Here is a 144,179-nt window from a genome sequence, read left to right on the forward strand (position 1 = left end):
CGTCAGGCGTGGTTAATAAATTCCACCTGAAATTCCACACGTTCTTGTGATTTTCTGAAAAACTTTCAACAGGTTTTACAGTGGTTATCATCGACGGATATTTATTAAAAATGGAGAGAAGCACTACAAAATGGTCAAGATTTTTTTTTTGTCAAAGTTAAAATGCAGAGGAAAATAACCTCTTTGATTAAAAGAAAAGACAGGGACACTGAAGATGGGTTACCACAGAAAATCAGAATAACATCCAGTGATGAAGATGTAGAGCATGCTGAGAGTCAGGGTGAGGAGGCAACATGTCAGGAGAAAGAAGCAGTTGCAGGATCCTCAGAAAAAAGCACAGGTGATGATGATGCTACGCCTCCTGCTTATCCTTCCGTTTAGACAAAGGGTCAATATGAACAATTTCAAAGCAGAAATGAATGGTTGTATGCCCAACATGGGAAACTGGATGCACTCCATGCCACGATGTTAAGAATCTCGGTCTCATGGCATCCCATGGTGTCAGTATTGCCTTCCAGTGGGCTGAGGGAAAGATAAGCCCATTCGGTAATTCAAGAGATGTTTTATCACTGCGCAAAAAAAATTCATGAGCACTGAAACTCCCAAGCACACAATGTAGCAATTAAGATTCTTCAGACAGGAAAGAAAGACATTCTTCTGAACGTAAACGCCACCAGTCAGGAGTCTGCATTTGAGTCCACTGCCAGGGTATTCAGGACAGCATATTATGTGGCCAAAAACAACAAGTCATTCTGCCATTCTGAGTCTGGTTGAACTGCAGTGGTCTTTACTTCTGGTTGTTTGTGAAGGTAGAAATACAAAGAACAGAACAATTAAATAATCTAACAATTAGGATATAGAGTTCTGCCTTTTCTTTGGAAAAAAAAGGAAAAACTCCAAAGGGCAGACAAACAGAGCTTGTTTGAGCACATTTGCTTTCTTTCAGCCTCTAAATCAATTCTCTTGTTCAAACAAGCGCACGTATATCCTGGAGAGATGTTTGACTATAAACAGTCGTACTGTACTGAGGAGCAGGACAACAGTTAATGGCCAGAAACTTTCCAAAGCAACAAGCAGAGTCAGAAACCCTTTCTATCTTACAGTGGCAAATGTGGTGGGAAACCATTAAAGAAGACAGCTAAGCCAAAACTTTCATCCAAATAAAATGCTTACATCGAATTTAGCCCTCGCAGCTCTCTTAGAGACAGCAGGACGTCAGCTAACTCCCCAAGAACCTGATCGTGGTCACAAAGTGTCAACGATGAAGACAACCACACATCTGGAGCAGAGATTTCATTCTTCACTGTGACCTCCTGACCTTCTCTCTTCTAAACATCCAGAACTTTCTACACAGGAATGAGCTGAACAGTTTCAAACACTAAAATTAAGAAAATCCAACATCCCCAGTGATGTCATCAACCTATAACACCAGGTCATCAGGACCAGTACTGAACAACACCTCACAGTGCTGTCTGTGGAGGACACACAAACATCCCCAAACCTTAGCATACATAACTCTAAAATCGTATTCTTATTATTATTTAGATCTGTAATAATGCTATATATTTACCAATTAGATTTGTAAGTTTAAGAAATGAGCTAAAAGTCTGTAAGTTCTAAAGGTATTTGGCCTCTGACCTCTCCAAGCTCCAGACCACTCCTTGGAAGGAACACATCAATGATTGATTAGATGCTGATTTGAGTTTGGCTCCAAAGAACATTTTATACATATAAAAGAAAAGTCATTGGAATGCAATGAACACTTTCTCTACTATTTGACTTCAGTTTTTTAGGGTTCTTTTCTATTATTTTCACAGACTTGTTTTTCTCTGTTTTACTGAGAGTTAGGTGTACTTACATATACTTAAACAACGGAACAGTGCTAAAGTTTTCTTTATCTCTATGAGCTTTGACTCTTGTTTATATTTCTGGTACATTTTTAAACGCTACGATGACAAAGATGTCCCGTCTCCAGTTCCTGAACTTTACATCCTTTAGCGGCCTCCCTCTCCCTCCTACAAAGGCCATGCGAGTATCATTTTACTCTGCTAAACGGGTGAATTTACAATTATAATTGGATTCTTCACTCCTAAGTAGTAATAAATTAATCACTGCTTTACCAACTGCTTTCAGTGATGATCACTGTTAATTAGTTTGTTTTTCCTGCATTCCTGCATCATTGTCATCTTGTTTGTTGTAGTATTAGTTAATGTTCTTTGTATAGTTATTGTCAGTTGTAACATAAATTTCTTTGTTTTGGGGAACTGGAGGTCAATGAAGTCAATGAAAACAGGAAGAGGTTCTGGTTTCTGAGAGTCAACAGCTTCGTGATAGGAGCTCACATGACAACAGCTTCAAGCACAGCTTCATAGAGGTCATAGTGAGAAGTCTGAGTTTAACTGTGGAGAGAAGACAGAGTTGCAACAAGAAAGTCATTGCTAAGATGTCAGACTAGAAAAAGAGGTTTGCCTGGGTCATGAAAAACCACCAATGGACTACTGAAGACCTGATGAAGGTATTATGGACTGAATGATCAAAATTTGAAATCTTTGGTTCATCAGCAGGATTTTTGTAGAAAGGATGGATCCTCAGTGTGTGACATTAACTGTCAAACATGGAGGAGGAAGGTGATGGTCTGGGGCTGTTTTACTGGATCCAGGGTCGGTGACTTGTACAGAGTGAGAAGAACCCTGAACCTAAACGTCTACTACAGCATTCTGCAGCACCATGCAGTACCCTCTGGTGTGTTCTAGTTGGTCAGGGGTTCATCCTACAGAAAGATAATGACTCAAAACATCAGTCCAAGCTCTGCCAGACCTTAGAAAAAATAACCAGATAGTGAACTTGAAAACACGGAGTGGCAGCACAGTCCCCAGACTTAAACCCATGGAGCTGGTTTGGGATGAACTGGACAGAAGAGTGAAAGCAAAGAACCTACAAGAACCACACATTTATGGGAACTTCTGATACAGAGTTGGAGGAACTTTCTGAAGAATATTTGATTTCCACTGTGGAAAAATGTCACGAGTGTGTTCAGCTGTTATATCTGCCAAATGTTGTACTTTGATGAGTCAAAAGTTTAGAAGACATTTTGGTTTCTAAATTATTTTTTTTAACTTCCTTTGTTTCTTTGTTCTATGTTTTCCTTTGAGAGTACAATGAGACATTAACATGGATAATTTCCAATGAAAAAATTGAAAAATTGAGGTGTTCTGAAACTTTTGACTGGTAGTGTATTTTACTAAATGGCTTAAAGTTGATGACTGACTCAGAGTTCACGACTTTTGATAATAAGGCTCATTAGTACAAGTAGATTTGATCATTTATTCATTCAATCAATTTTCTAATTATATTTGGTAGGGCCCCTGACTGTAAACGAGTGCAAAGTTTCATAAAGTGTAGTTATGCTACAACCAACTCGACTTGACTTTAGAACAATGATTTGACCTCCAAGGCTGCACAGTGGCTTGGCGGTCAAAAAAGTCACCTTGCAGCTAGAAGATTCCCGGTTTGCGTCCTGGCCTTCCTGTAATCGTTCGGCATGGAGTTTGCATGCTCTCCCTGTGCATGTGTGGGTTTCTTCCAGGTTCTCCAGCTTCCATCCGTCATGTGACTCTGATCCGTCCCTCTACAGGACACCACAGCATGTGAAGCAGAGAGCACACCACCAGAATGAAGTAATCTAAAAATTGCGAGATACAATTCTGCCTTTTCTTGTTTAAACCTTCCAAAGGGCAGATAAACAGAGCAGGTTTGCTTTCTTTCAGCCTCTAAATCAATTCCCTTATTCAAACAGGTGCACGCACATCCTGGAGAGATGTTTGACTTTAAACAGCTTATCAAATTTCCTGCTTCGGCACAACACAGCAAGACAGGAGTGTCTGAGGTTACATCTGCATTTAGAAGAGTGTGCTCCATTTCCAGCTAAGTTTAGACCACTACATCCAGACAAGCTACCACAAGACACGAACATCACTAAATATAAAGAATCACCTTTCAGTATTAGGGAGGGAATGTGTCAGCTGCTTGTGATTTTCATTATTCTATGCCTTTTAGATTTCTCACCATCCAGTGTTTGTCTTTTCAGAAATCTAGCAGGAAAAGAAATGTAGCTGTAATTAATTTCAATCATTCTTTCAGTTTCAGGTCATTTAAAAGCTGTATTTTTCTATAATAAATGTCAACTGACCAAGATTTGCCTGAACCCCCCCCACCCCCCCCAAAAAACACAGCAATTACAATGTATTTATAGAGTATGATTGAGCAGCACACAGTAAAGTGTGCACTAACAGTAATCGGTTGACTTGAGGGTAAACGTTGAGCAGCGCACTTACCTGTATGACTGTTACCATTAAAGAGCTCTAACACATGCATTCTGCACACATAACTAGTACTTAGCACGAAGCATTTTCTGGCTGTGAAGTCGTCAGCGCTTCGCCACTAAAAACAAACAACAGATGTTCTATTACGGACTGGAGAACACTTCATATGGGTGCACATTCAGACGATGACTGCTGCGTTAATGTGAGACTTTCAGCAGTTTCAACTCGAAAATTTGCCCATATGAATGTAAACTGGCACTTTCTGCACATCTGAATGCAAACATGATCCACAGGAGAAGCCAGGGGTCTGTTTGGCCTCCGAAAACCTTAACTAGTAATTGAATATGGGTGTCAGTGTGACCAAATCCTACTTAACACCCTCCGCCGCCCCTCTCCTCCCTTCATCTCTCCCTCCGATCCATCTGATGACTCCGGCGATCTGCATGTCATGTACAATTAAGTGGATCTGAAGATGCAAAGGGGGAGATGAAATTTAAAGTGCTGTAGAAATTAGAAGCGATGAAGAGTGTGTGTGTGCCGATGGCGTCCCTGGTGGTTAGAGCTCTGACGCACCGGAGAAGTGACAACGTAGTGACAGGTTTCCTCTGATCACAGCTGCAGACATGACAGAGCAGAGTTTCAGACTCAGCCTGACGCTCGCCACCTCTCTCACATATATTTAGGAAAAGCCCTGTGGCTGAGCGCTTCCTCTCCTCCGATGCACCGACCCTCCTCCTTCATGTCACCAGAGCTTGTTTTTCCAGCCAACAGAATTTTTTTGTTTGAACAGCCTCAACAGTTTGAAAGCTAAATTGGATTCAGGAGCCTGAAGCGTATGGAGAGCAATTAGTGTCAAATGTGTGTTTCATGAACCATGAATAAAAAAACATGTATGGTATTCGCAGATGTATTTCTCAATTGAACACCTGTAGAAATAAATACAAATAAACACTTGAATGAATCCAGGACTGTAGACATGCAGCATATTACTAACTTTAATACTCGTTTTTGAAGCATTTCCAGTGCATTTGAAGATCTTAAATGTGTGTGACTTCATTTATTTACAGGCTGCTTAATGTGAACACTAATCAGGTGATTTGTGTGGATTGTGTTACAGGTGTGTGACGCCTTCTCATGGTCACTGACCCACAAACTGTATGTTGTGTTTAGGTGCTGGTGGAAAACCTGGATGTCTCTCGGGTCAAACCAGTGGGATGTTAGAGGTGTTTTATGCCGCCAAGGAATGCACTGAAGTTATGTGATGATTGGCGTACATTTGTCTGTCCGTCTGTCTGTCAGTAACATTACTCAAAAATGGACCAATGGATTTGGATGAAATTTTCAGGGAAGGTCAGAAATGACACAAGGACCAAGAGATAAGATTTTGGCAGTGATACAGCTTATAGTCTGGATCCACGGATTTGTTAAAGATTTCTGTATCACTCAGAGATAGCAGCATGGTGTCACTGTAACCATGACAACAAGTGAACACTACATCAGCTGTCTGCTGATGATCGATCCTACTACAAATCCACCGCTGTGGACTTATTGGAATTGATGCAAGTAACAATTGATTACATTATGGGGGTGTTTCTGTTTCCCATCAATTCCTGCTACATATTTAGGTCACCCTATTTGGTATCTGTACACAACGTACACATGTATAACACACGTCTGGGCCCATCGCAACATCAGGGAATGAACAGCCTTGACAGAGCATTGCACTTTCTGAGTGCTTTGCTTGTCTGCATAGTGGATGGGTGGTTAGCATTTTTGACTTGCAGCCTGAAGATCCCCGGTTCGCGTCCCGGCCTTCCTAGGATCTTTCTGCATGGAGTATGCATGTTCTCCCTGTACATGTATGGCTTTTCTCCCACAGCCAAAAACATGCAATTAACTGGTGATTCTAAATTGTCCGTAGGTGTGAATGTGAGTGTGATAGATTGTCTCTATATGTTGTCCTGTGATAAACTTTTGACGTGTCCAGGTGTCTCCTACCTTCAGCCTAAGCCATCTGGGATAGACTGCAGCCCTCCATGACCCTAAGGAGGATTAACCCGTTTAATGCCACTGGCAACAATTGTTGCCGCTCATTTTTCTTTTAATTTTTATTCTCTAAAAGTGTTGTTTTGGCTTTGAACAGCTCACGCAAGTTTTAAAATCAAAGAAAAGGTTGTCTCTTCTAAATTGCATCAATGTCATGTAACTGGTGTGAATGGTCACATGACTAGGCCTCTTTACTTCCTGCCTGCACCGATGGAAGGAGATGTCTGCCTCAAACTTGTACAAGACAAATTGATTTAAATATCTTAATTAACAGATATAACTGGTTATTTTGTACATAAATATTTGAAAGGGTCTACTACTGATATATAATGAGAATTTGATGTCTGCATGCTTCTGTTGATCATAAGAAGAGTAAACGTAAGCATGGCAACATTTGTTGCCGCTAGCATTATAAGTAGTCCAATACATACATACATAGTCAATACATAATCCATCAATAAACCAGATTTTGTGACCTATGGAGGAACTGCAGCAGACAGCATGAAACAAACAGACCCTGTTGATTTGTTCCTCTAACTCTAAGGGTGCTCACAAGATGATTCCATAAACAAAACAGCTATCGGTTGCATGAAAGCATTATGTACACTCATCTTCTAGCCATGATGTGAGTGTTCAGTAAATAGTCAATTGAAGCTCCTGCCACAGTGTGAATTTATTTTATTTTTGTCAACTATGGTCACTTCTAATTTTGTAAGATCAAACACTCTTAGCTCTACAGTTATTTCACTGTTTTATGAGACTGTGAAATGCAGTAAATGCAATGTTGTCAATTTCATTCAACATGAACCATGAAGATTTTTTTTTTTTTTTTTAAACTTGATTCTGTGGTTTACAGGAGCTGCTGGAGGCCTATACAGCTGAAGGAACATCAACTGGGCATCCCAGATTAATGATCTCAGCTGCTGTAGCAGCTGGGAAAGGACGCATTGATGCTAGTTATGAAGTCACAGAGATTGCAAAGTATGCTGATGCTTTCTTCCCAACATTTTAGTTCCACTGCGTTTCCAAACTTTATCTCACATTTATTTCATCAGGTACCTGGATTTTATTAATGTGATGACATATGACTTTCATGGCACCTGGGAGAGCGTCACTGGACATCACAGCCCTTTATACAGTGGGTCCCGTCACATTGGGGACCATGTTTATTTAAATACTGTGACAAAGCCTCGTCTCTGACTCTAAGTCAATCTCTTTCTTATTAAGTATATTTCCATCAATCTGTTTTTAAGCACATTGTCAATTTGCAAATAAAAAACCGAACAAAAAGTTTGAAACATCCCAATGAACGTTTCAAAGCTTGACTGAGGTGGAAAACTTGGTGCATCAAAAAAGCTAAATACAAAGTGCAATGGAAACAGATATAGCAAATTAATCCCTACATACATAAAGCATCAAATCAAATCAAATTTATTTATAAAGCACCTTTAAAACAACCACAGTTGACCAAGGTGCTGCACATAAATCTTTGCTTTATAGCCAAAAAAACCCTGCTTTTGCTAGTGTGAATGCGAATGACTAATAAGGACCTCAATGCTCACAAAAGATATGCAGATTAGGGTCAAATAACCCTTCTCTGGATTAAATAGTGATATGTACCAACTGATCCACTCTTGGTTGTTCTAGTGTTGAACTGGCTTTCAACACTAGATTGTCCTTGAAAGAACTACTTCTTCATGAGAACATCAGATAAACCAAAGCAGCCGAGTGGAAGGAAAATCAAGCCTTTATTTTTTACTTTTGTACTAAATTATTTAAACTAGTTCACATTTAGTTGTAAATTTGTTTACATTTATTCCAACTGTTCCATCCATCCATTCTCTATACACCGCTTTATACTCACTCGGGTCACGGGGGTGCTGGAGTCTATCCCAGCTGACTCAGGCGAAGGCAGGGGACTCCCTGGACAGGTCGCCAGTCTGTCACAGGGCTACATATACAGACAGACAATCACACTCACATTTACACCTACGGGCAATTTAGAATAACTAATTAACCTCGGCATATTTTTAGACTGTGGGAAGAAGCCAGAGTACCCGGAGAAAACTCAGGCATGCACAGGGAGAACATGCAAACTCCATGCAGAAAGATCCCAGGCCGGGATTTAAACCAGAGGTCTTCTTGCAGCAAGGCGAAAGTGCTAACCATTACCACTAAGCTGTGAACCTGTTTCTCTGTTCGCACACACAAACACACATAGATCAAATCCTCTCAGAGCCGGGGTCTCTCCCTCAGTGATAAATGTCAGCCTCCCTCCTCCTGAACAGATATCGATGGTTATTTGGGCTTATTTCTCCAATCTGTTGTTCACCTCAGAACGGAGATGGAATCCATTTCTGCCTGGTTGGCAGCGAGGGTGACTGCAGGACAAGGTAATTTGGCTGCCTGGCACCCTCTAGTATCTCTCCGTCTGAGCTGCTGAGCTATCTCAGGCCCTATTTCCAAAGTTTACCTCAAACAAACAAGAGTGTGCACGCACAAAAAGCCCTCAGCTCTCTGCGCAGAGATGCACAAACTGGTCTTCAGCTGAAATGAAACAAAGTCCAGCCACTCTGAGCAGTTGTTAAATTTGATCTGGCTTCTGTAAACAATCTCCTGGGCAAGTAAAAAAAAAATAAGAAAAAAGAAAAAGACAAATAATAAAAACATTTTATTTTTCTTCTGGCATTCCAGTTTACATCTTGTAAAGTTTATATATTTGTGTCAGATTTCAAAAGCAATTCAAACACTGAAGGTTTCATTTCTTCACTGAAGTGTGTTATGCAGAATTTTTTTGTTCGTCCGAAAGTCGGAGAACAGAAATCCCAAAGATTTGAAGAAATGTAGTGTCAATGGTTTGTTGAAGAGTGTAGTGTCCAAATAAAAACCTATCTACTGAAACCGAGCGGATCTAACTGGTCCACAAGTAAACATGTATCTCATTCCAAACACAGCCAAAGACCGTCGAGACAGGTTCAAATCCAGCACAGCCTCTCATCAAACACAGTCTGGACCCCACATGTGTCAGAGTCAGTGTGAAGAAGATTGTCTGGGAAAACTACTCAACTGAATGAATCTATTTTACTAGCAGTGACTTCAGAGATTCAAAATTTAAGGATCACTACCCCTTAGACTATTGTCACAGAGGAAATAGAGTGCATTATCAAGGAATGGAAATACTACTTGCCTCAGTATGCTGGGGAACACGGCAATAACACAGCTTAAAGTGAGACCACGCACCTTTGCTACACTTTAGCAATCACAAATACCCCAAAAATCCCATTTGTGTCCACACAGTTCAGCAGAAGTTGCATAGATTCACTTTAAATGTTACAAGGACTTTGGGTAAAGGCCAACGCTGCAGAGCTGAGCAGCTCTTTAAACTCATTTAGGCACTTCAGCACGAGTCTGGTCAAGTACCGTGGTCACTACCGAGTGAAAACCGAAAGTGATTAGTACCTCAGAGACATGAAAACAGATCAATGGAATATCACAGATAATCACGGTAGTTACTGGGACTGTAAACACGTTAAAGTTGTGTTGGAAAGCTGCACAACACGCAGTGTGGCCAAAGAAGGATAAAAGTGCATTTGGATAAAAGAGGAATGTCATCCTGAGATCTCACATTAAATGATTTTTGGAATAATACCAAACATAAGTAGCACCGCAGCTATTATTGTTCAGTGGTATCCTTTGTTTTGCTGCTAAAATGGAAGAGCAGCTGGTCAGCAAAGGAAACACATGGAAGTAAGAGGGAATGTTTGTTTATGCAGGTAGAAATGATTTTCACCTGTGAACCTGTCAGCTCATTTGTGTAACAGTGGTACAAAAGAACACCGTGTGCCGTTTCATGCTGGTTTTTACTGGCTGGCTCCACAGGTTCAACATTCATTCATTGTTTCTACAACTGCCAAATGTATTTTGGTATATTCAATCATAGTGTGATTGTGTTGTGCTGAAACTGCCACAAGGTTGTCTAAAAAAATCACGGTGTCTTCACGTTAGTGATGGGAATACCAGAAAGGATTCAGGCCGAAATTTGCTGCACAATACGTGGTCTGGATTTGAAATCTTCTAAAACAAGCTGCACCTCTGGAGACGTTGTTCTACATGGGTGGAGGTTTGTGAGAGAGCAGATGGTGTCCAGTGAACTGTGGGTCAAATTTAAAGGGTTTACCCAGTCTGTTGTTGAGTAGAGACGTCACTAAAAACCTCACAGCTCTCAGCATCTGAGGCACTTTTCACTGTATAGCAAGACAGCGTTCAAAGGTCAGTGGTGATGACGGGCGTGACTCCGTGGATGAGCAGCGTGGGGCCCAGATCCTGAGTCAGCAGCTCCAGCTGGCGTAAATAGGCAGTGTAGCGGCGGGTGTCAGCGGGGGGTCGTGGCAAGTACAGGAAACGCACAGCAGGGAGAGGTCGGGCCTGCTCCAGGATCAGCTTATTGACAGCTGACAGGTAGTCGTCTGACAGGCGCGTGGCGTTGCTTGGGAAGCTGTTGACATAATCGTCTTCGTTCTCCTCCTCCTCCTCCTCGGCTCTCAGCTTCTTCTCGTCTGTAGGAGTATCTGGGGACTGGGATCTCTGCTTCTTGCCCCAGTCGCTTTGGCGCTGCCAGTGTAGCGCCACCTGCTGGTCCCAGGGAACGGTGTAGATCCGAGCTTTGATTCTCAGCTCTTTCAGCAGCTGGCCCAGCTTCTCCTCCGAGCCCCTCACACTGCGTCCTTCCTCCACACACAGGAAGAGACGCAGCTTAGCTTTGCGCCAGGCTCTGACCATGTTGAGGATACACGCCAGCTGCAGCAGGAACAGAGAGCAAGTGTCCACGTAGCTACTGCTGTCTGGACGCAAGAGGTTGACCGGCCAGACGTCCACGTACACAGCTCCCTTCCCTGGAGAGGAGGAGGGCGGTGAGAGGGCCTGGGCTCGGTCAAAGTTATTGAAATATCGAGCTAGAACCACGTTTTTTAGCATCTTCATGGCGTCAGCAATGATGGCCACATACTCTTGAGGCCCAAGGACCTTCCCGTCCCCAAATTCACCGAAATCCTGTCTGTCATTGGAGCCCCGCAGCGAGGCGAAGTGGAAGAGAGGAGGTTGCTCGAGCTGGAAGGGCCCGGGGGGATCTGTAGACTGACTAGTGGACAGGGACGGATCAATCAGCTTGTCCTTTGGAAGACAGTCGTCATAGAAACCCAGAACGAGGGTGTTAGGACGCATCCCACCTAGGGAGATGAGTAAAATAATTAGAAGGGGTCAGATCTAGCGCAAATTATTTCTTTATCCTCATAACTGATTTCTTGAGACTTAAAGTGAAAGGCAGATGTAAACGTTCAGTCATTCTACCTGATGAAGAGAGAGAGAGAAATGTGAAGAAGACAAGTGCTGGAGTGAGGACTGGGAGGAAAGCCAAAGAGAGATAAGAGAAAGAGCTGGAGACAAGAAGAGTGGTCAAAGTTAGACATGAGTGACAGGAGGAAGGAAGACAGCAAACAGCAAAGAAAAGACAGTCCAATCTTGTTCAACTCTGAAGTGGATGTTTGTGCAGAACAGCACATACACATACTAGCTTTCTGCTAAAACCGACAGTTAAGCAAAGAATTAAGTTGTTAAAAATGAGATAATCCAAGACTAACATGAATACTTAACAGATAAACAAGAGAGGAAACATTTTCTACAACAACAGATTGGCAGAAGAACTCGCAGCCTGGAACTTTTGAAATGCATTTGTATGGCAGAATTAGCTAAAGTTTGAACATACACAAGGACAGATTGTTGAAGCACTGAAAACTATTGATGAAGGACTTAAAACTAAACTCCATACAGAAGTTAAAAAGGCTAAAATTACTGAGAAGTTGAAATGGCAGTTAAGCGCTCCATTACAAATACGAAGCAAGAAAATGTTCTTCTGAGAGTAACCATATCATCAACTAATAATCGATTCGCCATTATAAGAATGAAGAAAGCAGAAATATTTTGCAATGTGCTGATGAAGTATTTTCAAATGACAAACACAATAGTCACTATAGAAGCAGCTTAGTTACATTACATGATTTGATGTAAAAGAATTATTTCTTAATGTGTGATTTTCCCCCACTGAATAAATGCACTTGAATTAAAGGTTGGATTTTCCTCTTTTTTTCATTGTGGTTCTATGTTATTTAGAAAAAAAATGAATTTATTAGAAGCAAAAGAACACATCTTAACCAGGGGTGCCAATAATTACGGAGGGTGTTGTATATTAAATGATTTCTGATCATCAAAAAGTAAGAAACAAATTCTACATTTAGAAAAAAAACCTTGAAATTCTGATAATGCCATATGAGGAATGAACAGCCGTAGTGGACTACTGTGCTCTCTGAGTGCTTTTCTTGTCTGTAAATATATTTTATCCATCCATCCATCCCTCCCTTAAATTTTTTTCCAAAAACAAACAATCATAGCATCCCTACTTTTTATGTATAAAACCCTGAAAGTCTAAATCTGTGTTTTTTAATTGTCATTGGTTTTAAGGTGGAAATGCTCAGCCATGGCGCTAACTGATTATGTCACTCGTGATATGTTAACAAGGTGAAAAAAAAAACTTGATTACCACTGAAGAGGTCTTTAATATTGGCCTTTCAGGGCTTCTAACAAACAATAAGGACTTTGTGTGCTGGTCATAGTAATACTGACCTAGTCCTGAGATGAAGAGGAGGTGCTGGACACCATGGCGAACAGAATCCGCCAGCGTCAGGTTGACAAAGGCTTTGATGTTTAGCTGATCCACCAGGGACAACCAGGAGTCATACTGGGACTGCAGAGGGTCTGATGGTAAAGTGTCTGGGAGGGAGGGAAAAAAAAACCACTGTGATACGAGGTAAGAAATAGAGCTGACAGTTCAATAGAAGTGAGCTGAGATGCAAAGAATGGGAGGGAAAGAGAAGGCCAAGAACTAGAGCTGTGCTAGTAAAAGGAGAGAGTAGAGAAGTCAGTTTGACAGAGCTGAATTAGAGGCAGAGTGTGAGAGAGAAATGAGACAAGATGCTGAGATGTGGGGGGCAAGAAAGAAAAAGAAAGATGCAAACACAAATGACAGCCCAGACAGAATGTGAGACAGAGCGAATGATACAGGGAAGCGCAAACAGGCAGACAGATGATCAATCATCCCAGAAAAACATCAGCACGTATGTAGAGAGTGATCCAGAGGCCACGTCTAAGGCTTCATAGACAATTCCTGTGGTAGCTTCAGTTGTGTTTGGACCTCTTCAGCTTTGAATGCAGTTGTTTCAATTGATAGATAAGTATTCTGTTCAGCTTTAAGGCAAACAGCTACTAGACAAAGGCGAGAATAAATAGAGAGAAGAAGTTTAGATTCCTCACCAACAAACTGCACTTCATTGTAATTATGTGAATGAATAACTTCATATTTCTCAAGACCAAGTGGCTCGTTGAATGAGAGAAGGGCTCTTCGGCTGCTAATGAACATGTCATTTTTTCACTGTTTAAAAGTCTGCAGGTTTTTATTGTGAAGACTCAATTCAGGGCCAGTCCCCGTGTCCCACAAACCTTCCAACAAAACCCCCAAAAGACAAAGACAATCAATGACCCTGCTCCTTGAAAATCTGCTAGTGTTGTGCCGCTGCACAGAAGAAAGGAGACGCCTCCAGAGCATCCTGCGACTACTTTCCTCGACATAAAACAGCAGCAGATGAGCCGGTGTCACAGAGAAATGTCCAGCATTCTAAAAAGGTCCATTAAATGATGCACCGCTCAATGTGAAACTTCAGATTCCATTGCCAACTGGGAGGCATTTTTCTCATTCACATACTTAATGTATTTGGGAATGATTGTATAGCTATTCTGAACCAGTCCCAAATGAATACACTTAAGTAAAGTGGTAGTGGCAATATTTTTTCCCATTAAAGACTGGTACAACAAATCGCTATTAAAGTTTTAGCAATAATGCAAAAGTTTTGAGGTAAAAACAAAACAAGCTTTCAGATTTGTCACTGCTGCCTCTAAACATGATAATCATGTTAAATTATCCAAAAACTATATCCCATCACCATCTCTGATTTATTTTGCTCATAATTAATAGCCTCCCTCTCACACTGAGCTGGTTTGGATGAGAAATGATGCAGAAGTAAAGTTTCAAATACTCCTCACGCTCTGATGCAAAAGTCACTGGAGAAGGAAGTGATTCATGAAAATGAAAAGCAAAATGTGGTTCAGTGTCTAGAGGCGAAGCAGACTAGTGGTGTCCTTACTGAGGTCCCCAAGCTGGACGTGTCCCAGCACGTAGAGGCCGCTCTTCTTGATGTCGTTGATGAAGGTGATGAGGCCGACGCTGCTGCGAGGGTTGGAAACCATCAGCAGGATCTGAGGCCTCCAGAACTTGACGTGGTCCTTCCTCACGTCCAGCATCAGCAAATACTTACGCACCTGTAGGGGGGAAGAGAGGCTTGTAAGAAAGGTTGTCATCGGGAAGAGTGTTTATTTTTACTCCGCCAAGGAATGCCACGGAGTCATGTGACGATTGGCGCACGTTTGGGTAATGGACTCAACTGATGACCTTAATCTTAATCTGTTCTTTGTATTTCTGCCTTCACAAACAACAAGAAGCAAGACCACAATTTAATCTTTGAGTTTCATTTATCAACTTTTACTATTTCATATTTTTACTAAGCCAAGGAACAGCAGAGATATGTGACGATCGCCGTTGATTTGTCCGTCTGTCGGATTTGGATGAAATTTCCAGGGAATTTCAGAAATGACAAAAGGACCAAGTGATTAGATTTTGGCAGTGACGCAGCTTACAGTCTGGATCCATGCATTTGTTTAAGATTTCTGTATCACTGCAAGCTAGCAGCATGGTGGCAGTGTAACTACAACAACAATTAAACACTACGTCCGCTGCCTGCTGACGATCACACAATTGTGATCCTACTACAAATCCACTGCTGCGGACTTATCAGGATTTGTCCATCGGAAAGGACACCAGGAACAATTGATGAAATTGTGGAGGTGTTTCCGAGTCCCATCAGTTCCTGTTGCCCACTACATATTTAGGTTACGCAATTCGGTATCCATACATAACGTACACATGTACAACACACTGAGTGGAGACTAGGAACTTCTTTGTCCAGACTTCTAGCTAGCATGCATATCAGGTATGAAGGGAACAGTGGTAAATTGCAGTATAAATTGATAATCAAATGTTCACCAAGTGATTTCTGGTCCAGAATTGTTCATATTTTACCTCTCGGAACTGCTCGCATTTCAGGAGAAGATTATTTTAGGTCTCATGTGTATTATGCAGATTGGTACATATGCAGGAATTACAACATTGTGAAAATGGAAAAAAAAGTTCTTTGTTCGTTCAAAAGTAAGAGTGCAAAAAATACATTGTCTAGAAACAATGATTATTTGTGATAAGTATTAATATGTCAAGATCGATCTTTGCCATTTTTGTCATAATCGTGCAGCTCCAGTAAGTTGTATGGAAATATTTCAACCACAGAAAGAATGACGTTACTCAACAACAGGTACTCTGCAGTGTCTTGCTATAGTTGCCACGAAACTAAGAAATGATTGATGTGTTTGGCTATTTAAATCAGTGTACAGGGATCTCTGTATGACCAGTTCAAAGCCACATCTGAATGCTATTAAAGCAGAAAACAGTTTCAGACACCCTCGCCAATGTTACACCTTATGAGAAAGATTCCAAACAATTATTCCATGTTTACTTCGTCACTTCGAATGACTCTTGTCTTATTTATGATTGACATATTGCACAAAAAACATTTCTGAGCTCTCTCTACTGATAGTAGATAGTCTTGTTGTTTCCATAGAGGCGCAGGACTTTGTACTGCAGTGAAAAATGAAGTCACAGTGAGGAAAAAAAAGCCCAAAAACTGCTTGGAGTTCAGGGTTTCAAGGGATTACTACATTGGCTTCACTTTTTAAACCCACAGGCTGCATCCCTCTTGTTTATACAGTCTGTAGTCCAGACCAGCATTAAGCATGTAGGGTGGAGTTTCCTTAAAACAGAGGTACGTCGGCAGTTATCTGACACTTTAGCTCCAAACATAAGTCCCTGAAGTCCATGTCTGGAGGTGATTTAGCTTACACGCCCATGCAAGGATGTGCTTTCTGTTTTTGTTTCATTCAGTGTTCTGAATAAGCAACTCTTAGTGCAGAACAAATTGACATTACTTTTTCTTTAAAATAATTGCAGGGTTTTAATAAAGCAGATAAAAGCTCTGCATATATGGTCCTGAACATGTTCAATGTTTAATGTCTGTTTTGCGCAGAAAGTGACTTATAGGGATCATCATTGTACATGATGTACAAACAATAATTTTTAATAAAACCAATAATGAGTTTCAAGTCTGTACAATATTTGTAAAATAAACCACTTTAGAAACAAATATTCACCAGTTATTGTTGGAAGACAGACATCTTTTTCAAATGCAGACAGCATAGTCATTATTATTCTGCCAAGGAACAACGGAGTTATGTGACGATTAGTGTTGGTTTGTCTGTCTGTTAGCAACATTACTCAAAAACAGATTTGGATGAAATTTTCAGGGAAGGTCAGAAATGACAAGGACCAAGTGATTAGATTTTGGCAGTGATGCAGCTTATAGTCTGGATCCACGGATTTGTTAAAGATTTCTGTATCATTGCAAGATAGCGGCACAGCGTCACTGTAACCATGACAACAAGTGAACACTACATTAGCTATCTGCTGACAATCACATGATTGTGATCCTACTACAAATCCACCGCTGTGGACTTATCTGGTGGAAATCATACAATGAACAGTTGATTAAAGTGCGGGGGTGTTTCTGAGTCCCATCAATTCCCACCGCCCACTAAATATTCAGATCAGTATCCGTACATAACGTACACATGCATAACACACACCTGTGCTCAGCGCAAGGTCACTTTATTTGTGGGTACGTCTATAACAAATGGCCATGAATTTTTTCACGATTTCATCATCGGAAATGATACGACGACTCAGCACCTTTGGCGGAGTACTGCGCTCTCTGAGTGCTTTTCTTCATCTTCAAAATGTAATATACACACTATTCTCAGGAGGCCAGTTATTTGATATTTGTAGATTTGCAAGAATGACGCAAAGCATCCCACAGAAAGACCAAAAATGCCTGATGACACAATTTTGTTTCCGTCGTCAAAATTGGCAGATATGTAGTTAGAAATCAAATCTCACCACGTTTCAATTTGTAGCTGTCCAGAGGGTTTCAATCATATCACATACTCTCAGCTTAGACTTACACACGTGGACAAAATTGTTGGTACCCCTCAGTTAAAGAAGGAAAAACCCACAATTCTCACTGAAATCACTTGAAACTCACAAAGTAACAATAAATAAAAATTTATTGAAAATTAAATAATCAAAATCAGCCATCACTTTTGAATTGTTGATTAACATAATTATTTAAAAAACAAACTAATGAAATAGGGCTGGACAAAAATGATGGTACCCATAACTTAATATTTTGTTGCACAACCTTTTGAGGCAATCACTGCAATTAAACGATTTCTGTATTTGTCAATGAGCGTTCTGCAGCTGTCAACAGGTATTTTGGCCCACTCCTCATGAGCAAACAGCTCCAGTTGTCTCAGGTTTGATGGGTGTCTTCTCCAAATGGCATGTTTCAGCTCCTTCCACATATGTTCAATGGGATTCAGATCTGGGCTCATAGAAGGCCACTTTAGAATAGTCCAACGCTTTCCCTCAGCCATTCTTGGGTGTTTTTGGCTGTGTGTTTTGGATGGTTGTCCTGTTGGAAGACCCATGACCTGCGACTGAGACCAAGCTTTCTGACACTAGGCAGCACATTTCTCTCCAGAATGCCTTGATAGTCTTCAGATTTCATCGTACCTTGCACACTTTCAAGACACCCTGTGCCAGATGCAGCAAAGCAGCCCCAAAACATTACTGAGCCTCCTCCATGTTTCACCGTAGGGACAGTGTTCTTTTCTTCGTATGCTTGGTTTTTGAGTCTACGAACATAGAGTTGATGTGCCTTACCAAAAAGCTCCAGTTTGGTCTCATCTGTCCAAAGGACATTCTCCCAGAAGCTTTGTGGCTTGTCAACATGCATTTTTGCAAATTCCAGTCTGGCTTTTTTATGAGTTTTTTTCAGCAGTGGTGTCCTCCTTGGTCGTCTCCCATGAAGTCCACTTTGGCTCAAACAATGACGAATGGTGCGATCTGACACTGATGTACCCTGGCCTTGGAGTTCACCTTTAATTTCTTTGGAGGTTGCTCTGGGCTCTTTGGATACAATTCCAACGATCCGTCTCTTCAATTTGTCATCAATTTTCCTCTTGCGGCCACGTCCAGGGAGGTTGGCTACTGTCCCGTGGGTCTTGAACTTCTGAATAATATGAGCCACTGTTGTCACAGGAACTTCAAGCTGTTTAGAGATGGTCTTATAGCCTTTACCTTTAAGATGTTTGTCTATAATTTTTTTCGGATGTCCTGGGACAATTCTCTCCTTCGCTTTCTGTTGTCCATGTTCAGTGTGGTACACACCTTTTCACCAAACAGCAGGGTGACTACTTGTCTCCCTTTAAATAGGCAGACTGACTGATTATGAGTTTGGAAACACCTGTGATGTCAATTAAATGACACACCTGAGTTAATCATGTCACTCTGGTCAAATAGTTTTCAATCTTTTATAGAGGTACCATCATTTTTGTCCAGGCCTGTTTCATTAGTTTGCTTTTTTAAATAATTATGTTAATCAACAATTCAAAAGTAATGGCTGTTTTTGATTATTTAATTTTCAATAAATTTTTATTTATTGTTACTTTTGTGAGTTTCAAGTGATTTCAGTGAGAATTGTGGGTTTTTCCTTCTTTAACTGAGGGGTACCAACAATTTTGTCCACGTGTGTATATGTATATGTTATTCTGGGCACTCCATAGACAGAACCTCTGCGTTTTACTTAACACAGATGCCGTATAATGAAAAAGTCACAGTTCAGTGGCAATGGGAGAAACTTCATCTGCTGCGACAGAAAGCTCCAGAATGTTTTCTCAACTGCTGCCTCCAAAGTTAAGAATGAACTCCTCATGACCCAGGGCCATATGAAGGACTATTAGCCAAGCGCTGCATACTGGAGTCTTGTCTTGGCTGATCTTTACATCTTAAAAACTATACCATACAGACATGAGGCTAATATCAATCTAACTCACACCAAGAAAGTCTGTTAATCTACTTGCAAAAATGTCAATCTATTTCCTTCAAGGCTCTCAACATAACCCTGTGTGTGTACCTCTACCTTATATGTATGCACGTGTTGGAGGGACTTCTCTCATCAAGAAACAAATACACCAAAAACTGGATGGTTTGTGTGTGTGTGTGTGTGTGTGTGTGTGTGTGTGTGTGTGTGTGTGTGTGTGTGTGTGTGTGTGTGTGTGTGTGTGTGTGTGTGTGTGTATACATTCACAGATGAGCATGTGGGTGTCCACGTGCCATTCAGACTGATAGTGGAGACAATGTGCCTGTGTGTGATTGCTTATGAATATGCATTAAAATGCCTGTGTATTAGTATGTATTACAATGCCTGCTATATCACAACCATCATTAGGATTCTGAAAGTGTGCTGAGGAGGTGGCATCAAGGTACCATTAACGAAATGTAACCAAGTGGAACCAAACATTAGATCTAAACCTACAGTCTACTAGGAATGATTAACACTCATTTTAAACCCTCATTGGAATGAATGACCATTGACTCAGTGATGACATGTCTCCATGTTGAAGCTGCAGCCTAATTTCAAAGGATAATTCTGTGGGGTTTCTCTCATTTTTGAAGGTTCTTTTCTTTAAAAAAAATCTAAAATTACTCCACTTATCAGAGCCACAAAATAGAAAAAAATTGTCAAATTCTCAATTTTCCAGTGGTCATTGGACGTGCCATGTGAAACCTACGGCCTGTCAGGAAACATAATCAAATCTATTTTGATCTAATGTTTTTTTTAATCAAATTCATTTTTCTATACATTTGAGGTAATGATATGGAATTGTAGAAAAAAATGAAAGAACACACTCTTCTTCTGTTGCAGCTCTACTTCAGAATTTAACCTGAAAAGACTCTGAAAATCACTCTAAAAATGATTGTCTACGATTGATTGATTTCTTTATTTTCGTGTCATGCACACAAGTGTGCCCAGCCCTCATGGGTTTACAAGACACCAATAAACCAGCATTGCAGCAATACATCCAAAACACACATTATTCTGCTGCTCAGTTCTTAAACAAAACATGTTGCCTTTTATCCCAGGCCTGGCAAGAATTTCTGCCATTAAAAAGGTTCCACTTCTCAAACGTAACTCAAGTTTTTCATGGTCATCCAACCAAAAGAAATCAGCATAAACAGAGGACATCCTACTGATATCTTCATATACAGGACAGCAGAAATGAACCCCATTCTCAGCTTCACCTAAATTACACAGCAAACAAAGTCTGTCCTTTTTTGGAGTAGCATTAAACCTCCCAGTCTCTAAAGCCAACAGTGATGTTACTGAGCACAACTCTGCACACAGGGATCTCTGTCTTTAGCTTAAATTATTCCTGACATAAGGTTCCACACTGTATCTGTCCTTTACAAGACAATAAGTTTGTAATTTTGGTTTATACCAAATATCAACACACCATTTTTCTCTAAACCTATAAACATATAACTCATCTCCTGAATATCACAGAATAACCTATTGTGAAAAATAAATGATGAGTTGTTCAAATGAAATAAAGACTTTAGCTCTTTATTCCAGGGAAGACAATCAGAGATGTCCCAATTAAATATTTTTCCTGTGATTCTCTGATTGGATATCTTCACCAGTGTATATATAAGATGAGCTCAGATTCCTGAAGCTGCTGAGATCATCTGTCAATGCAGCGATCAATCAATAACGAAAATGTAACCAATATTAGTTCTGTCATAATCCCAACTGTTTTCATGCTCCCAACCAGTAATTTCTGTTAAAAAAAACAACAACTAAAGAACAAGGTCCCAGAGGCAGAGTCCAACTGCCTCCACTCATCTAATCATCTCTCTTTATCTCTCCCTTCCCCGTCTTCTCATCAATCAGACTATCATCATTTCACTGTTGCTTCAGTCTCATCCATCACTTAGTTTCTCAATCCCTCATTCCCTCTCCCTGCATATATTCTGCCTCCTTCTCGCTCTTCCTGTGATACCATCAGCATTTCTAGCCTCAGTTTGTCTTTTTCTTCACTCACTTTCACTCCTAAACACTACTGACGGCTGCCCGTTATCTCCAGTTGAGTTTTATTGTTGTTGTTGTGAGCTGCTGTGTCTTTTGTCCCTGCTTCAATGTCACCCAGTTGGCACACAGCCACTGCTGGAGGGTGCAGACAGGTCTATGTCTGAGATATGTACATGCACGGTGTCTTCAGCCGGGTCTATCAGCGTAATCATTTTCACTGGACTGGGATGGCTGCCAGGGCTTTGGAAAGTGTTGAAGAGGGGAGGGGGCCGGACTGAGGCACAGTTTGAAAGGAGGCTCATTTATAAAATGAGTATAAAAAGGTTTTAAGAAATCTATTTAAAGTTCTTGGAAATAATAAAGTCATTATCTAATAAACACATTAAACACAATGCCACTTTGCCAACAGTTACATTGTTTATTTAGCGCAATAAGTGAATGCAAATAAAACTACTTTAATATTCTAACATAAAATAATTCCAGTAAATAACTGCTATTTGCAACTGCCCTTGGCTCGATGCAAAGAAACAACACAGTTGTATTTTAAATCAGAGGTTTTTGTCCAGGGGTGCTTGGGTTGGTTGGTCTGTTAAGTAGAACATCCATAATACTAACTAGTCAGGTGTTGTCACTAGAGGTGGGTATGGTTAAGATTGTATCAATATGGTACAGCTTATATTTGGAAATAATATGCAATCTGAGTAAAAATAAAAAAATGTTGGTGTCCAAAGTTAAAATTTAGACACAAACTTTGGGGTCTTTAAGAAATGTCCCTATCTTTGAAAGAAAAGCAGTTTTTTTCATTGAGACATCATTTTATTAATCAGAAATACAGTCTAGACATTGTTAATGTGGTAAATGACTGTTCTAGCTGGAAACAGCTGATTTTTAATGGAATATCTCCATAGGGGTACAGAGGAACATTTCCAGCAACCATCACTCCTGTGTTCTAATGCTACATTGTGTTAGCTAATGGTGTTGAAAGGCTAATTGATGATTAGAGAACCCTTGTGCAGTTATGTTAGCACATGAATAAAAGTGTGAGTTTTCATGGAAAACATGAAATTGTCTGTGTGACCCCAAACTTTTGAACAGTAGTGTATGTCATCTGGCACTGTAGCGCAATCTGGGGGGGGGGGGGGGGGGGGGGTTATTTAATCTTTTTTTTTACATTTAGCATTCTAACCTGACCAGTGTAACTGCAGTCCACACAACAATCTCTTAGTAAATCGTCAGTAGACAGATGGAAAAACTTTGTTTAACACCGGGGAAATTGCAAAAAACTAACTCACAGTCACACACTGGCAGCAGCGCTATGATTCTGACAAATTAGGCACAGGTACAGATTTAAAACTAATCCTCAGTAGCCATCTCTACTACCTGTTTCTGGCAGGTAAATCAACCAGGGGTGGCCAATCAGACTAAATGGAGGTAGAGGCTGTCTCACTGTTGTGTGTGTCGTCTCGTGGCGAGGGAAACAGCAGTTAGGGGAAGAGATGAAAAACAGTGGAAGAAAATGGGAAGGAGGGGAGGTAGAGGAGGAACGGCGCAATAAGTTAAGTGGTTGTAATACTGTTCTGCCTCCTGACAAGCTACTGGCACACCCAGCCACCCTCACCCTCCCTGCCTATAACCCTTGCCTGCAGCCTTGGCAACAGTTCCCCTCGGCAGCGGGCCCTGCTGGCAGCAGTGGCCCTTCTCCTTGAGAGCAACAGGCTCGCCAGATAGAGGACATGGAGAGCTGGATGATGTAAAGCGCCGTGTGTTTGTGTCATAAATGTAGAGAGCTTTGCTGGGGGAATAGATGCAGATGTGTGTGTGCGTGTGTGTGTGTTTTCGTGTCTGGTAAGCCTGATATAAACATGATAGATAGCTGCTGTAGGAATGACAAGGCAGCATGTGCATGTGTGAGAAAGGAGAGAGCGGGAAAATGTGTGCTTGTCTACTAAATGCAAAGCGATTGGCGGAGGGAGCAGCAGTGGAGAGCAGTTTGTCTGTGTTTGTGTGTGTGTCTGCTTGTCTCTATAAACCTGATGGAACGATTGCTTGGCAGAGGTAGAGGCTCTTGTAAAGCTGAGGGGATGAGATTTTAGTTGCTATAGTAATGACAAGGCAATATTGAGAGTGCGTGTCTGAATGCGTCCGTGTGCGTGTGTTTGTCGGACCTGGTGGAAAATGAGAGCCTGGCTGATGTAGCCCCAGCTGGAGGTGGGACTGAGGTAGTGAATCAGCAGAAGCAGCAGCAGCATGAAGGCGATGCTGGCCGAGGCGTAGATGGCGTTGATGAGGAACATCATGACGGCGCAACCAATGATACCCAGCACGCAGGTATGCCAGGTGAAGTACCGAAAGGTGGGCCTGGGAGGAAAACAGGAGAGGTAAATGACACAGCAGGAAGAAATGAATCACTCATGAGTCATCAGAAAAGCCTATCTCTGATATTGAGAGGTCAAACACCTGCAGAGACTGAGGTTTTATTCGACTGGAGATCTGTTCTACAGGTGACACCCAGGACACAAATCAGGCAATTTCATGTTTTCCATGAAAACTCACACTTTTATTCATGTGCTAGCATAACTGCACAAGGTTTTCTAATCATCAATGAGCCTTTCAACACCATTAGCTAACACAATGTAGCATTAGAACACAGGAGTGATGGTTGCTGGAAATGTTCCTCTGTACTCCTATGGAGATATTCCATTAAAAATCAGCCGTTTCCAGCTAGAATAGTCATTTACTACATTAATAATGCCTAGACTGGATTTCTGATTCATTTAATGTCATCTCCTTTCAAAAAAATTGCTTTTCTTTAAAAAAAAAGGACATTTCTAAATGACCCCAAACTTTTGTAAATTTGTTCGAAAAAAATGTAATACATTTGCAGATAACTACTGTTTTCTTTAAAACAAAGGTGACATGACAGAAAAAACGACCACATCTCTGTTACAACGCCTCATACTGACAGTTGAAAGAAAGCCTTATGATTTTCGCTTGTTTCTGATGTTTCCTCCTTACTTCTAAGGGAAAATCACCTAATGTGTTTTTTCCTCTAAACCTGAATGTACTCACATGCTTCAGATAGATTAAACCAACCACATGTCAAACCTGGCATTTTGTAAACTTGATATGGTTCTGTAACGCTAACATAAACAAAGTGAGTGACTCTCTCATATAGCTCTGTGCTTTTGACTATAAAGTGGAGATTTCCATTTAATAAAGTAACAAGATTTATACATAGGTAGGTTTTAAAAGTGATGGCTCATTGATTAAAGTCCTTCAGATGGCTACTTCAGAGAATATGGTAAGAAAAGCCTTTTGTTAGCTACTAGCTCCCATCTCGCACCGCCGAAGAGAGACTTCACAAATTGTCAGTTCTTTACACTGAGAAGGATTTATCAAACCACTGAGGAATTCAGTGAAAAGGCAGCTGATATGAAATTAAGATTCTCCTAACATGGCGGTCCATCTACTTGGGCTGAAAAAGCCAATGAAATATGAATCTCATACTGAATTATTAACTTCTAGAAAGAGCAAAGAATTACATTTTCATTTCAGTATTACTGATTACTGACCGTATTCTCACGGTATCGAGTCCATTTTTAGAAAGCAATGAAAGATTATTTCATCAAACATAGAATTCTCTTTCAGTTTTCTTATTTTTAGTCTTATGTAGATTGTAGTAGATTCTATCCAACTGTATCAATATATTATATATAGTTTATTATGCTTTCATCAATAGCTAAACTATAACATGATTTCATTATTAAACATTATTAATTTGGAATAACCCAGGACAAATGTTTTCTAAATGATTAGTATATTTATATCCATATATAACGAGATGTGATGATTGGTATGCTGTTTGAACGTGAACAGAAGTTAAGAGACAACTAATTCTAATTATCATTTGACGCTATTAAAAAAATTAAGTAAGTATAGAAGAAATAGCAATTACATGAGAGTAAAAGAGCCATCTCTAGAAATTTCCCAACACTAAGGGAATGTTTTACATTGCTGTTGCACCCATCAGAGATTTCAATTTGTCGGGGTCTCACTGTAAAATCTCAGTGTCATATGACATCGTATATCCCCTTTCCAGACACTTTTCTATTTCTACAGAAATGAAATTGTCTAGGGAACATTTAATAAACCTAATACTCAACTTTTAAGGAAATAATCAAATGTAACATATTTAACATAACATATGAGTTAAACAAGAATTATATTTTTACTCTGGGGCTCTACCGGCACACAATTGCATAGTTTACAGTTCAAAAAAGCTATTTTATGTTTTGTACTGTTCCCTTTTGCTGACTGATTGGTTTACCTTCAGTCTGAAAAGGGTTGCTTTAGCTCCTGCCTCTTTAATGATGAGCCCATTCTGTTCTGACTGGTCAGATTCAGGAAACTGCCACTCCACAGACTTCAGGGGACTCAGGAGGCAGCAAAAACAGTCAAATGCAGTCAGATATTCCTTTTTGTGCTCCTCCAGTGCATCTGTACAAGTCTGCACCATAACCTGAGCCAAAGTATGGAAGTAGACATCACCAACAGCCATCAATTGTCCTATGTAAGATGTCCGTAGCCTCTGGGTCTGAAAAGTGAAGCCAATGCAGAAGTACCTTAAACCTGCATTCTTCGTAATGGTTGGCAAGTAATAAACTGACCCTACTCCTCCCTTGATTTATTATGTGGCTACCTCAAAGGCTGAAGAATAAAACTCATCCAAAAGTACTAAAAACTTATAGCAGTCATGTAATGTCTTCTTGAAGAAGTTTGTCAAGTCCGACAAAATAACCCTTGTGACATCCCAGTTTGGCTTAAGGATTTAATTCATATAACTATGATTGTGGAATATAATATAATACTGGCATTTACCAAGCTGCAGTCTCAATGACTGAAAAATGAAGCCAAAGTAGAAGTGCCTAAAACTGCAGTTCCTTGAAGATCCACTTAAGAGTGACTCTGAAAGCAAATTGATCCTGACAGACTATCATGTTAAAATACAACCATTCTCACAACCCTCTCTCTGTACTTGCTAATGCTAAACATGATGAAGGACCATGTCAAGTTCTTGAAGCCTTAGGTAATCTTCTGATGATCACCTTTGGCAAGAAATAAAGAAGAGCGGCCTCCATAGACTAAAACTTGTTCAGCTAGGAGACCTCAGTGAGGATACTAAGATGGTAACAGTCAAAATGACTAAACTGAGGCTTCGAAGCAGTAATCCCGGAATAAATTTTGACATCAGAGTGGCTACTCCATCTTTTTCTATGGTGTATATCAACAACACACAAGAAAGGAGAGTTAAAATTACAAATAAGACACAACAGGCTGGATACTGGAAGTTGAAATTCAGTGACCAGTTTTACACATGTTCACCACAAATTTTTGGAAATTTAACCATTTATAGCTCAGACTTCCGACATAATTAGAGTATATCAGTTGTAGAAAGTTACAAAACACATGATATGTCCTTACCAAATTGAGTTATTTCCCCAAGACACCATTAAGTCAATGGCAATTTTTGAGGTAACTTTCACAGTGTTGTTCCGTCAGGGCTGAGCAGAGGCTCTAGTTGATGCCAACTTTTTACGGTTGGCTGTTGACATCACACCTTTCCTTATTACCTCCCACTTTCACAATTTCTCGTACTGGTGAGTGATGCTTCAGGAGCTTTAGATGCCAATATCTGTATGTGTCAGCTGATCTCATTCATGTAGACAGACTTTTGGGCTTTTCTTTCAAAATACATTTCAGTGTTGTAATCAAGGCGACATATTACAAAAGGCCAGATTTAAACCACAAGTGATGTCTCAATCTCTGTACAAAACAAACCATAATTAAAACTCAAATTCTCTATATACACACACACACACACACACACACCTGCAGTCATTTCTTCATGCGCGGCTTCACAGCAGCATCAAAACAAGGTGAAGTTAATGCTGGGACAAGAGCAATTAAAACAAACAGCACACGCAGATAATAAGCTGGCGCCCCTTTCTTCTTTAGACCTCTTAGTGTTTCTGTGCATGGGCTGGAATGCTTATATGAATGACTACATTAGCTCCATTCAGTACACATATATATACGTGTATGTATGTGTGCCATTTTTAAGTGGGAATGGGTTGAGGGGTCACAGAGTTTAGAGCTATGCAGGGAGTGGAAGTGCTCGCATTTTTGGTGGATCATGTAATTGACCCCAATTTCCCTGCAATAACTGATGCTCTGCGGATAAACAGTCATTAAAATAGTCCCAGCTGTAATTACACAGTGCAGCTCAAATGACTTGCCAGCTTCCTCTACAGCTCCACTCAAAGATTTAGACTCTTTAGAAGAGGCAAAAAGTAACAACTGCTGAGCACTACATGGCAGGAAAGTACTAATGTATAGAGAGGATGGGAGGGTTGAGACCACCAGGCAGCTCAATTAAACGAGACACAGAGGAAGAAACAGCCATGAAGCAGTCATTAGTGTTCCTGCTGGTCAAGTTTGTGCACAGGTCCAGAGTTAGAAATTGGAAAGCAAATATTGCGAAACCTCAAAGCAGCTGAAAGCTAATATTTTGTACTGGGTTTGTAATGAGAGTATCATTCTGTGTAACTGAGAGAATAAATGCAGTCACATATTAGTAGTGGTTCATGAATTATTCCTACATCAGTATATATATACTGACATTAATTTTTGTGGTAGGGTTTGCAGTGCGACTTTCAGTCTTCCATTTTGGTGCAGAATAAAATATCTCAACAACTACTCAATGGATTGCTTTGAAATTTGGTAAAAATACCCAATGTCCTTTGACGGGAAAAACCTGATGACTTCAGTGGTCAACCTGCTGGTAAAGTTACCAACAGGTAAATACTGGAATGGGTAATTACTGAGAGCATTGCCATGAAATTTGGTTCAGATATTTATGTTTCTCTCAGTAGGAACTACAATACATCCATGAATTTAACTTTACATCCAGGACCATCATGAACACAGCTTTAATTTGTTCAACAGGTGCCAATACCTGCAAAAATAATGACATTACCAATAGGCACAGGTGCATTTTGAATTTAATGTAAATTAGCGAATGCTACTAAGATTGTGAACACAGTAAACAATAACAGCTGTTAGCATGCTGATGCTCCTATGTGTCTTCAGAGCCTAGCAATGTGAATTGTAAAATTATGTACTGGGTGGTACATTTTGAAGCTTTTCTCTTTTGGACAAACTATGTGATAGCAGTACTCAAGAACATATTAAGCATTTCTATCTAGAAATTTATTGTTGCTTATTGGCAGACAGATAACACCAAGTTGTGTATATCTACAATGCTATCTTTGAAACTCAAATTATTAGCAGAACTTGGGTGTGTCATTGGGTGATATACAAGAAACGTTCCTACTGTGTGGTGTTATAAAAGGTGAAAACTGAAACACAAAAAGCTACATAAGCAGTTCCAGTTTGAGTCTGAGGTTGTAATCCTTTCTGCCCTCCCCTTGCTTCTGTAGATCACTGCAGACTTTCCCACTCCATTTTCAAGTTGAAACATTTATTTTTACTTTTCACCAATAAAAGGATGGAAGCAGGAATCATCATCATGCTGAAGGTGTCCTTTCACAGCAAAATAATAAAAAAACATATTCCTAAGCTATATTACCACTTGTCCCTTTGGCATCCTTTGGCATACAGCATCATACCGGTTCGGCTGTTTAAAATGAGCTGGCTCTGTAGAGTTTACAGATATGTGGAAATGCGGGATTTCTGGCTCTTTAAAATTCAAACTGTTGACTCTGCCATTTTCAGGAGTTTTATCTGACTACTTTATATGCCTAAACATTCTAGATAAGTTCCAAAAATGTACCCCTGTCAGCAGCCTCTAAAGAAGCAGTAAGATCACATGGGCAACTGAAACTCGCCACTGAACTAATGAATGAGTCGAATGAATGAGCGGGATGATTAGCAGCTCCATAAGGCACAGATAGGCTTCATTGCAGGGTTTACAGAATGATGACACTCCTAGGACTGTGAAGTAAAAGCCTCCCCTTTGGAAGGAAGTAATAACAACATTCTCGGAATAGCTCAAAAATGGATGGCAATATCATCTTGTTGTTTGAGGCCTATCCGAGCATGCCCCACTGTACAGACCTACTGCCTTCTAACTTTACCTTTATTTCCTCTTGACTTGATCACTTAGCATCAGTGTAGCCCACAATTCTTTAATCTTATCCTTCTCTCCATCTCATCAGAGAGCAGGTGTAATTACGATAAAAGCTTGCCCACCCGATCTGCCTTCCCCCACCCATCTCTTTTGTCTCTTCGGCCCCTCTATCACCAGCAGCAGCGGTCCCTCCATGCAGTCACCTCGCTCTCACCCCTTTTCCCGTCTCTCTTGTTCTCCAGCAACTGATGTCACTTCGCTGACACAGCAAAAGCACCATGAAAAAAAAATTGCCGCCAATCAAGTCCTTAAAGACATTAGGAAAAAGAAACGGAGAGCGATGAAGATGGAGAGGAGGCCCGGACTTCAGCCAAAAGACACGTCATAATTGAGGGGAAGCAGGGAGAAAAACTTTACTCACACACACACACACACACACACACACACACACACACACACACACACACACACACACACACACACACACACACACACACACACACACACAAAGGGAGAATGCGAGACGATGCCAGATCCTATAAGTGAGAGGTCAGTGAGTGTATGAGACGCAACGTCAGGCAACACCCAAACACTTGCAACACCAGTGGAGACTGGACTGACCTTAAGAAACCCGAGATCTCTCGGTATTGGATCAACCTGGTAAATGACACCCAATACACCTCAATGGAGTTTGACGTATGAGCTACCAGAACATAAGTGGATGATGGGGTCAACCTGAAGTCATCCCACAATGAAAACCCTCCAAACAGTGTATCAAGGAAATCTTGCCCTGATCATCTTTTATGCATCATGCCTCTGTAATTAATTGTGTGTGACAAAGTGCATTCTCTGCTCTTATTGGTCTATATCTTTAAACATGCTCTTAGAAAATACCAGAGACTGTGAAGAAATACCCTGACAGGCTTGTCTTTTGTCAAGATGGTGAGATGTTCCACCTGGCTGTGGTTATCACCCACTATGATATACTACACAGTAAAACGTGATGACTTGTAGTGCCATGAGTCCTATGTGTTCAGCTGTTATCAGGCTGATAATACGTATTTTAAATGAGGATTTCATACGGAGTATAACATCCTCAGAAACATAGTTGTGATCTTAGACTACAAAATTGAGGTTGACTTTATTTAAGAAAAAATGCCACATTAGTTGAGTATTAGAGGGTTTCCGTATGAACAAATATTAGTCATCGAATCTTCAAACTGTGCTGAATATTTTAGGTAACTGCTGAAAGCGTAATAAACAGTGCTTGTGTGAAACTTGTTTTGTACTACAATGACCATAATAGCTTGAACCAGCAGCGGACTGACTCACCACTTGCTACTCAGCTGAAGGTATTCAGAATTAGAGGCAGAGTGTCATGGCATTTTAAATTGGGATGTGTTCATTTATTGATTTTCAAGTGCATTTGAACCTGCATGTGGACCTGAAAGAAATGTACAAAGGGTTATCTTGTATACAATACGGGATCAAACTTTTATATAAAATCTTATAACTTGATGAGAGTTAAACCCAACATATCACACAACAAACATCAAAGCATATTACACAATATATTTTTTCAGTACACTAAAGCCTCAGTGGGCCTGGATTTATTGCTCTAGGGGTGGTGGGATGATTTCACTATTACCTGCTTTTGTCAGCGATTTTACATCACTGACTTTTCAAGCTCTACTCCAGCTTTCCACATATTTTCAATGAACTCGCAAGTCCTTTTGCTTTTTCATAAGTTGAGTTCAGAGAGCCACTTTGCAACAAAAACATATACCTTAGATTTAGTCATAGATGTTTACTGTTGTTGAGTTTCATTCAGTGTGACAAGTACAAGTTCAGAGTGTGGCCTGACCAATCCCTCATTAACTCGTCAGGTCAGACTGCACAATGAAGGACAAAGCAAAAATGAAACCTTCTCAAACAAAGACCCTGCAAGTCTACTTCTTGGTAATTGTGTGTCCATAAAGAAAAAGAAAAGTCAAAATCATTCCTGAAGAAGCTGACATTTTTGAGACTTGAAGCCCTTAGTATGAGGCTAGCTCAGGGGTCGGCATGCGGCTCTTTCAGTCCTCTGTTGTGGCTCCCTGTAACTTTGGAAAATAAATTGTTCTGCCTTTCAGGCGCGTTTCAATGCATTTTAATATAGAGTTTTATTGTGAAATTACCGCTCTTATTTTGACGTGTCACTCCACTGGATGTGCTGCTGGGGTTTTTCCCTGGCTGAGACATGAGAGCCCAAGGTTGATGCAGAGGAGATGGAGAAGCAACACCTGTAGTTTCACATCGTTTTGTACTCAAGAATGGCAAGTCTGTTTATTAAAGCTCCACTCCAAGAAAGACACATCTTGTCTTTGAGTCAAAAGTACTCATGACAGGGTAATACACGTTACTCGCAAGAATACGGCAGCAGGTCAGAGAGTCAGAGGAGTGTCGTCTTGGAAAATAGGGCAGCGACTTACCGGAGAAAAATTATTAGCTTAAGATAAATAGATAAATAGATTTTACAAGTTAAATAGACATTCGCAAAATATTGATTTCAAGCTAACATTACGTAACATATGAGGTTCAAGAGCAAAAATGACATTAACCAGGTAAGATAAATATTAGTGGAAGGACACGATTTAAAAATGAATCTAATTAGAGGCTTTGTAATTAATTAATCACGACTGATTAACAAGGGCATAGAGGTAAAAAAAAAAAAAAAGCGATATATGCAGTGTTGTCTTCATTTTAAATGGCAAAAGGATTTTGCGGCTCCCGGTGTTTTCTTTTCTGTGGGAAACGGGTCAAAATGGCTCTTTGAGTGTTAAAGGTTGCCGACCCCTGGGCTAGCTCTAAACGACGCACATGCTTACATTTCACTCATACCAATATAACTCTATAATGTCTAACGTTACACACTCACTGTCTGTAAAATGCCATAGACTGTCAATGAAGATGGATGAACCCTTCATGACATCACCTACACCGTGTCCCAAAAGTCTGTTCTTCCCACTGGACAATATGTTTGATTGTTTGTCATCAAATTGGGATACACCTGGTCATTTGGGTACTGTTTGGTTGTTTGTCTGGTCAAACTGTCAGGTCCCAGTATATAAATTTCTTGTTTGACCAAAATGCACTACACTCACTACCAAATTTTGGAAGCATTGTTACCACGGCCGAGAGGAAGGGTGGAAATGCTCCTCTTTTAGAATCTGAGATTCATGCACAGGCTATTGCTCTTTGAAACGCAGGAAAAACTCGTCAGCAGGTAGCTCAAGCCCTTGGCAGAAGTATCAAAGAAGAGGTGGAAAAATGGTGGGAAAGGTACAACAAGGGAGGATCCTTCAAAGACTTGCCTCAGTCAGGACGTCCATCTGGCCATAACTGCAAGAGCCAAGGATCCGATGAGAAAGGCCAAGGGTAAAAGACACCAGTCAGGCTGGCAACTCAGACAGAGGCTGAAAAATCTTAAGAGAATATGTTTCTAAGAGCACAGTGCATCGTTATTTAACAAACATTGGGGCTGAAAGCTTACAAAGAGGCAACAAAACCTGCAACTCACCAAACTGCAAAAGCAGAAGAGACTGGCCTACGCAAAGAAGTACATAAGTGACTCCAAAAGACTCAGAGAACTGGAATTCCCCTGATGAATGCCCTCTCTATTCATTTCCGACACCCAACAGCCAAACTGGTCGTATGACCATTTAAGTTAGATGGTGCCCTTGCTCACATTGTCCATATGACTCAGTAATGGTGTTCTGAGCATCTAGCTGGCTTTCGGTATAAGGAGAAATGACCACCAAACTCACCGGACCTCAACCCAACTGAGAACTGTTGGGGAATCCTGCACAGTTGCATCATCAACTCTAGGGCTGTGCGGGGAAGACAGAACCTCGCACATTCCATATCTGAAAGACTGAAAGCCGTGATCAAAGTGAAAGGGGGAAATACTGGTTATGGAATAAACTGATTCTATTGCATATTTAGTGTTTGAGCTTGGTTTCTGGGGAGAACAAACTTTTGGGACACAGTGTACAGGTTTCCTAAAGACAGGGATGGGATCAGCAAGTTCTGATTCTAGCGGAAAGTTGTTTGGGGGGGGGGGGGTTGGCGGCGGCTTCCAATCGCTGGTCTGTTTACAATCGTCGATAACAAGCTATCGTTAACGTCGTTACCATTAACAAGCTATCGTTAACGTCGTTACCATTAACAAGCTATCGTTAACGTCGTTACCATCGCGCGGGAGTATCAGCGACAATAAAGTGTTCAAACTTGAAATGAAATCGGCGGAAACCCGCGGATCCGCGGTAAATTCCCATCCCTGAAAAAAAGCGGAATTCCACGAATTCGCGGAAAAATCACATCCCTGTAAAGAGCCAGTTTCGAAGCTCTGAGAGGTGGCTATGCCATAAGTATCTTGTTCGACTCCTAACTTGAAGCTAATCCAATACTGAGCCAAGTGAGTGGAGCTCAGGTGAGCCAATCTCAGGACTATCCTGTAACAGTACCGATGTGCCACTCAAAGTCGAAACCCTTTCAATTATGCATAGCTTTTAGCCTTAATACATTTGAAATGGATCAGTATAAAATTCCACGCTTTGTACAGTTGTCATAAATTGGAAAATTAGCTATGGAGACCTAAACCATGTTTTGTCACAGGCTGTAAATATATTTACTTCTGCTGTAAACTGGACATTTTAACATGTGGGTCTATGGGGATTGACTTGCTTTTGGAACCAGCCTTCAGCATACATACATACATACATGAAACTGTGATTTCTGGCGCTTTTGGCGTCAGTTTCATTTTTCAGGCACTTGGGTTGCTGATTAGTAAATGCCTGTATCTTTTTGTTGTATTCCACATTCTCAGTTAAATGAATTAAATTCTTAGGTCAAGCTGGCAAATACACATGGTCACACAGGTTATTTTCTTGGATTTGGCAAACTTGTTCAAGAGGACATTATACAGCAGTTATAAGCTGGGTAGCGCTCTTTACGGGTAAGATATGTGTAGCAAGAAAAGTCCACAAAATGTTCCTTTACTGTAACACAAAATAAGCAAAGAAAAAAAGAGGTAGACCTAAAAATAAGACTTGATCTAGATTTCTGGACAGAACTGAGTCAGGAACCTTTATCCTCAACTAGCATCAAGTCGTACTCTCCATTAACAGATAAGGATTCTCTCACAACCTATTTTCTCTCATCTATCCAGACACAGTTGATGATCCATCTGGATTTCTACACCCCCCCAATCTCATTTAATAACACAGCCCTGTCAAATCCCTCTGACTCATATTTGGACAAAGGGCCGAGCAGAGGACAAAGCTTTTGTTTTTGGAGCTAATGGTTCAGCTGGTCAATTCACACATTATAACAAAGGCAATCAAAGTGGCTGAAGAGAATACTGCAGTAATTTGGACATCAGATGGCACAAAGCTGGTAAAAGTTAAAAAAAAAAAAAAAAGTTTAAAAATGTGTGTGTTTCTGTTGAGGAGCCAGTTTTAGTCTGACTGAAGGTCATCGCATCTGTGAGCTCCACGCTTTCCACAAACATCCTTTGGCATCAGTGTGGAGCGCTCAGTTGTGTCCTGAATCCTGGCCAGTGACCCTGTGTGTACATGTTTTACGTACGCGTGTGCTCATGCGTGTTAAAGCCGCTAGTCCAAGTGGTCGGGGCTCGTGCAGCATCAGCAGCAGGACACACAGCACTCCCCGAGGAACACTCCATGCAGCTGGAGCCACCGCTGATAAAGCTGCAGCCAACACAAGCCTCTTCGCATAAAGTACACACATAAAGATAAAACTGCAAACACATACATATGAGAGGAAATACAAGCAAGCGAGCACACGCAGATAGTCCAACAGGCACATGCACGCACACATCAATGATCAGAAAAAAAGACTGCAACGTCAGATAAACACCCAGTCTCCAAAATTGCATACCTTCACTCTCTTGTTGTACATAGTTGTGCGAACACATACACAAACAGACACAAATATACACAGACACACTTAACAAGCAGGCATCTTTTCCGCTACATCATAATTTCAGCCCCTTCCCTCCCCTACACAACAGCAAATTTAAGGGAAAGGGAAATATTTCTGCTAAATTAGTTATGCTAATTACAGAGCAGTTCTCAGGGGGAGAGACGGCGCTAAATGGCTTTTAATTCTTTTCGCCTGGAATGAGATGTGGGAGAGAGCCAGACTGAAAGCGGAGAGAAAGAAGCACAGGACACAAGCGGAAAAAAAGAAAAATTAAACCAATAAACACATAAACAACCAGCGTTAAAATTTGCCCGGTGACACGGCAGCAGTGAACTAGCAGAATTAACAACTCAGGGGAGGAGGCCCAAAGCAGGCGGCCGGCCAGACAACAAGTCGCCTTATCAGCTCTGGGGGCCCCGGGTCCCTTGGCCGACGGGGAGAGGATGTAGAAAAAGTTTTGCGGCTAACTTTGTGTCCTGTAGCTTTTGCCAGCGGTCACACAGTGATAACGAGGCCTGAGCAGATAGCATACAGCAGTGTACATGGAAGGCACCAGAGGAAACACTGGGTACTGTTTCACACAGAAAGTTATTTATTCTCTTACACTCTTCAACAACCAGCCTTTCACTTAAATATATGCAGTATACTGGTGCCGACAGTGCACTCTTGTGGCAGTTAGGCACTGCAACTTGGAATTGACAGAAGGTAATATATACCTCTTTGGTACACTCCTGTATTTCAATTTTAAATATTTCACTCAAGAACTTTGTATTTTTGTCAACTGCTGTTAACATGAACACAGTTGGGGAATAGAAGGCCCCATATTCCTCTTACAAAGGAAAAAGAATCCCAGACTGAAGGACATCAAAAATTACATTCCTGATCATCTTACAGCTGAACCACAACACTCAGATTGTCATTTTTCCATCTCTTTGTACTCAGTGTAAGTTTCTTTGTCATTGTTTTTGCTTTCTCTTGTGGCTGTAGTCATTTTTGTATTGACTTTGTGTATCTTTGCATCTTTGAAGCTGTTTTCAATCTGTTTGTGGCTATTTTATTAGTCTTTGTAGTCATTTGAGTGACTTTCTGTCAAGTTTTACTCTACTGGCCCGTGCCTGGTATGCATGTTTAGTAATACACCAGTGCTTTTAGATTTGTTACTTTATAAGGCAATATTTATTAGATAAGCTCTTCTGGTAAAAAGTCTACCTTCTATGTGAATAAAAAGAGACAGTACCAGCAGCGGTATGACTGGATGTAGTGCTGACTGAAGCTTATTTCTGCATGCCATGGCAATGACTATCATGCAGCCAGTTGTAGTGCATGCAGTGTGAAGAATAGGGCCATTGTCCTTTGACATTTCGTTGCAACGTTAGGGGCATTTTCTGCACTCCAAGTCTACATTTTGCCCATACTGATTCAGGTATGCATCAGGATATGCCATGCACTAAACTGACAGTACAGTATACAACAATAGTGTGTACACCTCCTTTAAATATCACTTAAATGTCAGGTGATTCAGAACTGTACCACTTCTCAATAACTGGAATATTCCTAGAAAATCCATCTGTGACTAACAATTAGTGTGGACACAGTTATAAACTGACCCATAAACACCAGAACGTGCTCAGTATTTAACCTGTGGGCTGTGTACATCAGCAAGTCTGCATCATGGTTGCAACATGGAAAAGAATCGCCAAAGGAACTGAAAAATGTTACTCTGGGACTTTTCAAAGATGGAAAAAGATACAAGAGGATCAGTGAGCAACTTAACATTTGTCGAATCACGGCAATAATCAGGAGGGGAAGACTGAGCCATAGTGCCACTTATCAAGGACCCAGCAGTTGTCCTACTAAACCGAGCTCTAAATAACAGTGCTTCAGATTCGGAACAAGGGTTACTAATGGAGATCAGAGACAAGCACATAGAATTAACAGGAAACGTTGGGCTCTTTATTCCACTTGTACACTCAAGTGAGAACCATTAACAACATCAAGTCCATAAGATGAATGGATTTTCAAATTAAATAAACATTTAGCTAATTTACCAACTATAACCTAAAATACAAAGACAACTGAAATCAGAAAACATGACACTAGATTTTAAAATGTTCTATTCATTTATGCCTGATTGTAGCACTGAGGTTGATTCTCTCGCTTCTTTCTGCACACAGACGGCACAGTTATTTATTTTTTTATGTTGAGTTGAGTGTTTTCTTATAATGATTTATATAATGATGTATATTTCGCTCCTGTCAATCACCTGCCACCTGCAGGAAAACATAATCAAAGCATGTTGTCTTAAACTTTACTGTCACAGTTTTTAATTCCAGCTCTCTTTATGTGCAGCAGTTCCTTCAAAGCATTCACCTCTGGGTATTTTTCCATTTTAAAGTATTAAAATCTATTTATATGGCAAAATTGCTTGATGGCTGGGGTAAACGTGCATTAGAAGTATACAATATGCAAGAGTTTAAATTTTGAATTAAATAAATGTTGAGTACTGGAGATGATGTACAAAATATCTTAGTATAGTAGTATACAAGTACAGTATACAATAGAAGCCCTGAGCAATATCATTGATGCCAAACAATTCAAAACTGTATAACACCACAGCAAATGCTTTACTTCTAAGTTGAACAGGAGGGTATTTGCTGTATGTAAAATTAAAAACTAGCAGTTAAGTTTTACTATATTAAAAATACAGCCCCAGCAGTAATAAATTAATGCAGCAAATGTCAGTCCACCTTCTATCACACAGATTCACATCTTTTACTTGCATCATTTATTCGCTTTTATTTCTGATAACAGACTCGGTCCTCCTTAACATTAAAGGCATCAGCATTGCACTAATTTTTGAAGAGATGTTCTGCCTTTCTTCAGACTATTTTTTTCAGCTGCTCCATGCTGAAGAAGACATGTACTGTTGGATTTCAGTCAGGCTTGAAAAAGTCAAATTTTTAGTTTTTTTCTCCTTTCAAAACTCTGATTTTGGCAGCGTTCTTTGGATGGTTAAGGCTTACCCTGACCATAATTCTCCTTCAGTCAGCATTTTGGTGAACTGACAGGAATTCATGGTTCCATCTATAAATGTCACCTCTTCAACATGTTTTGCACTCACGGAGCCTCATAGCAACACACTCCTACCTGCGTGCTACACTGCTGGGTCTATGCATTTACTGTGGTAGTCCTGGTTGGGTTTATACTGAAGATGCTGTAACCCATCAGAGCTGAAGAAATGTGCTGTTTTGTTTTCATGCTATTTCTTGGATGCTGCCCATAGAAGCTGACATCATGCACTGCCTCTCTTACAGTCACAGAAACCGTGTTTTCCCTCGATAACCCCTGTTCTAGGTCTGACACACCAGACTGTCTGTTTCTGAAGTTAGATTGTACAAGCAGCACCCTGTACATGGTGCCATTTTAGAAGGGCGGCTATGTAGCTTTTAATTAGTGGGACTGTGGTTTGTTCTATACCATACTAAATCACTCAGTATCATGTTATTTTATGGCTGTGTGTGTGTGTGTATAACTTCATTCAAGTGGGCTAACTGGAAATCACAGGCGTCCTCGATGTAGTTTCAGTGATCACAGGTGATGTCATTGGTTGGAGGTATTCATTTTATTGCAGTGACGTTGTACTTTGGGGCGTGTATTTTCAACTCAGTCTTTCTAAAGTATTTTGATTGTTCATGAAAGGAGACACTGTCAACTTTGAAATAATGCAACTGACAAGAGGTGATCAGAGTTTCTGCAGAAATCAGCCAGTCAGATTTAATGTCATTTTAATGCTAGACTGTAAAAATTTTAATGCCACGAACGTGAACTCAAAAAATTACACGGGTTGTTTTTTTTTGTAAGATCACTTTTCTATGAAAACTGTCCCTACATTTCACTATTTTTGAATCTGGAAACCACCCCTGACCACCCACAGGCTGCAGTCATTCTCTGAAATCCATGTTTTCTGGCCATTTTTTCTCAAATTAGCGTTTCCCATTTCCTAGCTCTCCTCCACATGGTCCAGCCTGCTGGACACTTGAAAAACATGAAGTTTTTGGCAATTGTACCCTAGCAGCCGGAACAATTATCGCAATGCTTCAGCATGTTTACGCAGATGCACATATCTGACAAATCACAGTCTATAATCATATGTTATTATTGTCAATTTTTTTCTTGAAAACTGCAGAAAGAATTTTTAATGTCACTGAGAATCACATTTAATGATCTGTAATGTCATATAAGGCCTTAATTTTCACAAAATCCATTTAATGACCATTAATGCTATTTAATGCTTTGCAGAAACTCTGGTGATATGATTTTGAATCGCATGACATTTAGGTGATCTGTGTAGTGTATATGGTTCTGGAGTTCATATTGAACTTCCACCATGTAGGTGCACTTCAGTTTTATAAGCACTGAAGTTTGATTAAGACAGAATTGAGGTGTTACAGAATACAGAATGACTTCTACTGGTGACCTTTCCTTAAAAAGAGACAGGAGGATTGGAACCAAAATCATGTCTGTGTCTCACTTCATAGCTCTGTGAGGCATAAATGCTCCCATTCAACATGAAATAAAGCATGCAGCTGTTGTCAAAGAGCATCATCTTACAGGTGAGTCAGTTCTCTCCTGCCCTGTAAATGCCCTTAAGCGAGGCGTTCAATCTATAAATTGCTCTCGTGGAGTAAGACAAGACTACAGTTGTGGTGCACAGCTCCAATACACAGCCATCAATTTAATCTACTCATATCATTCAACTAAACGCTCACAGAACAGCTGAAGAAATCCCACCAGGCTGGGAATCAATATTACAGGAAGCTCTCATCAAACAGAGAATTACTTTTCAACCCCTTTGTTTACCAGATGTATAGTATGTTGACACTGTTTGCTGCTGTACCCTGATTTCAGCTACACTTGACTGATGTGTCCTTGATGTGGGAAGCTGTAAGTGTTCTCACGTGTCTTACGGTTCATTTCCAACTTCCATCGCTGCAGAGGAATATAAAACAGACAATGCAGCGCTGGAGGCAGTCTGTCACAACAATAAAGCGATACGCGGTGTTTAAACAGTTTCTCTCCTCCATAACAAATAAAAACAGTTGCAGTTATCACATCCAAAATGTATTTCAAAGCAAGTGGAGAAGGCACATCTTTAGAAAAAAAAAACTGCTTATTGGATTTTGGAAGATATTTCCTGTGTGACACCATCAACACCTCACACAAAAAATATGGAGTGAGTCATAAAAAGTTGCAGAGTGAATCAAATGCTAAACTCTGGCTGTGTCATGATGTCATCGAGCTGTGCACATGTTCACCCGGTAAGCAGGTTATGATACTGTGCTGCAGAGATGGCTTCAGGGAGCTTATATAAATCAGGATCATTGCAAGTGTCCAAGGAATACAAACAACACACAGACGCACACACACAAACATTGTAAATTTAAATCTCTAAGCATCTCCACGCACTGTTACTTGAACATCCAGTTCAGACTGTGCCCCCACAAAAACAAACACACTCACAGTTTTATTGTCGGTCCCTCTCCAATATGGGGCTATAAGCAGTGGCCAGTTTTATGTCTTTTAATTAGTATACCGTCGCTATAGCAGCATCCAGCTGGCAAACATCCACCACATAAACAATAGCAGAGGTAGAAAAAAGGAGGGGAGTGTGTTCAGTGAGGGAAAGCCACAGAAAATCACAGTGACAACACAGGCCTTTGTTCTGACAGGGAAAACGTGTGTATGCATGTGTGAGTGTGTGTCATAAGTATGTGACGCGTACCTGAAATTAGGCGCTGAGGCCCATTCAAGAGCGAGGCAAGCCAAGTCCACAGCAGCATACACCAACAGGAAGAAAATGGTCACAATACTGGCGATGGTGTTGAGCTTTCCTGAAAATAGCACCAGCTAGAAAGAAAGCAAGAGCAAAACAAAGGAAGTGGTAGAGAGAGGGAAAACACAGAGAGAGGGATTAAAATTCACAGCAACGCATCATTCCAAAGCTGGACAGAACAGTGCTTTGGAAACAGGTTTTCATATGACTAAAGTATGACATCAGGCATGTGATCAGCATGTTCGTGTGGGCTTTGGCTGAAAATGTGACGATGATGCATCATGTTTCTCAGCAACTTCACCAAGTATTTACCTCACTGTCATGTTCCTGCACCGGCAAAAGCAACAGTCACGGCTGGTTAAAAATGAGACTCCTGCTACCTGAATGTTTGATATCTTTTTGCTCCTTAAAAATAATTGCAAGAAGAGAAAAACGTGATGAAAGATTGGTTCACCTCTTAGTTTGACAAACTTGAGCTTTTAGTCAGATCCAGAACTGAACCAGTAATCAGATACCAAACCATTTTTGTGTTCAAACTGTAAAGTCTAATTCGAACATGGGAGCTTTAAGCTAGCTGCTAACAGGGCCAGCAGTTCCACACATTTCTCAAGTCAGAGATCCCCAGATAATTGAGTCCATTCGTGTCCCTGGCAACCTCTGTTAGATATGATTACCTGGCTGCTCTGTGGCTAAAGGTCACATCAAGGAGAGATTCGACAACCGCCCAGAGAGCAAGACACTGTTAAAATTAAATCGTTCTACATTTTCCTGGGGACCGTGGGAGTACCACAGGTGGTCTCCTGGTTCCAATTTGGAAGCTAATGATTGAGGCTAATGTTCAGTTTTAATTAAGATGGTACCTACGTTGCTGTTCAGCTGCATGTGCCCAGTTACATTGGGTATGGCAGCTTCGTGACAACACGGCCAATAGGAGTTACATTTCAGATTCTCAGCTTTACAGGAAGAGTCGTACATGTAATAGTAATGACAGCACACGGATGTATGAGATTCACCTTCTCTGACAAGAGGTGCGGTCGTTGCCTTCTAATAGGAGAGGGAAATGATGACCTCATTATAAGTACTGCTCCCTGCCATGTTCTCTGACATCAGAACGTGTGAACATGACCCTGTGTAAGTCACCGCCAGTTACCAAGGAGGAAGAATGAGAGCAGCAAGAAATTCCACTGCTTCACACGAATTTTATCTTTGTACAATGGCAATTTACTAATCGCAATAAATGATGGATACATTTTACTTAGCAAGTGGCAAATATTCAAGTAGAAGCATGTCTCTTGAAGCTGGATCAATTGTTTTTGGAATTGATATTTAGGGTTCGTCGGGATAGAAGTGCCACAAACAACATCTGACAAGCTGATTAAGTGGATGTTAGAGGAATATGAATTAGCCTGTTTCCACAACACAGGGTGAAACTAGTGTTGTGTTCATGGGAACCTATCAAGTGGAAGTTCAATTTTTTGCTAATTTAATACTCTACTTCTTGTTCGATCTCACTCAAACGCAAAAATATACTGATCAGCCTAAGCCTACTAATATTGTACAGGTCCTGCTCACACCACTAAAACAGCTTCAACCAAGGTGGGTGGTGTGTAAAGTAATATCCACATGGACTCAGAAACGCACTCTCATATATTGTAAATTAATACTGAAGACATCAAAACTATAAAAGACAGACGGAATTATGCAGTAAACAAAAAAGTGTTAATCTTCAGTATTAATCTACAATGCATAAAATAATATAGATAAATAAAAAGCACTGAATGAGAAGGTGGGTGCAAACTTTTGACAGGTAGCGTATATATATAAACCAAGTCTCTACGACAGCTTTCTTTCATTTACATAACATTGTAAAAATAAGGAACATCTTGTCTCAGAGTGATGATGAGAAACTAGTCCATGCATTTATAACTTCTAGGCTGGACTATTGTAATTCTTTATCATCGGGATGTCCCAATAACTCTCTTTAGAACCTCCAGCTGATAGAAAATGCTGCAGCCAGAGCTCTGACAGGAATCAGTAACTGAGATCATATTTTTTCCATATTAGCTTGTCTTCATTGGCTCCCTGTAAAATCCAGGATAGAATTTTAAATCCTACTTCTTACATGTAAAACCCTTGATGACCAAGCATCATCTTATCTTGAAGACCTCATTGCACCACATCATCTCAACAGAGCACTGTGCTCTCAGACTGCAGGTTTGGGGAGTCTTGTGGTTCCCAGAGCCTTCAGGAGTAGAATGGGAGGCAGAGCTTTCAGCTGTCAGCTGCTCTGTTGCGGAATCAGCTTCAGAATCCAGAAGTTTTACAGTGTCAGAACAGAGTTGTAGGTGAGCTGGTGTGCTGAGCTGCAGTGAGTAGGGAGGGGTACATAGATCTGCGTATTCTAGAGTGAGCAATACTGTTACATCTTAGCCATTTTAAGTCAGGCAGAGATGATTTTCATGAAAAACACTTCTAAATATGTAACTCTGACACAAGAGGAACATTTTAAGGGTAAAATCAGTGACCAGAGAAGGGCTTCAAGGATTGTTAACTCCTTGATCCTGCAAATTATCATGCAAGGTAATCAATAATATGAGCGTAGAACACCAATGAAGATATCAAAACCATGAAGAAACATGTGATATAACAAAATATGTTTAAAATTTTAGTATTAGAAAATACTGGTTGCATCCACATCGGAGGAATATCTTCCGCCTGATCTTTTTCCTGAAATCTCCGATGCATTTGAGTTGAAACAAAGTGATATCACACAATCTTAAGAGCGAACAAACATGAAGACCCCACATCTGCTAAAGTCCATCATTCAAAGAAACTACATTCTAATGTAATGCTGTCACAGTATATGCAACACAGTATCTGCAGTGATTATCAGACTTTGTAGCTCGACTATCCATTTAAGGTGTAAATTACACTAATTGGCAACAATATCTGGTAAAGAGAAATGTGGAAATATGGTGTGAACACTTTCAAGTTGCAAAAACAGATAGCTTTCTAATTGCTACCTTTCATTCCTATGGAGCACATTTTCACTTTGCTGGAAAAACGGGGAAAATCTTAAAGGCAAAGACCATCAAAATGTCTTCTGTGCTGAATGAAACTTTTTTTTGTGCATGTTTCATTATCACAATCAAGTGTGTGTTTTTCATCTGTGTTTGAGCTGCAGAAACACAGAACAAGAAGGTAGCTACTGGACTGTAAAAACACAGAACTGTCCAATTATCACGCGTTTTACGACTGGCTGCTTAGAAACTCCACTGGATTTGGAGCATACTGGTTTCTTGGGCTCAAGGGCACATACTTGGTATTTATAGAGAAGAGAGAGCAGCAACACTGTGATCACTAACTTTGTGGCCATGAGGCAGAAGTAAACTGAAAGAGGAGAGTGAGGAGAGCAGGTAATGATAGGGAATTGAGATTAATGATGCCACATTATTGACAGGCGGTCAGAAGGAGAGAGAAAATCACATGAGACGAACTGAGGGAGCAGCAAGGATGGAGAAGGGCAGAGGGTGAGAGGAAAAGATGAGACGGAAAGGAGAAAAGAGAGAGAGAAAGACGAATGGAAAAGAGAAAGTGAGCAGGAGAGCATCTCTGACCTCCAGCAGTCAAAGGCAGTGGGTGTCTCTCTCCAGCGCTCCCCTGGGAGCCGGCTCAACCACAGCATTAATTAGCCATTAACTCAGACACAAGCCTGCATGGACAACTGCTGTGATGGTGCACCAACCGGGTGAATGCAGGCACACTAAATCTCTGCTGGGTACGTTTTTGTGAGCTGATCTAAAAGACTGTTTTTAATGGAGACTGGTGTGCATAAATTGCCATACATTTTTCTGTGAAAACTGAGCACACAGCGACGCTTTTATTAAATAAGGAGAATTGAGAGGAAGCAGCTCAGTCACGCTTGGGACCACTGAGGCTGTGCTTTCCCAGAAATGTCTCCAGCTAACAATCGGGCCGTAAGGGCAGAAGGGTGTGTTTAGGTTCAGGCCCAACATGGCTAATGATGTGATAAGACAAAGTAAATACAAGTTTTCTAAAAGAGTATTGTTAAGAAGTTTTCATCAAAATTTCGACACCAGGATGCCAGACTGACGTATTTTGTGGCAACATTCATGTGAGAGTTACTTTTCTTTAATTAGTTATTTTGGGATACACAGCAACAGAAATGAAAAACAAAAAGTCATCTGTAAACATTGTGACTAGTTAAAGAACCTTCTGTCAATCAAGATGTGTAATAAACCCTAGTACAGGAAATATTTAACCTCAGGAATGCTCTGAATTAGAGCTGTTGCAGTCTACCAGTATGAACCATAAAAATGATATTTTAAAAAAATAAAAACTGATATGTTGATAATACTAATAACACTAACAACTGATAAGTGCCGGTAAAGATGTGGCTGATACATTCACATGTTGAGTGTACTTCATTTTCCAAAAAAGAGAAAACACACAATAGTAAAGATTAATTGGGCTGACTACATAAGTCTTCTCAAACTTCTATATTACCATGGAATCCTTTTGCAATAAAAATTTAAATCTTGACATCAAAATTTATTTTGATATATTGTACATTTTTATTTCTTGGTGAAGTCTGCAGGGTGTTTTATTTTGAAAACTGACTAGACCGCCGTCCCGTTGCTTCCATCTTTGCTTCTTTAGAGCACTTGAGGTTAAATGAAGCCGTCAATCTGCCAAAATTGATTAAAAACAAACGTGTCTGGAGCTTCTTTAAAAAGGAGAGATTTGATGCTGACACAGAAGAAAAAGTAAGTGAATATTTAGCAATAACAAGTAATTTCCTGTCTTTAGGACTCTTTAAAAAAAATTTAAGATAGTCCTCTATTACTCCCCACAAAAAGATCATTATCACTCACGCCAAAGAACACGGCGGAGGTCTGTGACAATTGGCATACGTTTGATTGGATTTTTGTCTGTCTGCAGTGTTGCGGCTTCTAGTCTGGATCCACGGATTTGTTTAAGATTTCTTTATCACGGCGAGATAGCAGCACAGCATCACTGTAACCATGACAACAAGTGAACACTACATCAGCTGCCTGCTAGTAATTATTATTTGTCGGAAATGATATAAGGAACAATTGATTAAATTGTGGGGGTGTTTCTGAGTGTCTTGCTTGAATCCAGTCCGTTATGCAAAAAATGTTGGAGACCGCTGCTGTAAGCTGTACATCCTTCAGAAACATTTTTTTTTCCCTGAACTGATCCGGTAATGTAACATTGCTTATTCCCAGCATGCTATGAAGCACTGTAAAGCCGCTGAGGTGTATATAGATTGGGAAAATGGCAACATCTGGTAAGTTTGTGAAACACACAGCAGTGATATTCCACCACTTGTCACTATTGTCATGGCCAATACTCACAAGTAGCTTGCTTGAATGCAATACACGACCTGATACTTTCTGTAAATAATTTTTTGTGATTTTTTGGAAAGACAAACTTTTTTATAACCTTTAGGGTACGGGAAATACAAAAGAGGAATCCAAAAATTTACTGTAATAACCTTCTTCACTGTGACACTTAAAGGCTAAACTTAGCAAATTGCTACACAGGGTTCTGCTGAATTCTGCACACTATGATCTTAAGAGCACAGATGGTTTTTAGTGGAATGTGGAGCAGTGGGGATGAAAGTCAGTACCTCATAATCAAAGGTCATGGTGCTCTGCAAGAAAATGGCTCCATTCTGGTTGACTGTGAGTCGCTGCCACTATTTAAGGAGTTTCAGCATCTAAAGGTGCTGTTCAGGAGTGAAGTTAAGATGGAACATGTGATCAACAAGTGGATTTATGCTGTGTTAATAGTGCCATGGATGCTGTTCACTTTCATGCTCTGCAAATGCACTCCTATGCAATTTGTGTCTCTCTGTGTGTAAACAGTAGTTTGATTGGCTGTTACTTGTGACATGTAACAGCCAATCAGGTAACACTGTGGAGGGGACATTGCTGGAGACCACAGAGTGACTGCAGAGAGAGGAGGTCGCATCAGAGCTAAAGTAATGCATTTAATTTGTTAGCGATGATCAGCCAATAAAATTAAGGACAAAATCTGCCTCAATGGCCAATCAGTCGATCCCTACTTTGGAGTTTGACAAAATATAATGGTTTAACTTGGCTCTATCTTTTTAATGAACTTATCAATGTCGACAACAGCTCTACATGCAATTTCAGCGATTGCATTGTCAAAATTTAATCACTCACAAGCTGCCAAGTCAGGTGTGAACAAACATGCACATCAACAACAGCATTTACAAATGATCAACTGAATTATGTACAAGAGTAAACTTGGGTGATGGAAATGTCCACTACAGTACCGCTGCACTGATCGCAACGATTTATTGTGGTACAGTATTTCACAACTGTTATTTTATGGCTTCTTTTCACATCCTCATCTGCCTTGTATATTTGCAATGACACCTTAAAAAAATATTTTTCAATCAAGAACAAAAAAGACATTTTCCATTTTTCCAGTTCCACGTTTTGCAATTTTGTATTTTTCCTTTAGGTTTCCTGATGTTTACTGCATTAAAGTCACTATTTGAGAGGTTATTCTGCTTTGTTGCACAGCAAATCAGTAGTACCAAGCAAATCATGCAGTGCCCACAGTCTTCAACCTTACAAGGAGTTTTAACTTTAATTTGACACTGGTGCAATATTTTGGTACTTCATGTGGGACACTGTAATTTGTGAAATATATGTAAAATTTCACCGTCAATCGCATTCATCTGGGCAACTAACTTTCACTTCATCTATCCACACCCATCCTCTTCAGTCTTTTAACTGTTCCTGCTCTTCCCTTCCCCACGTTCTCCGGATATTTTTCCTCTACTATGAAATCCAATAAAAGACAGCCGACCCGACTTGGGCCTCCCCCTCCTTCTCCTCCCCCTCGCTTCTTCCTTTTCAATCCCACAGTGCGCGAGTGTTCAAGGCAAGATTACAATCAGACTTTTGTCATCAGTGAATCATTCAAATGGTGAAGGAAGAAGCAGAGAGAAAGAGGATGAGAGTCAATGATCTCTGATGGCGGCGGAGACGCAGTTAATGATTTCCATCTAATTGCTCCTCCTCCACTCCTGCAGAGTGGCGTCAGATGAAGAAAGGAGCATGGGAAAAGGACAGAGAGTGAGAGAAAGAAAGGACGCAAATAATGACAAGCCATTCAGCCTTTAACACTCACCTCTGATAATGATGGTTTAGTCAGGCCTATTTGCTCCTAAGATCCTCCACCTCCTCTTTGTCTCTCTATCCTTACTCTCCTCTCTTCTGCCAATATTTTCTCCTCAGTCTAAATTGACTTCTTTCCCCCCACTTAGGAGACACAATAGAGGAGAAAAAAACACCACGGGTACATTTTTTTTGCTGTCTTTAGTCACAGTAAAAAAACAGAAGGGAACAGTTTGTTCCATTTTGCTGCTCCAACACCATTTCTGGCCTCAGTCTGTACTGCATTTTTTAATTTATAATCACTTTACCTAATGATTGGTCCAGATGGATCAATCACAGATAAGTTGTAGATTGTTTTTTTAGTTAAATATAGCACATATTAGGTCACAATGCGTCCTTTTAGGCTTAATTTTGCCTGGCAAACACTCCTGTCACTATGCTAAAGGCTTGTGAATCTCTGAAGGAAGATCTTTCTGTGTATGATTTTCCCGTATCTCGACAGCCATAGCCAATTGTCGTCAAGCTGGGCAGGTGTATCGCTGGGGCCCAGAGGAAATCGTTTGGATAAGCAGTTATTGAGAATCATAGAAACATAAAGATTAAACAGCAGTCTGTGTCTACATAGATCTGAGGCGATTTAGCGATGTAACGTTATCAACAACAACAACAGTGTGTCTCAAAAATGCTTGTGTTCAATCAAAGCGTACGATCCCCCCAGAGAACAAGCTGCAGCTAAAAAACCTCACTCTTGATCATTTTAAATGTGACAGTATTTCAGACAGAGACCAATGGCATGGAGCTCTGTCAGCAATACAAACTTAAAGCGGCCGATCATGCCAGTACAGATACTGCACAAGTACTTGAAGAGAAACCTGTTGACTTTATGTCCCTAACAAACATTATACAGGCTGTTAGGATTATCAAAAAATGAAACGTGTTATGTTCATATATCACTTGCTAATACAAAGTGTTTTCTACACTGCTGCTGTTTTGGTGCCATAAAGTTACACCATGCATAAAGTTACACCATAAAGTTCCATAAAGTTACACCATGACACTGTTATTCAGCTATTTTATATTTTCCGTTTATTTTAACAACCATGCATGAGTGAGAAAATTGCTTTAACTAACATTACAGACCTTTGTTACAGCCTGAAAATTGTTGCAGTTATTCCCCACAGAGATGCCAGAATAGATTTGCCAGTGATTACCTTCACTACATACTACTGCAGTGAATCCATGTCACGACCATTTTGAGTTTCAAAGTCAAGAACTTCAAATACTGACTATTCAGGGAAATACCTACTATGATATACACCGATTACATTTATCTATGGGGCCTTTAGAATTCCAAGTTCAGAATTTTTGTCAGGAGTATCAGTTAAATAAGGCCTATTAGTAGTATTAATATGGTAACACAGCAGTAATGTAAACACTGGATGAAGATGATTCCATGGTTGCTGCAATAATAATGAGAAGTTTTTGTCATATAAACAATGTTTACATGAATCTCAAAAGGAAAAACGATCATAATTTGGTCTAGCCCTACACTACATTATACTCAGAGCTATGAAAACTGCGACTGAACAAATTAATGCTGCAATTAGGATATATACTATGCAGCACATTTGACAGAGTTTTAACTGTCATGACAGTGGTTGTACACATCCATGCCATTGTTCTTGTGTGACAGTCAGACTACTGATGGTATCTTATGTGTAATGCTCTATCACATACTTTAACTCTGCTGTTCAGGATTGCAGCTATCGATTATTTTAGTAATCGAGTATTCTACCCAATATTCTGCCGATTAATCGAATAATCGGATTCTGCGCTTGGCGTGCTCGTTACAGCATCGAAAGTGGAAGTGAACGCACCGTGCAACAGATATAACTGTCCTGGCAAAACACGGGCTGACACTGGTGATGTATTTACATATATAGTATAGTATGGGGTATTTACATATATAGTATAGTATGGGGTATTTACATATATAGTATAGTACAGGGGTATTTACATATATATAGTATAGTACAGGGGTATTTACATATATAGTATAGTATGGGGTATTTACATATATAGTATGGTACAGGGGTATTTACATATATAGTATAGTATGGGGTATTACATATATAGTATAGTATGGGGTATTTACATATATATAGTATAGTACAGGGGTATTTACATATATAGTATAGTATGGGGTATTTACATATATAGTATGGTACAGGGGTATTTAACTAAAACTAAAGCCATGGGAACCCCACATGTATTTAGCTGATCATACAAAATCCCATAAATATGTTTTTATGTTCGGTCGTTTAAACTGCTGCTACTGCAGCTGACAGAACACAAATAAGAAAACTGATCAGTTTATTAGTATTTATTACAGAGAATATTCAATCAGTAACTTTAGTTTCGCTTTGATTTGGCCACAAATGAAAGTGATTTCCTTCATTATGAGTCAGTGTCAGACCTACAAGCACTTCAATACAATATCATGTCTGAATATATGAAGTTTGAAAGTTTTATTGTGCAGCTGTCTGTTAGACATAATCAGCTCCATAGATGATCAGTAAAATAAATACATTAATGCACGTTTAACAGTTTTCTACCAGCATTCCTGTCTTGCATCACTTCCAGTCGCAGCTTTTAACCATCACAAATTTTTATGCTCCTCATTGCTCTTCATTAAAACAACCTGTTCATGATCGGTTCATTTTGTGCGGAAAATGAGTCAAATGACGCGTTAAACGCTCCTGTTTGTGTGAAAAGTTGAAAACCACCTTCATACCCGTTAACTCTGACTGAGGTTTTAGCTTTTGTCAAGCTGACTTACACAAAGAAAGCCTGACTATGTCAAACTGTCTTTGTAGTTCAGCCTCTGATCTGCTAAATGCTGTAAACACTAGAAAAGCTGCACCAGTTACAACAGAAGTGTCTCATCAAATGTAAAATCCCCTCATCAATTATTGATTATAGGTTTGAGTCCATATAGGATGAAGTCTGGGTCTGGATTTGGACCCGGTCTGCCAGTTGGTGAGCTGGGGTCTAGTATGTAGTGGATTAAACGAAGCCTCGATTCTGAGAATTTTACCTCACGGAATTTTTGTAATTGGTTTACTTGGATAACTTGAGGGATCGTTTCAGCCCTACTCAAGTTTGACTTTAAAGAATATCACTGCTGAAAAAAGTCACACATTGAGTACAAAGGATAACTTTTAAGATGTAGTAAAAGAAAAAAGCACCATATGTTTGCATACACTGAAGCTGTAATTGTTACATTAAACGATTCATACATTTCTGTAAAACTCATGTAATGTTATTAAACCCAAGAGACCGTGGTGATCCAGTGTTGGAACATATAACTGAAAAATGACCGACTTCAAGCGATGCTTGTTAAACACAAATGCAGGAAAAGGAGCGGTATGATAGGTGTGCACAGATGCAGATTAAGAAGTCACAGGAGACAAACATCAAATTGGGCAGGTTGAAGTAGAGTCTTCTCTGAATGAGCAAGCTTGGTTTCAAGGAACAAAGGACACTGTGATGTTCTTGCCTGAGGAAAGTTTCTTTGATAACACTTCACAATCCAAACAACAGGAGTTTGGGCTGATTTTGTCCCAGTACCGTACCAACCTTGCATTTTATTATCCACAAATAATAGTAGCTTGTTTGAAGCTTGTCTACTTTCTTTTCGTACCGAGTTGTATTTCTCTGGAGCTCAGCGGGAATTTATCCCTGATTTATTGATTACAATGAAATATTTAAAACAGAGCCCAAGACTAACATTGTTGTGTGTGTATGTGATCACTGAAGCTCTGTATTTTAGATTCATCGTTTGCACAAAAACTATTTTTTTACATTAAAAGCGTCAACTCATACATGCTGTCCTGAATCAGACAAAAAGGCTTGAAATTTGGACAAATTGTTGAGATTTGAAGAGAAAATCTCCGAAGAATTATAATCGTTGCGGTCCTTTTTTTTCAACAGATCACACTTGAAGTTAAAAAAGTATAGTACTGGCACCTATTTATACTGTTGTAATTCACTGATTACTGCCGGTATTGTTATCAGACATTAAAAGTCCAACTCTGCTTTTGTTTATTTCCACTAACCTGCACAAGGAACCAGGAGATGAGCACTGAGACCCAGGGGTTACCGCTGTGAGACGTCTTCTTAGCCGGAGACAGCACCTTACCTGCAGGGATGAAAAGAGACGGTGGTGAAAACAACAGATTTTTCAAATTTGAGGGAATTTTTTCCAGGAAAACAACCTCCTCCAACAGTAGCTCCAACATAAAAACAAGCTTGGAAAGCCACTGCAGAGAAACATGTTAGGATAAAACACATTAATCAAAGAAAAAATGCAATGAATGGTTAAATACTTGTTTTAACAGAGAACATTCTCAAATAAAAATGCTCTCAGAACTAGACAGTATAGTTACAGAGTAAATTAAATGGCAATGTCAATACTGTGTGGCTCAGAGAGAAACTATTATCAATAGTTCATACTTAGAGTTTAACTTGAGCTCCTCTATTGACACCTTCCCCTCACTGCTATCCCTGGTGATTCCCAATACTCTACTTCCTACCAGCCTTTATAAAGTATTAATGTATTCACTTATCAAATGAAAAGGAGATCTCAGCATGCAAAGTTTGCTGCCAGTGGACATAAACCAAGTGATCTCATGCTGGTCTGTAGTGTCAGAGCTCACACGCTGAGAAAAATGAATTTCTTCGTTAAACTGAAAGAAACATTCTGTCTCCAAGTGAGACAAAGGCATTTTTTTTAACATAATGACATTTGCTACAGTATTTCACATCTACTTCAAAGCCTTTAATCCATATTTTTATTGTAATGTAGGGACTGCGCACTGCTCTAAAAACCCTTGGTGAGCTCAATTGTAGCTCCTAATCAATTTAAGCTCGTATTTGGATTCATAGAAAAATAAATGCAAAGAACACCAACTTTTTTCTCTCCTTTCTAATATGCTTTTCACTGTTGCATATGTTGAAATACATAAGCGTTCCTTTACTGATTCTTAGATGTATTCAAAATGTTCAACTGGCTAAAGAATTTGGCTAAGAAGTTGAACTTTTACAGGTGGTTTACGAGAGCTTGTTTCATTTTGGATCCATCCATCCATTCTCTATACACCGCTTTATCCTCATTAGGGTCACTGGAGGGGGGCTGGAGCCTATCCCAGCTGACTTAGGGTGAAGGCAGGGGACACCCTGGACAGGTCACCAGTCTGTCGCAGGGCTACATATACAGACACACAATCACTCTCGCATTCACACCTACGGGCAATTTAGAGTTATCAATTAACCTCAGCGTATTTTTGGACTGTGGGAGGAAGCCGGAGTGCCCGGAGAAAACCCACGCATGCACAGGGAGAACATGCAAACTCCATGCAGAAAGATCCCGGGAAAGCCGGAACGCAAACCAGGGATCTTCTTGGTGCAAGGCGAAAGTGCTAACCACTACCCCACTGTGCAGCCCTATTTTTGATCCAAGTTAGTAATATATAAGTAACTTCAATACCTGTGCATCCATATGACATGAGCACAGGAACAGCAAATGTAAGTGGAAAACTATCTTTGGAGGGAATGTTTCTGCTCTGTTGTCCTGCGAGCATTAGGCTAATGAGTGCTCACTTGACTGTTGACATTTTGGGGGCAGGACAGTGGCTGATAACGCCACTTCTTTGGCTGGTTGATTGTATTTGAGGTGTGCTGCTTGCTGTGTTATTGCAGCTGCTGACAGATAAACTAAATTCTACTGAACACTGACTGGGTTTTTGTTGTTTATCCAGTACGATGGAGCACTGTAGCTGGTCCCACCAGCTGGCTAAAATAACAAAAAGGTACCTGCTTCAAAATAAATTGGGGGAAAAAAAGAACTTTTAAAATAATCATAGCATCTTACTGATTTGTGTTAGTCTGTGTATTTTGTGGTACCTCTGTCTGTCTAATCTGTCATCTTTTTGTGCACTAGTTTGTTGCTCTTTTGTATAAAAGTAAATGGGGAAATAAAAACAGAAGAACTACTTCCTAGAAGAGGCCAGTCGCACTTGACAACTTTATGGATTACGTTCCCGTTTGTCTTAGATTTCAAGTTGTTTTCAGTGGCAGCAGATATGAATATTAGGATATAATGGTACAGTTTAGACCAGAGTTGGGCTAGGGATGACAATTCATAATTTCAGTGACATTTAAACAAAAATTTAGTAATTAACTACGTGTCATGTTTAAAAAGCAGCCAGAGAGAGAGAGAAAGCGAGTGGGAGGGTGAAACAGCGGGGGAGATAAACTAAGCTGACACATCACTATATTTAATGCCTTTCAGTCTACATGGTCTATTGGAAGTCAGTGCACTAACATACATCTCATACCTTCTCATATGGCTTTTCATCTCATCAGGATGACATTTGTACTGAACCCTGTGGTGGCTGGGAACAGCAGAGGTTGCAAGACTGAAAGACAGAGCCCATCATGGAGACATAAAGCAGCTCAGGTGGCGACGAGGCGGGCGAAGGGTGGTGGCAGGGACTCTTAGTTTAAGAGTAAATTTCACAGCTGATAAAGGATCGGAATTAAATCAGCGAGACTTTAAAGTTAAATCAATGCGGCTGAGAGGAGTCGACTGAGTGATGGAGAGAATGGAGAAAGGCAGGACAGAGGTGAAGGAGTTAGAGATTAGCCAGTTATAGAGGAGAAAGAAATGGAGATGAAAAAAAAAACCCTTTGGAGTGTGTGTGTTGGGAAACTGACACATCCATCACTCAGTTTGCATAGGACAGTGGCAAGGTTAAGCAGTGAGGAGTATGCATGAATGACAACAAGAACACACACTTCTGCATATACAGTGTGGTCATGCTAACCGCTGTACACACACCTCTCCTACAATAACATTACACATTTCTGCTTCCACAGTCACTGACTCTTAATTAAACAGATTAATCTAATTTAAGTTAACCCTCTGGCTGCCGGTGAGAACACAAACTTGCATTCGAGTCATCTGCCTCTGCTCTGTATGATCACTCCACAGAGGAACTCGGACTAATACAGCCATTTATCTCTTCTGACACACACACAAGCACAGCGATACACACAGACAGAAACGGGCCAAATCAATTTGCAATAGACTTAACAAAGGAGGAGAGGATGGGATAAGGAAGTTGCTCACAGTCATTAATAATGACAAAACAGCAGGCAGCATGGATTCACACGGAGAAGCGATGGAAATCACACAAATGCTGCGTTCGCTTGATATGGGAATGACTTCAGCTGAGAGTGTTTGTGCTAAAACTCTCAAGAAGCAATAAATGACACTGCGTCTTCAGATATACCACACGTGTGCTTAATGACTAGAAACCTGCTGCTGGTCAAAATACGAGTTTTGAAAGTCAGAAACATCATCAAACACTTCAGCTTCTACTTTCACATCTGTTAACCTTGGAAAAAAGAAGGGTGGGGGAGGGGTTTTCCAAGGGTAGCAATCTGCAGCCTCATAAATGCCACATTTTGGTTTCAATGGAGTTCCAAAGGGGGGTTATTCCTCTGCAGAAAACACTAGTGCCACCTACCAAACAAGTCATCCCTGGCCAAGGCATAGAGGATACGTGAAGCTCCAATGAGGTTGCTCATGGCAGCGGAGAGCGTTGAGGAATAAACCCCGATGGTGACGAAGGGGTTCCAGATGTTGATGTCTCTCAAGAAGCTGTAATCCCTCTGAAGCAGGACACTGCATGGGTTTGGAGAATAAAATGGACGGATTAGTTTAACAACCATACATTGCACTCCCAAAATGAAACAGCAACATGTTCATATGCTTGAATAGGTTACAAAGCAGAGAGGTCATGTTTCCACAGTTAAAACTGTTTATACAGGAGGGTGTAAATGAATTTCCGGCTTGCGGTGGAGCTTGCAGCACTGAATATGCAGATTAGTTGAGTATTCTCGTGATTTTTCTGTCATTTTTAAAAGCTGCAACTGTAAAACCATTCCTTTGTTCTGAGCTTAACCAATCAGTGTGGAGACGTGCACAGCAGCTTCTCAGGGTCGCTCAGAAGTACCAACACTGGAGCAGTACTTTTTTCTTTCTACATGGATGATTCTTGTGGTTGAAACACATGCAAAGGTTTGAGCTGCCCTAAAATGATCTGCAAGTTCATGTATATCATAAGTATAAACCTTTTTAGGGATTTATGCAGAGGAAGACATCCATTGATAATTACGCCTGCTTTTAGAGTTTGTTAAAAGTCGTATGCTAAGTGACACTGTAAAATGGTTGTCATTTGTTGTTCAGTAAGTTGACTTTTATGTGGGTCTATAGATGGGAAACAAAACAGACAAAAAGCTGAACAAAAAGACAAAAAGCGGAACATTTAATTCCTTAGACAGCACAGAGTCATTAGTTTGTGGAACTAAAACAAACTGTCACCTTGGGGCTTGATCTGGGGTTCAGGCATATGGGTTCTTTAAAGTGTCTTGAGACAGTTTGACTGTAATTGCCGCTATACAAATATAATTGAATTGAACTGAACCGAACTGAAAAACGTCTGGGAACTTCTAGAGGTAACAAAACTAGAGACAATGATGAAAAGAAGGGTAAAAGATATGTAAAGTAAGGCGTGATAAAGGTAGTGACATTATAGCACAGTAAATGGTGTAACCAACTAGGCAACAAAGACGTCCAAACAAACTGATGATAACCTACACCTGTTAAACCAACAGATTAACAGGTGTAGGGTTAGCTGATAAATCTGCAAGACTCAGTGAATTGTAAAGGCATCACAGATTTTACCACACCATTATTATAGGATTATAGCTATCCATTTCACGATCATTGAGAATAATGCAGATCTCTAAGTAGTACTGCTTTCAGTCAACAGTGGATATTAACATGGTTTTGCATTGATTTAATGCAGTAGCTGAATTTTTCAGATATTGTATTTGCTTGATTATTCACCACAGACATTCCTGTCCAGTTAATGACCCAGAAAATGAACTTTCTATGTGCTCTGTCCTATCATGATGTATATACATATCGATATTGCAAAATAAAATGACATAAACCATGACAGCCCACTGCCAGTATTATCGACCAATATTGGGCTATTACAGACACTGTACAGTTGAGTCTGTCAGCAGATATGCAAGAAGAAACATTGTAGCTGTGAACTGCAGCAGCAAATGTTTTACTCCCAGCTTGTATGACTGATTTTGTCAAATCTGTTTTACTGTAAGTACGTTTTTGGCATGAAGTTAAGTTTTGTCATTTTGTCAAGTTTTGTCAGTTTAAATTGCACTAAAAGTGCATTTATAAAAGTTGTTAAATTGCAAAAAAAAAAAATATATATATATATATATTTTTTTACAAAGACATCTTCATCCCAGAACACTTTAGCTAATGTATTGCTAATACCAACTGACACACTGGTCTATGTTAGTAATGGTATTGTTACTGCTCTGACTCCATTGTAATAAATACTCTATTTGCAGCACATGCAGCAGAGTACGTATAGCAGCTGAGCAGAAAGTGGTGCAGACTCAAGTTGTGTGTGTATTATAAGTGCCTACCTAGTTTGTGTTTCCCAAAGTTAAGAAGAAAAGCACTCAGAGAGCGTACCACTCTACCAAAGCTGTTCATTCCCCCATATCGCACTGTCTGAAATGTAGCATATTTTTGTAGAAATGCAGCATTTTTTTAATTAGTTATTGATGATCAGAAATCAGGGCAACATAGAACGAGGCCATTTAATATAAATGTACCAGAATGAACACAGGCACGTGTTATGCATGTGTATGTTATGGATACCAAATCACGTGACCTAAATATGTAGGGTGGCGAGAATTGATGAGACTTGATGGGTTCCTTGTTTCATTTTGGACAGATAAGTCCTGATAAGTTGACAGTGGTGGATTTGTAGTAGGATCGCAATCATGTGATCGTCAGCAGACAGCTGATGTGGTGTTCACTTGTCATAGTTACAGTGACGCCGTGCCACTATCTCACAATGATACAGAAATCTTTGACAAATTCGAGGATCCAGACTATAAGCCGCATCACTGCCAAAATCTAATCACTTGGTTCTTGTGTCATTTGTGACCTTCCCTTAATATTTTATCCAATCAACTCTAACATACTGTATGTTTATTATGTTCAAAACATTCTACAGTAACATAAATTATCGAATACATCAATTATGTTGGCAGCTCGAACAACTCGAGATATTTTCACAATTTTCCTGTGAACAGAGAATAACAAAGAAACGGCTAAAAGAAAAAAAAGAAGACCCAAAGAACTACCACAACCTTGCACTTAAAAACCTCCCACACACTGATATGACACAAAGGAGACTGTATCAGTTCATTACTTTCATATCAGGGGTTCAAAATCAAGTGGTCCAAAGGGCTGTGTCTGATTTCAAACTCATTTGTTCTGGGGGCAAAACGTGCAGATGTCCAATGAAAAAGACTCCGATTGAAGGGGAAGTGGCGATTACTCTGCCAGGGTGCCTAATGATGAGATCCTGGAGTATAGCGAGTGTGTGTGTGTGTGTGTGTGTGTGTGTGTGTGTGTGTGTGTGTGTGTGTGTGTGTGTGTGTGTGTGTGTGTGTGTGTGTGTGTGTGTGTGTGTGTATAGAAGACAGTGCACCAGACATGGAGAAAGAGAGATCAGAGTACAAAAAACACAGCAGGGTGTGCATGATTATGGCCTACCCCCCACCTCTTTCCAATACAACACGGCTAGAGAGATGAGAATTAGAGTGCAGAGTATTTCTCTCTCTCTCTCTCCTGATCCGTCTCAATCTCTCTTTGTATCTCAGTGCGCACACACACACACACACACACACACATCCAATCCATCTATTCCTCTCCCTCATCACCTCCATCATGATGTTTTTAAAACCCATTCAAGAGGTTTTTCTTGCATTTCTGTCTCAGTCCTCTTCATTTTATTTGCGACTTGTACCAGTGTCCGATCTCTTTTTCTTTCCACTGATTAACAGTCTCATCACGTTTTCTTTCAGGTCCACTGATTTTAATACTTATTATCATGGCCCTATTAAGTATTGTTCACTCCATCCAAAGATCTGAGAACACTATTATTTCACACGGAGCCTGAGAGGCAGTGGGCGCGCGTACACGCACACGCCAAGGTTTTTGCATTACCACAAATCAACTAAACAAAGGTTCTGCAGAGAAGTTAACACCACCCTCGAAATTAGGAAATGCCAACTACTTTGTTTATTTGGCATGTATATGTGTGTGTGGCGTGAGCACTGCAGCGAAAAACTTTATGAACCATCGCTTTAATCAGACCCTGTGACATATTCATAACACAAAAAAAGAACTGTTCAACGGTCGGCTACACAAAAATACGCTGGAAGGGGCGTCTCAGTGCATTTTTCCTCAAAAAACATTTGAAAAGTGCTAAGCATTACGTGGAAATGAAGTCTCTGTGTGTGTGTGTGTGTGTGTGTGTGTGTGTGTGTGTGTGTGTGTGTGTGTGTGTGTGTGTGTAAAACAGGTGAGTGATGATGTGGGTCAAAACTTATGGGTTGATTATTAATTTCTCTGACGTGCAGCAGGAACGAAATAAATCTCGAAAAGCTTGACATTTCCAAACTGCCTCTCAAAAACAAAGCCGCTACCAACTGGATGACAGCGATGACAAATGTGTGTGTGTGTGTGTGTGTGTGTGTGTGTGTGTGTGTGTGTGTGTGTGTGTGTGTGTGTGTGTGTGTGTGTGTGTGTGTGTGTGAGAGTGAGGATGTCCATGTGTTGGGTCATGATAGAACGAACACCAATATGTATCCTGTGTTCTATAATTCTGCGTTTCTTTTGGAACTGTGTCTTCATCACTAAAGGCGCATGTGTGGCTGTGGCTGGGCGTGTGTGGCCTGGATAGTAATTATTGATCAGATCATCCAGCTGAAATGAGCTCTGCCATCGAAATAAAGAGGAGAACAAAAGCGCAAGGGAGCGAGTGACAGATTAAAGGAGCTCGCTTAGAGAAGAGGCGGAAACAAAGCTCGGTGACTAAAAGGAACCCACAGAGATTGTTTGGCCGATTGTTCCTGCTCCTCCCGGCCCGCTCCATCCTTCAGCTCATTTGTTAACCATTTTAATTCATGCCCTCATTTGTGTATTCATGCATATTCATCTTTTAATCCATCATTTCATGTGTTTGTGCTTCTGATAATTCATCGGTGCTTTGGTCGAACATTATGGATTAATTAGCTGCGATTTTTCAAATGGGATGAAAAATGAACGGCAGAAGTGGGTCGGAGTGTGTTTAGCTGTATTATTACACCAGTGCAAACACTGCCACCACAAACAGTGCTTGCATGCTGCTCTAGGAGGGGGAGGTCACCCCTCATCGGGACCAACATTCAGGATCATCTAGTTTAATGATCCTAAAGAATGTCCAATAAATGCTCAGATGAGATCAGAACTAGTTATTACTGAGATGGGCTTTGGCTTATGGCTAACATCGCTGTTATACTCATTGCACCATTATGTGACCATTTATGTCTCTGGAATATAGACACAACAGTCCAGCAAGTCAATACTCGCTGTAGGATGCAAAGGTTACACTCTCTTATGAATCTCTCTATCAACATTACAATGACAGGCATTTATTTTTACTGCATTTTTCTTGGTTGACCTCTCCTAGTTTGACAATAGGATTGGGTGGATACCGTACTGATGCTTTAGATAAATGTAGATGACACTCAGTATTTGTGCTCTTATGTTATCTTCAAGCACAAATATCTCCTCCAAAATTTGGATCTATTTGGTGTTTTCGCCAACCTGCACTCTCTGTGTCTGGAGAAATCCACTAAAATGGCATTATAGCTGCATCAATCAGTATTTTCTATAATAACAGTGAATTCACTGACTGTGTATAATGCAGGGCTTTCCCGAATAGCATTTTTACGGCTTCGAAGAGAGAGGGACAAAAACAAAACTGAGACATCAAAAGTTTTCCTTGTAAGTTGAATGTAACTGCTACAAAATGTGAATATGACCATCAAATAAATGACCAAAAAACAGCGTTTTCATCAGCTGTTCGAAATCTTGCCCTTCCATGACATTGATGGAGCTCCTGTCTTTCGTAAGAAATAACTTTACAAAGGGCATCACCATTACACAGAGCTGTGTTTTCTGTGAGGGGCCAGGGGTTAAAACATCAGTTTTCAATTGTTGCTCCAATGATAATATAACAGTTAACCACGTTTTGTAAGTTAAGATTATACTTTGTCAGCATGCAACACCAGCCATCACAGTCAAAAGAATACAGCTGCTGACGGCTAAACTGCCATAGATTTTCAGGCGATTTGCCAAACTTGTAGATTTGCGATACATCAGTTTCCTTTGGCACATCTGTCACTTTTGTGACATTTGTGGGGTCATCGGTGTTTGCAGCACTTTTCTGACATCTTCCTATTGTAGTAGTGACTTGTAATCCTGTCACTGTCCTAGTGGCAGTGCTGGTACCGACAGATGACAGCTGTGATGCAAAACTGTCACTAACATTAAATGTCTTTGTCTGATGACAACTAATATCAATTCACGTTAATGCATAATGAATATTTTATAGTAATACATACAGAAAAATAACCAAAAACAAAACAAAAAAATTGCAGCATTCAAATACTGATTAGGGCTGCACAGTGGCTAGCACTGTCGCCTTGCAGCTAGAAGGTCCACGGTTTGTGTCCTGGCTTAGACTTGGCATCTTTCTGCATGGAGTTTGCATGTTCTCCCTGTACGTGTGTGGGTTTTCTCTGGGTTCCTTCCACAGTCCAAAAACATGCTGAGGTTAATTGGTGATTCTAAATTGCCTGTAGGTGCGAATATGCATGTGGCTGTTTGTCTCTATATGTAGTCCTGTGATAGACTGGTGACTAGGGGTGCAACAGATCAAAAAAACTCACGGTTCGGATCATATCATGGTTTTGAGTCACGGATCGGATCAATTTCGGATCAGCAAAAAAAAAAAAAAACGACAAATATAACTTTGCTCTCCATTTATTTTGTAAAACACTTATTGCAAGGACTATGGCCTCATGTCTGCAGCTATAAACACCCCCAATAGCTTTTGCAATAGTTTTAAACCAGTCGGATTCGGTTGTTGAGCAGCCTTCTCCTGGCTCCTGTCACTGACACATCCAGATGATGTCGCTTCATTTGGGTGGTCATGCTCGATGTACTTCCACTCTCATACGGCTTTCTCGTGTCACAGTGCCTACACACCGCTATAGTCTTGTCCACCACCTTTCCTCCATCATCACTGTATTTTACAAGGAAGCCAAAATGCTCCCATAGGAACGACTTAAATGACGTAGAAGGTTTTTCAAGTTCATCTGCTCCTACCGCTGCACTCAACTAATGTAAGCTAAACATGCGGTCTCCACGTGACCACGTACAATTTTTTTTCATCAACCAATCCTCGGACCACATGCATTCCGAACCGTACGGATCAACGATGATTCGTTGCATCACTACTGGTGACCTGTCCAGGTGTCCCGTCTTCACCCTAAGTCAGCTGGGATGGACTCCAGCCCCCTGCAAACCTAATGAGGAGTAAGCGGGGTCTATATGGATGGATGGATGGAAATACTGCTTATAACAGCAATGGTAGATGTTTGGGAGCCTTAGGTCAGCCCTACTATGACGTGAAGGGAATCACTCATGGCGATAAACACAATGCTGTAAAAATTCCCATTTATTTTTTCTGCTGTTGATTCTCATTTGTCACATTTCAAAGCACATACTGTAATGAAGTCCCTCTTCGGTCATTGAATCAATAAAAGTTGACTTCCAGGTGTTAAATTTTCTATGAAAATAGTCCTGTCAAGTCCCCACCTCTCTCTCCACTACTTGGTGCAGCTCAGGCACACCAGCTCACCTATGACTCTGCTCAAACACTGCAGAACTAATCTACACCACACAACAACAAGTTGTAGTATTGGAGTGATTCCTGATATCAGAGTGAACCCTGCAAGAAGGTTGACAGGATTAGTTTTTTTAAGGGTTTTTGTGTACAAAACCCTGATAACCTGAATCAATGCCAAATCATTAGCTCACTGCATTTTCAGGGTGGAAATGCTCGGCCACAACACTGACTGCTTATTTCACTGATATGTCTTCCAGCTTATAAAAACACCATCTAAAAATGTTAAAGTAACCAGAGGGAATCTTTAATTTGTTTTTTTTAGCTGTTTTTTTTTTAATTTAACAACACAGGTCTGCACCTCTCTACTGCTTCATTTCATTCATTGTTTTGGTTTTCCGACCTGCAAATTTTGTTCCACATCCTTGTTCACACCAGCAGCTGGCAGCTGTACGCACGATTTGAACAGCACCAAACATGTCGCCAAAGTTAGCCACTAGCTTGTAAAGAAAGTTAGACAGCCTTGCAACTAAAGAGCCAAAAGATAAAAGGGAAATGAATATCGGATTTTCATTTGCCAGGTGGAAGAAAACACAACACCAAATGAATGCTAATGTTGCTCTGTGTCTGCTGGATATGTAAATACAAAACGGTTTGCTAACACATTCACTACATTGAAAGAAGACAATACCCAAGGCTAGCTGTTTTTTTAAATGTTGTTCTGCTCCCTAATGGCCAGAAAAATAAATGACTGCAGCTTTAAAAGATCACATGTAATAGTATTATTATTATTCTGCCTGACAGAAGATGGTGAGGGATCCATCTGTACTGTAAAATAAATGCTGCAGTACAGACAGGAATCAGCAGGAGCGATCATATTTCTGCTACATTAGCATCTCACCACTGGATCCCTGTCAAATTCAAAACAGAATTTAACATCCTGCTCCTTAAATGCGAAGCCCTCAATCATCAGACTCCATCAAACCTCATAATACCATACTCTCCAGCAGAGCACTTCACTCTCAGACTACAGGCTTTCTTGTGCTTCCTAGAATTTCTAAAGTAGAATAGGAGGCTCCTCTCCTGTGGAATCAGCTCTGAGTTTGCGTTCAGGAGGCAGACACCCTCTCTGCTTTCAGTATTAGACTTCAAACTTTCCTTCCAGATAAAGCTCATAGTATAGTGGCACAGGTGACCCAGAAACATACTTTAGCTCTGCTGCCATAGACCTACGCCACTGGGGGACTTCCCATGATGCACTGAACTCTTCCTTCCTTCACTCTCTGAGCATTTAGATGTCACTAGTGCGTGTCATTTTCTTTGTATCTTCTCTCTACACTATTTCATGTTCTGTCCTCCCTCCCTGAACCTTCCTGCAGATATCTCTAACCTTAAAGCTATATGGTTCTGATCTGCGACCCGCCAACCAGCTGAGTGTCTATCGTTTGTTGTTTGTAAATGCTCATCCTCGCTCTCTCCGCTCTGCTCTCACCCAAACCGGTTGAAGCAGACAGACGCCCACGCTGAGTCTGGTCCTGTCTGAGGTTTCTTCCTGTTAAAAAGCTGTTTTTCTTCCTCATTGTCACACTGCTGCCAAAAAGGAAGTTGTTGAGGTTCTCTGCACAGTAAAATTTGCTAAAGACTGGACCTAAAGTGCTCTGAGATGGATTATATTATGATTTGGTGCTATAACACTAAAACTGAATAAGCTATTACCATAGGTATGGGTACCAAAGCCCAGATTTAAACTGAGGTTAAATTATCAAAGAAATGAAAGTTCATCACACACACAGGAAGTCTGAAGCACTCACATCGTCAACTAAATTTCACAAACATGACTTAATTAGCCAGATGATTGTTGAGCTGCAGGTGTGGTCCTAAATTCAATCTGAAAAGGTCAGAGCATCATCTGAACAGGCAGTCTGAAATTTACAGTGTCAGTTTTAAGCATTAATTAATAATTATTATTATTACTCCGCCAAGGAACAGCAGAGTTATGTGATGATCGGCGTACGTTTGTCCGTCTGTTACTATTACTCAAAACAGGACTAATGGATTTGGATGAAATTTTGAGGGAAGGTCAGAAATGACACAAGGACTAAGTGATTAGATTTTGGCCCTGATGCAGCTTATAGTCTGGATCCACGGATTTGTTAAAGATTTCTGTATCATTGTGAGATAGCAGCACGACATCACTGTAACCATGACAACAAGTGAACACTACATCAGCTGCCTGCTGACGATCACATGATTGTGATCCTACTACAAATTGACTGCTGCAGATTTATCAGGACTTATCCATTGGAAATGATACAAGGAACAATTGATTTAATTGTGGGGGTGTTTCTGAGTCCCATCAAATCCCGCCTGCGACATATTTAGGTTACATGATTCAGTATCCATACATAACGTACACATGCATAAAGGTACATGTCCACTAGATCCTGCAATTTCCCGCATCCCAATCATTGTCTATGTGAAACACACCGCAATGCATGCTGGTCCGGTTGCAGTGTGTTTCAAGCTGCGATCCGGTGCATCTCACCGTAGCAGGCAGCAGCTCATTTCTATGCAAATTCTATGCTGCATGCAGAGTTTCAACGCGTCACAAAACTTTCATCAAATGTCTAAACCAGTCTTTTTAAATTTAAATGAGGCCAATTTCAGCTACTGCACGCATTATTTCTCAACTCCAATGCTTTCAGAAATACTTTCTGTTGAAGTGTTTTTGCACAAAAAAAAAAAAAAAAAAAGAGAGAGTTTGTGGCCAAGCCGCTATGTTGGTCCGACGCATTTCTCAAACTGAAAGCGCTGACACGTGACCCCGTAGTGGACCACTAGTGACCGCCCACCAAGCGGCCGATTTTCAGATGCAAGACGTTTACATGTAGGAAACACGGATCTAGTGGACACGTAGCATAACACACGCCTGTGCTAAGCGCAATGTCATTTTGCTTGTGGTTACATCTGTATTAAATGGACGCATTCTATGATGCCATGATTTCAGCCATTGGCTGAGCAGCCTTGGCAGAGTACTGTGTTCTCTGAGTGCTTTTTTGTTTAATAATTAATAATATCATATCTGGCATTCAGGATTTTTCATTCAAAAGTGGAAAATTAGAGAGCGGAAATGTTATGAAAGACAAATTACAGCAATGTTAATAATGATTTTTTGCTCATATTCAAAACATAAATCAGTAAAAGCACCAATAAGAGTACCATAGCAACAGCTTAAAAAATGATTCTATGATATTGTCCATTTCTTACATCCACTGGTGCAGCATGAGGTCATCATTGATAATCCACTTTTCCAAGAAGGATAAGCTGCATTTCATGCAATCTTTATGCACATGGGTCAAAAAAATACCCTCCAATATGTCAACACCTAAAATAAATGTTAAGGGGTGACAGTAAGCGTTGCCCTCCACAAAGCTGGGGAATGCATAAGTGACAGATTAGCAGCAGTGACACAGATCCTGATATTTAGTCCTCAGCATGGGTCATGCTCCAAAAAAATGGATAAATGCATCTTTCATTTGATGTCCCTGTTTCCTGCACTCCGTAAATTTTGTTTCTGACCCTGGCTTTCTATTAAAGACATCTAATCTGAAGGCCAAGATGAGATAACATCAATATGATATCAAGGTTAATTTTTCTCAGACCGAGCATTGGCAGCAGGTATTGAATGAAAAAGTACTGAACGTGTCTGTTTTGTACAAGTGCAGTGTCACCCTAACCATTGTTGAATTTTAAGTGTATGATATAAAAGTACAACACGTCAGCGAAAAGACATAAAAGGGTGGCAATTCTATTGTGTAATTTTCCACCAAGCCAGTGGGGAAAAACAAAGAAGAAGAACTCTTTCTGCAAGCAAATCCAGCCCCAAAACCCTCAGAGGACACTTCTTAAAGTCTAAGCAGAAAGAGCCCGAACATGAGGATCTCAATTCACAAAAGACCCAAGTTACCTTTTACAGAGTCTGTATCCAGCCTGGTGTGCTTTGAATGAGTTCAAGCCTCTTAGAGACGACCGAATCGACTCCATAGCAACAAATGCACCAGCACAGAACTACACCCTTTACTGCTGGGATTTAGTGTTGGTCTTTAGCCTTACTTCACCTTGACCTTGCAGGTACTTTTAGAACACAGACACAGTACACGAGGGGTGAAGAGGAGACACGCAGACACATAAAGTAGCAGCTATGGAAAAGGAGGCAAACAGAAAGTAAAAAGGGAGGCAGAGAGGGGTTGGAAGAGTCAGGGAGAGGGAGGGAGGGAGGGGGAGAGTTAAGTGCTCTCAGGGGAGTAGACTGTGGTTAAGGATTATTAAATGGGATCAATAACTAACAAGGCCTCTGCACAAACACACACACACACACACACACACATAAACTCTCTCGAAAATTCTTTTTTCTCCATCATCCCTCCCCCAGTCCCCAGCCTTTCCTTCCCTTCCAACACTGCACATGTACTCTCAGCTTTTTCAAGGCTGCTCGTCCTCTTTCATTTTGGAAAATGTTTTTCAAATTTTTTTTCCTGATACTCATCTCGTTTTACGGCTGCTCTCCACTTCCAATTTTCGGCTTCTCTCTTCAGTCATTCTTTGCACCAACTTCAATTTCCAGCCACTTGTTTGTATTACTCCATCATTTGCAATAGATGCTTGTAACAATGGGCTGACTGATATGGGATTGCTATACTGACTGCAGTTTTTTTTTCTCCCTGAAACAGCCTTTACCATGGGACAGCAAAAGTCTCCACTGACAGTAAATCACTTATATTTTTGTAATGATGCAAATTATTTAAGCTCCAGCCTTGCAGCATAATCACTGAACAGTTTGTAGTGTGGCTCACACCAGACGGAGGGTCAGTCCACATTTATTCAGACAGAAAACAGGAAAAAAACAAGACTGTCAGCAGTTCCCTTGTTGCTTTAGTTTATTATACTGAGTAACTTAGTTCACCAAATGTTGAAAATAGTCTGTATCTATACTGCATGTCAGTGATTTCACATCTAACCTGCTCAAACAAACTCTACTGTGTTTGCCCAATCAGTATAGATCATTTGTGCTGTTTGAAAGCTGGAAATCAGAGCCTTCAGCAAACACACTCCCACAGTTTCAGAGAAAAGAATTCTGACTATTTTTTGTCAAAACTTTGAAACTTAAATCTTATACAAGTTTGAAATCACCTAGGCAATTTCATGTTTTTCATGAAAACTCACACTTTTATTCATGTGCTAACATAACTCCACATGGGTTTTCTAATCATCAATGAGCCTTTCAACACCATTAACTAACACAATGTAGCATTAGAACACAGGAGTGATGGTTGCTGGAAATGTTCCTCTGTACCCCTATGGAGATATTCCATTAAAAATCAGCTGTTTCCAGCTAGAAGAAACGGAGACATTAACAATGTCTAGACTGGACTTATCATTCATTTAATGTTATCATCATTACAAAATAAGGACGTTTCTAAGTGATCCCAAACTTTTGAACGGTAGCGTACGCTTGGGTTTTTTTCACTACAACTTGGATGGGTGGTGAATAACACATTTTTATGTATTATGACAAAGTAAAAACATTTGTTTTTACTACTTTACATTGACTTTAACGGTATTCAGATAAAACTGCATAATGGTGTCCACAGGATGAAGCCCACTGACCTAAATGATCCAAGACTATTCTTTGGCAAGTTATTTTTAATTTTTTTTGTTTGTTTGACAGCTATTTCAATTAAAATGTTGGAGAGATGACATCAGGAGAGAACGTGAGTGAACATTAAAGATAGTGGAGAACCAGAAGGGACACAACTCCGATATTAGAAACTGTAGCAAAAAAAAATCAAAATGATGTTTTTTCCTTTTCAGAAAGGCAAATGAAACAGCCTTTACCTCACCATGCTAGAGAAGTGACATCGCAACTTTCTCTCTCAAGGCTTTGTGTATGTAATCTGATCAAAACGCCGAGTTAGAAATCAAAGCTAGTGCAGCCCACAGACAACAGGTGAGGCATACATGAACAATAATAGACCGTGTCATATCTATCATGAACAACACCAAGTGTCTGCCAACCAGTTTTGAATGAAAAGCCCAGCATCCAAACATCAGTCCCCCAAATCCTCCCCTTCACTCCCCTGTCTGAAGCTCCTCACTCATGTGTCTCTCCTTCCACTGGTGCAGCTTTTGATTCAGAGACAACATTTTGGTGACGACTTGGCCTGCACCGCTGCTATTGTCACCCCCCACACCTCCTCACAAACAAACCGGGACAGCACTGAGAAAAAGAAGAGAGAGGGGGCGAAAGAGACTGGAATCTCTGCAGTGGAGAGATAGGAGGTGAATAACAAAAGCAGGGAGTACAGCCGTGTGGATGGACGGATGAATGATAGACAGTGAGAGAGGAGAGAGGAGAAATGGAAGTCAAGGATGCTGCTGTGGGGTGATAGTGCCAGGAGGAAGGGATGGGGAGGTGTTAAGTGAGGACAAGGGGAGAAGAGATGCTGGACTTGTTGCCTTCCAATGACTACAGGCTGGACAAAGAGGGGGAGGAAGCTGGAGCACAAGGAAAAATGCTGGGAGGATGGAGAGGGGACAAAAAGAACAAAAACTAAAAAAGTTAATAGACTGTGAAAACAAACATGAGCTTTGTTTGCAACAAAACCATAAGAAGGTGACAGAAGTTATGGTGGTCTAATGACTTTCTCCTGTACAAGGTTGGATTGAAGGAGTAACCTGACATACTAGAAAATTAGTTTATGATAATACATAGTTAGAGCCAGCAGACAATTAGCTTATCTTCACATAAAGACTGAGATCAGGGGTCCTGGAGCCTTAGTATCACAGTCCGAGAGATGATTGGTCCCACCACAAAATACTTCTAGCAGCTTGGTTTTTAACACTTTTTGTATAGATCCAACAAAACAGATACAACATGTTAATCAGTAAGCTGAAGCTCAGCAGTTGGCTGATTTTTCTGGACAGCTCCATTTCCATGTTTCTGGTCTTTGTGATAAGCAAAGCAAACCAGCTGCTGGCTGTAGAGTAGTTTCAAATGAGGGGTCAGACGATTATCAGATCCGATATTCAACATTTTTTGCCATTATCGGTATCATTTCTGTTTTTTGTTTTTTTTTCCCGTTCTACGCATCTGGTTGGTGAAGCTTTGCTTACACTCCAGAGCAGACATGTCTACAGATGCGTTGTTGCTGTCATAATACTACTGCCTCCACTGTATATGAAAGTAGTGGTCATTAAAACACCTCTACATATTCTGCACATGCACACTGTGCCAAACACGCTTCCTGTTGTCCTTCTGGACATCACTTGGACGTGTGTGAATGGGTGGAATATAATGCTGGCCTTACATGTTACACTTATTAGCTTAAGAAGGACAAATGTCAAAAGTTCTCTTTGAACTACACATATGAAAAACATCAGTTTCCTCATGATCGGTTCAAATAATTAAAATTTTTTTACAAACTTTTTGAGAAGTGGTATTTATACCGGGGTCCTTGACTTCCATTGGAGTTCTGTTTCAGCGGATCGATGCAAGTCGATTTTTGCCCGGCGAAAATGTAAACAAGCCATTACGTGCATCATAATATTAAGTAGTTCTTCAGAAAAGTCATGAAAACCAATTACTTTTATGCATGTTTGAGTCATTTTACAAGTTACAAGTGAGCAAATGTAGCACAATCCAAGGTAGGGTACAACCGGTGAATGTAAACAAAGCCGTCTTATAGCGCAGCGTGTTCGTCTGCTCCGCTCGCTGCATGATGACGTATTTATTAGCTCGGCTCGCCAACTTGTTCCAAGTAACCAGTTTCAACATAATGACGAGAAAGCCTTCGTCGTAAACCGAGGACCCGCCCGTAACCAGTTCCGACAAAACGCCAAATGTGGAGGACCTTGTAAACCGATGACCTTCGTATGTGTTACTTTGGCTGATGTGTATCACTGATGGCTCCACCCAGAACTACAGACTAAACTTGATAAAATTGTGTTCACTCAACTGCACATAAGTTTCCTTAAAAGTTATGTTCAGTTCTAGTCATTGTGCACATAATAACCAGCCGGCACAGATTAGTGTTCCAATTTTGAGCTCATTAGCATGTTTTTAATACATTATTTTCTCTGTGTAGGATAAAACACTTAATAATTTTTGCGGTTTGGCCAGCATTAAGGTGCAATAAACATTGGAAATTTATAATTAGCGCTGTGTTGTAAAGTTTGATTTGAATTTCACCACTTTAGTCTATTACCCAGGTACACAGTTAGCACTTTAAAGTTAAAAGCCAGCAATGAAAAACACCCCAAAAAATACATTGACACACATAAATCAAAATAAACAAGGATGAAAGAAAAATCTCACCTTGACACACATTAAATATAGAAAACAAGTAAAACCAGAGGAGAACCAGGGCAAAATCACTCTGTTTCTTTGAGTTCTTCAGTTCTGTTTTCTTTACTTCTGTAGGGAACAACTTCAGCTAACATCTATCTTTGCATACCTTGTCTTATCTTCTGGACAGTAATAATGCACCTTAATCTAAAACCTATGTCTAACCCGCTTAGTCCCTTAGCTAAGTCATGCTGTCTGCGATTTTTGATATTTCCACTGCGGGGCATCTAAGGCAAAACCTTTGAAATCCTACACATGGTGGCTTTAAGCTCAAATTTAAAATTGCATGTGCTTCTCAGGAGAAAAATAAAGCAGCACTTGGTTAGTTACTGGTGTTAGGCATTTTAAGTGGAGACGGGAAATGTAGCAAGGAATCGTTTTTAGATGGAAAAGGAGCCAAAGGTCCTGAATTCTTGAAAAAGCTTCTGAGTTCTAGGAGAAGATCCTGTAGAGAGGCAGGGACAAAAGCAACAAAGAAGATGATGTCGAATGAGTAAAAAAAGTGAACAAAATGATGTGACTGAAAGGTAACCAGAGCTGGGGGGGGGGATTTAGAATAGGAAAATGGAGGAATAGAAATAGACAGTGCGTGGGTGAAGACAAGGGACATGGCTAAAAAATTGCATGTTTTTTAGAGAATGGGGAGGGAAAAAAAAGTGTAAAGCAGTGTGACGAAAGATGTGAGTTTTCTGGAAAAGAGAGAGAAATTGACCCAGTGTGTGTGTGTGTGTGTGTGTGTGTGTGTGTGTGTGTGTGTGTGTGTGTGTGTGTGTGTGTGTGTGAGAGAGAGACAGACAGAGGCACTTCGGGGGGTGTGCGGATTGCACACATATTCACAAAGCTGCATGTCAGAGATAGCACCACAAAAGAAGGCCCAGCAGATTCAAATTAATATAATTATCAAGTCAGTTATTAATACAAAAGCCTCTATAGCGTGGGGCGGATTAGCCCACAGGTCACTGATGCACAGTACTGTGAAAAACACGTGTGTGAATAGCGTGTGCACTCACACAAACACAAAGAAATCAATCAAGCAAAGACAGAAACTCCCATTAAATCAGTGAAACCAGTTAATATTCCGCCACGAAACCAGTTCTAAAAGAACTTTAAAAAGCAGTGAAACAACAGAGTGAGTTGTCATGCAGTTTCTAATCCACACACACACACACATACACTCGCTACCAAAAGAGCTTGATAAAGTTGCGACAGGGCAATCTGTCATGGCTGGCTGGCTGGTCACATGAGGTTAATAGATTCCCCTCTATCTCACATCCCCTCAGCCTTCATCGCCATCATCACTGGCCCTCTTACCATACTGGCATATCATCAGCGATAATCTCAAAACAGACAAAATATGTGGCCGCTCTATTAACAGTGACCTGGAAACATTTGTACGGCTTTTACATCCAAATGAGCTTCATTTTCTTTGCGGTGCTAATAGCTGTGAAGCAGAAAATGTGCTCATACGACTGTAAAAAGAAAGGAGAAAAAAACAAACTCAGTACTGTCAGTATATCTGAAAAGTCCATCTTTCAGTCTCAGGGTTCCCATTCCATCACAGAGTGGGTGTAAAATAGCAAAACCTTCCAGAAATGAAGTGGCATTCCTTAACCAGAACATTTAAATGCATAATAACAGTCAAAGTAAGCTATTTTCAAAACATGTTTTTCTAAAAATCAAACCCTCTACTTTCCCTGCCAGGATGTGACTCATCAGTCTGCCATGATTTTCCAAGAATTCCATCAGTGACACCTGCAAATAACATAACAGTACTGCCCATTAAAGTTGCTCATACAATGGCTGAGCTAGCTGAAGGTGTTCGCTCTGGGTTAAATGATCTCATCCCCTGCTATAATGAGCCCACACCGACCAGCGCTCCCACCTGAGCGAGGGCAGATAGCTCTGATGCTGTGAGACTGACACACACACTGAGTCAGGCAGGCAGTGATAAAGAGCTCCCCTCACCGTGCAGTGCAATCATTTCCAATGGGCGTTCTCCTACCTCTCTGACATTCACTTTTAAATGCTCACAATCTTAACTGTTTTGCCTTTTAAAGCCATGATGCAGGACTACAATTTGCAGAGGGTAGCAATTTAGAGGAGCCTCAGGTAAAGGTTAGCTTGTCACTCTAAATCTTCTCTTTGGAAGGAGCTCTGCTGTTTGTGGAGAGAGCGTGACTGCCACACTTTGGACAAGGCATGCAATAGCAGGCACTGGCTTTTCATTTTGCATCCAACATTCATCCTGAAACACGGTAGCTTCTCTGTTCAGCATCACTAAGCAGTATGTAAAAGGTTGGAACTCACCCTTGATGCACGTTATTCTCCCACTAGATTTTTGTGCCATAACAGATATTAGTCTTTTTTTAGTCTTTTTCACCATTACTTAATTACTGAAATACTGCTGTAAACCTCCAAATATTTTCTGCTTATATGCCATAAGAAACACATAAATAATCCTTATATTCATCATTGCAGGTGAAAATGAAAAAAATATGTATTTCTAAAGTGTAATTATTATGCCTATTGTGATTGTTTACTAAACAAAATTGATACAAGACTCTTATGAAAAATGAGCACACTATGTGTTGATGAAGACCATGACACTAAAAGATTAGGGAAAAATGGAAGTGGAAGTGAATGTAAACACATTAAACCCCATGAGAACTTACCTATTTTCAGGATAATTTCACTACTTTGACTTTTATTCTCTTGCTTTGGTCATTATAAAGGCTGGTCATACACGCATTTTCTTGTTTTGATTATTTCAGAACAGTCTAGTCTATCCAGATCTTCCATCATGATTTGATATGATGGATACCAACTTTGCCTTGGGCTCCCCTGATTTCAGGTGCACACCGTCCTATTGTGAACAGGCAGCCTGTGTTCTTCTTATGACCACAACTACCGAATAATTACAATGAAAAGCAATTCTGTTATTTTGTGTGTATTTTTTCATGGTTTGTAATGGAAGTAGTAAGCTGGAGACAAGGCAGAAATCTGCTAGAAGGTCAAAACTAATGACTATTCTGCTGTGTATTATGACATTTAGTACATTTCAAAATGGTTGTGACTTTGTGACTTCTTCAACAGAGAAGCAAGAGTGTAGAAAGGGGTGAAGAACTTAGTGAAGATGTCACTCTACAGAAGTTTGATCTCATTCCTTGTTATCACTTTGGTAGGTACAAATATGTAAGCAAACATATATACTAAGCTTCTGACAATACCATAAGGGAGAATGAACAGCCTTGGTGGAGTACTGCCCTCTCCGAGTGCTTTTCTAGAGTTTAATGTGTCCACCTTGTCACAGTAAATACTTTAGGAGCAATTCAACAGAGAATAAGGTTATTAAATTTGGACTCAAACTGTCCCACAGGCTATAAATATTAAAACAGTCAATTCAATCTACTTGAGAGCATCAAGTAAATTCTTTTTAAGATTGTATTTGTGTGTATGATTCTATATGATTCCATGTGATTGCTGCTGAGTTGAATGTTTGATGTGAACTTACAGTAGAGGGTTGCAATAAAATCCTTAAACATCTACCAATCCTCTATAACAGAAACATGTGACACTGATGAGAAGCCGCCACGGCTGCAGTCATCCCTGGAGTCTGGCTTCAGGTGCGAGAGCTTCCATGATATGATGGATGACTTTAATAGAAACAGTCATATTTTAATCCACAATAATTTGCTTAGCCCGCTTGTCTGCATAATTTAAGGGGAAAAGAATTCTGCCTGTCTGTCTGACACATGTTTTCATGTCAGGGCATGTTCCATTTGGAGGCCGGTTGTGTGAGATAAATTGATGAGAGATGATTCGATGCCTCAGGGTTTCTCTTCACACTGACATCACCTTGTTGCTATTAGAAAATGAGCACATGATTGTATTTATATGACGACATTTCAGAAATAGCCTCACACAATGCACATTCTGAGTGGGTATGTGATCTTGCATTCATAATGGATGACCGTTTTTTCCCCCCCTCATATCTACAACCATTTGCACTTGAAAAATAGATGTTATATGAATTCCTGTGCCATGATAAATATTGGTCTTTCTGCAATTTTGTTGTGGAAATTCAATAAAGTTTTACGATGCACTTCAGGTATTGTTGGTAATATTTTTCTAGGAGCGAGCGGGCTTAATGTAGCGGAAATAGCAGTGAATGTAAATGTTTTTCTGCTAGCAGGAGATGAAATACAATGAAGCGCAGTACTTACAAGCAGGTGATGCATAGAAGCTCCTATTCACGCCATTTAAAAAAGAAAGCTGGATATTAAATTAGACTGTTCACCAGCGGGACCATTTATCATCCCCTGATAGTGACAGCCAGCGGGGCATTCTTAAGAGTCTGGTGTCAAATGTCGGTCCGGGGGATTTTTTTTTTTTTTTTTTTCAAACATTGCTCAATCAAACTATTGTGTAAACTCTGGAAAATGCAAACAGAAAATTCCATTCATCACAACACAGAACAGGAAATTCCACAAAGCGTGGTTCAAACAGTAAAATAATATAATATGAGCCAATCTACAAAGTTAAAGTAACTGGTTTGAAGTTAAACTTGAATATTTTCATCATGTAAAAAAATGCAAATATAATAAAAAATCTCATAGACATCTGGCTCACATGAGGACAAAAAGATATAAATGCACAATGAAGACATACAATTTTCTTAGTGCTTCTGAGAAATTATTATACATTTTCTGCAGGTAGATAACACTCACTATCAGTCCATTTCTCGTCGGCGTTAATAAACCGAACAACCCTGAGCAACTGAGATAAGGCAGGGAGTGATGTCCTGGGCATGAAGCCAATATAACAGCATTTTGCACCACAGGTGTGTCTACGTCTTCTGCATTTCATAATCAATCAGCCTTCACAGCTCCGAGGAACTTAATGTTTCACTTTCTACCCCGCCTCTCTGTTCCTGATACCATCCTGCTTTGACAATAGTATTTTCCTTGTAACAGGAAGCCATGAATCATATGAGCCAAGTTTCCAGAAGCATTGCATACAATTACAGTAAGTACCAGCACACAGCTAGAGAGGCGACCTGGTAGATCATCTCACTGGACTGTAAACACTTATGCTGTGTTGTTTGACTGGACCAAATCAATTGTGAAGAAGCATTTGCATTTACGTCACACTGTTCTGTTTCCCAGTACTTAGCTGCATTTCTTGTTTGAAGAACCCCCAAAGTCCTGTCAGATGAATTCAGACTCCCTTTTATCAGCGCCCTCATCTGCACTCCTGCTGTGTCCATTTGAATTATTTTAAACTGGATGTTGTTTACCATTGTTAATATTTAAACTGTAAAATTGAGCGTTCTTTTTTTTTTTTTTTTTAAAGGTTAGGTTGCAATTGTGCTGTGCTACTATTTGGACTGGCAAAATTTTGAAATTTCAACTATCATGGTATTATATCAACTATACTACCATTCAGAAGTTTGAGCTCACTTAGAAATGTCCTTATTTTTGAAAGAAAACCATTTATTTTTCAATGAAGATAACATTAAATGAATGATAAATCCAGTCTAGACATTATTAATGTGCTAAATGACTATTCTAGCTGGAAACGGCTGGTTTTTAATGGAATATCTCCATAGGGGTACAGAGGAACATTTCCAGCAACCATCACTCCTGTGTTCTAATGCTACATTGTGTTAGCTAATGGTGTTGAAAGGCTCATTGATGATTAGAAAACCCTTGTGCAGTTATGTTAGCACATGGATAAAAGTGTGAGTTTTCATGGAAAACATGAGATTGTCTGGGTGACCCCAAACTTTTAAACGGTGGTGTACGTATTTTATTTTTTATAGCAAACAGCTTGAACAGCTACACATATGTTTATCAGCTACACCAATAGTACATTTATTTATTACAACTACTTATCCATTACTTTTGGTAACGATTTCAACTGTTTATCTGTAACTTTTAGTTAGTGATCTTTGTTTATAATCTGTAAAATGTGTCAATTTAGTTAGTGACTTTAACCATTATTCCACTACATTCAGCTACAACTGTATCCTTGAAATTTTAGTTCAGGTTTTATCTGACTATTTCACCATTACTCAGTTACACTGTGATAAATTAATGATAAACTTCACAATTGTCAGTTTTGAAAACTTCAGCCCATTAGTTATGGTAATAGTTCAACAGTTCCATCATTATTTTAAGCTATTTGCCCATTTATCACCAATTATTTGTAACTACAACTAATGCAACCATTTGTCCTTTACTTAATGCTATTTCAACTGTTAATTCATCAATTTTGTACATTTTTATCTCATTATTTCAAACATATAGCCTTTATTTCATGTTTTATTTCAATTGTTTCTCCATCAATGTAGCTTTTTGTTCCAACTACTGATGCAATACATTTATCTATCCATTGACCTATTTGCTAACTTGTTTTCACATACAGTATTCTCAGTTACACCATATCATCTCCAGGTGTTCAACTCGGTATGAAAACATATTTTCTAATGTTATATCTTTGGAACTGCACAAGTCCCCCCTAGAGTACATGCAGTTCTGGTTAGGAGCCTCTGCTTTGTGTGTTCATGTGTCCCTGAAGGTGCCTAAATGAACTACTACGCCCACAGTCTGCCTGTCCAGATGTGGCTAACAACCTGCTGTTTCTGCTATCTGTGTTTGACTGTTTAGGACCACCAGGATGATTATGATTGGGTTAAACAAACACAAACCAGCAATAGTGTTCAGCCCCTATAGGAAAATGAACATGAGTATAGCCAGACCATTCCCCAGAACAGACAAAGTGATGCCTCTCGCTGCGTGAGACCACCGCTTCCACAAATGGGTTAAAATCTACTGGATGTGCAGCACCCTCTCCCCACAAACACACTCAGGTCATGTGAGAGACCTTGTATGGCCTCTCTGGTATGTCATGTGAGCGGGAGCTCAGTGCTGACCCACTGCAGCCAGCCTTCACTGAGGACCAAAGAACTGCGTATCCAAAGTATGTCTACCTATGATACAGTACGCACATGAGGAGTCAACTAGAAAACATGTGTAAGCATACACCAGCACAAAGCACAAGTGTGATTCTACAAAAAAAAATCTAATACCATATTTGTCATGAAAGTGTGTTTATAAACTTTTTATCACTGAGTGTGTGTGGTAGGCAGACTGGTGTGGCAGGGTAAATGATGGCAGTATTGATCTCAGATGCTCTTTTATAGCCCTGTCATGTCAGTTTAGCACCTTGGCAACACTCGCTTTAGAGCTACATCAATACTGAACTCTGGAACCCAGCAAAAGATAGATAGAAAGAGACTGCTGGAGAGAGGGAGAGGCAGGACAAATAAATAGAAAAAAGTAAATACCATCTGCTACATCAAGGACTCAAAAACTTAACAGCTCCAACCTTAAGAGCGAAGTAAGGACACAAACTCCAAAGTTTCCCATGTGTCCCTGATAGATTGTTAGCTGCATGCTAACAGGTAAATACTTCACCAATATACAACATTAAACTAGAAATAATAAGTAAATGCTTAAAATGTTGCCAACTGCGGCCTCATCTAGCCATCCGTAAGTCATTTTTAGGTTCACTTCATGCATATTTTGAAAGTATTTGCAACTGCTGCTACTTTAAGATGATGAAGCTACATTATACAGTAAGAACACAGGCAACCATACAGAACAACAAATCAAAGATGTGGAAATTCGCAAACATTGTCAGTGATACAGGTTCCAAACTGACACCACTGGCTATTCATGCACACAAACTGCAAAGAGATGTGTTTCCATTATTCTGTCCACTTTCATTCACACGTGCTGCAGTCATACAGTTTGATTAGCTGCCACCTGGTGTCAGATAACATTCCACTGGAATAAATGGTTTTGAAATCGACCCCCTCTGATGCTGCAATTCTGCCTGGTGAAGCAGAAAATGAACCCTGTCTGGATTATCTGATAGCCTCTAAGTATTGGATATCATCTGCTGAAAACAAAAACCTGCTAACATCCATTACAACAGGGGTGTATTAGTACTGCAAGGTTTAATTAACTTGTTTGGACATGTTTGTGTTAATGCTCAATTATGGACCATTTCATTGCTCTTTAGTTGTTCGTAGAGGCATTACACTGTGTAAAAGTTATCTAAGACCAAGAAACAAGTGAGAAAAAACATTTGTTTATCACTGACCGGTCACAGGAGCAGGCCACCAGCACACTGAGGAGGAGGTAGATGATGAAGGTGAAGATGACGGCTGTGATGGTGCCGCGGGGGATGGCATAACTGGGATTCTTAAGGTCACCTGAAGAATGACACAGGAGTAACTGCAAGTTCCTACCAAGCTTAGGGAGTAATGGAATGCATGAAACAGTTAAATTATAATACAAAAAAAAGCTTGCAATTACTGAATAAAAAGGTGTAATCAGAGTATAGACACATCGCATAAAAATAGGAATTATTAGCAGGATAGCAATTTCATAACACATTTATAAGTAAAGAACGATTTACGACCATGCCAGATTTGACAACTCTCATACTTTTGCTATGAATCTCACTTTTCAGTTTCTGTCTCCCCCCCAAAAAAAAAAAAAATCCTACAGGGTGAAAAAGACACAGTCTGCGTACCTGTAGTTGATAGATATGGACACAAAACTCTCATATTGCGAGGTCTGATTATTTTCCTTTGCTCTACAATTTTACATTTATTTCAGATTTAAATGTCTAGAGAATATAACTTTACTGTGATGAAGACAGAGACCGTAACAGGTCAACGGGACTCACAAATAATGAATGTAATGAAAGTTTTTAAAACATGTAACTGAAGCTGATGTTTAGTTTGTTCCTTCCAGCTGTGTGTAGGAGTCTTTGCTGTGAGTTTAAACATTAAATACCTGCAACAACAGCAGGATCCATAGGGAGAGAGCAGCAGTAACTTCATTAATTAGGCTACTTATTATTTTTAAATTATCATGGAGACAGGATTGGTCACGATCTAATAGTAAATGATACTTGTCTTCACCTCAAACAGATGAGCTCTAATGCAGAGTCACAGGTAATGAGCTACAGGTAAATCAGATGTTACATAGAGCCAACCAGAGGATGGCTCCATCCAGATATTTTATTTCACTGTAAAAATCTGATCCATTTACTAAAATCATGAGCTATGTGAAGTTGAGTGTTTTGATGAATTCTGATTACAAAAGAATTTTCAACATCTATGAAATAATTAGCTAATAAAAAGATGTCTGCTATAGTTATGATTTACACTGATGATTGTTGCTTTGGGACACAAAACTTCATGTAGCATATCTTATGATAGTCTATTAAAAAGGTCAGTTTGCCCAAATTGCTGCTAAATTTCTAGAAAGAATTAATTTAAATAAGTATACTATGCAACCTCCTAAACATAAATCCACACAGGTACACGCCGACACTCGGAATCTAGTGTGTGCACATTGCAGAATGCACTTAAGCAAAAATATTTTTATTGATATTTCTTTTCACTTGTCTTAAATTGAATATTTTGTATTGGAGAAAACTAAAAGTAATGGAAAGTATACACGCTATATGACTGTAATGTTTAGATTCGGTACATTTTTGAGACATAATCGGTGACCTTTTCGGAATACATTTTTAGTAACTCTCACAACCCTGCTTCCTCCACAGGCTATCGGGTCTCACACAAACATCCTCCTGTCACCTACCTGACATGTTAGAACCTGCCATGATGCCGGTGCAGCCATTGAACATCACAGCAAACACACTGGCAAAGGTCATCATAGTTCCCGTTGTGTAATCTACAGTGTAGTCGGCTGCAGGAAGACAGAACAACAGATCAAACACTACAGTTGAGCTTTATCAGCATTATCAGTCTTCTAAGAGGAAGTTCCATTTGGTCTGTTGGCAGACATTTATTGCACTAGAGAAAAACAATTCTATTCAAATCACTTCTGTTTTGTACAGATCATCTCAACTCAGTCATGTGATTTTTTTGTAAAAAATATATTTCACAGTTTTGAGCTGGAAGAGAGCCATTGTCTTCTTCATTTGTGAGAATACATCAATATTGAAGAAATATTTAAGAATATTTAAGACCTGGACGTACAGGTGGAAATTCATATTAAGGAGAAAAATGTGCACTTTCACACAGTTATTATTATTATTTTTTAATCTGTAAAATATTAAATTTTTACCTTGAGGGATCCAACACAAACAAAGCCTCTACAAAATAATGTAAATGTGTTTAATCCAACTGTTGTCTTCCTACCTGTCAAAGTCACTTTAACCTACTGTATCTGTAGTAAATCTGTAAATACTGTATATTGAATTTTAATTACATTTAGTATTTCTATAGAGTTTCAAATTAGAAGTGTTTTTTTTTTACATATAGTATTGTACAGCAAGTTTTTTCAGAGTATATATTAACCTTTAATGATATTGATAATCTTTTACTAACCTGCCTGTTTTGTATTTTTGCTGTATGTAAGGCTGCTGAACCCTTGAATTTCCCTCTGGATTAATAAAGTATCTATCTATCTATCTATCTATCTATCTATCTATCTATCTATCTATCAATCAAAGGTAAGTTATTTTTATAAAGCACTTTATACAACAGTTTTATAGATTGAAACTTTTCTGTGCTTTGCTCCAACAAACCAGAATCTAATTGAGAACACATGATTACTCTTTTCTCTGGACTGGAAAATTAATTTAAGTGATAACAGCAGGTTTTTGTTATACGTGTGTGTGCTTGTATTTGTATTTAGTCACATCAGGATTATTCAAAGCTTATGTGCGTGTGTAATAGTTTTCACGTGCACATGCCGGAGTTACAGCAATTAGCTCAGTAATCATGTGCTTGGATATAAATCCCTGCAAACAAAGTGGAGTGCTCATTTGGCTTTTGTGGACATTAAGATCCAGAGAACATGTACAATCCCTAATTAAAGATCAATCAAAGCTTCCACTCTCTGTGAGCAGCGCAGTGAGAAGACTACGCCCCGGCAGAAAAATGGGTGCACACAGGTGGCAAGGGGGAAAAGCACTGGCAGAGACTTTGGTTACTTTCTTAGGAATGATATTTTAGGAGGATTTATGGATGGGAAGCCAGTCAGGGGTCATACAAAAAGTGGCTGGTGTCAACATCAGCATAAAAGCAGCTGGGATCATAGCAGATAGAATGAAATACAATAACCAGGATTCAGTGTTTGAGTAGTTGATATGAAGCTACCATCAGCAGCCGGTTAGCGTAGCTCAGCACAACAGCGAGCCTGACTCAGTCCAAAGGTAATAAAATCTGCCTAGCAGCATATCTGAAGCTTAATTCTCAGCATGCTGCATTTCATTTACTCTTAATGAGATTTTGGATTGCAAGAGTTGCTTACAATAATTACACAATGAAACATGATTATTTTACTGAACATTATAGACATGTTTTAGGTACCAAAAAAAGCTATTTGTGTCCTATTTATACCCTTTTCTTGGACAAACGAAGGACTGAGGAGAGACTGATGGGAAGGATACGTATAATTTCCACCTTTTTAAAGAATGCATGAAGCTCAGGCAGACTGAATAAGTGGTGGTGATGATTGTGATGATAATGATGATTCACATATGCAACTACTTTACAGGCTTCTCTTTTTCCTTTTACTGGAATGATTATTTGATATGTTATTAGCCTGTCGGAAGTTGTGCGTTAGTGGGGATCAAGATGACGCATTGCTATTCTGCTGCAGAGACAATGAGAGGCTGCATAAGCCAGGCAACTCGCAAATACTGCAAGAAGTGACAGGAACAGTGGAGTTAGCAGAAAGAATGACCAAGGAAACAAGGAAAGTAAGTATTTCTGATATGTACATTAAAGACAATCATGTGACAATATTTTAGCATTGCAGCAACACAATAAATCTGTGGAATTAACCAAGTTAATGCTTGTTAAGAGCCGCTGAGTGCTGAAATTGTAAATCTCGTCAAAGCCTTGTACTGCACAGTGATTCGGTTAAAGTAAGCTACTATTATGGTTATGAATATGGTTGAGCAATCTAATTCAGTGAACTGTTAAAGTGTTCTTTATTTTCCAGTCCTGTACACATGTACTGCAGTTCACCTTTGTCCTCTGAATGATTTAAAAGTAGTCTAAATAGCTCAGCAAAGCTACACTGTATATTCTTTACAGGTCATCTCTAAGCCTCAAGTATTTAACTACACTACTGGTCAAAGGTTGCAGAACAACCCAGTTTTTCCATTTTTTTATTAGAAATTCTGCATGTTAATGTCTCATTGTACTCTGAAATGAAAACAAGGAACAAATAAACAGTTAAAAAATAAAAATCAATTTAGAAACAAAAATGTTTTCATTATCTTTCTGTAGGATGAACCCCTGACCAACTATTCTCATACCAGAGGGTTCTGCATGGAGCTGCAGAATGCTGTGGTAGACATTTAGGTTCAGGGTACCTCTAACTCTGTTAGTCCATAATACCTTCTTCTAGTCTTCAGTAGTCCATTGGTGGTGTTTCATGGCCCAGGCAAGTCTCTTTTTCTTATTCTGATGTGTCTGCAATGGCTTTCTTACTGCAACTCCACCTGTCAAGCCTGCAACTCCAAGTCTTCTTTCCACAGTTAAACTTCTTACTACGACCTCTATGAAGCTGTGCTTGAAGCTGTTGTCCTGTGAGCTCCTATCTCCAAGCTGTTGACTCTCAGAAACTTGTCTCCTGATTCTGTTGTGGCTTTGGGTCTTAAAGACCAAAAATTGGGGTGTTCTAAAACCTTTGACTTTTTTTCGTGTATGTATTATTAGTGTGGCCTATAGCTGCCACAAAATATAAGTAAATTCCAATAAAAAAATTAAATGACAAAATTCTGCCTTCTTAAACACGTTCCACTCCCTTGAGTTTTGTTCAAAAGTTCCTTGCCAGTGATGGATTTAACCACAAAAAACTTATCACTGTGCATCAAAGTTACATATTTAAATTTCTTCCATGAAATATTTCATCCATACCTTAAAATGGTTTAGATGTAACTCTACACTGTTGTTTCTTCTCCTGCAGATCTACATATTCCTCTCTCTCCATCTACCCTTCCCCACTTACTGCACCTGAGCACACCAGTTCATCTCTGCTTAAAAGCTGCAAAAGGGGAATTTGCCTTTAAAAACTAACTACAACAAATACTGTTGACAACTGATGCAACCCAGTGTTACAAACGAACTTCAGTACTTCCCTTGTTTACTGTGCAGCACTGTTTAATATATTATCAGCTAATTATTAACAGTAGTTTACGGATAGTCCATTGGTCATAAACATGCCTATTTTTGATAAGGATTGAAGTATGCTGTTATCTCCTGGGACAATAAACACGAGAAGTAAACATAGTGAAGACGAGAAAGCACTTCAAACATGCTAGGTATAAGCACATTCTCCTGTGTAATTGTTGGTCCAGTGTTCCTTCACCTTACCCCACAGATTCCCGAGCAGCGTGTCCAACTTGAAGCCAGTAAAATTGGCTGTGGTGGGAAACGAAGAGCCGGTCCCATTGGCTGACGGGTTCAACGCAGCAGAGCTCGGCAGTAGGACGGTTCGAGGGTGTACGGCGAAGAAGCTGATGAAGATGGTGATCAGGACAAACATGACTACCACGAAGATGAGGAAGGTGGCCTTGGCGTAGATGTGGGCTCCTACCAGGCACACCAGCAGGCACAGCAGGGCGACGCCGGTGGCATAAAGCAGGGACCACCAGTAGCCCGACGGCAGGATCTGGTAGGGAGACGTGGCCACAGTCCCGTCTAGGAAGAAAACCAAATGTAAGAGGAGTCTTAACAACACTTTGAATGTTTGCCAGAAAATACACGTTAAAATATTACAGTAAAAACTATATGAAAAGTGTACTTAAAGGCGCCCAGTTAGTTCAACTGGTTGAGCGGGCGACCCATGAACACCTCAATTATTCTCCTACTTCCTACACCACTCCCATAACAACCACCACCTGAGATCCTGTAATTTCATAACACTCTCTGTCACCGAGGTTCATACTGTCTTTGGCCAGAATTCCTTTCACTTTGCTGCAGCAATCGATAATAATTCCCTGCAAAAATCTCTGAAACTGTCATCACTTCCATCATCTTACATGTTTAAGTAGAAGCTGCAGCAGACCCGAGCTGAACGCCGACATGTTGACTGTTTTCATTGTACTGCTAGCATTAATTTAGGGTGTTTATAATCTCTGTTTAAACATTTATGTATCCTTTTTTGTATAAGTATTGTTTATTTGTTTGTATGTCTTCCTGCTGGGGCCTCTTGCCAGGTTATCATTGCAAATGAGAAATTGTTCTCAACTGATCTTACCTGGTAAAACAAAGCATAAAATTTTTTTAAAATAAATAATAAACTGGGGCTAAAGTCCCCAATGCAACAGCCTGGGTTTGATTCCAGCTCACTGCAGGTCCTTCCTCCATTCTTCTCCTACTTTCCTGTCTGCCTCTCGACTAACCTGACTAATAAAGCCAACAAAAAGAATAGCTATTAAAAAAAAAAGTGTACTTAAAAACAGGACCTGCAACAGGAAATTTTTAAGTTTTAGTTCCCCACTGCCTCATCTGTTCTAAAACTCCCTGCTTTATGTTCACACATCAAGATCGATCTTATCAGGATTAGTAGGATTAGTAGTATAGTCGGTTACCAAGTAGCAAAGGAATTTGTTATCCAAATGAATGCTCTCACCAGGGTCCTGCAGGAAAATTCGCCTTTTCCATAATTTTCCATCACTTCCCACAACTACGTTAGTGTTTCAAGGACAGAAACTCTCCCGATTTGGTTTTGCGGTTCTCTAAATGAGTGTACCCTCTGGTTTCTATTTAACTGAGATGAAAAAGCACAGCTGACATGAAAGAATTAGGAAAATGCATTGAGCTATATCCTGTAAAACCAATGACCTGCATTACTAGAGGCATATTTTTACATTTACTAGAACATACTTTTTTGTTTAATAGTTAGATGAGAAAATCAACACTGCATTCATTACTGTTCAGGACTTATGAAGGGTAACTTGTCAGTCAATTAGCTCAGCTTAACACTGAAAACAAGGAAAGAATTGCTCTGTCAAAAGGTTAACCAATCCACCATTCAGACAACTAAATCTCACTAAGATATCACATTTTCTTTGATTAATAATTAAAGACGAAGTGAAAAACAGTATATTGTTATTGTTACGCGTTGGCTGTGTGTTAAGCTAGGCTAACCAACAAATTTCTGTTGCTTTATATTTACTGTACAGATAAGTTAATAGCATCAAACTTCTCATCCAGGTCTTTTTTGTGATGTTCTATACTCTCAAAACATCAACTAATTTTAACAAATATTCTCTAAAGGTCCCATTCTGTGTTAATGCCTTTCGCTTGGGTTGTATGGTTTTTAGAAACTTTAAGGTGTAAATAAAAGGTATGAAAATATGAGTTTGTCAACTGTCATTTCAAGCTGTCTTTCAGGCTTCAGTGCAACCTAAACTCAGCTGGATATTGTATGGTGCACACAGGTGGTGCATGGAGTAATGCAGCACCAACATGCTGTATGTTAGCTTGCTTATACCCTACCAGTCAAAAGTTTGGACACACCTTCTCATTGAAAGGTTTTAACTTGATTATCATTGTATCATTGCAGATGAAGACTGAAAACACCAAAAAAAATTAAAAGAATACACCTGGAATTATGTTGTAAATAAAATGATGTTCATCTTCAGTATTCTTCTATAATGTAGAAAATAATACCAATAAATCAAAAGGATTAAATGAGACAGTGTGTCTAAATTTTTGAATGGTAGTGTGCATGTATGTCACTGTTTTCATGTCCATTCTTCTTCAAACTTGTACAGTTGAACTTCTGTTTCTGTTTCACTTTTACAACGTGGCACAAAAGGCACAGCACCCCTTCCAGAAGGCTACAGTAGGAGTTCAACTGCACAGACACACTAATATAGCCTGTTTGGAACAGGGCTAAAACTGGGAGTTGAAACTTCAGACACATTCTACGAACATGTGAGACTTATACTTTTACAATAAAATCTGTTTTCAATAATTTTCTGCTGTTAAATGTAGAAGTCCAAATCTCATAACAGCTCATAATTTTGACTTCTATTCAACTGAAAATGTAAATTGTGCTGATGTGTTGGCATTTCACAAGCTGTAAAACTTACCTTCAGGAACTCCAAATGTGTCCACAATAGCTTCAACCAGACCAAGCACATAGAGAGCGCTGCCACACACATTAGCCAGGAAGAACATGATCCCGAGGCTGCCGCCAAACTCTGGGCCTAAGGCTCGGCTGATCATGTCTGAGAAAAGTTAAGGCACAGTACACTTGCTTTGATGGACACACAGGGCATTTTTAATTGTTTAAAAAGCCGTTGTTTCTGGATAAAAATAGAAATAAAGTCAGGAAAGGAATGAAAGAAACGCATTTACACTTTGAGATATGATCATCAAGGTTGTATTTAGGTTTGCAACGGACAACAAAACTCACCGAATGGAATGTATCCCAAACTGTAGGTGGGGATCTGAGCAGATCATGGATCAACTAAGTCACTGGCATAATAACCTGAAAAGCATTAATAGCAAGCTGTCCAACAATGAGCGAGCTTTTGGAGTGCATGTGGACAGGTTTTATTATTTTTGCACTGAACTCTGCTAGCTTTTACCTCTGCTTCCAGTTTTTATGCTAAGCTAACTGCCTACTGGCTTGAGCCTGACATTTAACCTCACTGAGCACGTTTGCATCAATTTAGTACAGGGGGTCCTCGAGGGCTGGACCCAAATATCCCAATATTCGGTGGTGACGGTTGTATCCGAATATTCATTTAGAGATTCGAACCCCCCCCCCCCGCCTCGACAACGCGAACACTATTCATCTCAAGAATTCGCTGGACATGTCTCCCATCGGGCATTACTGTAGGAACCGATCCTAATATTCGCCCTCCGCACACACGCCCTCCCCCCGTTGCACGTTACGGAGCAGACCGAATATTCGGATATTTGTCATTAATAGGGACCGAATATAAAGAGCCCAGAAACTGCTATTCGGGCCAGCCCTACCTTTCCTACAGATCAAGGTAAGTTGATTTTCACCGTAAGTTGGAACTCCGGCGAAAATATGACCAAAGCTGTTACATGCATCACAATATTGATCAGTCCTTCATAAAAGTCATGAATACCAATGACTTTCATGCATGTATGCATGCAGTTATTTTACAAGGAGATAACAGAATATGTTGCACTGTTTTTACAACTTGAGCATTTTATTATACCTAATTTCACTTCCATGGAGATGGCTTTCCTTTTCTTTGAAGCACTGCCATCAGAAGAGTGTGACTTAGGCTTGGGAACCATGATGAAGGGCAAAAAGTTAGCAAATGCAGCACAATCCAAGTTGGCGTACAACCGGCGGATGTAAACAAAGCCATCTTACGGCGCGGTGTGATGACGTATTTGTCCGCTGTGCTAGTTCCAAGTAACCAGTTCCGAAGTCACAATGAAATGTTGTAGGTCGAGGACGCCGTAAACCGAGGACCACCTGCAGATACGGAATGCTACAACGAGCTAGCATGCAACCTGCTTTTGTCCAAAGTAATCAAACAAGATTTACCTTTCAAACTTTTTAGCCTTAGAAGTGCTGTTAGGGGGGGTTTCTTTTCCTTTAGCAAAAGTTAGACTGACTCTTTCCTGATTCCCGTGGTAAATTAACTGCCTGGCCTGGGCTTTGTATTTAAAGGTAAATTCAGTGATTCTGATCCAATTCAATTGTTGTCAAACTCAGTGAATATCTCCTTGCAGTCCACTAGCAGTCTTTTCTGTGTGTGCACTGAATAAAAATCCTGTGTTTGTACACAGCTCTGGCTCTGGAAATGGGAAACAAAGAGGCTGAGACAAGCCACAGAACTCTATTCCAGCATGTCCCATGCAATTTTCAGCTTGTGCTCGTGCACAAGACAGAGAGGGAGAGCGGGGGTGGTGGGGTTGAGAGGGAGAATAAATCTGGAAAATGATAACTAGCTTAAAATCAACAGTTTCTTCGGAATTACTGACTCCACCTTTGATGAAAATACTGTTTCAATCCTCTCATCCAAATTTCAAAAAAGAAAAAAAATGAACATATTCCCAAAAAGGCCAACCTTCTGATTGCAGATACAGTCAGAACTGGGTAAAGGTTATGATCATGGTATGAAGACTGGAACACAGTCAAACTAAAGTCCTCCTAAGCACTGCAGCAGGGTATAGACATAAACACAATGATTAAATTTATCTAACATCGTTTCTGGGTTCATGACAAATTATTGCAAATGAGTTTACTGCATTGCTGCTATGTAATCATCTGTAGAGAAGTACAGCAATAACTAAATTCCAAGCAGACATATTTACTGCACCACTGTCTACATGTACTGTACTGTCAAAGTCTGTTTCCTTCTAAACTCACACAGAAAATGGCCTGTCATTACTCAGAAAAAAACATTGTTGTTGGCTAATGACAGAATTCACAGAAGGCATAGAAAAGTATCCCAAATAAGAAAAGGATAATTCTGGTTTATTTCAACTTTTCGCATTTCCCAAAAATGTGGCTGTTGTGACTCATTTTATCTTTGCACTCACCAATGAAACCAAGACTCAGAATAAACAGGATTTTAACAAGTGACTTACCCTTGAACAGTATCTTGCAGTGCAGCTAATGATCAAATCAAGCTCAATCAGTGTCACGCACAAAATCTGACTGAGGCAAACATACACATGGCCTTTGTCTAGCGCAGCAAGGAATTCTACTACTGTGTGTGCTCAGTTGATACCTTGACCACTGCCAGTGTCACTGACACTACACTGACTGTCACATGCAGACGTCCTATGACAGCATGTGTGAAGAGGATACAATAGGCTCCCCCAGCATCCAGGGCTCCGTTGGTGGAGATGGCACACACTGATAGCACGGTCATGCTGATGATGAAGTAGGCCACCAGGAACATGGCGATGCCTTGGTACAGTCCAGACTGTCCCACCACAAAGCCTAGTGAGGAAAAACACAAACACACTCGGATAAGAAGCTGGTCTTCCAAGGTTTGCACTATGAGAGACATCTGACACAAGCAGGCTTTCTTTGTGTTAACTGGTGAGACAAAACCTACAAAATTTATTTTCATGCTTTTGTAAAGCGCTGCTACAGGAGGTGATGTAAGAGAGAAATGCTGGTAAAACACTGATATTCATGAAAGTTAATATACGTATTTTACCACTCATTGCTTTCAACGCAGCTGATTGTTACCCCGCCAAAGAACGGCGGAGTTATGTGACGATCGGTGTACGTGAATCTGTCTGTGAATCTGTGTGAAACATTACTCAAAAATAAACAAACAGATTTGGATGAAACTTTCAGGGAAGTCAGAAATGACACAAGGACCAAGTGATTGGATTTTGGCAGTGATGTGGTTTATAATCTGGATCCACGGCTTTGTTCGGGATTTCCCATTGTCAGATACACTGTAGCTGCCGGCACAGCGTCTGTTCAGCAACGTCTCCGTCATGTCAAGAAACCTCATCTTAGAGAAACACTTCTTGTGCCACTGGAATGGTTACAAAGTAAAAGCCCGTAGCATTCAAAATACGCCTTCAACATAAAAGCCTGGAGTTAACGGTTATTTTAAGACCAGCAAAACAAAGGCTTGCCAAAACTGATGAACTGATCAACAGACCTTTAAAAAAGACTAATTTACACATGATCCAGTATAAATACATAACATGCACATGCATAACACATGCGCTCAGCACAAGGTCATTTTTTATGGAAGATTTCATCCATCGGAAACGACACGTCAACTGAGCAGCCTTGGCAGAGTACTGCGCTCTCTGAGTGCTTTTCTTGTTTCTGTTGTGACAGTAGAGCTCTGAAACTTTAAACTACCCACATTGAAACATGATACTGAAGGACATGTGGAAATAATCTTAGTTTTTGGCCACATCAAAGTGAAACTCATGTTACTGCCTGAATATTCGCTGTACGGAAAACACCAGACTTATCATCTTTTTTTCAATCTGTGTTCTAACTGTCATAAATCAGTTACCATGGTGATCCAGCAGGTTAAAAGAGAGACTGAAAGCTCTGATTTTAAGCTGAACATACATCACAAACTAACTATTTTCATAGCACAGCTGGTTATAAAAGCAGAACCTTAGCTTGAGAAGCTGCACCATTGTGGTATAAAAAGGAAGTTAAACTTTCCTGGGAAGAACCCACTCACACAACTGGGAGGATGTAGGCATTCAAAGTGGCTCGAAAAGCACAAAAACAAACACGCTGTTCCCGTCATTAAGTAAGGTAAGTTTGCATTACAAACATGAAAACATGTCTGCTTGAAGTTCATGGTGAACACATCTTGGAATATCCTTGCAGACACTCAAACCACAGCGAAAGTGCTCAGAATGACTCACCTCAGCAGTTGGACATCTGTGAAAGTGAAACTGACATCACATGGTGGAGGAGATGACTGGTTCTAGTTTAATTATCAAATGTAACGGTGAAATACGTGTTTCATAATATTTGTTCTTGAATTTAAATGCATCCTGATATATATTTTTTATCAGAAAGTCAGAAAAGAAGGAAAACAGATTGAAGATAAGTATAAAGCAGTTCAATAAAACTTCAGTCTTATCTGTGTTGTTGAAGAGTAAACACACTTTTGACCTTCTAATTCACAGACTTAAGAGGAAGAAAAACCTCAGCTCTTCTTAAGCAAAGTCGTGTGTATCTAATCATGTGTGAGACAACATATCAGCATCACTTGACAACATGTTAGATACACATTTTCCATGTCATCGCCACTTTCTACTACTGTGACCTTCCACTGTTTGCATTTATGTAGGATCAATGACTGTGACGAGATGTTTACTTGACCTGTCTGTCTGCCATCAGTTCTGCTGTGGACGTCACATGATCACAAAGCACTAAAGCAGAGGCTCATTTTAAAACAGCAGCAGGTAAGAAAGAGGGCAGCGAGCACAGTTTATATACTGTATGCATCACAGGTTTACTTGGATTTAGCCTTGGTGGTATTTTTAAGAGAATTCTGGGATGAAACACGTTTGATTTGAATCACCATAGTGTGAGACTTTTAAGAAATGTTACTAATAACACATAGAATCCCTTGTCTGTATTGGTTAGTGTTATCGAGGCGGACACATTTAGAGTAGTTTCACATCCACTGTCAGTTCCTGTGCAGACCAACATGCTACAGTGTGAGAGCAGCAGGCTGAAGCCCTACAGACAGCCACTATGTGTGCTCATGTGAGCAAGTGCATGTGTGTGTGTTGTATGTGTGTTCACAGCAGCTGACATCTCACGAGACTGGGGTGGGGTGGGGGGGGTGGGGGTGAAAAAAAGACTTAGAAAACAACTTGAACATAAAACGGGGTCAGATGTGTCAGTCAGATGTGAAGAACTGTTTGTAGTGCTTCACAACAGTCTGCAGCTCTTTTCTGTTCATGCTTTGACAGCACACAAAGCACAGACTGTATTTCACACTGCGACTTAATTTGATTACTGGGAAAACAGAACTTCTATCCTATTGACGCGCATCACAATGACAGAAAGGAATCCTTCCTCTAAATTGGCCTAGTATCCTCACAACAGTAAGAACTCGACAGGTCCGACCTAAAGAGTGCACTGAGTTACATCTTCACTCTTTTAGCTGCGATATCTTGAGCAACTTAAACAATAAGAGCCTGAAGCTCATTTCTCAAAGCCATCATGGGACCCATTCTACCTAATCCTCAAGAAAGAGCGGCAGCAGCCTTCAAAGACTACGTTTTTGTTATAAGCAAACTTTAATTAAGATGTGAACGATTTTACAAGACAAAGGTAATTCATGTAAATGAGCAGGGAAGAGATCCTGAGGGTTCAGCGTAACAAACCTGTGATAAATCTAATAGAGATGTGTCTGCTGGTGATATTCTCATTCAAGCAAAGAAAATGTACGTACAGCTTGCAGGTAATTTTATGTGACTGTAGCAAAGCTTTAAAGTTCCTGTGTGAGTTTTCAACATTTCGATTAAAAGCTAATTTCTAAACAGTTCTGCACTCATGGGAAATGAATGACTAGGAGTCAGTGATCAAACTGGCCAATTAGGAGATCTAATATTCAGCATTTTTCTGATCATGTGTCTCTCTCCATTTTTTAAAAACAAATTCCTGATAGAATAGTTAAATAAAAATACGCACAGCTTTTGCTCTGATGCAGCCGCCTGTTTCTATTTGCATTTAAAACTCAAGCAATGCCCTTCCACAGCGAGAGACTAACAGTTTTGATTAGCAATTTATCAGTTTGAGTTCGTTTTTTTCTGTTTTTTTTTTTTTTTTTTTTTTAAGTCTACATTCCCTGATTTCAGGAAATGTGAATATTATCCGGTTTCTTTCCTCCTCTTTGACAGTAAACTCAACATTTCTCGGTTGTGGACAAAACAAGACATTAGAGGACGTCATCCCACATTAAGTGATATTTTTCATAGTTTTCTGACTTTTTACATACCATACAATTAATCGATCGATCAAGAAAAATGAATCAAAGCCACCATAAAGAAGAATTGTTAGCTGAAGTCCTGCCCACGCCAACATCTGACCGGTGGCATGTGACAACAAAAAGCCAATCAACACTGAACGATACATATTTGACAAGTTTCATTTAAACATTCACATTTCCATTAAGTTTAATGTGTCACTGTGTATCACTGTATGTAATTTGTCAACTAAGTCTTTAAGAGCTTCACAGGACAACTTTCATAGTATCAATAAAATATCCTCATGTTAGTTTCTGACTGGTGCTTTAGTTACCACTTAGATTAAAGAACACAGACAACTTGAGATGTGCACAGAAACAAGCCCGACTCGGTGGGTGATTCTAATTTCAACAAGGAACCATGACTCTCAAACAGGTCACCCAGGTCACACAACCTCAACTTTTCCTGGCAGGCAAAGCAGCATTAAAATATGTGAATTTTGAATAGATCTGGCGCATATCTGTTAGTAACAAACCACTAAACGGTCTGCCGTGATTTAAGCCGTCATCGGTCACCATGAACACTCACCTATCCGGAGAAACAGCACCACGCTGAACATTGACAGCAGGGTGGGGATGACCACACCGAAGAAGATGGACAGTTTCTTGGGTTGCCGCTGCTGGCTGGCCCTCTGCCTGGAGCTGCGCGGGTGCTGCACCGGGGCCTGCCCGGCCGGAGGGGGCCGCTGCTCGGACTCATTGACGCTGGTGGAGAGGCGGTAGTGGAGGAGAGGAGTCCGCTCTGCCATAGTGAAACCAGCCGCCAGACGAGCTTCACAACTTCATAAAGTGGACAAAATGAACTCACAGCGAGTTTGTCCGAATATTTCCGAACACGTCAATTAATATTTACGGCGGTTTCCGAAGTTAGGAAGAGAAGCAGTGAGACGTCCTGATTCCCAACCGTTAAAACTAAACTTCAGCTCGCTACATAGCAAAACAGTCAACAAGTGGTTTCAGTATGATTAAAAATTAACTTCAAATACAACCAGCATGAAAAACCTACATGTTAGCACAAGTAGTTCCTTCATTTAGCATTAAAATGTGAGTAAAAAGCCGGATGAGCTGCAGATATATCCCTTCTCTGGATCACCGCTCGGAGCGTCATGTGACGTACACACGTAAAATGCGTCAATCACACGGAGAGCTGCTGCTCACAGATTTCAGAATAAAAGCCTCTCATAGACTGTTAAAATCAAATGCCAGTCAAGTTTATTTAAATAGCACATTTAAAACAATTTAAGTAAACCAAAGTGCTGTATGTGCTATCAAACAGCCAGCAAAAAATATGTGCAAAAAGCAAAAGAGGAGACTTGTAAAATTAAATTGCAAATAAACAAATAAAATTGCATGAAATTCTAAAAACAAGACAAAAAAGGACAGTTGTTGGTAGACAAGATAACTCTTTACTGACACAACAGCAGTGAGTTTTGCAGTGTTATAGCAAGAAATAAACTGTTAATATTTTACGGATTCTTCTACATCAGATTTCTCTGAATATGGAAAACATAAATAATGCATGTGGTTGTTCTATGTGTAACAAAAACATTAATTTTGTACATATTCTTCTATGTCAAGAAAATTCTCATATTTCACAGTATAAGTTGGACTTGGGGTCAATATAAAATACAGATGCAAAATATATTTACATCAATCAAAAATGTCTAACACCCTTTGCCTGGTGTCCAGTCAGTCAACCCTGACCAGAAATATAAGCACTAGAGAGCAGTGCAAAGCTGAAACACCACAAAGACGCAAACGTCTTGTTTTGGAGAAAATGCGTTCAATATCCGGTTTGGTCCTATCTGACCACATGTACCTTGACAGTGTTACTCGGGTCTGGGTTCTCCAATGTTCTCCAGTCTGTTGCTTATATCGGTCATATGATCAGACTGGCTGAACCAATCAGAGCGCTGCATTCTTCAGGCCACCTGCTGTCAGGAGCTGCATCAATGTAGGCACCATAACATCCTGTATGGAACTTAAGCATTTTACCTAAACGGAAAGGTTTGATTTACCTTGGAACAACTGTAATCTTAAACAAATTAGAATACAAAAACTGAAATGCTATACAAATGCAAAACTGCTTTTTCTGGAATTAAGGCAAATCTTTCCACAACTTGAACTTGCTTTTGATAACTTGTTTGTAAATTTAATTATTGTTGTTATTTGTATTTATTTTCTTTTTCTTTTTTCGTATATTAATCATGTCTTAACTGAGTGATTTATTAACTGTTTTGTAATTGCTGCAGCCTATCTTGGCTAGGACTCCCTTGAAAAAGAGGTTCTTAATCTCAGTGGGATCTTTCCTGGTTAAATAAAGGTTAAATAAAATAGAATATATAATCTGTCAGGTCAAAAATATGCTAATATTTGGGTAAATGTCCCTTGGCCATTTTTACCTCTACGAGGGTCAATATATAAGTGAGGGACTTTGTGTAACATAGTTGACGGATATCATAGTTGACATTTTTTGCTGTTTTCAGGCCTACAGTCAACATAGCCGCCCACAACCAAACACCACATGGCATTTTTACAGAAAGATTCTTCTAAATATTATATATACAACTGAGTAAAATTGAAATTGAAAGTTATTTATAAAGATATTGTGGTAAACCTGTTGACATTGGACTCACACACTGCTTTATATTAAATAAGTCAGAAAGCCTTGGAGTCTTTTCTTCAGTAAGAAATCACATCATGTGGAGCAGCTCATGTAATCTGAAATTACCTCACTTCCTGGAGAGGTGTTTTTGTAATGGGTAACTTAGTTGAAAGTGATTTCTTGGACACAAATCCATCCATCCATCCTCTATACACCGCTTTATCCTCACTAGAGTCGCGGGGGGTGCTGGAGCCTATCACAGCTGACTCGGGTGAAGGCAGGGGACACCCTGGACAGGTCGCCAGTCTGTTGCAGGCCTACATACACAAACAAGCAATCACACTTGCTTCACACCTATGCTAACCTCAGCATATTTTTGGACTGTGGGAGGAAGCTGGAGTGCCCAGAGAAAACACACGCATGCACAGGGAGAACATGCAAACTCCATGCAGAAAGATCCCAGGCCCACCCCAGGATTTGAACCAACACAACACAATCAAAACTATTTTTGAATAAGCTCATTCTATTTTTTTTTTTTAACTAATTAGAAGATGGCTGTTCTTAAAATCAGATTGTTACTTTGTTGACATTTTACTGATATCCAGTCATTTTTAATTAATAAGTGAATGTTTCCATAATAAATAATTGTAGAATTTGTAAAGACAGGATCATAATGAACATAAAAACATTGTTTATTTTTTTACTTTTAAAAAATGTATGCAAGATATATCCCATGAACTTCAAAAGACCCTCAGTTGTGTATTAACCCACTAGATGTCTTTGGGGCTTGGTGGTTAGCACTGTCAGCTAGAAGATCCCTGGTTCCTTGTCTAGGCCTGGGATCTTTCTGTGGTACTCCAGGTTCTCCAGCTTCCTCCCACGGTCCAATAGCATGCTGAGGTTAATTGGTGATTCTAAATTGTCTGTAGGTGTGAATGTGAGTGTGATTGTTTGCCTCTATGTGTACCCCTGTGACAGACTGGTGACCTGTCCAGGTGTCACAAGCAGCCTTGGTGGAGTACTGCACCTCTCTGAGTGCTTTTCTAGTTTTCTCCATGTGATCAGTAGCAAACTTCAGTCGAGCCATTAGGTGCCATTTCTGGAATAAGAGCTTCCTTCTGGCATGGCAGCCTCTCAGCACATAGTGACATGAAACACTTGTGTTCTAGGAGCTTCTAAATCACTGCAGAGCTTTTGTTTTGGTGATTTATGGTAGACTCTTGACTATCCTGACCGGTCGCCTCTCAGCGGTAGGTGGTGGTTTACACTTTCTTCCTGATTGTTACTGGACACAACTATACCATGCACTTTACACTTAGAATGGTTTCAGAATTTCAGGTTTGGTATCAATAAAGTGTTCATATTCTATATATTCTATTTCGCATCGCACAGATGATTTGGGGATTTGTAGCTGCCTTGAAATGGCTCCAGTTGACTTTCCAAGCTTGTTCAGATCAATCACTCATTTTTTGTTCACGTCTGTGAGTGCACATAAGATACTTCTGTCAAAAGTGTCTTTGCTCCTTGCTCTGCCATCACACTGTTTATCCAGCCCTTAGTTTCTTTTATTCGGCTTCAGGTCTTCTGTCAGTTTTACATTGCTCAGCAGTTTGTTTCCAGAGTTCTTCAAAGTAAGTTTCATCCCTGCAGGCTGCACAAGAACTTCAACTAAGTCCTCAGCTGAACCTAATGATATATTTTTATACTGTCTATATTGACAACAATATGCAGTGTTTGAATTGCTACAAGATCAGTGCAAAATGTTCTATCTGAAGTTCAGTGATTCCCAAATGGTTCTGACTAATTTATTTAAATGTCTGCAAAACCAAACATAAAGTCCATCCAGTGCTGTTTTCCATGGACCAATGTGTGCCATGAGAACATGGCGCAATTTGAAAGGGATTTATAAGATGAAACAAAGCACACTCCCTCTAGTCTTTATTTTGTGTATTCTTAGTTGTGACTCATTCAACAATAATGAGAAAAGTGATCCACATAATACAGAGTAGTACAACAGTCCTACCTCAAACAGTCCAAAGTCTTCTGTAGTAAATAAATAACACATTAATACACAAAGCAGCCTGAATAGCATGAAAGTCTTTCCTAGACACTGCAACGGTTTAGTAGTAATTTATATATATATATATATATATATATATATATATATATATATATATATATATATATATATATACACACTACCTTTCAAAGGTTTGGGGTCATTTAGAAATGTCTTTATTTTTAGAAGAAAAGCATTTTTTTCAATGAAGACAACATTAAATGCATTACAAATCCAGTCTAGACATTGTTAATGTGATAAATATATATTCTAGCTGGAAACAGCTGATGTTTAATGGAATATCTCCATAGGGGTACAGAAGAACATTTCCAGCAACCATCACTCCTGTGTTCTAATGCTACATTGTGTTAGCTAATGGTGTTGAAAGGCTCAATGATGATTAGAAAACCCTTGTGCAGTTATGTTAGCACATGAGTCAAAGTGTAAGTTTTCATGGAAAACATAAAATATTTTGGGTGACCCCAAACTTTTGAACAGTAGTGTGTGTGTGTGTGTGTGTATATATATATATATATATATATATATATATATATATATATATATATATATACATACACTAGCAGTCAAACATTTGGACACACCTTCTCATTCAATGCTTTATATTTATTTGCATGATTTTCTGCATTGTATGTTAATACTGAAGATAAACACTTTTTTGTTTACAGCATAAGTCCATATGTGTTCTTTTATAGTATTGATGTATTCAGTATTAATCTAGAATGTATGAAATAATGAAATAAAAACCATTGAATGAGAAGGTGTGTCCAAACTTTTGACTGGTACTGTATATAAAGAAGTGGAAATGAAAATAATTATTAGACCACCCATTCTTTACTGTAGAAAGTCTTTAACAGGCCTTCAACACTGATCATTGTGTTTGAATGCGACTCCACTAAGAACTACAAGAGGAGTCAAAAAACATCATTCACAGTGGTCCAATAAGTATTTCGAAAGCTGTATATAATGCTGCACCATTTTTACTTATATTACATATAATACATATATGATGAAATGCATACATACACTATCTACACATTTTTATAAAAGCAAAGTAAACACACAGGTTCTGTCAATGCGCATATTTACATCTTTGGATTTTCCACATTGCAATGATATAAATTAAAATATGAAAAGCTTGCATATGCACTGAGTGATTTTAATGTTGTATATAAAAGTTCCCCTGCATTGCAGATCTTTGTAGTTCAAAACTGATTTTCACCACATTGCAGTGAAAGGGGAGGGAAACATCACTCACTGTCTCTTAAACTGCATCCATTTCATTATTCTTTCTTTCTTTCTTTCCTCTCTTACATAAAGATTGATTATTACAATCTTCACAGGTCTTTCCTGCAGACCAGGGTGTAAGAACACACTGACCTCTGACAGCACCTTTCATCAAGCACCCACAGAGGGTGCTACAGTCACGGCTTAGAGTTCACACTGCAAGAAGAAGTTCAGAAAACAACATGCACAGGCTCCCTCTGCTCGTTTTGCTGTTGGGTATATGGTCATCGCACAGTTACAACGAAATAATATGTGGACTTCTGACATTAAGCCAAAATAAAAAGTTCCAGTTCTGAGTGAGTTCCAGTCGGTTCGATTCACTTCAGACCCTGAAAGCCTTTGGAAGCCTTAGGTGAAATTTTCTTGGCACTGACAGCTGGTTGCTCAATATGTCTTTGCAAAAACAAATACTAAGTCCACAAATAAAAAGCACACCTCTGTGAGTAGGAAATCCTTCACTTGACTACTAGAAATTTCAGGTTAGGTGGTTCAAGTTGTATCCTTGTTTTAGTCTTGCAAGCAGCTTGACAATGTTGGTCTGTCGATCTGTTCCATCCACTACTTTAGTTCAGTCCACTTTCTCTACACAGCACTGGCGATTTGTGACGTGTTTGACCTTGGTGATCTCTCAGCTTCATCTCTCACTTTCATGCTCTCCATATTGCCGATTGTCCAAGACCTTGTTTTAGAGCCGAATGCAGCTGTAAGTGATCGCAATCTCAGTGTGTTTTGTATTTAGTGCTAATTAGCAAATGCTGGCATGCTATCACGGAAAGCAAAGATGTACCAGTACCTTTGCATCAATACTTCTGCCAGTGAGACCTTCGAACAATACTCCTTGCAAGGTTTCAAGTCAAAAGTATTGCTTCTTCCTTTGGCCTTCAGATCCCTTCTCCCTTAATGCCTTCATCCATGCTTAAAGAGCAAAACCACGGCTAATTTCCACCACAACTCTTCTTCTTAAGCCTTTGTAAACATGATAGACTCACTTGGTTCACATACTTCTGCGTCTTGGCTCTGGTACCTCAGCAGCAACAAGATCCTTTCCATTTCTTAAATTAGTCTCAAGATCCTTGATTACTGATTGTCCCATGTTCTACTGAGCACATGTCCTGGAGGTCTACAAAAAGGTGCTCCACTTTTCCAATCAGTAGCCGTCTGTAGTGTCCCAGCACTTTGTTCAGACTGTTCTGGGAACAATTCATTACTGCAGAATGAGAAGGTGTCAAGTCATCACTCTGTAAGGAAGCAGAATAAATTACACGATTAATAAATACAAACTGAAAAGCAGTGTTTGACAAGCACGATATTCTGAAATCTTCTTCAAGTCACACGTCTTTTGCAGCTGCATCAGGTTGTCCTCCAGGAATTCCCTGTACTTTGCTGCATTCATTTCACCCTCTGTCTTTATAAGCCTTTCAGTGGCTACTGGTGAGAAGCATCCCCACATCACGATGCTGCTTCCACCATGCTTCACAGTGAGACTGGTGCATCTTTGTGTTGTCTCTCACATGTCTTCCAGCAAACTTTAGTCTAGATTTAATATGAGTTTTTTCAACAGTAACTTTCCCTTTCTTGGATATTACAATTTTTTTTCCTTTCTTTTGCTTTTTTCTGGGTCTTTCTGCCCTTGGTTTTGTCTTCAGTTAGTGTAAAGTTTTCACGATTGGGCTGAAATCTGTTCATTGACTCAGCCATTCTATTTCTTTGCTTTAAGAAGCTCTAAGGTTACTTTTGTTTTATTTTATGACCACTATGCATCTGTTCTGTGAAGTACTAAAGTATCAGTTTTGCAGCATTCAACTGAATCTGAGCAGAACATATAGCTCTGTTCAGTTCTACTCAATTCATATCATCATATCAATAAACACCAGTGATGCAGTCATACATGCTCTTACTATAACATGGACTCCACCATGAAACCTTCTCCGGAGTCTTCTCTCTTCCCCATATTATGATATAAGTTAATCTTTGTTTATTTTCACAGCTGTTTTTTTCTTAAAGATGCTTCCTGATAATGTCTAATCTGGCTTCCCTGTTTTGTTTGCTACCAGGAGTTTGCATCTTGAGATAAAGACCCTGTATTTCATGAAGTCATTTCTTGATTGCACACTTTGACAATCATACCCTCACCTCCTCAACACTGTTTTTGACTAATCTAGATGTTGCCTGGGGTTTTTCCTTATCAAGGTAAGAATTCTGCTGTCACTCACTTTGGTCTTTGGATCTTTTGTGTTGCGGCACTGGGCGTGCATTCATTCTGTCAAAACATTGTTGATTTTGCCGCTCCGAGAGTTTCAGTCTGAGAGAACGGAGGGACTATGTAAAAATAAAAAACATCTGTGATTCGCAAATACTCAGTGGATTTTTTTTTTATTCAACCCCTTGAATTCAACTGAAAATCTACAATTCATCATGTCTTGACTGATTTATTTCAACTATGAAAATTAGACCAGCGTCTAATACTTATGGTTTCCTTACAGTAAAACTCGTCCCGGCTTTGTTTTTTGTTTTTTTTGCAAGAAACCTGTCTACCCTTTGAATGCCTTAAACCTTTACCTTAAACCAAACTGTAAATTTATGAAAATGCACAGTGTTTATTAAATGTTACCTGTATAGGAAGCGTCTTGACAATAGCCAGATAATTTCTGATGCTATTCTTCAGTTTCTCCAACAGTGAGGTTTGACATGGCAGTGTGACCTGACTCATCACACTCTGCACCCCGCCTTCAAACACCTGGAGGGCTCCCAACACCTCTGCACGCTTCTGCTGGAGCTAAACAAAAAAATACACACAATCCTTCACAAGGTTGCAATAAAATGAAACTGGCTGGTTTAAGAAGTACAAGTCACTTTGATCTTATTCAAATTAATTGCATTTGATGTGGCAGTTAACAAGACTAAGAGTCTAAAACCTTTAGTGGCTTTGTGAGGCTGTGCTTGGCCTAAATGCTAACATGCTTAGCAGGTGTTATGTGTATCATGTTCACTGTACCAGATTTGCAGGTTAGCATACTCATGCTAATTGGCACAAAACACACAAATACAGCCTGAGCTTCACAAGAATGTCTTTAGTTTAGCAAGTTTTTGTTTATCCATGAAAGATTTGAACAAAAATGCCATCCTTAAAGTCAAATCAACATAACTCACTACATTAATCATATAAGCTGCAGCTACAAGTTGCAGCAAATCCAAAAAAAAAAAAAACCTTTGCAGCTTGAGTCATGAAGTTGTAGTATCAAATTTGGATGGAAGGGAAAAACAACATTCTGATTCTCAAATTGACCGTGTTGCCACGGTTGACAGCAGCCTCCACAGCACCATCTGCCAGCTTAGGTTGCATTCTCATGAACTACGACTGAAATTCTTGTCAGTTTAGATTCTCCAGAATTCCATTCAACCTGCTACTTCTTATGCCTTTGTAAAACAGATATGCTCCCTGCTCCAGATGACTTTGCGCAGCGGTATCTAAAAATAATACCTCGTGTTCATAAGCCATGTAACAGCAACGTCAACAAGAGAAAACCCATACTGGAACATTGAGTGTGTTGAAATGCTTTTTCCATTCCTTCCTTCCATCTGTTTACATTTCATTGAAGCACAAGGTGTGACGCCAATGCTAACATGAATTTTGGCGGATTAAATATATTTGTGCTCAGTCAATGAAGCCTACATAAAAGCTAAATATGAAACCCTGGTGGGTTTCTATTTACACAAGGCTGCTGGTCTTGAGCACCCTACCAATTGAAGTATGAGAAACATGCTTTTTTCCGTGTACGAGTGTGCAATTCATTAAATAATTAGCAGTGGTGGTGTTTAGTAATAACCATGATGACGCCCTGGCTTTTCACGTAGCGCTATTCACTAGGCCCCATGTAGATTCCAACCATACTAACCCACATGTAGGGCTCATGATGCTTTAGATCATATATCTGTTGGTTCATACTGACATACCACTAGACAAGAGACAGACTGATTAACAACACCATATGACACGACCAATACAACTACTGTGGCTACAAATATTACTGATAATTACCACAGCAGAAACTTTGTACAGACATTCATGTTCCCCAAAAGACGCATCCAACTGAATTTCCTTTGATCTCAGCCCTAAAGTCGCCATGACACAAGTTTGTTTTTCTGAGTGAAATGTCTCAATAGATATTTGATAGATTTTTGACTTTTCATGTTGCGTTATCATCAGTTGTAAATAAGACAATCCGTTTCAACATTTACATTCTGTGCTTGACTGTCTTCAATTGCAATGACAGCCATTCTGAATAAGTAGGAATGACACTGTTACAAGTCAGAATTATTTTTAAGTCACTGAGACAAGTTAATGCGACAGTTAGAAATGTCTGTAATTCAGTTTTGATGATCCGAAATATTAGCTGGCTATTCTGAACTGTTGTTCTTGATGTTGCTCATGCAAAGCTTTTCTTTGGATATCAGTCCAAGAAAGCCGTTGAATAATATCAGCAGAAGTAATGGCAGCGACTGTTGTGAGTAACATGTTTCCTTGAAAACAAGGGCTTCATTCTGTGATTCATTCATGATATCATTTCAGCTGTCAGACCAGAAAAGCAGCACATTTTGGCAAGTGAGGAGAGTAAACCTTATATAACTTCCCTGAAAGCGTTGTTGTATGTCCAATAAATCTAGTTAATCATGTCCTATTAAAGTCGTATGTTCCATCAGTTATAACTGACAAGATTAAAGTTCTGTGGGTAAATGCATGACTCCAACTTCTGCAAAACTGTGCTGAATGATGCTTGATGAGTCAGATGACGAGAAATTCAAGTTCTTCTATTCCACTGAACATCTCACTACACCGCAAAATGAGTTCGCTGTTGTCATTGATAAGCAAATAAAAAAGGAGTAGAAATGACAAAAAATTTGCCAGTTTTTGCAGCCTACCGTCAAATTGATTATCAACAGACAAACAGGAAGTGTGTGAATGTGCCTCAGATGACACCAGATAGTACTTACGGTTTTATTTGTCCATTCTGTCATGCGGAACCCAACGCATGGTAGCTGCACAGGAGAGGGCAGTGTGTCGGAGGTGACGCAGTCAGCCTGAAGAACATCAAAGTGTTGTTACACACATGCACATGAATGACTAATTTTTAAATCAACAAAGAGATTGAAGCCGACGCAATAAAGATTTTTAAAAGGTATATTTGCTTCTCAAAGAAATGAACATTCATTTAAAAAGGCTTGTAATATGATGATAGAAAACGACTCATCTGTCAGTGGTCACAAATGCAGGGTTTCACGTTACGAAACACATTTAAAAAGAGGCTGCGAACTGTCCAGACGAAGCGACATTCCAGATTCACATCTAAGATATTTCAACCCAGGAAGGGATTATTTTCATGGAAAATTTGCATCTCTACGATTTAAATCAAAGGCTTAAGATATTTTTTCACCACAATACAGGAGGATAGATTGGCGGCAAACAGGGCTACTGCACTGTAAAGACAATTAGAATACGATACAATGCATGAATTATGTACTCACCCATTCCGCAATCATTTCTATCATCTTTTTTCTTGAATCATTTTTGCACCAAAAGTCAATGGGTCTTGCGTGGACTTCAGGTAGGTGCGTGGAAATCACTCCTATCAGCAGCAGCAGGAGTCCTGCAGGAGCACACAGCTGAAATGACTGACGAATTGCCATTTAGCTCCTTTATGTGGCAGCAGATAGAACTGAATCTGTCTGGCTTTGTTTTTCTAAGGCGCCTTCCGTCCTTTGTTGCTGTCTGTTCAACTGTTCAATGAAGTTCACAGCATGGACTGTATCTCCTTCCATGTCACCCACACATCTTATCAAAATCACACCCACAAGCTTTGCCCAGACAAGTTGCACATTTAGATCTTTTCTTGGACCACCCACATATGACTTTTTAAAGAGTGAAAGTTGGAAATGAATGAAAGGAGATATCAAGAAAAAGATCAGTCATCTTGATGTTGTCTTTTCTTGAGAATGTGATGTAGGAAGTGAGTCACAAGTTAAAAGAAGAGCATGGAATCTCCTAGTGGAGTGACGCAATAAATCAAAGCAGCAGTGCCAATAAGTGTCTATAATTTATAGTGGTGTCATGAAAGCTCCATGTTTACACATCACACTAAGTATGTATAAACCACAGTGACACCAGCTCTCCAACTGAGTAAATAAGAGTTGTGGGAAAAAAAGGGCACATGTCTACGCGGTTAACTTACTGCTATAAGCCATAACCCACTCCTGGCTGCATGGTGTCCCTCAGCTGTGGTCTCTCAACTTGCATTCTTCTTCCATTTAACTTCATAGAAAAGGGCTCAATTCACAGATGGTTAAGAATCATTCCATGTCCATCAAAATGTCTGTTTTCTCTTCTGTAAAACTCAGTCCTCAGTGACACAAACCAGATCCGCAGGATGCCACTCAGCCGCGTTGTCTTGTTTGGCAGCGGTTTAATGAACTAATGAAGAGCTGACGTGTGGTTGTGCTGCTAGCTTTCAGAGAAAGTAGGCTGTGTTTGATTTATCCCAGAGTTAATGTTTGACTCAGGGTCCTCAGTGCAAATAAGACAGGAGAGGCACCATGTAGGCAGACCAGGCTAACCCAAATAGGGCAAATGGAAAAAAATAAAAAATCACACTGCAATAGTTTTTCTGTCAAATGTGTTGTCATGAGAAAAAAAACTACAAATTTTCACCAGATGATGTGAAGATAGAAGTAGTAAATTATTTTAGAATGACTGGGGTAAATTTGTAAAGGAGTGTATCTGCATAGGAAAGGAGGTCAAGCTAAAAGCTGAAAATGTGATTTTCAAAATGAAAACAGTGGAATCTCTCTCACATGGTGCAAGACTGACTGGATGGTATTCAGATTTGACTTTGCACTAGTGCTGATTTAAATGGTAAACAAGTCAGGTGGCATTGTGTAGTGGCAACAATCGCAAGACAAAGTACCTGTTTCTGATCAAGATCATCCTTTCTTTAGTCAAAATATTCCCATACAGCTGACTTGGGCAGCATATACACTACCGTTCAAAAGTTTGGGGTCACCTAGGCAATATCATGTTTTCCATGAAAACACACATTTTTATCCATGTTCTAACATAACTGCACAAGGGTTTTCTAATCATCAATGAGCCTTTCAACACCATTAGCTAACACAATGTAGCATTAGAACACAGGAGTGATGGTTGCTGGAAATGTTCCTCTGTACCCCTATGGAGATATTCCATTAAAAATCAGCCGTTTCCAGCAGGAATGTTCATTTACCACATTAACAATGTCTAGACTGCACTCCCGCAGCCGCCTGCCTTGTCCCCAGAGTTTCCCCCTCTGTCCTCACCTCGGCTCCCCGTCGCTGCGCTCCTGCAGCCGCCTTATCCCTGCTGCTCGTTGCAGCCCTGGCGTATGCCGCCCCCAGATCACCAGCTGCAGAACCTGTCTGCCCCCCTCCCTGCTTGGACCTTCTAGTTGTGAGTCAAGCTGTTTTGTGTTTCGTTTTAGCCCATGTCGTGGCCAGTTTTGTTCTTTGCTCTTGATTAGTTTGGAGCCCTGTTTAGTTTTAGTTAGATTCCTTACTTCCTGTATGGAATTTGGTTTGCTTCGTTTTTTTGGAATTAAAAGTCCTGTTTAAGTATCCACCTGCCTCCTGTGTGCCTGCACTCTGGGTTCAAACCCCCCTGCCTTATGACAGGAGCCTTAAATCCAAGGGTGACCGGCCTGCTCCATCAGGGCCCCTCGGCTTTGGAACGACCTGCCTGAGATAAGGCTCGTCCAATCAGTAACTTCTTTTAAATCATTTCTTAAAACCCACTTTTATAGACTCGCCTTCAAATGAAGTTCTCTTTTATTTCTCTATTATCACTTGCTACCTTTTTATCCCTTTTAAAATGTTCACTGCTTGTAGGCTCTCTTTCTAACCGCCTGATCTAAATCTATTTCTATCTTTTATTTTCTCTTCAGCTTCTCTCTTAACCCCCTTATGTCGTCCTTTCAACCAGCTTTTAATTAGCTATCCATTCTATACATTTTTGTTATCTTATGTTCTACCTGTCAAAGTGCTTTGTGAATGTTCTTCCAAAAGGTGCTATCCAAATGAAGTTATTACTATTATGTATATACCACTTAATCCTCATTAGGGTTGTGAGGGACTGGAGTCTATCCCAGCTGATTGGACAGGTCACCAGTCTATCACACGGCTACATATGGAGACAATTACATTCACACCTACGGACAATTTAGAGTTACCAGTTAACCTCAGCATGGTTTTGCACTGTGGGAGGAAGCTGGAGTACCCAGAGAAAACCCAAACATGCCCAGGAAGAACATGCAAACTCCATGCAGAAAGATCCCAGGAAGGCCGGGATGCAAACTTCTAGCGACAGTGCTAACCACCGAGCCATTGCACAGCCCCTTGTTCCTCACTCATTTAGCTGTTCACATGTGAAGCCCTGCAGGATCCTCACACTCTGTAACCCTGTTAAAACCTGAGGTATCGTATTAAATTGCATTTATTCCTCACAAAGGAAACTAATTGTTCTGGTCAAGGTACGGTGAGATGTTAAGATCCTGTGGGAAAAACAACCCAGAAGGAATCCTTCCACTAGTACAGACTTGTTATTGTCATTAGTAATTTCTGCACAGCTCAGACTATCCACAAAAAGTATCTTTTATCACCTTCTACAGTGGTTCAAGGTAAGCTGTTAGCTAGCAGTTACTTAGTTCTATGTATCCATAGGACAAATAGCAACCTTGGAGTTTATTTACAGTCATTCATGAACATCTCTGAACAAATGAAGAACATAAATCCAATATTTCTTTGTCTTTTAGCTTAGTTTTGATCTACATGACCTTCAGTGGAATATGTTCTCTAGGTGGTCCTGCACACTAACTCTGTCTGTCTGCTGTTCCAGGTTGGACAGCAACTCACAATGTACAGCAACTGTTCCTCAAAGAAGCCATAAAATTTCTTAAAAAATGGTGTAGGAATTGGGTCGAGAAGGCAGGTTGTGGGCTTAACCTGGGAGAATACTCGACCAAGCGTCCTTACATCAACCAGGGCAAAACTCTCCAGTGCTTCGTCGGGTAAAATCAACGGCCTAGGTGAGTCGACAGTTAAAATCTGTTGGGGTAAAAGATTCAACCTGATGTCATTGATTTTACTTCTGAAGTGGTCTGCAAAGTCCTCACATAGGGTGTCATTAGGAATGGAGGATCTGTTAAAGTTTTTATTAGTTAAAAGGTCAATCGTAGAGAAGAGGAATTTCAGGTTATTTTTATGATTAGCAATTAGATTATGAAAATGAGACATTCTTGCACGTTTGACCGTGATATTATAAGATTTAAGATGTTCACGGTAGATGTCATAATGAACCGTTAACTTGGACTTTCTCCACCTTCTCTCAGCTCTCCTGCAGCTTCTTTTCAAGTCCCTGATCTCTCCAGGTCTCCATGGTGGTATGGGTCTTGTTTTGATTTTTTTGGTTACAAGTGGAGCAACTGAGTCCAGTGTTGACCTAATTTTGTTGTAGAAATTATCAACAATAAAATCACAGGGAGCTGGCAGCTTTCCAAAATCCGAATAAAATTTGCAGCCACTTCAGAAGTTAGGTAGCGTTTCGTCATTGTTCTCACAGGGCCCTCCCGCAGTTATCATTTAATCACTGTTTCCATAACAGGCTATGACTAACTTCACTGGTATTATATTGTGCAATACTGTGATCGTTGTTCGCAGGAATCACACTGTATAAGGAGTCTACTTATTTGGCTCGTCTGTGATCGCCTGTCTTTGCTTGTTCTTTTTCCCCACAACTAACCACCTTTAATTATTGTTTTCCATCTAAAAACAACATGCTAATCAAAGCAAATCCTAATCTCTCTCATCTATGATTTGCCTGGAAAGTGCAACGCTTTATGAACAGCCTCTGAAGGCCCTCCCCACCCTGACTTCAGCTCTGCCCCCGGCATTGTAGACACCGTGAAGAGGGACAATGATCTGTCTCTGCTAATCCCAAAGAGTTGCAAGAAATATCTTTGATGCTCACCTCGCGTTCTCCTGAAGGTCTGGAGATGCTGCCTGTTGGTAATCCTCCATAAGGGATGCACAGCAGAGCATCCAGGAGGAGTAAATGTGTGTTTAACAGTGCGTGTGTTACTTTGTGCTGTGGCCCTTCCTCATGGCATTAATGAGCTCTTTGTTAACATTTAGATGTGCACGTGGGTGTGCACGAGGGCTCTTTGCGGCGCATTATCTAGCAGTTGTGCGTCTCTGCAGGGAGAGCCGTAACCATGGCAACCCCAAGCAATGAGCACCCTTCAAAAAGCTGGCCTCCTCTCTCACTCTGTTTCATCTACCTCTCTCACCCACCACAGACAGCTGGGAGGCAGACAGCACGACACAACAGGAGGATTTCTTAATATCTCTTCTGCTGCGTTCTTTATATCCTGCAGTCTGACGACGTGCTCCTGCTCAGTTCCAGAAGAGTCATTTTTGGCGCCGTGGGACATCTCCTTCCATTAGAACATCTTTGTGATTTGCGAGAAAAAGGACATCTTTACAATAAGCTGTCGCCTCTGTGTCTCTGTTCTGGGAGGATGCTGCTTCTATAGACACTGAGGCCTTTCTCTCTGAAGATTACAGCCGGATAGTCAGGTTTTGTCTCCATGCTGGGAATAAAAGGAAATGTGGATTTTCTACATATTATTAAAAGTGGATGACACATCGACAGGAAGACGGCACTTAGACAAAGAAATAAAATGGCAGTAAAGACCTTCTGTGCTGTAGCAAAGCCCGAGGAGGTGGAAAAGTACGCCAGAGGAGAAGATGAGGGCAGAGATTGTTTGCAGCAGTTCCTCTGCTGTCCAGCTTGTAACCAGGACTATGACATGGCCCTGATCCTGCCGTGCTCTCATACTATGTGTGCTCGCTGTGTGGCAGCTGCAGAGGGAACCAGCTCGTGTGGTCCACGGCAGTCTGTGTGCTCGGTGCTGTGCCCCTGCTGCAGACATGGTGTAGAACTGCCCTGCTGGGCCTGGTCGTCTGCCACGTCCTGTCTGCCAAAACATCCCACCCTGAGGTGTGAACGTGTGAGAGGGGAGACAGGCATGGAAGGGGGGTCACCTGAAGATCACCTTCAACATGTGCAGGTGAGACGTCCTGACTGAAAAGGGAGAAATTCAAACTTTTAAGATTTAATAACCAAATACAGCCACAATCAAGATTTTAATCCGTTTCCGAATCCTGTCTAAGTTTTACATGAGTGAAGGCACATCCTAAGTGAAGTAAACAGTCAGTGCCCTGGCTGCAGTGTACTAATGACAACTTCAAAAACACAGATTCAGACTTCCTGGGTTTCTCTGCAACAAACCTAAAGAAGCAGTCCTGACAGCTTGCAGGACGGACCTTCATATATAGTTTTTCGTTTCTAGAATTAGTTTTTGGTTCAAACATCCAACCATTCATCCATCCATCATCTATACACCACTTAATCCTCATTAGGGTCATGGGGGGCTAGAGTCTATCCCAGCTGACTGAGGATGAAGACAGGAGACACCCTGGACAAGTCACCAGTCTATCACAGAGCTACATATACAGACAAACAATCACACTCACATTCACATCTACAGACAATTTAGAATCACCAGTTAACCTCAGCATGATTTTGGATTGTGGGCGTACCAGGCGTGAACTAACCATGACGTCACCCTTTGGGTTCAACGCCGAGAAAATGAAGCCCGGATTTTGCTACTTCCTGGTCGCCATTTTGGATTTTTTGGAGCCAGTGACATAAAAAGCATCATCGAACAGGCTGGACCGGAGAGCAACTCGGGGCAGGACCAGTCAATGGGACTGTCAATCAAGTATAGCCACGCCCCCTGGCTCCGCTAGCTTCTTTAAAGATTTATTTAAAATTTAGTATTGATTTATTTTAAGATCGGCCACCTGATCTCTCATTTTGACCATGAAAACTAACGGGAAAAAAATCCTGAGCTGTAGAAAATCAGTCTATCAAATTTTATTTTTTCCAAAAATGAATTGGGGTCTATGAACCAAAAGCTTTATGGAGCCAACCCTAGCGGACGGCGGGATATTGCAAGTTTTTATATACAGTCTATGGGGAATATTCAGAGAAAACCCACGTATGCACAGGGAGAACATGCAAACTCCATGCAGAAAGATCCCAGAAAGGCCGGGATGGAAACCTGCATTTTTCCAGCTATAAGGTGAAAATGATAATCACCGATCCACTGTGTAGCATCCGGTTCAAACATGTATGGCTAATTTACGTTTACAAATTCCCCATTGTGTGGTGTTGTGTAGTTGTCGTGTTTAAGCAGAGTTGAAGGTGAGCTGGTGTGCTCAAGCTGCAGTGAATGGAGAGGGGTGATAAAAAAGAGGTTATGAATTCATAGATCTGTACATTCCACAGGAAGTACCATTATAGATTTACATCTAAAATATTTCAGGGATCATTTTCACTGAAAAGTTGAAATGAGCTTTTAGTGCTCAAATCAATGGTTTAAGATTTTCTTGGCCACAATTCAGGATAGACTGGCAGCAAAAAGGGCTTGTGTACAGTAAAGACTATTAGAATAGGCAAATAAAATGTATAAATGGATATTTATAAGTCCATGTACATCCTCACTGCTGTCCATGGACCAAATTTAACCTGTTTTCAAATCAGAGATATTTTATTGGCATGGAATAACTTGGATGGTTCCATATTATACTCCTCAACAAAAGAGAGAGAGAAAAGAGAATGAGGACTCCTTTCATACAGCTGTGGGTGTTTTTTAAAATTTCTTTTCTTTTTTTAAAAGAAAAACAGAAACAAAGCACACAGGCTCTAAATAATTAACAAACATACAGGACAAATGGGGGAAGTTTAAGAAATACTAATAATAACAATTAACAAATAGAGAAAATAAATAAATAACTGAAACTATTTTTAAAAATTCCAATGCTACATTATTGTGCTGCCAATAGGTACAGTATGTGTGAAATAAATCATGAGGCAACAGACAGCATGCCGAAAAGTTCAGTCTCTTAGTTTTTATTTTTGTTAATGTGAGCAATGGAAAGCGTCAAATGTCAGAGAATTTCTGCACCGTGTTAGTCAGTGTGAACCTGAGTTTTTCCATTTGGATGACTAGATAATGTCCATCATCCACCTCTGAAAGCAGGGAAGGGAAGGTGGTTTCCATTCCTAAAGAATGAGTCTTTTGGCCACAGTCCTACCAAGCGTTACTGACAGCTGCATGGTATTGGGAAGTCCCTGAGCTGTGGGTATTTTATTCAAATCTGAAGAATCTCTACTCTTCCCAGACCAAATATAACCCACCACTAGGTGGTGCACCGAGACAGAAGTTCAGCAGATGACTACACACAGACCAAAGCCAAAGCTGTGTAGACCTGTTCTGCTTTTATTACACCTCTGATTAGCCTTTTCCCACATGGAGACAAGACAACACTAAAAAAATATGCAGCACAATAAAGAGCTGCTATATTTCATTAAAGGCTCTCAGCTTCACATGGAACCCTGCTGAGGAGGACAGAGATAAGGAGGAACCAGGAGAATTTGGGTCTGAAAAAGAGAAAACCTAACATGATCAGGATCATGCTTCAGCTGATGAGGAAGAAGAATCAACTGATGACATAGAGGGACAGATGGAAGGTGGTTTATGGTCAAAAGATGTAAATTTGTTGTGGCCTTCTATCCCTCAGTGACGGATGAATCCTGTTATCAGAGAGAGGAGCCTCCTGAGACCATCAAGGTGTCTCACATTAATGACAAAGCTTCTGAGCTTAGATGAGCAATTCATTTTTTCCAACAAGTTAGTAAAGGGGACTTTTTTTTTACCTTGCTGGCATGCTTCGACTGTCTGCAGTCTTCCTCAGAGAGTCATCTAACGTGTGATGACGTGTCCTTTTTGTCAGGTGACAGGCCTGATTGGTCAAAACAAACATGTCTAAAGCTGATCTTAGGTATTGTTTCTTGACACTGTGCCAAAAACCAGTACATGTGACAATTAGCTGCTGCTCACGTCACTCAATGTCAAGACTTTACTGCAGTGAGGACTGACATGGACTTGCATGATCCTCAAGAAAACAACTGTCTTTTAAAAACAAGATGTTAATTAGTGTCCTTGAAAGTGCTGGGAAGTTGATTTTGTTATTTTTACAGAGCAAGGCTTGCAGTTTTCTACCAATTTTAGTTCAGACTGTATATAAAAGATGGACTTATCCACTGCAACATCCATAGATCCTAAACATATTAAGGAAGTTGTTTACTCAGTCAACAAGTTAAGTGGGAAGTTGGATCATTTTCTCATAGGCTTATATGTATTATTTGCAACCAAAAGAGTTGATCCAAGCCAGCTGTTAGAAGACAGAACACAGGTTCAAAGCACTTTTGCATTGGCTTCACTTTTTAGATCCGGAGACTGTGTCCATCTTTATTACACAGTCTAAGTCCTTAAGCAAATTGTCTCCCAACTGTAGCATTCTGATGAGGGAAAGAGTACAAGTGATTTTCCTGAAATCTAAAACAATTCATCCACCCATCCATCCATCGTCGATACACCGCTTAAAACTTATGAGGGTAGCGGGGGGCTGGGGCCTATCCCAGCTGATTCAAAGTGAAGGCAGAGGACACTGGGCAGGTCACCTAAAACAATACATTGAAGTCAAAACTTTTTTTGTTGTCTCAGAGCAAAAATATATACTCTATATATATATATACACACATCACCATTAAAAAAATTTGGGATCACCCAGGCAATTTCATGTCTCAGACTTTTATTCATGTGCTAACATAGCTGCACAAGGGTTTTCTAATCATCAATGAGCCTTTCAGCACCATTAGCTAGCACAATGTAGCATTAGAACACAGGAGTGATGGTTGCTGGAAATGTTCCTCTGTACCCCTATGGAGATATTCCATTAAAAATCAGCCGTTTACAGCTAGAATAGTCATTTACCACATTAAAAAATTCTACAATTAATTCTGATGACATCTTCATTGAAAAGAAAACTGCTTTTCTTTTGATCGGTAGTAGATGTGTGTGTGTACAATGTATATATATATATATATATGTATATATATATATATATATATATAGAGAGAGAGAGAGATATCGATATATATCATGGTCATTTATTTAATGCTACAGCAACTGCAAATAAGTGTTTTTGTGGAAATATTAAAATACTAATTTCCCTCTGATGTTCCTAATGTTTTTTGTTTGGATTAAAAGTGTTTCTCTATATTTCATGCTGTCCTGTGTGTCCTACATTTAGGAGGAGAAAGCAGCACAGACCGGTTTACACTGTGAGTATGCTCCTGCTCATTCCTGGAATAAAACATGTGATTCTTGCTGTTAAGAAAGGCACTTTTACATGCTTCACTGTTTGACTCAGGCTCCAGAGCTGCCATTTCCTCAGTGATACCAGAGGATGGTGCTGTAGACCTGCAAGAAGAGGAAATGGAGCGATCTGTTTTTGGTCAGAATCCTGTTTGATGCTTTTAATCTCCAAGACATACCTGTTTGTGTTTAGAAGGAAGGGGATTGCTATATTTGGATGTATGAATTATCTGTGCATATTCTCCTCCTCTGTTCATTCCCATTCTTACTCTGGCCTTTTTCAGGACTGCATTTTGCTTTGGACCCTTCAACTGCCCCTCCATACCTCCATCTTTCCAACTCCTCCCTCACGGTCACCTACCACAGACAGAGTCCCCCGGCCCCTCCTCCAGAAAACAAGATCAGGAAATCGACGATGAGCCCTGACCCCGGGGCCCTCTTTCATGTTTGTGCTGATGTTGTGATTGCACGGGGACAATACTACTGGGAGGTGGACGTCTCCAACAGCTCCGTCTACAGGATTGGTAAGAGCTCTTTGGAGTTTGTTTTGATTGGTTCCATGCCAGTTTGCTTATTGCTTCCAGAAACCCTCACCATTAGTCAGCAGGACTGTGCTTGTTCAGACCCACACTCACATGAACACGCAAACACACACACACACACACACACACATCATCAGACAACCTCATAGCTCATAGTGCCACCAAGTGGTTAGACCATTGACACACTATTGATCACTGGTTTGGCCACGTAAGGACATTCGATTAATAGAAAATAAACTCAGTCTAATCAGTAGAAGGTGTTTGCACCTTTTGGTATGAAGCAGCACCAGTGTCTCTCAGTCCACTCTCACAGCTTTCCAAGGTTTTCTGGGGGTAGATTGTTCCAAACATGTTGGAGAAATGTCTCACTGCTTTCTGTCTCCTTAAGTAACCCCAAACGGACTCAAGGATGTTGTGATCAGGCTCTGGGGGCCATACCATATGTTCTTCTGGCTGCTTTGTGTTTGGGCCTACTGTCACGCTTGCAGAGTGAATTTTGGACAGATGAGATGCCTCCCTGACGGTATTATGTCATAAAAAGTATTAAACTTCTAAAATGCCTAAAAAATGTTGACATTAATTGACTTCAGTACTTGAAATATTGATGCCATACTTGTCCACATTACATCCAGGGTAAGTTCTGAAATGTACTGGTATTCTGTCAAACCTTCCTAAGCAGTGCAGGTTGAGCAGCTCTAATCATAAATCACAGTCCTGTTCACAGGCAGCATATATTGTCTGAGATTGCAGTAGTTTAGTCCAACTGTGCTTCTGAGTTTTCTGATTCATCTTGTGGCACAAAAATATAATCCTTATCTTCAGCTGCTTCAGACATTTCCTGTGTTCAAAGCTACTGTCATCAGAACGCTCCGATATCAAAGGTCTCCTCAGCTTTCTAACATCAGATCAACAGTAGACCAAAGCTCACAGCTCCATGCTCCTGGCTTTACTCAGACAACTATTTAGACATTTTAAGCTAAATGCTAATGTGTCATTCCTAACATGCTTACAATAATACTTCCAGCATTTGACAGCTATCGTGTTTAGCAGCCTAGTTGTATGTCTGCAGCATAGAATTGAGTAATCAGAACTGATCACAAGCTGGGGGGAGGAAATAGACAGAGACATTACTAGTTTTTACTCAGCCAAGGAACGGAGCACAGTTATGTGATGGTTGCTGTTGGTTTGTCTGTCTGTCTGTCTGTTAGCAATATTTCTCAAAAACAGACCAATAGATTTGGATGAAATTTTCAGGGAAGGTCAGAAATGACACAAGGACCAAGTGATTAGATTTTGGCAGTGATGTAGCTTTTAGTCTGGATCCATGGATTTGTTAAAGATTTCTGTATCATTGTGAAATAGCAGCACAGCATCACTGTAACCATGACAACAAGTGAACACTACATCAGCTGCCTGCTGATGATCACATGATTGTGATCCTACTACAAATCCACCTCTGTGGACTTATCAGGACTTATCTGTTGGAAATGATGCAAGGAACAATTGATTAAATTGTGGGGGGGTTTCTGAGTCCCATCAATTCCTGCCACCCGCTACATATTTAAGTTTTTTGACAGAGTAATATGTCCCAGTTGTTTGTTTGCTGTGTATAAGTAAGAGCAGCTGTAGTATGCAGGACTAGCTTTGTTCTAAAAATGACAAATGTTAACCTCATTGTCGGATTAAAAGAAACGCCAAGGGACAATCGAACCAAATTCAATAGGATACCGTTCCTGGGGTAGTTGAGATATTTCACCCTTGACTAAAAGTGGCATCCCTAAAACCACAGGTCTCTAAGGACTCAGGGTATGAGTGTTTTGGTTCGGGAGATGTTTTGTAAAGGCTGTGTGTCTGTATAAAATCTGGTCTTTTTCGTCTCTCTCAGGTGTGATCTCATCGGACGGCCCTGCTGGCTGGTGGCTTGAGAGGCAGGGCTCATCTTTCTGTGCCTTGTACGATGGCAGCTGTGAGCCAGTTTGCACTGTCCCACCTCAGATCAAAACCCTCGGGGTCTTCCTCAACATCGGAGGGGGGACCCTGAGCTTCCACAACCCTCTGACTCAGGAGCATCTGACCACGCTGCCCACCAGCTTCAGCCCTGGTGGAGTGCTCCCAGCCCTGGGCCTGGGTCAGGGCAGGCTGAGGCTGCGCTGCGGCCTCCCCCCTCCTCCTCACGTGTTTGTCAGTAAGGACTCGGCCTACAGGGGGCCTTGTAGGGCCAATGGTAGTCGGTGGCGCAGGGAGGTTCCCTTCCAGTCTGTCAGGAAAGTGATACAGAAGTTTGAGGAGCTGGCTTTGTCAGACTCAGACTCGGGTCTTGTGTCCAGTTTTGGATCATCCTGCTCCACCTTGGCTTCCCTTCCAGATGTCGCAATTCCTGGGAGGTTTCCCTCTGACCAAGCAGGACAGGAAACTGAAGCTGAATGAGAAGAGCTTCTAAAACTTTCTCTTCAATGGAAGCAACAAAAAGACCCCCAGTTCCCCTACAAAGTTTGATCTATGGCTGTCATTTGAAAGGCAAATTTTCTATCTGGAGGGACTTTTAGCTGCCTCTTTCTACTCTCTGTGTGACCCCGGATCGGCAATTGACTCTCTCCCCAGGACGCAGGCCTTTCTCTCAGCTAAACAACCCCCACTGGTTCGGGCTTGGGGCAGAAAGAGACCTATGTAATGTGAAGTGTGAGGAAAGGGTGGGCTTGTAACAGCGGGACTTCTTGATTTGTCTCAGTGTGACGGTTGTCAGACAGTGGGGGTCCTGCACCAGCAGTGTGCACTCTTCACTGTGTGTATGTGAGCAGCAGCACTACGCTGAGCGTTTGCTCGTCACTCCTCCATTTCGGTGTGTGTGTGTGAGCAAGAGGGAATAACGTACAAGCAGCAGGAGGTGAGATGATGAGGTGCGAGTACAGCGACACCAGTGGTGTTGACACAGAGCAGCAAGGACAGGTGGTAGCATCCGTTTATCTCCTCGATAGGACAGTAGGGCTACCCTTTCCTGACCCTTTGAAAGCCACAGGACCCCCCAAGACTTCAAAAGGGGTGACAGAGAGCAGGAGAACAGAGAGAGAGAAAGAGAAAACAGCATGCATGAATTAAAGACAGCAGGTGATGAACTGGAAAAGGAATGAGCTAAGAGATTCCCAGCAGCTTTAATACCAAGAAGCCCTTATGGATGTGCTAGCTCAGGCCACCCCATGTGAGAACCTGTTTTAAAGTAGAACTGTGATAGCACATGTAGTAGCATAGCACAGAAACTTTAAGAACCTTACGAAGAAAGCCTCAACGGACCTCAGTCCCATTTTAATGAATGTGATGTCTGTCAAATGACTGAATCAGCAAGTGAACATGTGCGTCTGTGGTGGCTATTGATGGAATAAAAGTTAGCAAATATCACCATATTTCAGCCTCTTTTCTCAACATACTGTTAGAAGTTTGTATCTTGTTCATGGTCACTTTTTTAGGTTCTTGACTAACAGCAGAGCACAACACAAAGTTGCACAGCCATTTGACCCCAGCATCCTGGAAGAATTACTGCATTTTAAAGTACAACCAAATAAAGTTCCACTAAAGCCATGTGTCATTTGCAGCATTAAGCTTCGGATAGGCTTGTTTTAAACTCTGTATATCTCCAAAACCGTCTAGCGTTCCTTGGACGCTTTGCTTGTGCCTGTCTCCCAGAATTAGAGATCCAGTTCAGTGCATGACTGTTTAGGCCAGAAAGTGAGGACAGCTGCAGATTTGGATCACCACAACAACGGCCCAGAGTTTTTGAAAGAAAAAAACTCACACAGTCTGTCTGGCTGAGAAACCAACCACATCTCCAATTTCAGCATTTACAATATCGTAACCTCAAGTTTCACCATGGCTTCTGTTTACATTGTGCTAAAGTTTAGAAGGAAGCTGTTCTGTGTTCAGCGTGGATGTATTGCGACAGATGGATACAGCTCCACTGCAGCCTTGCTGCTAAGTTTTCCTTCTGGTCACTCACAAAAGTGCAACATACAAACAAAAATATTTTTCCCACAGATGGTGTTTACAAAAGACGTTCGTAAAACCACCGACTGCTACAACGGCACAGCCTGATTTATTCAGTTATGGACATTCATGGATGCTTTATATTTGTAGAGCCTCCTCAGAGCCTAAAAGAGTGTGTTTCATTCTGTGGTGTCATCAGTATTGTCAGTATTTAGTGGGAACCAGCAGGGACCACGTGGGCCGTGGACCATACGATGCAAATGTAGAAGTTTAAAAGTTTTCTGTCTACTAGGCCTGAGAAGCAGATTTCATTCAAGTGAAGTGGAGCCATATTCAGGGTGTCCCTAAAGTCTGGACACACAGGAAATCTCCTTAACTATAATTGTTTTGCCTCCACAGATTAAATATGGCTTTGTTGAAAAAAGAAAGAGTTGAACCGGTACTTCTCAGTGGAGGTGAAGGATGGATGAAAAGAGAGGGTTAGGGTTAGGGAAGTGATTTTTTGGAGCTAGCATGAATTTTAGCCATGACCAATTCTTTAGAGTATACTTATACATTTGGTCATCCAGAACAGGGTTTGTCCATGACACTGCCTGTTTCTTTATACTCTTTAACCACCTTCACCACTTGATCATGCAAATATTATTTGTTAAAACCAAAACTGGTCACCATTAGATAATGACTGTACCAAAACTTTGCAACGTTGAAGGTTTAGGCCAGTATAGTACGGAGTACAAATTGCAAATTAGACAGTGTACAGGAGTCCCCTTTTTAAAACATTTTTATTAAAAACTACAATGCTGGATGTTCGTATTATCTTTAAACTAAAAGGAATGTTTCAATAAATACACGGTTTTCGGCCAGCGGTTATTGTACTTTTTAGTCCTCTGGAAACACAGTAAGCAAACAATGGGAACGAATCTGTTGCGGTCACATCTTCTTAAATGCACTGGTGTAAATCATGTATATCAGAAGCCTTAAGGTGAATCTCTCCATTCCTCCAGCCTTAAGGTGAATCTCACTTGTTACCGGTCTCCAACAAGTAACAAGTGAGGTAAAGAAACTTTAGAAACTCAAATGCACAATTTATTTTGTTATAAAAATGATTACAAAAATCCAAAACATACAACACTGCTCGTGTTAATCCACCTTTCATTTGATGATAACAGCCACATATTTTTTCACCTTGCTATTTCCTGTCTCACTGGTATATTTTTCTGTTTGGGTAGCTCATGTCATCACAGGTAATGTTCTCCAGTAGGGGCTGAACCATGTTAATGTTTTGAGCAGAGGGTGGATGGAGGGGCCTTGAGAATCTCTAATAATATTTAAATAAGGTCTCTCAAATAGGTTTGTTATTCTGTTAATAAAAAGTAAATCCATTCATCCACCCATTATCTATTCACTGCTTACTCCTCATTAGGGTCGTGGAGGGCTGGAGTCTATCCCAGCTGACTTATGGTGAAGGCAGGAGACACCTGGACAGGTCACCACTCTATCACAGGACTACATATAGAGTCATAAACACTCACATTCACACCTATGGATAATTTAGAATCCCCAGTTAACATCAGCATATTTTTGGACTGTGAGAAGAAGCCGGAAGACCCAGAGAAAACCCACACATGTACAGGGAGAACATGTAAACTCCATATAGAAAGATCCCAGGAAGGCTTGGATGTGAACCGGGGATCTTCTAGCTGCAAGGTGAAGGTGCTAACCATCAAGTCACTATGCAGCCCTACGCATAAAGTATATATATATATATATATATATATATATATATATACATATATATATATATGTATATACCGGGCTTTGCAAAAGTTCTGTTACACTCGGTTTCATGATCTTTAGAGACGTTTACATGTCGGAGTGAAAAATTCCATTAAATAAACTGAAAGTTCTACCTTATAGGCAGGTGTCATTAATACAAATTTTTTTCTCCGGTGAAGTTGTATCAAGATGGAAGTCAAAAGAGTTGAGATATCTGCTCTCCTTTGTGCTGAACATCAGCCGGATGACCGTCCACAGAGTCGCGGAGAGGCTAAAGAATGGTGAAGATCTTTCAGGTCTTCACCATTCTTGATAGATCACTGAAAGATCTTCACCATTCTTGATAGATCACTGAAAGATCTTCACCATTCTTGAGCCTCTCCGCGACTCTGTGGACGGTCATCCAGCTGATGTTCAGCTGCTTGGCTCTGTCAGACTTGTTGTGTCCAGCATGAAGGAGAGCAGATATCTCAACTCTTTTGACTTCCATCTTGATACAACTTCACCGGAGAAAAAAATTGTATTAAGGACATCTGCCTATAAGGTAGAACTTTCAGTTTATTTAATGGAATTTTTCACTCCGACATGTAAACGTCTCTAAAGATCATGAAACCGTGTAACAGAACTTTTGCAAAGCCCGGTATATATATATATATATGTGTGTGTGTGTTTGTGTGTGTAGATTAAAACCAAAACTCAAACTTAACTTAAAATTCGGGAGATTAGTGAAAACTACTTTGGGGTCCTGGCTTCCTCTCCACTTGGTTTCACTCCTGGTGCTTCTATAATAACAAATAACAAACATTAGATGTCTTAGTGCATGAGATGATGACGTAGCACTTTTTCTGTCATGTAGGTGTCATTTTATTGGTTATTGGTTGAATAAAAATTGCTAGCTTTCATTCTTCTTGTAGTTTAGCCTTTCTCTGCAGTAGGACCTTCCCTTTTGTCTCCTCCTCATTGGCTCTTAGCTCCAGACTCTCCAAGATTTGCATGTTGGGCACAGATTCATTTTGTGTGATTCTGGCATAGTCAAAGTATAAACTTTTCCTTATTTTCTCCTCAATCTTCATGGCTCCAAGCCCCATTTTAAGAACCACTGGTGCCGAGGAGTATTTATGCTCGGCCTGGCTGATGTTCACATTCATTCTGCCTGTGACCACTTGACATATGATTAAGAAATGCAGAGCCCATTGAACAATTCCCTCCTGTCCCATCCTCCTCTCCTCTCCTCCCCTGTCTGTTTGTCAGTGACTGTTGGCCTCTTTGGAAAGTACAATCTCAAAGCATTTAGTCAGACCACCCAAACTGTAAATCTTATTGTCAGAAGAGGGGGGAAAAATGTTTGCAATTAAAACAAGCATCAGTCAGAAGGAGCTGTTCGGGGGCACTTGTGAGGAGGAGGAGGAGGAGGAGGAGGAGTGGAGTTTGGGCCAACTTTCCATTGAGCATCATTCATTTTCATGCATGCACGAAATGAGTGAAGCAGCGGGTCAGACTCGGTAATAAGCGATGAGTCAAGGAGCAGCTTGTTAGACTGTCGCCTCTCAGACCACTCATCAGGATGACTGTGTGTTGATGTTTAACGGTGGAGGTATTTACCGCGCGGGTTCACAATGCGTGTGCCGTGACCGCCCCTGGCGCAGCTCCGCTTTCTGTCTCCCTCTCTTCCCTGCACATCTACCGGCCTTTACAAATAAAGTGTGTGGAAGCAATTTGACTCTTGTAAACAGAAATGAGAGCGGGGTGATGCAGATTTCAAAGTGCCGACATAGAGAGAGGGAGAGAGGGAGGAGGCTGCCAGGAAGGATGGATAAGGCGCTGCGCCATGTGTGCGTATTTGGCAGCTCCGTGGATTCTGGCTTTCTAAGCTGATGAACGGAATGAAAAGATGCTTTGGTGAAGCATTAGCACACAGATTCACACCAGTGCTGCACTTAAGTACAGTTTTGCGATTGCTCCTTGCCTCTACTGCTGCATTGTTATTCTCCTGTTCAGTCATTCTGCTCTTTTATGACCTTGTTGTATTTTAGTCTTTTCTCCTCCTGTGTATTGTCTATTGTTTCTTTTGTCTTAATGCCTGTTTTGTCTCTTGTAAAGCCCCTTGGATTGCCTCACTGTTGAAAAGTTCACCAGATAATCCTGCCCTTCCTCTAAACTCTGCCACATTTCAGAAGCACATATTGTGGGTTATTTATTAGAGCTCTACTTCCAATTGAATACTTAATTCATTCACATTTTATATACACTACCGTTCAAAAGTCTGGGGTCACTTGGAAATGTCCTTATTTATGGAAGCAGTTTTTCCATTAAGATAACATTAAATAAATCAGAAATCCAGTCATTGTTAAAGTGTTAAATGACTATTCTAGCTGGAAACAGCTGATTTTTAATGGAATATCTCCATAGGGGTGCAGAGGAACATTTCCAGCAACCATCACTCCTGTGTTCTAATGCTACATTGTGTTAGCTAATGGTGTTGAAAGGCTCATTGATGACTAGAAAACCCTCGTGCAGTTATGTTAGCACATGAATAAAAGTGTGAGTTTTCACGGAAAGCATGAAATTGTCTGGGTTGGAAGGATTTCGTTGCTGCCCTATGTGCCACACAGGCATGATGGGCAGTAAGTAAGTAAGTATGAAATTGTCCGGTGACCCCAAACTTTTGAACAGTGGTGTAAAGGAAGCAGCCTACATTAATGGTGGAATGTTGGGCTCAACAGCCCAACCGTTTGCTTCAGTCTTTTTGAGTTAAAACAACTTCTGATGAAATTATGTTACCAACAACCTGTATTGAGGTAAGGAAATTAACTTTTCAGTTTTCAGTTATCACTTATACTTAACCATCGCCACCATGAGCACAGATTTTTAATTTTATTATTCACAAAAATCTGGTTGTCCATGCTAGTATTTCTACTGCATTTAGAATGGAAAAAGTAGAAAACTGGCTCAACTTAAAGAATAAGCGAAGTAACAATTTGCATTGATCTTTTTAAGTAATTCCAACACAGCTAACATCTGAGTAAGTCCTATGAGACTTTTATAGTTCAACTGACTCGGTTATTTTAGTTCAACCAACATGATTTCCTTTCTACCTCAAGTTGAACCAATTTAATTTTAATGAAAAGACTTTGATGATATTAACTGATCAAATTATCTTATTTAAGCTCGTCTAAGCTAATGTTTTACTTCCATTCTACTCAAAAATGTTAATGCAAATTGTTACCTCAGTTTCATTTTGCTGACATAACTTATGTAATAATAAAGTTCTTGTATTGTATTATTTCCCTTCAGTCAGAATAACTTACACAAAGCAACTTAAGTGTCACGAGATTTTATTGTAAAGAACAAACAGAAAACCATCAACATTACAGCTACTGTAAACTTTAAAAAATACTGCCAGCATTACATCTACTTAATAGTTAAACTAGTGTAAACATATTGTTACTCTGCCAAGGAAAGCGGCACAGTAATTTGATGATCAGCATCCGATTGTCCTTCTGTGAATCCGTCTGTCTGTTAGCAACATTACTCAAAAACAAACAAACGGATTTGGATGACTTTTCCAGGGAAGGTCAGAAATGACACAAGGATTAAAGATTTCTGTATCATTGGGAGATAGTGTCACTGTAACCATGACAACAAGTGAACAATACGTCAGCTGCCTGCTGACGATTACATGATTGTGATCCTACTACAAATCCACCACTGAGGACTTATCAGGACTTATCCGTCAAAAATGACACAAGGAACGACTGAGTTCCATCAATTCCTGCCGCCCGCTACATATTTTGGTCACGTGATTTGGTGTCCGTACATAACGTAGACATGCATAACACACGTCTGTGCTCAGCGCAAAGTCATTTTCTATCAAAGATTTCATCCATCAGAAATGATATAACGACTGAGCAGCCTTGGCGGAATACTGCTGAATTCTTTACTTGTTTAACATCTGCCACATCTCTATTTCCAACATCTTTTGTTCACATTTTTAATACAGCAATGGTTTTTTTTGGAGACAAGAATTTTGGATTGACTTTCAGATCATCCAGCTCCAGGAAAAAACTTTTTAAACACCTCAGAAGGGTTCTTCAGTTCTTTTGGCTAGATGAGGTTAAGTGCATCTATCAACTCCATTAGCATGGAACAGGCTCTGGGTACATCCAGGACTTCCAGGACTTCCATTCCCTCAATCAAGGTCCTTGAGCTCTGCTTAAAGCAATCTTCATCACTTCATTGGCAATATCCTCTCCATCCTGGCATGAATAGATCAGAATCAGTGTCAGTGCTTTAAGTTACCATACTTCAAAAACAGAGCAATACGAGGTACATTATCTCTGAAATTCAGTGTTAACCACAATTATGAGCATGTGGTTTAGTCTGGAAATTTTCAGAAGTTATTGTGGAGCAGGTAGTGGAGCGGACCAAAAACCCTCACTTCAAGGAGAGGAAACGTTTATATGTAAGGCCAACTTCATCAAGCTACCTCACATTAAATTCAGTTTGAAATCAGCATCAAATTGCTCATTGATTACCAATGTTTTTATGTCAACAGAATCCTTCATAATAATGTTTGCAATCTAAAAGGTTTCACTACAACAGCAAACTACATTTTCTATCTTGCATGCATTTAATGAATTGGTGAAAAGCTCCCTTAAATTACTTTCCATACAGTACACGAGTATACATTTACTCAAGTACAGTTTGGATGTATTTCTCTTTGACATTTTTTTTAACCTCTCCTTCTCTGATTTCTAAATGGAAATGCTGCACCTTGTACTCTACTACATACAGTGTATTTATCACTTACAGTTTGGACTTTACCAGAACTTCTAGGGTGTTTATAAAATGGCATGCATTGCTGTGGTGAAACTGCCAAAAGTAAAGCTGAAATGATCTCCTTCATGGCCAACAGTGTGCTGCTAAGTACCCAAAAATATAAAAATGGAACCATTTTTACTGTATTTTACTCTATAGCTCATACTTGTGGTCATTTAAAAAAAATCAAACAATTGCTTGAACTAATTTTCCACCAATAGATGCACAGACAAAATATGATGCATTGAGGTATCACACAGTGTATTAAACAACTAAAATGAGCTTTTGGTAAATTATGGTAAGATTCTCTGGGCATCACTGATTTTCAGTACTTCCTGGATTGTGCACTTTGATCTAACAATTGTAATTTCTGATGTGTTAAGTTGACATTGAAATGTTGGTAATTGTATCAAGTTAATATTGTGCAATATTCAAGCTTAAATCTCAACATTCCTTGGTTTGAAATTAAATTCAAGGTGAGGAAACGGAATGAAATTGATTTGATAACCTGCTTTTTCTTCACTTTGAGTTCAGGATTTCAAGCTGCCTTCTTCATCTTAACATGGATGAATATCTAGACTAGTAATTTTACAAAGCTAATCCCTTTAACTGAGTGTAGTTTGTTGGTTGAACATAATTCCATTCAAAGATGTCACAACTCAAAAACAGTTTCAATCATGATTTCTTGGAAAATGGGGAAAGATGTCCCATGTCCAGATTTTATATTTTGTTTTACAGCTAAAAAAAACTGTTGCATGTCAACATTGAGTTGCATTTATGTACACATGTATCTATTTTTTAGTGAAAATGGACAAATTATAGACCCCAGTTACCCCATCATTACCAAATACAGCATTAATTTGATAATGAATGCTACATTTATTAAAAAATGCAACATGTTATACTATTATAATACTAATATAGGGACATTTTATTACATAATAATTTGTTCAAATACCTAAAGTTTTCAAATATGATTTTGGCTCATTCCAGAATTGGATGACATTTGGGCTTCAACATTTTTGAAAAATAAACCCTCTCTTTAACAATTTTCTGCTCCATATTCATCAACAATAGGTAATAAACTATCAAAAGGCTCGACTGGCTCAGCTTACATATCAATGGTACCATTTTTATTCCATGTTTTATTTGTTGTTTGCGAACCCTACTCTAATCAACAAACTCAGACAAGACTGAGATGATGGTGATTGGCTCAGAAAGAATAAATCATCTAAATAATAACGCTGTCTGGACCTTAGATGATGACATCATTCAGTGCAAGGACACTGTTAAAAAAAATCTTGGTGTGACATTTGACCAGTCTTTTGCATTTGCCTTCCACATACAAGACATGACAAAAATGGCTTTCTTCCACCTTTGGAGAAATGGTATGATTCACTCTTTTTTGTCTTCTAAGGATGCTGAGGTTCTTATCCATTTGTTTATGTTTTCTCGATTGGATTATAATGCTCTCCTGTCTGGATTGCCTACGAGGAGCTTTCATAGCCTACAGATGGTTCAGAATGCAGCAGCCCTCATTCTGACTAGAACAAAGAAATATGACCACATCTCACCAGTGTTAGTGTCACTCCGTTGGATCCCAGTTCATGTTAGAGCTGATTTTAAGATGCTGCTATTAACATGTAAAGCTGTAAATGGCACTGGGCCATCGAATTAAAAGGAGCTAGTAGCCCCATATGAACCAGCAAGGTCCTCGTGCTCCCGGGTCTGCTGACTGTTTAAAGGAAGACAGTCTTTTTATTTCCATGCACCATCTTTACGGATCGCTCTTCTGTCTCACATTTGGCAAGCTTGCTCAGCAGAGGCGTTCAAAGCAAAGCTAAAGACCCACTTGTTCTCTGCTGTCAATGAATCCTAACTTGTGAGGTGCTGTGTCTTCTTAGATGTTGTCTTTACCAGTTTTATCGTTGCTATTGCTGTTCTTGTGTCTTTTCAGTCATTTCTTTCTATCAGTTATCATTTTTATTGTAATTTATCTGTTGCTTGTCCTGTAAAGCTTTTTGTCTTGAAAATGCTGTATAAATAAAGTTATTATTATTAATAATCACAGTAACAGGGTGGCTAATCCATGCTAATGTTAGCTTTTTCTCAGCAGTAGAAGCTAGCTATTTAGCTAGTTGTTACTGCTGACCAAGAGGATAAACTGACTGATGGAAAACAGTCAAAAGAATGAGTCTGATCCTGATAACATGACGTAGAGTGAGACGTTCAATCAAGGCTTACAATGTCATAAAAATACAAAAAACAGAAGAGAGGACATAGCTTTGCTCTACACATTCTTTTAGAAAACTGTTTGATGATTTTAATTCCAGTGTTTTCTTCTTCTTCTATCAGACAAAAAGGCTATGCTAACAGGGTGGTTGTGGAACACACCTTCTATGAAAAATAATCATTATTTAAAATATTATGTTGATTAAATAATGTTCCCACAATTACAAGAGACATCAATTAAAAAAAATAAACCAAGAAAGGAATTTCAAATTTCATTTTAACTGATTTATTTGAGATTCAGTTTGGTCATCAGGAGGGTGGGACAAGAGAAAAATGGCCTATTTAGGATTTAAAAAAAATACTTTCAAACATTCTTTTTTCCTATTCGAGTTTTTTTTTCATTATTATTATTATTTAGATTTGGTCTCAAGACAAGTAAATGTGCACAACAACTACATGTTCTAACCTTTTGATTATTTGAAGTTTGATGGGTGGGATGTAAAATGTCCTCCATTACTGTATGGATGACCCTTGTTACTGCAATTGTGTAATCACTGGTTTCTCCATTTCTTGCCACACACGTTAGCAGGAAGTTATTGACTGGTTGTAAATGAGGCCTCAGTGTTGGGACATTTCCCTCTAACTGTAGCTCTTGTCCCCGAGGTGTCAAGACAAACTTTGGGCCCCACACACAGCGGGCCCGGTACATTTGGACATCTCCTTTGCGCGCTAATTGCCTGCGGTTATGATCGCCGCGCGCACTGCGCCCTCACAGCTCGGAAGAGAAGGTGAGAAGAAAAGTTTCGACTGTGTCTGCAAATTGATTCCGTTTGTATGAATAAACATCGACTCTGCAAGACTTCTCCCATTTACATATTGAGTGAGGAAAGGCCCATTCTCCCCCCTTTTCCCGCTGCCGGCAGCAGAGCGTATTTAGCTTCACAACTGAGCGCGCCGCCTCTTACCATCATTATCAGCATCAGCATAACAGTGGCCTCCTGTTTTGTTGCTCTCTCGTTTGCCATTTAGGGGCAACTGGATGGTTTCTTTACGACTCGCTCTGAGGAATAAGCTGCATCCTGATATGTAATAATCCTGTGAAGGATGAAGGATTGCTGCTCCTGAGGTGGAAAACAGAAGCTCAGTGTTGATCTGATGGTTATTTCTGGCGTTATGATGCATTCCCAGCATCTCTAAATGAGTTACCTCCTCTTAGATGTCTGCCCTTGATAGAATAACCTCACCCAGAATGCGCTCATAACACGGGGACCTAAAGGGAAATGCGCAATTACAACGAGCTTGTTTATCTAAGCGTGAGTCAGAAATAATGGGCCCTTTAAGATGCATTTCTGGAGAATTAATACTGGAAGGAAAGGTCACACGCAGCAAACACTATGTGAGCCTCTTTGTGCAGAATAAGGTCCTATGTACACTCAGAAAAATAAAGGTGCTCTAGTAGATTTATTCATAGCTCCACAAGGAAGCATTTCAGCTGCAAGGACCCCCAAAGGTGTCTCACAGAACCAGCACTACTGGGCTCCTTCTATTGTCATATTTTGGATCTGGATTGTTGGTCAGACAGAATAACCTAATACAAAATGCCAACTTCAGATTTGGTTCACAGTAAAGGGCATTTCTTTTTCTGGTGCTGTATGGACTAAATGATTATTGATGATAAAATAATCCTGATAATGACCTGACACCAAACCAAATAACCAAGACTCAAATGAAAACTTTCAGTACTTTACAGTATCTGAGGAACCATCCACTGAATAAAGAGGTTTTTTAACCTTAGATGCTCAAGTGATTGAACCCAACACTCTCCCATAAGTGGGTCAAAAATGACTAAGACATTAGAATCCATGTGTTTTTATGCCACTTTTTTCGATTTGGTCAAGAATAATTATTTGTATTATTGTTTGTATAATATTTTTGTCCACACAAGAATGATTTCATGCTTGAATTATGTTTATTTTTCACTTTATAGCAGATTTTGAACAATTTGATAATTGAAAAAGAAGAATATCACACAGAACAGCAATAGAAGAATGTCAATGTCCATTTTGTTGACATTTTCCACTCTTTTCCTCCAGCTGTTGTTGCTCTCCATCCCTCCAAGTTTGTGCATCACCTTTTATATGATACTATCAGTGATAAAGAGCTTGGGGTAGTAACACAAATGTTACAATTTCTTAAAAAGTATAAAAGGTAACTTGAAAATGTAAATGGAATGATATCAGGAACGTTTTTTTTAGGAGAATATAAAGTGCTAAAAACTTTTTATTAGAAAGGCAAGGAGGCCTAAGGGTGGCACTTTGAAGAAGCAGAAAGCCTACTGTAGAACTGGTAAAGGGCTATTATTTTCCTGAGAATATTTACAGCATTTGTTACAGTATTTAAAGTCTTGTGGGTTCAGGAAAATTAATCATGATGATCTATTTTTTTAACAAATAGCTATTTTGGTCTCATTGGGAAACCAAAGAGTGAAACATATTCTGCTTGTTAGTGCAGCAAGTTTACATGTGATGAGAAACAGGTGGTGTGTGTGTGTGTGACTGAAGGAGAGGCACATCTGCCAGGCTATCCATAGCTCACTCACTGGCAGAATATTCACACCTCCCCGGTCCGACCAGCAAACAGGATGCGATGCTGTGAGTGCGCACTGCGCAGTCAGAAAGGCAGAATTTTTAGGGGTGGTGGGTGGAGGGGGAGGGGGGGGGGGTGGAGGGAGGAGAGGGGTGATACAGTTAAACAACCCCCATTTATGACCTGCAGACCGGGGCGTCTGACATAAAAGGGGGCAAATACACAGCGGCGCGGTGAGGCGTATCCATTCAGCTGCGCCATTATACCATTATGCGTGATTTACAGCCGAAAGTCCCCCCCCCCCCACACTCACACGCAGTCCCTGCAGACATGCCCCCACCGCAACTTTCGATAATGTGCTTTTAATGATGTCACTGTGAGCATGTGTTGCTGCGTGTTTCCTCCGTGCCAGCAGTGTTTCATGCCAGCTTTTTGCGCTCTCCTCGGAGAGATCCTCGACCGTGGAGCGGGAATACTAAAAGAACAGAGCATGGACGCCCTGTCTGCTTCTCATTCTGATCGGAATCGTAACAAGCTCGTAAAACTGCAAGCATCCACATGCGCATCCACGGTTAATCGATTTTTACTGCGCTGTAATGTTTGCTGGAATCTCAGATGAGTTCATTGTCCCTCGTATCTGCCCAACTCCTCTCAGCCCCTCTCTTTCAACCCGCACCTCTGGGAGATTTATAGTTTATGGATCAATCCAAGAAAGCATTGTTTTCAGAAGGAAAATCATCACTCACTGATGAAAGATTTTGACCATGATACGACCCTATAAATTGAAACCCTACACAGCTGAGTGGAGTCCAGGGACCGATAGATTTATCTACACGTTCAATCACTGCAAATGATCTCACTGCCATCAGAAGATTAGGAGCTATCAATATAAACATGTCCACCATGCAAATCGTGTGTTTATTTCCAAAAGATAAAGTGTGCACGAATAGTGTGGCTGAATTCCAAACATTCTGCGTTTTTTGGAACTTACAAGTCCGAACTTCATTAGGAAATCTGGTGATTTAACAGTGCCTATCTCATCAAGCAGCGTTCTGATGAAGTGCTCGCAGACTTTCTCAAATCAGTAAGAAGCACTTAGCACACAGCCAACTTTAATCGAAATAAATGCTATGATTAAAGGTATGAGTGCCGACTGATAAGTGCTTGACATGCATGAGAGATTTTGCGTCTCTGATAAGCTGTTGGGATGAAATAAACTCCCCAGAGACTCCGCCGGACTCGCCTCCAATACACATAAAACTCCGCCGCCAACATCCCATGCGACTGCACTGGGTTTCGTTAGCGCCAATAGACAACTTAGCATCCAGTCTGCTTCATGAATTACCGTGTGCAGCGCAACAAAAGCGCCGCTTATCACCTCATGATGAAGAACAAACAGGCCATCATCGACTCCCATTGGAGCGGAGGAGGGGGTGGAGGCGGTGCTGCTGCTGCTGGTTTCGTAGGGAGGTGGAGGGGGACGCGTTAATCCTCACACTCGGATGGAAGTGGCTTCCAATGGCTCCATAACGTGACACATGAATAAAAATGATACCTTGCGCTCACGCCTATACCTGCGCTTTCGGCACAAAACCAAAGAGATTTGGCACCGTTTTACGCAACGATTTTGCGTAAAGGCACCAAGATTTGGAGGTTCTTGATGGTGACCAGTGGCCTGTTTGTGAATGGAGTAGAAGAGTTTGAATAAAATACAAAGAAGTGTCTGGAGTGGTTCTCAAAGTGGGATTTGGAGACTTTAATGGAAATAAACGGTAAAAATAAGGAGCAATACTGCAAGAAACCACAGAATACAGTAAGCTTGGCAACTTTGTCATAACCATTACAATTTATTATTATTCTCCAAAATCCACAATCAATCACTCCTTTATTCCAAACATCTCAGGGACATAATAAGCATGACCCTTCCTGAACTCTAGGATATAAATCACCAACTAGCAGCACTACAGTAATGTAAACTCAGACCACAGGGGTTTGTTCTGGACCCCCAAGAGACCACTGTGAGGAACAGTCTGTTACTCCATCACTGCGTTTTTGTTTTTTTTTGCTTGTTTGATGGGAACTTTTCCCAGATCTAAATAGGTCCTAATAAATCTCACTTGTTGTTGATGTTGTGAAGCTCCACACTGGGCTCTGTGCGATTTGAAAGATTTGAGGTTAAATAGTTCTTGGCACCTGTACGCATGTTAGAGAGCCTACAAATTCAAGCAAGTCAAAACAAATGGGATTTTAAGTAGAGTCGTCCAGGTAGACTCTGGGACGAGCCAAAAGAAACACAGCGAGGTCTCCACAGAGGACACAGGGCTGCAGAAGGCCAGGACAAATTCGCCTTGAGGTATTTCAGCTATTTTCACTTGTTTCTGTTAAGTCACTTAAGTCTCCCATCCAAACACACTTGGAAAAATAAGAGCAGCCAACAGAAGCAGACACTCACAAATTCCTTACTGTACATCATCTGGAGATCTACGCTTTCTCTCCACAGGAGCTCTCATTGAGCTCTGCTTCATGGGTGTCAGATGGATAAATGTGGCACTCCACAGGCCCGGCAGGTCCTTCAGAGATTCGAGCACTGCTGCAGTCAGTCAGGGCAGAAGTCCTACAAGTCTGAGAGAGCATTTGGCACCAATTACCACTGCTACCACCAAGATAAACAAGAATACAAGACAAGAATATGAACAGAAGTCCCACAAGTGAGCAGGAAACCAACACGGATTAAGTCTCAACATGATGGGTTTTACAATTTTACTGATAAATACAACAGATATGTGATTATGGGAGCAGGTTTTGTTGCAACATTCGGGGACACACTGACCTGGAGGTCCTTCTACAATAAATTTCAAGTTTCAGATGCTTTATTTTTTTCCATTCTGGTCAATTTAACCACAATTTAATTTGTGTCTTCTCCATGTGCCTCTAACTGCTTTACAGTTTTTTTAATCTTCTACTTCCTTTCATATTTTTGTTTCTATTTGTGGCAATCCCCCTCTTAAATCTGCTTTTATGCACATGAATAAAAGGAGAACATTCTAGAGGGAAACCATATTATCTTCACAACTACTTTAAAAATAGCATTTGCAAAACTAATACTAATTAGGAACATTTCTGTGTCTTTTACCAATCTTACTTATGGCCCCACTTTGTCCCTGGAATTTCTGTTGAAAACAGTGCAATAAACTTTTTCTACATAATGAATCAGACGCAGGCTCGTTTCCATGTCTTTAGCTTTAGTGAAATGATAGGGGCGTCGATTTCCCTTTCCATCACTCACCCCCACCCCTCACCCATCTCCTCCTCCTCCCTCCGGCCGGTGGCTGCTTCAAGCTGTCAGGGCAGAGGGCTATAAAACAGAGAGTCTGCTGGTACTGAGGAAAGCCACAGCTGGCTGCGCGCTGCCTTCGGAAAAACTTCTGCCTGACTCGGATGATTCACAGCGGCAGGACTTGCAACGGATGACAGCGGACGTTTGGATATAAGCCGGCCTCTTGCGCTTGTCCGTCCCGGTGCGCTGTTCTCGGTGTGTCGGCTGTGCTCGGTGTGTTGAGGAGCTACTCTGCGGAGCTTTGGGATGCTCGCTCCCCGCGCGCTCCGCTCCTTGCTGTGCGTGCTGAGCTGCGCGTGGTGGCCGCACACCGGAGCGGCCTCGCGGCTCAAGTCTGCCGCTCTGCCCATCCAGTCCGAGAGAGAACCGCTGCCCTCCAAAGGCCTGACAGGTACCAGAACACCATTAATATTATCTTTGAACGTGTTTTCTACAGTTTAAAGCATTCCTGTTGGGTTATGTGCAGTATTCCTGAGAGGCAGCCTATAAGACAGCAGCAAAACACTCTTTGGAAGGGTGTTTTGCTGCTGTCTTATAGGCTGCCTCTCAGTGTCGCCTTTATTTTTTTAAACTAAAGCCGTTGTGCGACTGTAAAATGCCCTTAAATAATATGAAATGAGCCAGTTTTCAATTCTCAATACAACGTAGCATTCATTTGACCAACACTTCCAAGCCTCCAAACCACCTAGTCCTGCTCCCTGTGCTGTTTCAACTCACGAGGGCAGCAACGAGCACTAGTTAAGAAACTGTGTGCAAACTGCAGATTTTGTTTTGTTTTTAATATTAATGTTAAGCCGAATATTAGTAAAGACACTAGTGTTCTTATTAATGTCAGCTTCATTAAAATTTACATGTGCTTGTGTTTAAAAAATACAAAAAAAAGTTAAATTGTCAAATTTTCTAATTGAGCTTCGCGCCTTGGCTAAATGCGCGTCCTCGCAGACAGGTTGTGACCTGAGTTCACTGACCCGACAGCCCAGCTAGTTCACGTTTTGAAACTATTTACACATGCCTCTAAAAGTAACTTCTCCCACTGTAATTTCGCTCAGACCTAATTTTTTTGTGAGTTTCCTCAAACTTCTTCTCAGTTCCAGGTTGCTTCATGTGTAAACTAGCGGCAAACATGTGAGTCATAACCGCAGTGAATGCCTTTTGATTCATGTGTGAAAGCCCCTACGTTCAGAGCTCATTGCGGTTTTTATAAGGTAACTACTCTGGAGTTCAAAACAGTGGGAACTCCACGTTAACCACCGCTTTATAACGTGTAATTCAGCGTTGGAAACTGTAATCAATCGACTTTCCATTACAAGCATTGGCTCCTCCGAGATGATTTATTTCAGCAGAGACACAAGTGGCAGCCGAAGTGAGCGGCTCACAGTTTGGCTCCTTTTAACTCGACTGGACTGTTTAAAGTGTGTAGTCACTTTAATGAAAGAATAATGTGAACCAGGTTGGTAGCAGTGAGCGAAAAAAGGCCATCAGACTGGAGACTTTAGAGACGTAACATCAAGTTTTGTGTGAACACCACATACACACTGCTTATGGCCAGTCATCCTAACCAAAAATAACTATACTCCTGTAGCAACTCAGCGTGACTAACACTTAATTATGATTGCAGTGTAGTAATAATAACCCTAACAACTATTTTTATCTCCCGTAACATCAATATACAGTCCAGGCCTTATATATTAGAATGGGGATCTGTATTTTATAGCTGTGGCTCTGCTCCAGCATACTGAGTTTGGAGTGAAACAGTGAATTTAATGTGCAGACTTTCAGCTTTAGGAGCGTGTGAGGGTGTTCACAACCGCTTTGGGTAAATATTGAGGGAATTATAGGCCTTTTTGCCTTTGGGGATATTGTCTAAAACAGGGTTTCTACTGTACATCTGATGTGGATGTAAACATACAGTCAGCACTGTAGCCTCACAGTTTCATTTCAAGGTGAAATACTTTCACAGGCAAGGAGAATGTGAGTATTCAGATTTAATTTGGACTGGTACTGTTGGGTGATGGGGATGTATATAGGACATGAGGATGAGGATGGATGTGGAGGTTGCCTGGGTTGGGAAACGGAGGTTCAGTCTCAGGTGGAGATTTGCCCAAACATGAGCCCAGATAGACTGATAGGAGGTGAGAAAAGGGAGGAGATACTGTCTTTTCTCTTTGTTTGAGGTAACAGATGGAATGCATGAGAGAGGGGATGGTCTAGTCCAGGGGTGTCAAACATGCGGCCCACAGGCCAAAATCGGCCCAACAGAGGGTTCAATCCGACCTGCAGGATGACTGTAGAGTGTAAAAATTTCAGAGAGGACATTAACTGCAGATTGTAAGTTATAAATTTTAATATTTTCTCGACCAAGATGCTTTAATCAAAAAGTAAATTGCCAGATTGTTCATTGCTCTTTTGTCTTTTTGCGTCTCATTTTTGTAATATTTTGTCTTTTTTTGTCTGATTTTTGTTATTTGTCTCATGTTTTTGTCGTTTTTTCTCGTTTTTGTCTTTTTGTGTTTGCTTTTTGTCTCGATTTTTGTCTTATTTTTGTCATTTTGTGTTTTGTTTCTTTATTCATTGTTTTTGTCTATCATTTATGTTGTTTTGCGTTTTTTTAATCTCACTTCAGCCATTTTTTTGTTTCTCACTTTCGTCATTTTTTGTCTAACTTTTGGCTTTTATATTTCTTTTGTCGCTTTGTAACTTTTTTGTCAAAATTTTTGTCTCTGTTTTGTTTCTTGTTTTGTTTCTGTGTTGCTGATCGCACTTTTTTGTCGTTTTTTCTCGTTTTTGTTGTTTTTTTCTCATTATTCTAATATTTTGTCTTGTTTTTGTTGTTTTTTTTATCTTTTTTGTCTGACTTTTGTCGTTTGATCATAAAGTAAAATACTGCATCATTCAATTCCAGATAGCTGTGACTGAATGTTTTGTGCCTTTGTAGACACACTGTGATCTGTAAGTCGTAATGTGTGAACGATCAAGTGAGGCATAATATTGCTGAAATTGAACTCAATTTTCTTAAGAAATTCACGGTTGTTCGTAATGTTTTATACAAAGATAATTCCTTACATGTGAACATTTTTGCACTAAAACAGAGGAAACATTAGAAGTTGTTGCTTTGTATCGGTTATGCTCTGATTTTACTGGTGTGGCTCACGTCAGATCAAATTGGGCTGAATGTGGAACCTGAACGAAAATGAGTTTGACACCCCTGGTCTAGTCGAGACGAGACAAACAGTGCTGGATGTGTTAACCAGGTAAAAGTAGGGTTGGCAGGTAATTGCGGTTCAAGTATGGTCTTGCTCTTGTACTTTAGTTGACAAGTTAACCTCATAAGTCAAAAACAAAACTGTCATATTATGTGCAGTGTTCATATCATTTAGCATTTGTAATATGTCTGTTAAATTTTAACGAGGTTTGGCCCACATTGTGCATAATTCTGGGAATGTCTGACAGTCCTTCAGTGGAAAATTGCCTGGTTCCCCCATGTCTGCTCATGGATCATTTAGAGGAGACAGGATGCAAGGCTGAGTCCCAAAACTCATGAGGCATCCAGGGAGTTTCGGTCGCCTTGAACATGCCTGGGCAGTGAGCTATGGAGGATTTATTTGTAGTTAAATATGAAAATTAGTAGAGTGGTCCGGTTTGTGTAGTTTGTCATCCTGCAGTGCACTCTGACACCCAATAAAAGCCGTTTAAATACCAGGAGCTCAATCCAGCGCATATTTTAAACTGCCTCAAGCTAATTTGTCTTTAATTCCAGCCAACATTAAAATAATTCTAGAATTTTACTTTGCTTTTAATTAAGGCAACATCTGGTTTGGAAATAGTCAAAGAATCGTGATCATAACCGCTCAGTGTTTGACCCTGAACACTGCCATGTATAATCAACAGTGTTTGTGTTACAGGATGCTCATTTGGAGGTCGATTTTATTCTTTGGAAGACACGTGGCACCCAGACCTCGGGGAGCCCTTCGGTGTCATGCACTGTGTCCAGTGCTACTGCGAATCTGTAAGTCTTTTGGTGTTGCGTTCTCACTCCACACATTTCACATTCGCTCACTATCTGTGCAATAGCAGCATTAAATAACGCTAATTCAACGCGTCTGTTCCTCTGGCAGCAAAAGAGTCGTCGTGGAAAGGTATTTGGGAAGGTAAACTGCAGGAACATCAAGCAGGACTGTCCAGACCCAGACTGTGATGATCCCGTCCTGCTGCCGGGTCACTGCTGTAAAAGCTGTCCTCAAGGTAACCCTGCACTGACCCAAACTCACCACCTGCTACTCTCTGGTTTCCAGGACCTGTGCTTTTTCACGAGTGATCCATAATGTAGTCGTGTTGAATGCATACGAAATAGCCAGCTGAAAAAACAAACAAGCACAGCTTGGCTCATAAAACCTCACGGGGAAAAAAGCAAAACTGAATCGCTCTTTGTTCTTTCCCGCCTTCCTCGCATCAATAACTTACTTTCCGCTGTCTTTGTTGATTCTTGGTTTAATTCAGACTTCTCTACTTCTTCCCCTTTTTTCTTCATTCCCCACTGCACTCCCACATCTTTAGTTCTTTTCTCTCCCCCCTGGGTCAGCTAGATGGCCTTCACAACAGCTGTTGGATACAATGAGCAAGTCAATTGATTTTCCATTCACCCGCATCAAACCGACATTTTCTCTAACCGGCTTCGTACCACCCATCTATTTAGCCTCATTCACACGTAGCCTCTTACCTTGTCTGCACACTGCTGCACACACAGTTTCACCTTATTGAGGAGCTCGAGCTCCCCTGCACACATTCACACACTCTCACACTCTCTCTCTCTCTCTCTCTCTCTCTCTCTCTCTCTCTCTCTCACACATACACACACACACACACACAGGGTGGGTCTTCATGCCGCACTGTTATTCAGCAGATTGACTGTTTTTCTATGCTGTGTGTCTGGTAATGGAATGGAAAGTAAAGGTAAAGCACTGTGGGGAAAGCACTATGCTGTGTGTGTGCGTGTGTGTGTGTGTGTGTGTGTGTGTGTGTCAAGAATTGGACGGACCTGAGACTCTGTGTGTGTGCTGTGGTCAGGTTTTAAGGAAAAGGTTGAGTGTGTTTGTCTTAGCTTTGGCACCCTTGCACCTAGTATGTTTGTGTAAGTGATGGAAAATGGTGTGTGTGTGTTTGTGTGTTTATACATATGTGTGTGTGTGTGTGTGTGTGTGTGTGTGTGTGTGTGTGTGTGTGTGTGTGTGTGTGTGTGTGTGTGTGTGTGTGTGATGACTGGTGCACCTGAGGATACAGTATTGCTAAGTGGGGAGAAGTGAGAGTGACACTACCCAGAAGCCCTCAAGCGTGCCCAGCGGAGCAAAGGAATGAGGGAGGAATGATGAGATTTGAGATGTGTGTGTGTGTGTGTGTGTGTGTGTGTATGTGTGTGTTGTATGTGCATGTGTGTGAATCAGACTCAAAGAAAGAAAGCAGACAGTCCAGCTGAGCTCCTCAGAAAATGGTCTTTGGCTGACTAAGAGCCAGTGTGTGCTTTTCTTTCTCAGGAACATGTCAGTGGAGCTGCATTTGGCTGAATGAGCACCGCTGCATGTTCTCGCTGCGTATGTTTGTGTGTGTGTGAAGCGGTGAGGTACTCATTACATCAGGACACGCAGCAGTTTGTGTGGAACAGCGGGTCATTGTTAGGATTGCACGCCAGCGTCTCTCCCAATTCTCCTTAAGCTCATCAACTGCAAAATTACCCCTGGTTAGTTACCCTGAGAGAGGCAACAGGAGAAAGAGAGAGAAATGAGTGAGGAGGACAGAGAGAAGAGGTTCTAGCTTGCAGCACCGGATTGAAATTGTTGTCAGACATTGTTTGTCTCTCTTTTTTTTCATCTTTGGTCATTCCTCTGTAGTTTCTACTCGTCTTGATCAGCTTCACTTTGTCACAGACCTCCCTCTGATCACAAATCCATCCATCCGTTAATGATCATCCATCACTTCACACTCTTTATCCAGACTCATAACAGTCGACATTTGAGTTTCAATTGTGAACCAGACTTTGGAGAACATTTTGACAGAATGTGTTTATAAATGTGTCAGTTCACATGTTTTCTAGTACCAGATAGTGACAATGTTTCAAAGACAGATGCTAAAAGTTTTTCTCACAAACTAAAAATAGCTGTTTTTACTCCTAGTTGTGTTTCCTTCAGATAACAATAATAGAGGAAATTCATATTTTTTAACCAAATAAAAATAAATTACAAGTGATTGAGACCACTGTCAATTCAAAGTTATTATATATTCAATATAGTTATGTATACTTTGCAGTGATAATCATGTTAATGCATGACCTACAGACAAACCTACAGCTGTCCAGCAGGTATCTCAACCTTTTTAACCGTTTTTTCTTTTGCAGGTTTAGGTGACAGAAAACAGACTGACTCTGCTCTGGACAGCTTTGAGTATTTCCACGAGAAGGGCAAACAGAAGGAGGGTGACCTCCACAAATCTTACAACGACAGATCCTATCTGAGCTCTGAGGATGTGGGGCCCGGGGAGAGTCGAACTGGTAAGTTCTGAACTCCCATAGACAGATCCACAAAATGCAGAGCTTAATATAACACAATGGAAGCCTTGCAGCTTATTAAACATAATTACGACTGCAAGAATAAAGTTTTCAGGATTTGTAAGGCTTCATACTCATCCATGCACAGATTAATAAGAGCACTTTCCTCTCCTTCTGCAGACTTTGTAGCAGTGTTGACAGGAGTGACGGGCTCGTGGCTGCCCAGCTCCAGCGCTGTTGCCAGAGTTCGCTTTGTTCTGACCAGAAACAGCCTGGCCTTCTCCATCACATACCAAAAGTAAATCACTCAGTTTATCACACCAGAAACATCTACTTTTTTTGTTGTTGTTGTTTTAGCTTGGGTCTATGAAGATGTCATTCTCTTCTTTTTGTGATCAGCTGCAGGAAAATCACTTTTGCTGATGTCATTTATTTAAAGTGTAGTAATACTCTGTATATTCATTTTTCATCCTTCACTCTGTATATCATGTCGATATTATGTTATAATTATTACCTTTACTGTGCACAGCTGCTGCTGAGGAGTAATAAAGGATTATCTTATCTTATCTTATCTTATCAGTGTTATGCCAAAGTTTCAGCTCAACTCCTGTTTGTCCCAAACAATCTTGAAGTGTTTAGAGATTATTCTGTTGTTTAACTATTTCTTTTGGCAATCAGCAGAGTGAAACTATAAAACTACAGTGGAAAATGCCCTCATACATTCAATATGTGTCTCTATTTTACTCCCTCACTTCTCTCACTCACGTCTCACTCTGACTTTCCAGAATGGGCCGTCCCAGTAAAATAGTCTTCCTGGACTCCGATGGGACCACTGCTTTTGAGTACAGAGTTCCCAGGGGACAGTCAGACATGGTAAGACGTTATAAGAATAGGAAATCACCTCCTATGCTTCTGTTTTGTTTCTGTTGCGTGAGTCTGTGTGTCTCCTGAGAGAGAAATTAAGTACCAGCATGATGAATGCTTTCACCCCATGACTCTGTGCTCAAACTCTGAACTCCTCTCCCATAACTCACCCTGCAATAATAAACGATAAACACACTAACAGACACACACATATACACACAGTGACAGTTCCTCTTTGTTTCACTGGCTGTTTCAAAAACATGTCAAACTCAGTGTCAGTGCAGTCACACCACCATCAGGTCCGAGGTGTTTAATAAAGGGCTAATATTATCCTGATAAATCAGTAAACTGATATGTTGCTCTCACAGTAGTGACCATGCATATGTGTGCACTTACTCCCTCAGGCCTGACACTATCACTACACACCGTTTCCTGCCAAAATACACACAGCTCCACGTTCTATTTTAGACACGAACTCTCTGGTCAGCAAGGCAGGAGCCCCCTGAATACAAGCCCTAGAAATTGGCCTGTTATTATTTTTTAGATAAATGTCAGCGTCAAGCACCAGAGGACCTTAGAGAAAACACTCTGGCACTAAAAATGAACAAGCAGGAGGTTTGCTGGAGCAAAACTTTTGCAAAGAGAGAATTTTTCACATGTTACATCACTGCTTAGCAGGGGGACAGAGAGTATCGCTAATTAAAATAGAGATTACCCCTGAACTCTGAGTTATGAGGTGCCGGCACACTGCCACATTTCTTCCCTCCGCTCTCAGGGAGAAGCTGTGGTTTTATGTTGAAGCTTTGCGGCCTGGGGTTGAGAGTACAATCACATAGTTTGATGTGTTTAGCAGATGTGCATGTGTTTTCTGTGTCTGTTTGGAGCTGTGGTTGTCTGTTTGCCTAAATGTCTTTTCATGAGAGCAAGTCATACAAAATGCTTTTGATATTCCGGGTTTCATGTTCGTCTGCAATTTCGTCTTCGCTGCCATATCACTGAAACGTCCCTATTCGTCTCTGTCTGTGTGCGTGTGTAGATCTGTGGAGTATGGAAGAACATGGCTAAGCCTCTCCTGCGACAGCTGCAGTCTGAGCAGATGAGGATCAGCATGACTACATCGACCAGCAGACGAGAAGAAGTGGAGGGAAAGATCATCAAACACAGGGCGCTGTTTGCTGGTGTGTATGCGTCTGGGATATTCTAGTCTTCTCATGGTTGCGTTAGACAAGTCTCTGCCTTTGTCTTTGTGGTTTTGTACACAGTAAATTCACTGTTTACAAAGCAGCTCAGTTGTATATGTTCTCATGTAATCTTTGTATTAATGTAACTAAACTGTGAGGGCTTTGTTTACACTATAGACGCCCTGTAAGAGAATGCAAATAGTAATGTGAACGTGTCTTATGTACAGAAACATTCAGTTCAATACTGACATCAGAGGAGGAGAACTCAGGCATGGGAGGAATTGCCATGTTGACCCTGAGTGACTCCGAGAACAACCTCCACTTCATCCTCA

General features: G+C 40.2%; 3 protein-coding genes and 1 long non-coding RNA gene across 5 annotated transcripts in view; 2 read left to right on the plus strand and 2 right to left on the minus strand.

Annotated features, from left to right (window-relative positions):
• Nucleotides 1–9,026: 9,026 nt before the first annotated feature.
• zgc:153039 (uncharacterized protein LOC767698 homolog) lies at nt 9,027–95,772 on the minus strand. Its single transcript, XM_022205745.2, has 13 exons — nt 95,194–95,772; nt 90,992–91,126; nt 88,275–88,412; nt 85,546–85,872; nt 81,791–81,898; nt 80,277–80,388; nt 56,381–56,538; nt 52,907–52,989; nt 41,539–41,663; nt 23,788–23,980; nt 14,618–14,792; nt 13,044–13,190; nt 9,027–11,593 (listed from the first exon to the last, which is right to left on the minus strand). The coding sequence occupies exons 1-13, from the start codon at nt 95,411–95,413 to the stop codon at nt 10,632–10,634; spliced, it is 2,883 nt and encodes a 960-aa protein (XP_022061437.2). The 5' UTR covers nt 95,414–95,772; the 3' UTR covers nt 9,027–10,631.
• Nucleotides 95,773–99,190: 3,418 nt separating this feature from the next.
• Nucleotides 99,191–110,901, minus strand: LOC110958996 (uncharacterized). Of its 2 annotated transcripts, none has more exons than XR_007945889.1 (5): nt 110,682–110,901; nt 106,157–106,278; nt 105,626–105,712; nt 103,245–103,409; nt 99,191–101,871 (listed from the first exon to the last, which is right to left on the minus strand). It is a non-coding gene; the product is annotated as an uncharacterized LOC110958996 (long non-coding RNA). The 2 variants fall into 2 exon arrangements; XR_007945888.1 differs by lacking the exon at nt 110,682–110,901 and adding an exon at nt 106,861–110,667.
• A 79-nt stretch (nt 110,902–110,980) lies between these two features.
• On the plus strand, nt 110,981–119,936 carry LOC110958995 (uncharacterized). The gene is made up of 5 exons (XM_022205742.2): nt 110,981–111,783; nt 115,937–115,967; nt 116,057–116,140; nt 116,286–116,525; nt 118,429–119,936. The coding sequence occupies exons 1-5, from the start codon at nt 111,394–111,396 to the stop codon at nt 118,968–118,970; spliced, it is 1,287 nt and encodes a 428-aa protein (XP_022061434.1). The 5' UTR covers nt 110,981–111,393; the 3' UTR covers nt 118,971–119,936.
• Nucleotides 119,937–135,266: 15,330 nt separating this feature from the next.
• Nucleotides 135,267–144,179, plus strand: part of chrd (chordin) — a 20,638-nt gene continuing 11,725 nt past the window's right edge. Inside the window, exons 1-8 of the mRNA XM_022205741.2 lie at nt 135,267–135,658; nt 139,170–139,273; nt 139,383–139,509; nt 141,653–141,805; nt 141,983–142,100; nt 142,588–142,675; nt 143,703–143,844; nt 144,075–144,179. The exon at nt 144,075–144,179 is cut by the window's right edge and continues 33 nt beyond it. Coding sequence (XP_022061433.1) covers nt 135,514–135,658; nt 139,170–139,273; nt 139,383–139,509; nt 141,653–141,805; nt 141,983–142,100; nt 142,588–142,675; nt 143,703–143,844; nt 144,075–144,179 — 982 coding nt within the window. The 5' untranslated portion in view covers nt 135,267–135,513. The remainder of the gene's footprint in view (nt 135,659–139,169; nt 139,274–139,382; nt 139,510–141,652; nt 141,806–141,982; nt 142,101–142,587; nt 142,676–143,702; nt 143,845–144,074) is intronic.

The sequence above is a fragment of the Acanthochromis polyacanthus genome, chromosome 13 (assembly GCF_021347895.1).
Source record: "Acanthochromis polyacanthus isolate Apoly-LR-REF ecotype Palm Island chromosome 13, KAUST_Apoly_ChrSc, whole genome shotgun sequence".
In the NCBI taxonomy this organism is placed as follows: Eukaryota; Metazoa; Chordata; class Actinopteri; family Pomacentridae; genus Acanthochromis; species Acanthochromis polyacanthus.

Excerpts from the sequence above, each read along its gene's own strand:
- zgc:153039 (XM_022205745.2), bottom strand. The coding sequence starts at position 95,413 with ATGGCAGAGCGGACTCCTCTCCTCCACTACCGCCTCTCCACCAGCGTC. Across the intron at positions 56,539-80,276 it reads GTGGCCTGCTCCTGTGACCG|TGTCCTGCTTCAGAGGGATT; the intron begins GTCAGTGATAAA and ends AAACCCATGCAG. Across the intron at positions 23,981-41,538 it reads GCCTCAGCGCCTAATTTCAG|GCCCACCTTTCGGTACTTCA; the intron begins GTACGCGTCACA and ends TTTTCCTCCCAG.
- LOC110958995 (XM_022205742.2), top strand. The coding sequence starts at position 111,394 with ATGGCAGTAAAGACCTTCTGTGCTGTAGCAAAGCCCGAGGAGGTGGAA. Across the intron at positions 116,141-116,285 it reads AATGGAGCGATCTGTTTTTG|GACTGCATTTTGCTTTGGAC; the intron begins GTCAGAATCCTG and ends GGCCTTTTTCAG. Across the intron at positions 116,526-118,428 it reads CAGCTCCGTCTACAGGATTG|GTGTGATCTCATCGGACGGC; the intron begins GTAAGAGCTCTT and ends CGTCTCTCTCAG.